Genomic DNA, 144,179 nt, shown 5'->3' with positions numbered 1-144,179 from the left:
TATATTATAAATTAAAAAGAAAACAATGTGTCATATAGAAAAAATAGATTACTACTACCACCCACTAGTAGGAGACAGTTTTTAATTTACAGCACAGATGATCAATAAAATATCTGGGCTAAATTTACTTCTTAATGCAGATTTCTGTCAGTTCCCATATTGTTGAAATGTGTAAGTGACTTGCCATGGTTTTTCATTTCATCCCTTTTAATAAGAGGAGCTTACCCAGAAAGGCACAGTGAAAATTTAGACTGGGTAGGAATTAAGCAGGGTGGGGGGAGGCTATTTAATTAGTTTTTAGTGGACTAAAAATACATTAAATAAATTATATAAGCAAATAAAGGGTCATTAATTTCTATTTATAACTTAAGATAAAACTAGATCAACCTAATACCCAATTACAGAAAAAAATGCTCTTAGAACCAATGAAGGTGAAAGTCTAGCAACAGATTAATCAGGGTGAGAACTACCCAGTTTACTGGCTAAAGTGCAGAATGTGTGTATTTTCTTCCTTTGTCCTAATACACTTCATGCAAGTGGCCTATATAACCCTATAGATCAAAGGCATCATCTTTAGACTAGAATTTCTGAACTAGAGGAGAAGTGAGAGGGGGGGTATTGTTTATAAAATGAACATATAGGTTCAACTCTGAATTGACTGCTCCGAACCACCACCCCTTCATGAAGGCCAATACATATATGCTAGGTGTAGAATACAGCACACTAATATGCATTATATGCATTATAAGTGTTGGGAAGTTACTTGTTGATTTTAACCATACGGGAGCAGGCAAAAATCTGGATGCATCAGTTAATTTAATTTAGCCTAGAAATTTTATGGATCATCTGAAATGTAAATTAGAAGCTGACTCCTTCCTGTGGATGGTAGCAGTAATCTTCCCACAATTCTGTTCACCTATGTCAGATATCGCACAACACTTTGAAAACTTAAAGTCAGTTTTAACATTAGGAAGCTTGTCAAAGTAAAGGTATGTGTATACTTTGTAACAATAACAGATAGGGAGTGCTTCCATGGCTCCTAAATACTTGGAATATAATATTCAAAATTAGACATGGGAAGGGATAGGGATGTACCTCCATGGAATAGTACCTGGAATGCTAGTCTCCAAAATAAATATAAAGAAGGTTGATACACTCATAGATTCCAAGGCCAGAAGAGATAATTGTGATCATCTAGTCTGACTTCCAGTATAAGACAGGCCATAGAACTTCTAGAAAATATCTCCTAAAACATATCTTTTAGAAGAACATCCAATCTTGATTTAAAAATTGTCAGTGATGGGGAATCCACCATGACCCACTGTAAGTTGTTTAAATGCTTAATTACTCTCACTGTTAAAAAATTTACTCCTTATTTCCAATTTGAATTTGCCTAGATTCAACTTTCAGCCACTGGATTGTGTTATAATTTTCACTACTGAATTGAAGAGCCCATTATTAAATATTTGTTACCCATGTAGATGCTTATAGACTGTAATCAAATATAGCCAATGGGGATAGATTGCCTTCATTATATTAATTGTCTTGCCTTTATTATCTCATGTTTATCAATATTATTACATGTCTACCTGATATAACGCTGTCCCTGGGAGCCAAAAAACCTTACAGTGTTATAGATGAAACCGCATTATATTGAACTTGCTTTGATCCGCTGGAGTGCGCAGCCCTGCCCCCACCCCAGAGCACTGCTTTACTGTGTTATATCAGAATTTGTGTTATATCTGGTCACGTTATATCGTGGTAGAGGTGTATATTAAGCTGTAATGCAAGGATCCTACAGCTCTGTGTCCTGTAAGACATTAGCATGAGCAGTTAGCATGAGGTTTGTGGTCTATGAACTTTGGCACAAATAAATGGCTCAATAATAACCTCAAAATTTTGAGACACTGGAAATAGAGTGTAAGGGGAAATTTTGTCCAAAATAACACCAGCCAACAACAGAAACATGAGCTAACGCTAGCTTTTGGAAAGTTTTGAAAAGAACATCCAACTGCAAGAGTGCCATGGCAGTGAATTGATATGATAATATGATAATAAGTTGAAATCATTAATATACTATCCTATAGAAGAAGGACACATCAACATTAGTAGATTGAGGAAATGCAAATAAGGAAGAGGGAAATACCCCTACTGAATGTGCATTAGACATAGTGGCATCAGTGTAACATATTATAAAAGTTACATCCAGCCTGTGGACAGTGGGAGAGAGAGAGATCACCATTGGGAGGTGCTAGGACAGGGGTAGGCAACCTATGGCATGCGTGCCAAAGATGGCACACGAGCTGATTTTCAGTGGCACTCACACTGCCTGGATCCTGGCCACTGGTTCAGGAGGCTCTGAATTTAATTTAATTTTAAATGAAGCTTCTTAAACATTTTAAAAACCTTAATTACTTTACATACAACAATAGTTTAGTTATATATTACCTACTTATAGAAAGAGACTTTCTAAAAACATTAAAATGTATTACCGGCATGCAAAACCTTAAATTAGAGTGAATAAATGAAGACTTAGTACACCACTTCTGAAAGGTTGCTGACCCTTGTGCGAGGATGATGGTCACTGGTGAAGATGAGGAAGGTGATGTTGATGACAAATATAATGGCTAACATTTCATGTTGTTCTTCAAGGGATGGAGTATGGATGTTTAGATATACTTTCTGTATTATCTCTAGCTACTTTACTGAATTAAAGTGTTTGTGATTGTGCTAAATGTATTAATAAACTATTTGTAAATACAGAAGAGTTCCTATAGCATGAGTGTTGCAACTGTGCACCTCAGGGTTCCCAATTATATGGTAATTTTAATAATACTGGGCCTGATCTTGGGACAAGAACCTGGAAACACTCAAAGAGATAATTGGGAATGCTTAAGAAATCAATATGATTAACAGGCTGCACAAGTCACCCCTTAAAACCTTCTTTTTGTAAAGCTAAATAGATTGAGCTCCTTGGGTCTACTATCACTTAAAGGCATGTTTTCTAATATTTAATTACTCTCATGGCTCTTCTTCGAACTCTGGCCAATGTATCAACATCTTTTGTGAACAGTAAAACAAGTTAAGGAACTGGTACACAATGGTGGGTTGGATTTTGGACTGTGAAAAGGGGTTTGTAATTTCTAAAATCATCCTATAATACAGCTGTATGCTGAAATGCACATCTTTGAAGCACACCATTTTTGTAAAGTGAATATGATGCAAGAATTTGCTTCCTGGAAGGAGGGTATATAGGTCTCTTTAGATAACACTGCTCTACAGCCAAAATGCTTCTGAAATAAATGCAGTCAAACTTTACTAATTCTGGGTCACTGAGAACGAAAATGATGCTTAAAATTGTTGATTGGCTCTAGTTTTCAAGTTATGCTATTGGGTCAGTATATACGACCTTTGACTTGGGAATAGCGGAGGATAAATGAGTTATAAAGGGAAGGGATCTCAATTTAAACCAGAAATGACTAAAATACATCTTTGACTGGATCTATGAATAAATCTCTGACTGGGTTTAGACAGTACTTGCTTTTTAGGCAAAACAATGAATGATGCAATCTGAAGCTGGTATTGCGTCATATATGATATAAATTGCATCATGTTATTCCTAGAAGTCATGGATGATGCAATCATAACGAAGCTTACATCACTCTGCTGAACAAATTGCCCTATATCAGCTCTAGAAATCATACAGTGTCATGCTCTCTTATTTGTCAGTGTTTGATTTTGCAAAGGGACACATTTCTGTTTAGCCAAAGTGAGCAGAGATGCCTCGTACTTGTGTGAACAGTGCAGATAACTTCTGCTATGTTTATGGTGAAGTGACTTTTGCATCACAAAAGCGCAGTATAACCACTATGGTTAAGAAAGCCTATCACCTTGATTTTGGCTGCAAAATTGGAGATCAGGACAAGAGGTGGGCCCCACACATATTCTGCAACACTTGTGCAACAAATCTTCGCCAGTGGTTGAACAGGAAAAGGAAATCTATGCCTTTTGCAGTGCCAATGATTTGGAGAGAGCCAACAGCTCATACCAGCAATTGTTACTTCTGCATGGTGCCTCAAGTTGGGAAAGGTGTGTCAAAGAAGAAAAAGTGGACTGTGCATTATCCAAACATTCCATCAGCTATACGCCCAGTACCCCACGGAGAAGGACTGCTGGTTCCTGATGCACCAGAATCATTCTCACTTGAGTCAGACGAGGAAGAGGATGAAACTTCTGGTCCTGAACCATCAATGCCACAGGACCCACATTTTCTCCCCTCCTCCTCTGAACCACACCTCATAACACAAGATGAACTGAATGACCCTGTCAGGGATTTGGAACTACCCAAGAGTAAGGCAGAGCTGTTGGGCTCCAGCCTACAGCAATAGAATCTCCTGGCAGGTGATGTTAGGGTTTCCATGTTCCGTGACCGTCAAAAGGATCTTGTCCCATTCTTCTTCATGGAAGGTGATCTTGTAGCCTGCAACAACATCGATGGTGTGAAGGCAGCCCTCAACATCGTTCATGATCCAGATGAGTGGAGACTGTTCATTGATTCATCGAAGACGAGTCTTAAAGCTCTTTTACTGCATAATGGCAATGTTTTGCCATCAATTCCAGTTGGTCATGCCGTCCATATGAAGGAAACCTATGACAACATGAAACAACTTTTGAGGTGCATAAACTATGACCAACATCAGTGGCAGCTTTGTGGCTATTTGAAGGTTGTTGCTCTCTTGCTTGGTCTGCAGACTGGATACACAAAGTACTGCTGTTTTCTCTGCGAATGGGATAGTCGTGCAAGAGATTCCCACTACATCAAGAAAGATTGGCCACTCTGACAGTCATTGGAGCCTGGGAGGAAAAGTGTTCAGCATCCACCACTTGTTGAATCAAGAAAGATTTTGTTACCACCCTTACACATCAAGCTGCGTCTGATGAAGAACTTTCTCAAGGCCATTGACAAAACACAAGCAGCTTTCAAGTACTTCCGTGGAAAATTTCCAAGGTTAAGTGAAGCTAAGATAAAGGAAGGTGTCTTTGTTGGTCCTCAGATTCGTGAACTTCTTCAAGATGATGCATTTGACCATGCACTGCGTGGCAAGGAAAAGACGGCATGGAAAGCCTTCCAGTTAGTGGCAATAAATTTTCTCGGAAACAACAAGGCAGACAACTACAGGTTGTTGGTGGAAAACCTCCTCAAGGCATACAAAAGCCTTGGTTGCAACATGTCACTAAAGATACATTTTTTGCACTCTCCTCTAGATTTTTTTCCACCGAACTGCGGAGCAGTGAGCGACGAGCACGGCAAGCGATTTCACCAGGACATTGCAACAATGGAGAAATGCTATCAGGGCAAATAGAGCCCATCAATGCTTGCAGGCTATTGCTGGACAGTGACAAGAGATGCTGCATTTAATGAATACAAGAGACAAGCCAAGAAGCGCCGAGTAGACACTGAATAGGACTAAACTATGTACAGAATAGTTTTTTGCCTTTTGTTTCATAATAAATTTTAGTTAGATAACCCTTTTGCTGATTTTTAAAGTGTTACATAAACCGGTCAGGTGAAATATTATCATGTAAAGCAACCATAAACACATGAAAAGACCTAGGTTTACAATTTATGATTAAAACTCTACTATCTACACAATATACATAGACATCAAATGTAAAAACTTAAATAACTTAGAAACAGTAGCCAATCAGTTGTTTTAATTGTCATATTTGAATTCAGCACATCAAAATACATAATAAATAGCACATTTTATCTCTCAAGCAGACGACTTCTCCAAAATTGCAGACCAGTGTAATAAATTTGGCAAAGTTTGGTTATTTGATCCCTTGAACGTTTTTAAGAATGAACTGCAAATGTAGTCAAAGAATTGTCTACACCTTTGAGTCAATAAGCTCTACGACTAAATGATTCCAGGATTGAAAGGAAACATCTATGCTTACATTAGAGTCATATTAGGAATTAAGTTACTCTTGGGGCAGGTCATTCCATTATTGACAGAGATTCTTGCTTTTCTCTGAAGCATCTGGTACTGATCTCTTTTTGGAGATTAAATGTTACATGGACCTCTAGTCTGGTTGTTCCTGTGTCCCTAAATGATACCCATGTAGTTAGAGCTTCCTTTCTAGTAATAGAAAAACAGGGTTTAATTGGTAGCAAGACTTCATAGGATTTACTTTGCCAAATTAATATTGTTGCCCCTCAGCCCAAGATATTAGCCAATATTCTGATCTTTTCTAAGTTGTTACTATTAGGAGGAGAAACTGATTATATGAGGCATTTTTACGTTTAGTGCAATCCTGTCCATTTATAAGGAATATACACAAAGTTCTGGTTTTTTTAACAGTAGGAAGTATCCGTGTTCAGAAAGCCAAGCCTGCTCTCAAGCATTGCTGTGTGCAAAAGAACCCACCTTTCAGCTTCCTCACAGTGCCACGGTCACTAGTACTTCCCTGGCTGTCTGCTAGATTTCTCCTGGCTTTTTGGTCCTGTCTGCTCCCCACCATCACACACAACTGCACCAATTAGTACCCAAGCCCCTGAATTTGAAATCAGTCCCAAGGAAACCTCTGTTATTCTCTCTGCATTTGTTGTTGCTCAGGCATTCCCATGCAGTCCAGTGCCTTGGGAGGTGTTTTTTATTGTTTCTGCAATCTTGAAACATTTGTATGTAATATTTCCCTCATTTAACCTGAAAGAAAGATGGCTAGCATGTCATCAGCTTAAACAAATTCTGTAATTGCTCATAGATCAAAGAAGGGCTTGCTGGCAGCCACTAACACACTCCAACAGAATATTATCAAACGTTACTTTAATTCTTTTTGTGCTATTCTGAAGGCATAGAGAGGTGTGGCAGGCTTGGCAACACCTGCTATTTCTATTGTGATATTGTGCTAATGATATTGCACTGAGGATTCATAATATAAACAGAAATCAGATAAGGTCTATTATATTTACTTTTGTACATTCAACATATCTATACATGTTTTATAAATAAAGTATCAGTAGGTATTTTCTTCCAAGGGTTCAAAAGCACCTTTAAAAGCACACACACCTGGCAGCTTTACAAATTAATATATCCTGCAGCTCATTCAATATTAAAGAAAATGAGGACAGTTAAAATATTTCCTTGACCTGGAATTGTAAATAATTATTGTTTCACATCCTTGATGTCTACTCTAAAATTATTGCTATATTTTAAAAATTCAGGTTTAATAGATTAAGAAAATCAGCTTCTAAATATCATAGCCATTGAAGACTCATCAGTCTTTGTGACTGCCATTTGTATTGATTGATCACTGATGTTAGAGTGCTTTCCTCGTAATACTCCCTTGTTATGGATATCATGACTTTCCATTACATTGTTGTAAAATGATGGATGTTGTTCTTTGTAAGGAGTTCTCAGAATGCTCCGTGGATCAAAAAAAGAAAAATTAGGTACTAAAACAAATAACGTTACCCTAAATTGTAGTATAAAATAATCTTGTGTATCGAAGAGGACATCTTCATTTCTATATCACTAAACCCTCCTTTCACTAAAAGACTCCAGTTCAAGGAGATGTATTTTAAAAGTACATATTTATTTTTAAGAGGATGATGTGGTGTAAGAAGTATTCTAAAGGTGATAAAAGCAGATCATAGAAGAGCAGACTGGCTGGCTCAAGGAATCTGAGGGCAGGAGGCTGGACTTGTAGACTTCTCGTGATCCCTTCCAGCCCTATGTTTCTGTGGTTCTATGAGATGGAATCTGAAGGCTTTTTGTTATTGTACCATATTCAAGGCCAGCACAGGGTTTTGGTGCAGTATATGAAACTTATTGGTGGTTGCAATACAGTTTGTGATGGACTTGTATCCACATCACAATTGGCAACTGGCTTGGCAGTCCCAGCAAAAACACAAACAAACAAAAAACAGAGGCTGGATAGATACAACGCTTGAGAGGAAAAAAATGCTAGACCCTTCAAGTAAAGTTTGTGAATACTTAATTCAGTCCCTTTAGTTACCACATCAGGTTATATGATGCTAGAGCTGCAGCAGCAAAGCAGATTGCAGTGGAAGTAGTTCTTCAATTTTCATAGGCCTAGGCATCAACCATTTAGATCATGAGGTGAAGACAGCAGAGGATTAAGAACAAATCTCACCAGATGGAATAACTGCACAGCATATGGGACTCCATGATTCTTTCAGAGAATATATAACCATGAAGTGTCACAGAAGAATAGCAGAGAAGCAAGCATCTTATATTGTTCCATCTCTTTACAGTTCTAGCCCCCCAACCTCATGCTAACTTGTCTCTTCCGAGGCTACTTTGCAATCCTAAGGATATGGATATGTTAACTTCTGCACTTTCTTTGCTATTGCTCTTCCGGTGGCAATAGCTGGTTGATCCACATAGTGGTGAATATGCTGGCCTACATCCAAGCTTGGCTGTGTGGAAATAATTGGGATCCTCTAAGAACTGAATTCAGCAGTATGCAGAGATCCTCCAACTATTGCACAAGCTACACAAGTCCTCCATCTCCCTGAAGTGGGAATGCATTGGTTCAGCTGCATATCAGGCTTTCCTGCAGAGGAGGGAGCAGGATTTGACCCCAGGCATCCTGCTATAGGGTATATATGCTAAAGTGTATCACAGCAATGGCCTTAAGGGTTATTACTCCCACTGCAGTGACCTTAGTGACAAAAACACATTTTTGCACTCCAAGAATTTTCATCACAAATCTATTAAGGGATAAGGGATGCTGGCAGTCCAGGTGCCAGATCAAGCTAAGACCCCATGTTTCAAGTGAACGCTGAGAAATACATAGCTGGATTCAATCTGCCGCACCTGTGCAATAGTATTGTTAACAATGGTATTAGAATTATAAGAATGTGTTTAATCTTTAGAATTCGTTGAATGCTTGTGAATGGCTGCATGCATTAATCTCTCTTATAACAGCTGCATCCTATATTGCAAGGTAATATTTGAGAGGTTGTATTGTGAGCTTCTGTGTCTGTGTAAATCACAAGACAGAGGAAAAAGATTAATTACTGTGAGGGGCTGATTGTCAGCAGAAACTGTGTAATGCCTTTTCCAAAAGGAAAGGTCTATTGATACCAGAGAAACTATTGTAGGACATTGCAGCTGGAATTTCCCTAAGTGGACAAATCAACAAGAAGACAAAAGATAGTTGTTGTTCTGCCTCCTGCCATGAAGTAGACTCATACAAATAGACTCCTCCAATCAGTTGAGTTTACAGCTCAGAGCACATGGCAGGAGGGGAATAAAACCCCCAAACATAGGAACCTGGTATTTCTATGTTGCTTAACTCTGGGGGGCAAAGTGTTTTTAGGCATAAGCAAGAGATTCCCAGGTGCTTAGATTGTTTTGCCCTAAAGGACATAGAAACCTTGCTGGTCTTGAAGGGTTTTTTATACCTAGGATTGTAACTCATGTATGTATCTATGTAAACTTGCTTTAACCTTGTAAATAACTCTTTAATTTCATTTTCCTATCTAATGAATCTTTATATAGTTTATTGCAAGATTAGCTAAACACATTGTCTTTGATGTGAGATCCAAAGTGCAATTGGCCTGGGGTAAGTGACTGATCATTTGGGATGGAGATTAACCTGAATATTGCTGTGATTCTTCAGATAAGGGACCATCTATCACAAAGGTACATTCAACTGGATGGTGAGAGTGTTTGGAGCTAGAGTTGCCAACAATCCCTTATTACAAGGGACATCTCTTATTTTTTCATCTTTGTACAACAAAATTAGGAGCTGCTGAGTGCTGCAAAAAGCAGCAAGAAATATCGTGGTGATTGTAGGTGAGTAATGCTTATTATTAATAATCATAATAATTATTATTTTAATAATAATATCGTGAGGAGGGGTTGGCCAGGTGCTAAGAAAACAGTCTCATATTTTTGAAATACAATGTTGGCAGCACTGTTTGGAGTACACAAGGGGTTAAGGTTATGTTAAGGTTCATATAGTGCCTGAGGAATTTCCACTTGATAAATGGTTGGTGAAATCTAAAGCAGAACTCAACCAATTTGATGCTTGTGCCCTGATTCCTGCCCTGAGGTTGGTACTCCCACTCTTGAGTCACTGCAGACAGCGTTTCAGGATACCCTAGTGAAAAAGTATTTTTTTTCCAAATACAGCTGTTTATGTACTACTCAGTGAAGTCTGTGTACATAGCATAGTACTTTAATTTCAATCATCATGATCTCTCTAAGACCAGAAAAAAACAAATGAATTACTGATTAGATACATTAAATGAGGAGACCCAGTTTGTGGGATGGAAAATGAAGTGCTCTTATCCTTTGGGGCAGTAACCAGTGGAGAACTGTACAAACCTTAAGAATTGGGGAAACTGGATCAGACAGTCCAAAATTGGAACCATTAATTAAAATCAGATAATGGAAATCCTGTATTCTACATATGAAAAATAGTTGATGAAATATTTATGTGTCTATATGACTGTATGACTCTTTCTGGTGCTATTCCTTGCTCCCTTTTATGGAAGGTGAGTATCTTCCCTGTGTCAATGCAATCATTGCTCCACTGAAAATTAGAAATCCAATCAGAAAACAGAAAAACAGAGCCAGGAGAAAGTGTAACTGTATTAAATGCTGGTTTGTACATGCACTTCTATACAAAATATAGCTTAACTTTTTTTGCAAGGAATTTTGTAATTATGGTTGGTAAAATAAGGTAATTTATACATTTTGTAAAAGCAGCAAAGAGTCCTGTGGTACCTTATAGACTAACAGACGTATTGGAGCATGAGCTTTCGTGGGTGAATACCCACTTCGTCGAATGCAACGGATACATTTTGTGTGAGTCAAAACTGACTTTTTTTAAAAAACAATGATTTCTGAATTTCACATGCCATTATTGTTTTGTGTTACTGTGTCAGAGGTATTTTCATTTTTATTTGCCTTTTTGATTATGAACTAAATATCTGTTTGGCCATTTTTTTAGAATATGCCAGGTATGAAGCATGAATAATCTCAATTAAATAACTTTGTTTCTTTATCCATCAGATTAGTTTTAGTATTATTTTAAATGAGTCAGTAAGTAGGGGTCTATTGATAATGTATCAACTGGTGATTTCTTTTCCAATACCCTTCGATTTCATGATTAGGTTAATGATTAGCTTTTAAAATAGATAACGTCAAAGTAGCTCATGAGACACATTAGAATTCCAGAGATCTGTAATGAGAAACTCAGTTAGAGACTAGCAATGGTTCTTTATTGTGTTTATCTGAAATATGGTATGTTCAAATGAGTATGATTTTTAAAATCAATTTTTCTATTATAATTACTTTGTGCCAAGAGGATATTTTGCTGTCTAGCAAATTAGAATATGTCTGCATAACAAAGACTCACTTAATGGAGCATAAAAATATTTTCCCATATAATTCTAAAGTAATTAACAACATATTTGCTCTTGGTATGATAATAAACATCCTTATATGTTTTAATCTCTTTGAATTATTAACAATTCAGAAAATAATAAATCCACTTTGAGCAGATTAAAAATGAATATAAACTCTTTCATTACTAGACCCAACCTCTAAGGAAAATACCATCTGACATTTTAAAGATATTAAAGTATTTTCACAAGTTTTTTGAAGCATCCTCTAGCATTTAATAGACACTTTTTCCCTTCATAGAATTTGGTAGGATTGTCCAAAAAAAAGCATACTGAAAGGATACCACACTATTATCTATTGATTTGTATAGTTAGAATAATATCATACAGAACTCTTTTGTTTTCTGATGCAATTATCAAAAGATCCCTTAGGTCCTTTTGAAAAATCACAACTTTTATTCCTGTTGAATTCTCTAGAATTTTTCCATCAGGCGAGACATACTGTGGAGCCTTGAATTATCTTCATGGCAAATTCCAAAGGGACATAGCTTTTCAGGTACATCCCAACTTATTGAAAGTCATGTATAACATAAAGAAATACCATGCATGCTCTGTTTGACAATATTGAGACTATCCATAGAGCTGTAGAGGGGTTAATGCTGACTAGAATAGGCTTGCATCCCATAGAATATCTACAAACATTTCTGCGTGGACGTACAAAGAATATAGGATAAATTGATAGTGTTATTCTGATGCTTGTGCAAGAGGCATATAATTTTGCCTGGTATGATAGATAAACACTTGGGTTGATCTAATTCCTATAAGTGCTATCTTTGTTTTGTATCAGAGGGGTAGCCGTGTTAGTCTTGATCTGTAAAAGCAGCAGAGAGTCCTGTGGCACCTTATAGACTAATAGACGTTTTGGAGCATGAGCTTTCGTGGGTGAATACCCACTTCTTTGGATGCACCCACGAAAGCTCATGCTCCAAAACGTCTGTTAGTCTATAAGGTGCCACAGGACTCTTTACTGCTATCTTTGTTTTGTAAATGGAAATTCCAGGAATGGAAAGCATTGTCACTGTGATGTCATTTACATAAACATTGCCTCCCTCTAATGGCATTTTCAGAGGATCTTGACACATTTCATCTGTTTAAAGATTGGCAGACACATATATTTATCACCCAAGAAACTGCAGAGTGGTTTTGTAGATGGTTAAGAAATCTAGCTTCCTAAAGATGGTGGAGGATAAAGACTAGATAGTCTTCCATCTTACTGACTGATTTCTCTTTAGGAAGGTGGGGTACTTTAAACACACTGATTAGCAGCCAGATTTCAAAAGTGTTCACCACCTACAAGCTCTCATTGTTCTCTATGGGTCAGCTAGGTGTTGAGAACTTCTGAAACTCTGGGGTAAGAAAAAGGTGCATAGCCTTGGACTTTCAATATATTCCAAGGCCAGAAATGACCATTGTGATTATCTATTCTCCTGTATAAAACAGACCATAGAATTTCCCAAAAATAATACCTGTGCAGATCTTTTAGAAAAAAAAAATCCAGTCTTGATTTAAAAAAAAAAAAATCAGTGATGGAGAATCCTCCATGAACTTTGTAATTTTTTTCCAAAGTTTAATTACTCTCATCATTAAAAATATATGCCTTATTTACAGTCTATATTTGTCTAGTTTCAACTCCCAGCCATTGGACTGTGTGATACCTTTCACTGCTGGGGTGAAGACCCATTGTTAAATATTTTTCTCACATAGATACTTATAGATTTTAATCAAGTCAGCCCGTAACCTTCTCTTTATTAAGATAAATAGAGGGAGCTCTTTTAGTCTACTATAACTATAAGGCTTCTTTTCCAATCCTTTAATCATTCATGGGGCTTTTCTCTTCTCTTCAATTTATCATCCTTCCTGAATTGTGGTCACCTGAACTGGACACAGTATTCCAACAAGGGTGATACCCAGTGCCAAATACAGAGGTAAAATAATTGCTTTTCCCCTAAAGAAGATTCCTCTGTTTATGCATCCTAGGATTGCATTAGCTCTTGTGTTCACAGCATCACATTGGGAGCTCACATTCAACTATTAACCACCACAACTCCCAGATCTTTTTCAGAGTCACTGCTTTGCAGGATAATGCTTGTGAGTATGGCCTACATTTGTTGTTACTAAATGTATACATTAACATTTAGATGTATTGAAATACATATTGTCTTCTTGCACCCAGTTGATCAAGGAATCCATTTTTTTTGCTGAAACACTGACCTTTTCTTTCCTTTATTTACCGGTTCCCATTTTTGTGTCATCTGAAAACTTTACCTGTGAGAGAAATCCTTAAAATATTTTAAATCCGTATTTCCTTAATTTGATTTCCTGCAGAAGGAATTCTCATTCCATGGTCCATGCAGCACTTCCTAGTGAGCAGCTGGTTAGTCACATGGTTCTGATTCATTTTCCTTGTTTCCAGATGCTAGATCAACATTAAAAGACAGCTGAGGTACATTGCATATTTATTGTTTCATGTAAGGAAATGACACAATGAAATCATACCACAGAAAAGCATGATCCACACTGGGGCTGGGGGTAGGGAAGGGTAACCTGAGAAACATACTGCATAAATGCAATTCAACAAGAACGTATAGCTGTAAATGAGTGCATAGGAGGCCCATGGTGTGTTAAATCATGAATGATAACTTGTAGCCTACACTGCTGATACCTGCAAAAGCCAGTTTCCAAAATCAAAGCTACAGACATCACAGCAAGTTTGGTTCCCCACATTTGTAACATATTAATCCAGGGAAAACATTTCATTCCATATCTAAAAATGGGAATTCAAACACTTAAATTAGAAATTAATGTATTTTATTATTTATTATTATATTATAATTATTATTTTATTTATTTATTTTATAAAAAATGAATTCTTGCAAGGAATCCTTTAAAATGCTTGAACACAGACACAGCATTTGCATAATCAAATATATTCTTGAATCGTGATCTGAATACAGGAAGCTTTGAATGCATATTGAACAGCTATTTCAAAAAGAGCTTCTTCAACTCCTAACTTTGAGGCTTATGAGGGCCTCTTCTCTGCCCCCAGCCAGCCTGGAGGGAAGGAGCAGCAGCAGCAGCAGCAGGAGCTGCAGAACTAGAAGGGAAGTGAGAACTCTGGGTTGGAGAATTTCAAGAGCACTCTAGCCCTCTGCTGCAGGGTTGAGGGGGAAGGGGCTCTGCTGCCTGTAGCATATGCTGAGGGAGCAGGCTGTTCCTCAGCACATGCAACAGCTCTGCTGGGCTTCCCATCCCCAGGTGACAGCGGAATGGGGAAGGGCAGCCAAGCAGAAGAGGATTATCAACTCCTCAAAGCAAGGCTTACCTTTCTTGAGAGTTTGGAAAGCACATAAAACATATTGAGCACTGACAGACTGACAATATCCTGCCATATCCTGAATGAATTTTATTTAATTAAATTAAACTGTATTGAACTAAGTTTAACATCTATGGAGTCCATTGTATTAGGATTGCAATTGCATATGTGTGATTGTGGAAGTATATGTATTTTCATGGGAAGGGTAAATAGGAGAAAAGCAGGGGTGATTAGGTAAATTAACTCAGATTGTGACAGCTCCAGAAAAGCTGCTGCCCCCGCAGGGGTTCACATGTACTAATTCAAATTTAATTCTCCAGGGACCAACAGACAGAGAACGGGGATTTGAACTGGTTTTAAATTGGCTCATGGTGTTCTTCCTGATCCAGCAAATGGAGAGGACCCATGATCGAGGGAGGGCCCCAATTCTTTTGGAAGGGTTAGATGGACTGAGCCTACTGAGGTCCCATAAGACTGAGTGCTTGATCTAAATTGAAGCTGTGATGAACTTGTAACCACAAGGAATCCCCTGGGGGGGGGGAAGGGCGGAGAGGACCTCAGAAAGAGCTGTTGATGGCAGGAACCAGGGGAGCAAGAAAGAGTTCCTAGCTGGCTGCTGGGACTCCACCAGGACAAGGCCCTGAGAATGGGTGAACAATGTGCTGGATCCGCGGGGAAGTGGCCCAGAGAATCGTAGCAGCAATACAGTTTAGTTAAAATGATGCAGCAGATGGCTGCCAGCAATAGAGCCCCTGGGACCCAGAGTTGTAGGTGGGCCTGAGTCCCCCGCATTAGCCACTGGGGAAATGGCTTGGAATTTGATGCACCCCAGAAGAAGAACTGAATTGTTTAGTGGCCGAGCTGGAGAGCTGGGGCCAGAAAGGCCCAGAGACATTGAAGACATTGCCTCCAGGGAGGGAGCCCTGGGGGTACAGCTCAATACCAGGGTCAAGACCATTTAAAGACTGCTGGAATAAGTAAAGATCTGAGCCCACAGAGAGCTACAGGAAGAGAAAGGCCAACTGAGGGGTATGGGGATAGATCCCTGTTGGACTGTTTACAGGAAGGGGTTTGATTTGTATTTCACATAATACTTTGTGTGACTCAGCCAGAGAGCTGTGAGTCATTGAAAACCTAGCACAAATAGAGAGACACACATATTTGGACAGGGAGTTCTCATGAGAGGTGAATGCTACCCCATTACAGGTGCCTTATAACTGTAGCACTTACACCTGTTAACCGTCTCTGAAGAGGATGCAATCTGTCTTCTGGGAATAACACACTGAAGATGAGGAACTGTGCAGCCTGCAAATACCCCAATCAGATGGGAATGACCCATGGGGCTCCACCCAGAAAGACAAAGGCTGGGGACCTGGAAGCCTGAGAGTGGGTATCCTTACTGGACCACTGAGGGGGAATGCAGTTGCCCTGAATTATGAAAGGCACTATTTAAAAAAAAGACAATTTCCCCCTACACTGGGAGTTTTCCAAGCAGACCTATAAAGGATTCTGAACCCCTAGAGTTTGTAAAGTTGGCAGGTCTGTTAGTGAACAAAGAGCCACCAAATACTTTCAAAGTGAATCACTTTAGATTTTTTTTGTTGGTAGAATAAGGGAGACCACAGAACAAGAACATAAGTGAAGTTTTTCTCAGAAATTACAGAGTGCTCATTCATTACAGCAGCCTCTTTAAACTGAACCTGTTCTCATAGCACACAGGAAAGCACACTTTCTATAAATTTAAAGGTGCAGCACATAAGGTCAGAAGTCATAACAGATAGAATTGCATGCACCATTCTGGGCAGACATCTGAGAACAAAAGTTCAATATTTATATAAATAAAAAATTGGTTCACTTTGTGATCTCACCCTTTTTGTGTTTAACTTTAGTGAGTACTCTATTAAAGGCTTTATGGGTGTACAGAACTGAATGTTGCAAACATGAATAACTGAAAGACCAGCAGATATTTGTAAAGAATCTTCATATATTTTTCAGATCTTTAATATTTCAAATGAATTTGATAACATTGTAAGCTACTAACAGACAATTCACAGACAGGAACAGAATAATTTACTGTGAATTATTCACTGAGCTAATTGAAAAACTCTCCCTCATAGAGTCCAACTGCTGCTGACTGTTAAAAAGATTCAAGATCAATTTCCAAAATTAACTATAGACTTTAGGAACCAACAAAATAGTTAAAAGTGAGGAGACAGGACAGAGAGCATGGTGACACTAGACTGGCAGTTAGGAAACCTACATCCCAATCCTGGCTCTGCTAGTGACTCAGTGTGTGATCTTGGACAAGTAACTTCACACTTTCACCTAGAATCTTCATCAGCCATTTAGATTAATGCCCAAATAAAGGTCATATTAAATTTTAGGTGGGCTTTGGCTTCTGAAATTTGCATAGTTCCAAAAAATTCTGATATGTTCAGGTAATTACTTAAACTCAGATGACAATCATAGAAATATAAAATATTATCTACAGATTATTTTTTTAAAATTCATCCATTACTAGTAATATATCTCCATTGCAGTACATGTTTTGTGTGAACAAATCCTGTATGATTATAGTGTTTGGCAGATGTACTTAGGAAATGTGACAATACTGACAGGTCCATTTATGGGCAGTCACCTTGCAAAGCGTTGGAATTATCACTCCAAACTTTTATATTGTCCACATTATGCATGAACATGTTCTGCAGCTATCCACAAACTGGATAAGAAAATGGTCATGCATCACATAAAAGACATGTAACATATACAGATAAACACATGAGAATAGCACAAATGCTAACAATAAGACCTGGCCTTAAGACAAATGGTGTAATAAAATACATTTCAATAACTAGAGAAATGCTGATATAAAGGCAAGTCTGCAGAACAAAAAGTGAGATAACTACTTACAAATTAAAAAAAAACTGTCAGTAAGATAGAAGACACAAGTGCTAAGCAGGAAGCAAATCAAGGTACTTAAAGTAAAATAAATATGAAAAATAAGAAAAATTCTGAGATGACGTACTGTAGCAAAGATAAATACTGAACTAAGATAAGCAGCAGTGCTGTGGACAGTGCTGTTCGCAACAGCTAGTATACTTTGGCAGTTGCAGATTATTAATTGACACAAAGTGAACTAGTCATTAAATTGCCTTACTCAACCGATTAAAATCAGTATATCATCACTGGATCAACTGAAATGTGAGCTGTGGTTCACATATCTAGGTGATTCAGTTGTTTCATAAGTAAAGACTGAATTCAGTTAAACTGTATTTTGCACAGACGTACATACAATGTTCTTATGTTTAACATTTCATAATGCAACCAGATGGCTTCATTAGAACAGGTTGAACATTAAACCCCAATCCAGCAAACACTTTTAAGTTAAGCATGTGCTTAAACATTTGCAGCATTGAGGCCTCATACATCAGATAGGTTATTCACTGAATTTGGCCTGTTTTGCTGAATAATGTAATTGACAAATATTTTTGGCAACATTCAACCAGCTGTAGGCCTTACTTACATAGGAGTCTTCGTGAAGACCCTGGAATCATTGTAATTTGTGAAATGGTTTTAGAATGCAAACTACTAATTTTAGGAGGGGATTAGACAGTTTTTCAGCTGATATTTATAAGTGAAGCCTGGAATGTGTTTTGCTATAGCATTCTATAGGTCAGGGACTGGCAACCTTTGGCACATGGCCTGCCAGGCTAAGCCCCCTGGCAAGCCGAGCCAGTTTGTTTACCTGCCGCGTCCACAGGTTCAGCTGATCGTAACTCCTACTTGCTGCAGTTCACTGTCCCGGGCCAATGGGTGATGCGGGAAGTGGTGCGGGCCAAGGGATGAGCTGGCTGCCACTTCCCACCGCACCTATTGGCCTGGAGCAGCGAACCGTGGCCATTGGGAGCCGCGATCTGCCGAACCTGTGGATGCGGCAGATAAATAAACTGGCCAGGCCCGCTAGGGTGCTTACCCTGTCATGCCGCATGCCAAAGGTTGCCTGCTATAGATAAATGTAAGTAGAATAATGGTAGCTGTACCTTTAGCTATAGGCTGGGACACATGGTTGTAGAGGGTTTGAAGAACTGTAGCTGTCTCACAGAGACTGGATCGGGGAAAGGTAATAGAGAATTAGGATGTATCACTTTTTCCAGGGAATAAAAATGTGGTGTTTAGTGCTGGTCGGAAAATGAAATTGCTGACCTGACTTTTCTTGTTCCAAATCAAATGAAAAGTTGAAAGGTCAGAATATCCTGCAGACTAGAAATTCTGAAAAATTTAGGTTTGGAGAATTGAAATGTTTTGTTTCAATAACGTCAAATATGATAGTACACAATCTTAAATATAATATACTATATATAAATACATCATTAATAATTTAATATAATTTAAAAGTTGAAATGAATCATAGTGATAAAGTTGAAAAAATATTTTACTGTACCAAAATAAACCTTTTTAACCTTATTGAAACAAGATAGTCAAAGCAATTTGTTTCAGCACTTCTCTGTCAAAAAAATTGTCAAAATCTACACATTCCTGTAGAATTTTTTAATTTTGATGCATCTGCATTTCCCAAGAGAAAATTGTTCAATCAAAAATGTGAATCTCCTATGGTACCAGTAGCCACTGATTATTGTTGTCTCTCAAGGGTATGAATCTTGTGTAACTTTGACCACTGCCAGGATCCTGAGCACAGAGAATAAATACCAGTCTATTACCAGTACTCCTGCAGGTCACACCTTTATACCTGGGACTGCCTACTTCCCACTCATTTTGCACCTAATCTTAGGCTGCTGACTGTTCTTGTTGAATGGGAGACATGTGTGCAGAAAGTAAACCTGCAGACACAAAACTTGAGGTACTATCTGGCCCTTTGACTGCAAAATTGTAATTTCTGCAAGGAGCCACCCATTCTGGAAACTGGGCTGCTTCTCCTCATTATATTATTGCCAGTAACTCCACCCTGTGGTTGAACCCTGATTCGGCAAATTACTTAAGCATGTAATTAAGCCTTAATGAAGCCAATTGGTCATTAGCATATGCTTCAGTACTGTGCTGGATTCAGCATAGGTGTCAGCAAAACACCTCCTACCACTGACCCTCTGTCTCTCAGCGCCAGTTGTCTGCTACCTCATATGAGATATGAGTTCCTGCTGAAGGCTCCTATAGTCATAAAGGTGGAAGAACTAGTGTGTCACACAGGCTACTGCAAAGTTTTCTTTCCAGTCTCTTAAATCACAAGCAAAGGTGGGTAAGCTACATAAGAAAATAATAATTAGGTTTTACACTTATTATACCTTTCATCAGAGGAGCTGAAAGTGCTTTACATACACTAATATCTGAACAGAGCATTAAAGATATAAATCATAAGTGCTGAGTTTAATTGTTAAAACCTTCTGCATTTGCACACTGCTGCTACCGCTTTTATAGGTGAAAAAAATAAAAATGAGGTTTAGAAAGTTTAAATCATGCTTATTCTAACCACAAGGTTACACCTCTTCCCATATGAACTCTCCCAAACCTTTTCTCGAAACTTGAATCACCCAGAACCTTTACCGAGGTTTTGAAAATAAAATCCCTATTACTTTCTTAGTACTTCTTTTCATTATTTGTGCTCTTCTGCTTCCTGATTTCAGCAGATTAGAAATGGACCTATCAAAAATCTATACCCCACACAATAAATACTGGGAAACCTGAGAAAAATTATCTGATTAGATTTTCAGCCCAATATCTAAAACAAAGAAGTTTAGCTGTTATCTAATATCTTTTGGATAAACATCTTGAATTTTGAGTGCTTTTCTGAATTTAAGTTCCAAACCTTTCTATTTGTAGGTCCCAATCTATTCATGCTATCACTTGCAGGACTGAAACCACACTCATCACTAGTTGCGAGTGGAGCATTGCACATCACTGGACAAAAGCCCTATCTAGCCAATACTGACACTGACTTCCCTGATGGAGATAAGAATGAGTGCAAGCTGCGGCAAGTGAAATTGACCCTCTGACCCTGATCTCCCGCATCACTGTGATACATATGTTTATTTTCTTTTGAGTAAAACAAAACCTTTTTCTTTCCTGGTGAAAATTGTTTTCTTTTTAAATAGCATTTTTGGTGGAAAACAAATCTGATGAAAATATAGTTTTATTTGCCTCTTTGAAAAGATAAGCCAAATTTCACTGGCTTTGTTTTATACATTCATTCCTTCTTCCAGCACAGATAATGATAATATAGTCTTTTATACTCTCCCCTGCTCTCATACAAATTTATTCGCCACCAACCCTATGCATACTCTCTCTCTCTCTCTCTCTCTCTCTCTCTCTCTCTCTGTGTTTGGAACAATTATAATTCCTTTCAGCCAACCAACCTGGAGCAGTCCAGGAAGAGTAAATGATTTTTTCCCCCTGCTGGCAGTACATCTAACAAAGTTCAAGTTGTTTCTGATTATGTACTCTATCTAGCTCAAGCCGTTTTCTCCCATTGTCATTTTCCCCCAAGACCTCTTCCTATATTGCACATACACTTCTACACCTAAGAATTCAAATCATCTATGTACAACAGCATATCATATCTAGGCACCCACTGCATCTCCTGTGGTTTGTTACAAAATTGCTTTTTTTGGTGGGGGGAGAAGGGGTAGGCGCTACAGAACTGAAATGAGAATGTGAGTTCTGTCATTTTGGTAACCCACACACTAAAAGATAAGATTACAGTACTGCAAGAGATTTTGTCTTGTAGCTAGTCTGTGTCAAAATGAACTTTCACTGTCTACTTTTTAAAGAAAAATCAAAATGTCATCTAGGGAAAGTGATGTTCAATATATGCACTACTACATCCTTTTCTTTTAATGTATACTTCTTTGTAGCTGACTGTCTGGAGTCCTAAGCGTTTGTCCATATGCAGGAATTAACATAGGAAATGTGTTTGTCTGCAACAGCTTGAACCATTACAAGAAGTTAAAAATTCAATTTAAAGAGAAAATATAAAACAAATTGCAGAGAAATGAGATTCTAATGACAGCCATCTTGCAGCATTTTTACAAGGTTATATTAAATATTACTGGAAATACTTTGTCACTCCATTTATATACAGTGAGAAAACATTACTATTGCCAAGAGGCTGCCTCATGATAGATTAATTCATCTGAAGAGTCTCAAAGAAATAAATAGCTAAAGATAATGAGGCCACACTAAACATCCTGTCACTGAGCTGTGCAATGCAATTGGCTAGTCAGACACATACTACTTGCTATCATCTGCTGCTGAATAAGAGAACCTCATGTTGGTTAGTTATCCCAGGCATGTCACAATTTATAAGTGCATTGTTTTCATTCATGTAGCAAAACTGGCTGTATACTAAAGGACAAGATGATGCAAAAGTGAACACACAGAAATAACTGGAAAAAAAACCCTTAAAATATGGAATCAGCCAGGGTGCCTGGAAGAATACGCTGTACTATGTGAAATATATAAACAAAACAAAGCAAAAAAAAACAGAGAAAAGGCTAAAAAGGGAAAGATTTTTTTAAAACATATTCAGAAAAAATTATATCATTGTTATATCTTCTATTATTGATAAGGATAAGATTATGTGATGGAGGTCACAGAAGTCATGCATTCTGTGACTTTCAGAGATCTCTGTGACATTTTCTGCTTCAGCCCAAGGGTGGTGGGACCAGAGTTCTCAGCTAGCAGGGGATGGGGGCTGGAGCTGCCAGCCACCATGGGCCACCACATACATTGATAGACATCAAAGAGCAGAAAATGTATTTTTCTGTAGTTTTAGGTTCACTGGAATCAGTGCTCTCTCTGCCCAGTTTCAGCTACAATATGATTTAATACAGTTTGGGGAAAAAATCACCCACACAAAGCATTTTACAAGGGCTGCTTGACTTTTTTCATGCTCTTAGGATCATCCACCCAGATTATTTGCACAGATGTTAGAATGCTGGTTTAACTTTAGCATCACCAGTACAGCCTTATCTGTAGAATACCATTGCACTGCAGCTTCCCCTCTTTCATGTATTGATATCTCACTCAAGAACTGGCCTACTCTAGTCAGTAGGAGTTTCTTTTGTATCAGTAGTGGCAGCAGCACATATCACAGCTGGATGAAATGGAGAAGGAAGACAAAAAAGAAGAGGATTTCTTCTCATTTGAATCTTACCCCAAATTTTGCTGGTGCTCGTCTGTCTCAGACAACATCTGAAATCATCAAGAGTACTTCCCTGTCCATCTTCTGCAAAGCAGAGGCATAGTGATCTCAGTTTGAGATCTGTAGCTCTCAAGAAGAAGAAAAGGCATCCATGGTCTTCAGAGTCAGTGATACAATAGCTCCCAAGCACAGAAGGTTGATTTTTTTGATGTGTCTGTAGAGAGGCTCTCAGCTGCATTTTTAATACAAATTAGTTCACCTTTTCTTCTTACCCTCCCATCGAGCTGTTCATAATAACTGTCTAGTCTGAAAGGACAACAAGTCATCTTTACTGAGTATCTTTCCATGATAAATGAGATAGGATTTATTAAATTAACCTACCAAGGGATGTGAACCAGTTAAATATCAAATAAATAAATCAATAATCTGTGACTGTTCTATCAATTAATTGAACTGACAAAAATGTTTCCTTATCTTCCATCGTAGGGTTACACTGGACCTTTATGAGATTGTAGGGCCAGTGCACCTGTGACTCATTATCTCACTGCAATTGGGCTTAAAAGAAGGCACTTGGGCTCTAGAGTTGTGGTGAATGAGGTTTGGCAAAGTCAGTCAGGAAAAAGACAGGTGAGAACTACCAGAGAACAGGGGACTTGAGATTGTTCCCAGTGGAAGCTGTAACAGGTTGCTGGGAGAAGGCTACCTATCTTCCCCAGACCAGAGAACCAGGGCCAGAGGGCTGGAGAAAAATGAAGGCCAGAGAATATGAGAGGGAGTTGTCTGCTGGCTCTAAGCAGGATAGCTGAAAACAAGGGTTGGAGAGGGCTTAAGGGAGGGAAGCAGCAGAGGGGTTTACTAACTGATGTCTCCATGCCAGAGAGCTGGACCCAGGGTGTGTGGGTCAGCGATCCTCTCAAGTCCCCTCCAGACTCTTCCACAGGACCTTTACTGTTTTCCTCCCCCTCCTAGCCACCAGCGGATGCCCAGGGGGTTTCTTGTAGCAAACAAACACAACATCATCTCTCTTCTTTCTTCCCTGATGGGAGAGGGGACTATGTGGAAAAACAAAGAAAGGTAAGAGTGGCCTGGAACTCAGGCAGTCTTCTTGAGTCAGCCCTTTGGGCTCACTCTAAACAGTATCCACCTACAGCCCATCCTCATGGGGCATATTGCTCTCAGGCTGGGTAGTCCAACACCAGAAGTGGTGAGGCTTGTTGCTGTCTTCCTCTCAGCAAGCCTGTCTGAGGCAGAGCAGCCCTCTTCCTGTTCACCACCATCTTCCTGTGGCAGGTTTCCCCTTTTAAGCTCCCCCTCTGCAGGCAGAACAAGCCTTGAAGGAGAGCCTGGTTGGTGTTGAACAGGCACAGTGGAGCTTGTTAGCCTCTTCTGTATCGGTGTGAGGGTGTGCCCCTTCACACAGTGTTACAGTGATAGGCGGGGGGAGTGTTCGATGCTCTCATGGTGAGGATGATCTTGAGGCAGAGAAGTTGTGGGGTTTCCCACTTAGCAGAGAAGGGTTGCACTCCAACTGGCAGAGTTTGGGTGGCTATCCTGGCAAAGAGATGGAAGAGGGCCAATGAAAAGTTAGTTATGGTGGAAGATACCAAAAATGAAGTATGTGGGGCATCAAAGTAGTGGCTGTCATGGGAACTTAAGGAGTATATGCTCCAGGGTTGATAAATGGAATTTATGTTGGGACTTACATTCTGGACTATTTCTACTATGTTTTGGTAATAAACCGGACCCAAGGAGGATTATTAATGAGACAAGAAAGATCCAATATCTTGATTAGAAATAGGAGATACTTAACTTTCCATTGGGACACCAATCAGTTGATTTTATTCCTGGAAATCCCAAGTTGTTGATCTCTAACCCACACACTGACAGCAACACCGCAAACAACTTTGAAGTCATGGCATTTTTATTTATAGAAAAAATATTTTAATTACTTTGTGATAGGACTCAAAGGGCCAGGCAGCCTAGTGGTTAGGGCACCTGGCTTCCTGCCTCTTGCTTCTCTGGCCAGGTGGTAGAGGTGCCTGGTTCCTGACCATAGGCTGGGAATCTTCTGTAGATCACCTGCATCTGGATCTCAGCCCTTAAGGAAGTATGGTAAGGGGACCTGGGCCCTCCCTCTCCACTTGATCTCAGCCCAGGGCCCATTGTGAAGCAACACAGGCAGGCTTCTCCCAACAGTGAGTCTAAGTCCACTGCCCTAGGCTACTTCCTATCTTTGTCCTTTCAGTCTGGCCTGTGTCACCCAAATAATCTGTAGTGACTCAACAGGAGTAGCACTCCCTTGTGGACCTTTGCAGCATCCATCTGCAGCCTCAGGTCTGTCTGGGTGGGTGTAAGAATGGAGGGGGCCTAGCCCTACAATGTAGTATTGCTCCCCTTTTATGGAGAGACATAGCTACTTCCTGTGTCTTCACGAGTCAGCCCTCAACTGAGTCAGGTTCTCTTCTTTTCTTTGCCCTCCAGGGCTGGCATTGGTTGCAGTTATAGCAGAATGGGGCTAGCTGTGCTCATAAGCTCTCTTTAACCCCTTTTCCGCTGCTCAGAGTGTCACGCTGTATGTAGTGGTTCACCTGTGTGTGCCTACCTCAGGGCAGAATGTTAGAAAACAGGGTAGATACCTCAAACTGGTGGTATGTTCTATCATTAGATTTCACCAAACCAGTAACAAATATGAACTCCTGAATCACTATACTAGTCTTAGCATAGTCTTAGCATAGACTTAGTCTTAGCATAGAGTCACCAACAATCCCCTTTGACTCTTCAGTCTATTTTGTCTATTTTGTCATCCAGATAAAAGGTCACTCAAACCCAAAATCACACCATATCAGGATGCACCCAGTTCCAAGAGATCAGTCAAATAACTCAGATTAATTGGTACTCTAGATCTTCACCAAAGACAGCGCTGGTAGCCAGTTCTATAGTAAACTAAATAAAAGTTTATTAGCTAAGAAAAGGAAATGAGAGTTACTGAGATGTCAAAGCAGGTAAGATATATGTACAGATGAGTCACAGTCTCTAATTCCAAATAGTGGTGGTGATGTAATAAACTGCCAGTTTCCCAAGAGTCTTTTCAAGGTACAAGATTGTCTCTGGGGATCTCTGCTTTGCATCTGGTACACTTTCCTGTAAGAATCCAAACACTAAAGAGATGAAGGATCTTTCCTTAAATCCATTCTTGTAGCTTCTTGTAGCTGACAGTGTCCTTACCCACAGATGCTTTTCCTTTGATGACAGAGAATGAGGAAGCATTTACAGTCTTTGACCTCTGATCATCACACACAATGACCAGCACTTTTCTGTTAAAGTTCTTCATTTGCATACCACAAGCCCTCTTCCTGTTTGATGGGTTATTTAGTTACAGGGTATACACAATGCAAATTTTTGCTATTACATAACAGAATTAGCTAAGTGAAAACAATGCACATAACATCCCATTTGTTTTCATGAAGTTTAAACACCATACATTTAACAATTACTTTGATGTATACTAATACACATGTGAATTGAGCTGGGGCTTTGGCATGAATTTGCACCTGGTCTGCCAGCATCAGGTGAGGTTTCTTTGTTCTATCACATATATTTTAAAGGAATTTTAGGCATGTTAGGTATAGCTTTCCTCTCCTTTTGAACCCTGTAAATTTGGATTCATTTTAACATAAGCACTTGGAAATAAACAAGAATAGTCCCAACAAGCATTTCAAAAACTCTCCAAAAGCTTTTTAACAAACCATATGAAAAAGAAACATAGGCCGAGATCAGGAATCACTACTCAACTGATGTTCCATCTGGGCACATCTGTATCAGGACTGATAGTTACAGGGGAGAATGCCCTTTGTGATCTCTGAAATTTAATTGGATGCCTGAGTTTACATGATGGATCATGATGATAGTGATGGTTTCTCGATGCTTCAGAAGTAGAATTCTGAAATCCACTTGCAGGAGATAGCGGTCTGACCAAGGAGTGAGGCTAAGATTTATGTTCCCTTTCTTCCTAGTTCAAATCTCAGACCAAAGGGGTGATTGTTTGAGTGTGGCAATTACTTCTGTCACAACAGACATTGAAGTATCCCAAGACAATGAGTTTGGGAACTCCACTACTATGACTGTCAGCATCTCTAGATTTGTTTCTCTGGGAACCTTTGTCTGAAGGTCTGTAAAATAGTTAGTTGTGTACTCTGGTTTTGCCTGTTACCTCACAGATCAAATTATTTGGGTTTTCCAATGAGGTCTCTAGCATTTGAGGCTGGGTTGGACTTAAGATGGCCATTCTGCCTCTTTTGTGCACTATTCATACGTTGCATACAAAATAGCCTGAAATGGGGGAAAAGAAGTGTCAGCATTGAGCCTGCAGTAAAAAATAACTAGATTTGGATGAAAAACCCCTGCATATGGGTCTCACTGTCTATAAGACATGGTCTGATACTGCGATCAGGACATGTGGCAGTGTCCATCATGATCATGCGAAGGGAGACTGTAGACTTTGTGCCTGGGAGTGATTATAAAGGTCTGACAGTTTCCTTTTTTAGGTGTTAATTATAGGTTTTTTTGCTTGTTTCTTCCTATTGCTCCTGGGACCATGGGTGGAAAGTATTGTTTGGTGGCCTAGTTTGCATGTAACAGGGTGTCAGATGCAAAGAAAATGGCATAACTGTTTAATCCTCTTGGATTTGGAATTAGGGCTATGGAGTGGAAGAGGTGAGGTTGAGCTAGTGAGGTCCACATTGCCACAAGGAGGAGGGGCAGGTGCGTAGATTTTTAAAAAATATATTGGAGTGTGATGCAGCTGTTAGAATCAAGGAAGGTTCTTCACTGTATAAAGTTTTCCAATCTCAAGGAAAGATTAATATAAGAGGTGATTTTTAGCAGTTGTTTTCAACCTTTTTCATCCACAGATGCTCTCCCTTTTAATTAGGATCTAGCTGCGATTCCCCCTCACTTAGCAATAGGGAAGGAGCAAAGGTGTCAAGACTCCTGACACCTGTTTATTATCTCCTATCTTGAGAGCCCATGATTTAGTCTATAAAGTATTTAGTTACCCAAAATTGCAAGGCTTAGGATGAAGACATTCCCAGAATTCATACGCTCACACATTTTTCATTCTACTGTGGAGTAGATTTTACTTAAAATAGGTAAAAACTGCTTAACAGTAAGAAACTAAATATATTAGATGAAATATAGGTAAGAAAGGACTTATTAAAAGTCTTGATTTCAATACTATAAGAGCCATAATCCTTTTTACAATTTTGTTCTTCCTTCCAAACAATACATAATTCATTATTGATTAATACATTTGTTTTCCATGAGAATTGTGGTTAAGACTTTAGGAAGTTGTAATTTTTCTTTAATTAGTGTCACCTAATAAAATGATATGGTTTTTTTTGTTAATAAATATTCATCATTAGTTAGCCTTAATCCTAAACTAATCCACATAATTAAAGTCTATCCTAGTCCAGGGTGTTGTTTAAACAGTATTTTGCTACCTACAATATAACATATTCTACTAAAATACTATCAAAATATAATTTAGCCAATGACTGCATTCAGCTATTTGATCTTTTCCAACTGATCTGATACATCTGATGAACAAATGGCTGTTGACTGGTAGATATGATGGGCTTTCCCATCTACTCTTAAGAATTCAGGATATCACCACAAAAATGGGATTACAATTTGAATAACGTACATGATTCAGTCCGTGTGATGCGTTCCCCCCCACCAGGATGCCACTTGGAACTGGGGTACCATTGAGCCCGCCTGACCCGCCAGCCTGGGTTCCCTTAACACTGTACTGCTGTGCAGCCTGCCAAACTTTCCGCCAGTCTTCAGACTGTACTTTACCAGCACATATCCAGGTAGGGGGACACCTAGCTACAGCTATACACACAGATGCTAAGATCAGCTCTGCATGGGAAGGCTCAGCTAAGGAACTGTCCAGTTACTCAAGTGCACACACCCCTCTAAAATTATACTGTCTTGTGCTGCAAAGAGAACTATACAGTGTAAGCTCATTAAATTTGCCTCCTCCCTCAATGTGGAGAGGAATATACACAGCTTTCTGCCCCAAATTATGATTTACACACACACTAGTTTTAGATAAAACAAAAACGTTTATTAATTACAAAAGATAGATTTTAAGTGATTATAAGGGATAGCAAACAGGTGAAAGCAGATTACCTAGCAAATAGAACAAACACACAATCTAAGCTTAATAGTCTAAAGAAACTGGTTATAAGTAGCAAATTCACACCCTAAATGTTTTCAGGAGATTACAGAGATTCTTGAAGGTAAGCTGCACTTGCTTGCAGTTTAAAACTCTAGATCTTCCATTCACACGTTAGACAGCCCACTCACCTGGGTCCAGGCCTTCTTCCCAGTCCAGTCTTTTCATTCTCAGGTGTTTCCAGCAGTCCTTTTTTCTTGGGTGGGAAGTCAGTGAAGAACCAACCGATGATGTCACTCCCCTGCCTTAAAGAGTTTTTGCATATGGTGGGAATCCTTTGTCTCCCATTGTGGTTCCCACCCCCGGTTAGTGGAAAAATACTAGTATTATCATGGAGTCCAGTACCAGACTTGGTCACATGATCCTGCAGCCATAACTCAGAGCCTCTTTGTAGCATCCCCAGGAAGACTTCCTGGTGGAAGCTTAACATCTTCAAAGACCTAATGTTTTCCCTAATGACCCTTCCCAACCAGCCATCCAGGCTGATTGCATTATGTCTAGTGGGTGTTCCCCATGTGTACACATATTTGTAATAGATGCATAGACAATATTCCTACCTTCAGATACAAAAATTGTGCAAACATGCAAATAGGATAATCATATTCAGTAAATCATAACCTTTCCAATGCTATCACACATGAAACACCTTACATAAAATACATCTTAGTTATGCCATAATCATACCATAACCATATCTCTATGAAGAATATTGGGCATAGTGTCACAGTTTGAAGAGAGCATTTCTCTTTCCCATATGAGATGACAAGACGGTAGCTCAACAAGACAACAACCTAACGATATAAACTTACTGTATAGGACCAACTTTTTACAAGGAATTGAAATTTCAATTCTGGCTTTGCTAGTTACATAGAGAATTACAACCACTATAATTAGCAATGAGTTTATTTTTCAGCACCCTAGGCAGAAATGTAGCCCCCACAAAAAGATAAAAATGGAAGAAGCAAATTAAAGTGGGTGTGAGCCAGTAGGCTGTTAGATCAATATCTGGCACGCTGAGGTCCGCATAGCAGGACTCTGCTGTAGGTCAATCTTACTGCTACCAGTGAATGCCACTCTTTGCACAGCTTCTGAAAAGCTAATGTTAAGTGGGAAGTGAGGGTGGAGACAGATGTTAAGGCAGCGCTTCTTGTACACAGACTATTCAGATGCTCTCTGCAAGAAAAGACATACCGCAGTAGTAAATCACAAAAAGAGAACATTATTTATTTAAATTGTCATTATTTATATGACAATTATATTTACTGAGATCAAGGAATGTGTTGTCTTTCCTTTAGACAAACTACACAGTTTAATCATCTTTAATAGAGACTCCTACACAACTTCAAGGAGACAAATGGGAGATTATGTGTATTAGAGAGGACGTTTAAAGGTGTAAGGGCTATGTCAGATCCTCCACATTTTCCAGCCACTCAGGAAATTATTATCGGAATGCTAACACTGAACTCAACAAATTGTAGAAGAAAAAAATATAGACAGCTAAAAAGATGAATTTGACTTCAATATGTGCTTGCACTGCTTTTTTCTTTTCTCTGTAAACTCATCCTTTGTTTGCTTGCTGTTCATTAAGATGTGAGCTCTTTGGAGCTGTACCTTGATCTGCAGACTTGTCTGGAAATCATCTATTGCATTTTGTGCTACAGAAATAATAAATAACTCTAAGAAAACGTATCATATCTTTGATCAGGACAGGCAGGAGTATCATGAAACAGACACATGAATGGATTAAATATGGTTACCCACAATTTTATTAACTCTGATGTCAAGGGGGGGGGGGAATTACCACCCTCTATCCCTTTGAAGTGTGAGTTATTAAGTAGGACCTGTTGAATGGCCTCGCACCATACAGTTGATTCCCTTAGCAGAAACCCCATTACTCAATTCAAGATTCAGCCCAATGCTAAATCCCACTGTCCTTTTCCTGAAAAGAGGAATGAGTACATATGAGGGGGAGCTCAGGATGCAGACTTAAGACTGCCCACCGCTTTGCAGGTGCTGCTTTAGCCATGAGAGGGCAAAGTTAGGTCTTACTTTTGTCATTTCTTAACTTTTGAGTGCTTCATTTTGCAACCTCCTTTGTCTCATCTGTGTTTAAAACTCCCTTGATGAAACTGGACACATGACTGACAATCATGTAGAGTATTGGCTTCACTGAGGCAGTTTGCAAAGGGTAAATGAGATTTCTAATAGGTCCTTCCATTTTCTCAGTGCCTTACAGTAGCTCCTGAAGTTCTGTGACTTCTCACAATCTCTCTGTTCCTCTTTTTTATTATTGTCAGCCTTGCCAATCCTCTGTGTGCCCTTCTTGGATGATCTGATTTTTTTCCCCATGCCAAACCAAACAACAGAAGAGACATTTGGAAACAGGTGCAGATCAGTTGGCTCTGGCCAGTGTTTAATTGAACTGAAGCTGGGTGAGCTAGGGAAAATCAATGTGATTAACGAGTTTGCATTACTGTGTCAACAAAAAATACAAGGGATTTACACAGTAATCTGAAGCAGGCCATTTACTCCATAATGTTAGCACAACAAACCATGTGTTATGATATGCCCTTTACTGAGAGAAAAATGGACTCCTTTACATCGTATTACATAAGAACATAAGAGCTGCCTAACTGAGTTAGTCCATGGTCCATCTTGCCCAGTATCCTGTCTCTAACAATGGCCAATAGCAGAATTTCAGGAGAAGTGCACTGAACAGGGCAATTACGGTGTGATCCACCCCATCTTCCACTGTCGGCTTCTCGTAGTCAGAGGTTGAGGGTTGCCCCAAGCGTGGGGTTGTGTCCCTGACAATTTGACTAGTAAGCATTGATGGACCTATCCTCCATGAACTTATCCAGTTCTTTTTTGAACCCAGTAATATTTTTGGCCATCACAACATACCAAGGCAATGAGTTCCATGGGTTAGTTGTGTGTTGTGTGAAAAAAGTACTTCCTCTTGTTTATATTAAACCTGCTGCCTGTTCATTTAATTGTGTGACCCCTGTGTTTTGTATTGTGTGAACAGGAAAATAACATTCCTCTTTTCCCTTTTACCACATCTTTTATGATTTTTCAGATGTTTCATGTCTAATATCCCCACTTAGTCATCTCTTTTTTAAACTGAACAGCCCTATTTTTTTTAATTCTCTCTTTGTATGGAAGCCATTTCACACCCCTCTGTTGCATTTATCTCAACCTTTTCAAGTTCTACTATATTCTTTTTGAGATCCCATTCCTAATAGTTCCTGATGTACTGTTACCCATTTAGATCACTGCTGTGCATTGAGTGGATGTTTTCAGAGAATTATCCATGGTGACTCCAAGATCTTTCTTAAGTGGCATCAGCTAATTTAGCACTCATGAATGTATATTTATTATTGAATATTTTCCCCAACGTACATTACTTTGTACTAATCAACATTGAATTTCATCTGCCAGTTTTGTGAGATCCCTCTGTAAGTCCTCAAAGGCTGCTTTGGACTTACAAAATTATTCAAGCTAGTTATCATCAGCAAACTTTGCCATTTCACTATTCACCCCCATTTCGAGATCATTCATGAATCTGTTGAATAGCACAGGTCCTGGAACTGAGTCATGGGGAACTCTGCTCTTCACCTCTCTCCAGTATGAAACTGACCATTTTTCCCTAACCTGTTTCCTATCTTTCAACTAATTACTGATCCAGAAGATGACCTTCTCTCTTATCACATGGCTACTTAGTTTCCTTAAAAGGCTTTGGTGAAGGACCTTGTCAAAGGCTTTCTGAAGATGGAAGAACAATATATTAACTGAATCACCCTTATCCACAAGCTTGTTGATTCTCTCAAAGAATTCTAATAGATCAGTGAGGCATGACTCCCCATTACAAAAGCAGTCTTGACTCTTCTCCAACAAGTTATGCTTATCTGCCTGTCTGATAATTCTGTTCTTTACTATAGTGTCTACCAATTTGTCCAGTACTGATTTTAGGTTTACTGGCCTGTAATCACCAGGGTCATCTCTGGAGCACTTTTAAAAATTGACATTACTTTAGCTACCTTCCAATCTTCTGGTGCACAGTCTAAATTAGCTGTTACCACTCAAGAAAGAGATCTTGGAGTCATTATATAGTTCTTTGAAAACATCCACTCAATGTGCAGTGACAGTCCAAAATGCAAACAGAATGTTGGGAATCATTAAGAAAGGGGGAGATAATAAGACAGAAAATATCATATTTCCTCTATATAAATCCATGGTATGCCCACATCTTGAATACTGCTTGCAGATGGGGTCATCCCATCTCAAAAAAAGATATATTGGAATTGGGAAAAGTTCAGAAAAGGGCAACAAAAATAATTAGGGGTATGGAATGGTTGCCTATGTGGAGAGATTAATAAGACTCAGATTTTTCAGCTTGGAAAAAAAGACAACTAAGGAGGGATATGATTGAGGTCCATAAAATCATGACTGGTGTGGAGAAAGTAAATAAGGAAGTGTTATTTAATTCTTCTCATAACACAAGAACTAGGTGTCACCAAGTGAAATTAATAGGCAGCGGGTTTAAAACAAACAAAAGGAAGTATTTTTTCATACAATGCACAGTTAACCTGAGGAACTCCTTGCCAGAGGATATTGTGAAGACCAAGACTATAACAGGGTTCAAAAAAGAACTAGATAAATTCATGGAGGATAGGTCCATCAATAGCTATTAGCCAGGATGAGCAGGGTTGGTGTCCCTAGTCTCTGTTTTCTAGAACCTAGTAATGAGCAACAGGGGATGTATCACTTGATGGTTACCTGTTATATTCATTCCCTTTGGGAAACCTGGCATTGGCCACTGTCTGAGGACGGGATACTGGGCTAGATCTACCTTTGGTCTGACCCAGTATGACCGTTCTTATGTTCTTATTAGTGTATACTGTATTATAGATTTTTCTATGACACTCTTCACCAAACACAACACAGATAAGATTGGATATGTGTTTGCAGTACCCGTGTATGGTAGGAAATTCTTATTATTCCTATTTAGAGGTGAGAAACTGAAGCAGAAAGAGATTAAATAACTTGGTCAAGGAAACACAGAAAGTCAACATAGAGACAGGAGTAGCACCAAATCTGCTGAGTCCCTTAGTCCAGTGCCTAAACCAGAGGACCACCCTTCCCATCTGGTTTTGTAAGGTCAGTTATACCACATCTTATTTCCTGCTTTTAAAATAAATTTACAGGACTACACTTTTGCACTTGGCACTCATGGCACATATACAGGGATGCTCTCACCTCTTGTGAGTGCCCCCTTCTGGTTGGCTATGAGACTGCTGTTTCTTAGTTCTTGAAAAAGGTTATCATCCACCTCTTGTGAGCACCCCTGTGGCTGATGGTTTCTTCAGCAGGTCGTCAGTGACTCAGCCCTCCAGCTGAGTCATACATACTGTCTGAAGGTAGACCAGAACAAACAAACCACTTCTGGGATATACAGTCTTGACCTTCATCCAAGGCTTCCTCTCTGGACACACATCTCTCTATACCAGTGCAACAGGACCCATCACGGTATTCTCTGTTGGTGTGTCCTTTTGAGCACTCCCCCCTACTCACCCCGGGCTCAGTCCTTAACCAGACCAATAGGGCCCATCACAGTACCCTCTCTTGGTCTGGCTAGGTTCTCGGCTCAGTCCTTGCTCAGTCCCCTAAGCCAGAGAGGAGCTCCTTCTTCTCTTCCCCACTGTTTGTCAGCACTCCCTATATTCAGCATTGCCTCCACTGAGCTGTCTGTGGTCCTGCTGCTCTTCCAGCCTGCAAAGAAGCTGGTCTTCCCTCTTCCAGCTCCAAGCAGGAACTGACTGCTCTGTCTCTGCTGCTTCTTTTTATATGCCCCTCTTGGCCACTCCAGCAGCCCCTTTTATTGGTTGCTTGGAGGACTTCTCCTCTGCTCTTTTCTCAGGTGTGGTGAGGCAGGGTTACGAAGGCTCCAGAAGGGAACCTCCAGACCTACTCCACCCCATCACAGCACAAACTTGCTGAGTAAGACAATTAGGTTCTTTCTTTCTCTATTTCATTTTCCCCATGTGTAAAATGAGGATAATGATACAGTACTTCATAAAGCACTTTGAGCTCTTCTTCTGAGAAATGACCTCTAATTTGGAAATATTATTATTGGGGCAGAGAGAGGGAGTCATATTGCTCAACAGTGGCTAATCCATCAAATGAAGTAGTTACATTGGTACACATTGGGAGCATACTCTGTACTTGCATTTCCTAGAGGTGTAGTGGACATGTGGTTAAAAATGGTACTTTGAGGGTGATGGTAATTAGGAAGGGTATTCTTGGCTCTGGCAGTGGTGCCCAGAAGAGGGAAAATATGTTTACTTGGGATTCTTAGCTATTGGATTCACACCTTTGCCAAATAATTTCAGCAAATACTTCTTGGTCTTTCCATTGTGCAGGAAGAGTTCATTACTTGTATTCACTAGGGCTGTCAAACGATTGAAAAAATTCATCATGATTAATTGCTGTTTTAATCGCACTGTTAAACAAAAATAGAATATCAATTTAAATTTATTATAAATATTTTGGATGTTTTTCTACAATTGAATATGTTGATTTCAATTACAATGCAGAATACAAAATGTAGAGTGCTCACTTTATATTATTATTTTTATTGCAAATATTTGCACTGTAAAAAAGATAAACAGTCTACAAGGCGAAGCATGAAGGAACATATGAATGTTTAGCATGTCTAATAAATAAATACCTTGCAATGCCAGCTACAACAGTGCCATGCAAATGCCTGTTCTCCCTTTCAAGTGACATTCTAAATAAGAAGTGGGCAGCATTATCTCCTGTAAATGTAAACAAATGTATTTGTCTTAGTGATTGGCTGAAGAAGAAGTAGGTCTGAGTGGACTTGTGTGCTCTAAAGATTTATATTGTTTTGTTTTTGATAGCAGCTATGTAAAACAAATTTCTGGACTTGTAAATTGCACTTTCACAGTAAAGACATTGAACTACATATACCTCTACCCCGCTATAATGTGACCCGACATAACACGGGTTCACATATAGTGTGGTAGCAGTGGGGCTCCAGCGGCGCTTTAAAGGGTCTGGGGCTCCAGCTGCTGTGGGGAGCCCCAGGCCCTTTAAATCACCACTGGATCCCTGCCGCCACTATCTTGGGGCTCCCCACAGTGACTGGAGCGTGGATCTCTTTAAATCACCGCCGGAGTCCTGCCGCCTCTACCCCAATATAACGGGGTTTCAGCTATAACGCGGTAGGGATTTTGGGCTCCCCACAACCGTGTTATAGAGGGGTAGAGGTGTACTTGCATTAGGTGAATTGAAAAATACTATTTCTTTTGTTTATCATTGTTACAGTGCAAATATTTGTTTTGAGTTAATCGCTTGAGTTGACTGTGATTAACTGACAGCTATAGTATTCACTATTTGATAAAAAAGGGAGTTGTGTTGTTTAGATTGGGCACATATGTATCTTGGTATGTTTCTCTTTCCAGCTTTAATTAGCATATCTCAGAATTAGGTTTCCAGTACAAGTTTACAAATCCAAAATTCACTGTAAAAGGAGCAACGAGTCCTGTTGCACCTTATAGACTAACAGACGTTTTGGAGCATGAGCTTTCGTGGGTGAATACCCACTTTGTCGGATTTCCACTACATGCATCCAACGAAGTGGGTATTCATCCACGAAAGCTCATGCTCCAAAACGTCTGTTAGTCTATAAGGTGCCACTGGACTCTTTGCTGCTTTTACAGATCCAGACTAACATGGCTACCCCTCTGATACTTGACAAAATTCACCATGTTAACAAACATTTTCTAATAATCACTTAAAATTCTCTGGTTCTGTGAATATCCCTGCCAATAAAATGGAATTTGATTAAATATTTTCAGAAAGCAAACACAACAGGATCTCAAACATGGCTAAAGGGAATTCATTAAAATGTTGATGAATATTCAAAGCAATTCCTTTTATTTTTATATGTTTGTTTGTAAAACTGCTTTTAAAACCAGCACAAATCATAGCCTAGGGAAAATATTGTAGGTGAATTTTCTCTCTTTGAAGTATTTAAGTATTTGTCCCACTTAACATTACTGCTATTCTGAATCTTCTGTAATGGTTCCTTAGAAAGTTTAACTATAACTGAAATCTTAAAGCAAGACAAAAAGTCACAAATTAGTTTCTTAGTCTAACTCCATATAGCCCCGGGAAGCCAGAATTTTACAATGCTAGCATCAAGTGTAGGCTCATTCTTGGCAATTCTTTGTATTTTGTTAGAACTCCTGTTGCTAAAGAAAGTCTTGAAAATAAACTGCATTCTGTACAGCTACATCTTATGTATATTTGATATTGTAATCTACTTAAATAATGGTAAATTCCTGACCATCCATGGGGTATTGATTATACATGCACAACAGGAACTAACCAAAGCAAAATCTTTACCTTGAAAGAATTCCTGAGTATGTAAACCAATTTTAGTTTGCTGAAATTATTTGTGTTTGTTAAATAAAAATGAGAAATGAATGCAGTTAATGAGAAGTTATATTTGACACTTCTGCAGGAGTTAATCAAAACTAGCACCAGTGGGTGAAGATAAGTCCCTAACTTAAACTCACACACTAGAATCTCGTATATACATATTGCTTGACAAACACTTGATATTTTTTCAGTAAATTCAGCAGTCTTGACAACAGGAGACTATGTAAATCCATGACAGAGTTTCATATTCTCTCCCTTTGTCATTTTTATGTGTCGCTATAGAGATAATGTTTTCCCCCAGTGCCTGCATCACTAGTTGTTGTTTTTTTTTTCACATGGAATATTTGGTGTAATATCCGCTTAACAATATCTTCTGAACATGTTCCATGAGTGAAGAAGCCCCTAAGTCATAGATATCAGATAATGGATCACTAAGGAAATTGGATGAAAATAGATGACAATTTTAATTAATATTAGGTTCTTTTTCAAAAGTACTCAAGCATGTAACCCTCTGAACCTTCTGTAGTGACTCACTGTGCCAGTTATACTACTAAGCATGAAAGCAGAGATTGCTAATGAAGATACCATAATGTTGCAGAAAGAGTTGGTTATTTTGAGATTTTTGAGAACTAGAAAATGGGATTTTTTTTAAGGAGACATTTTTAGGAAAATTCTCAGAATGGCAGTATGGAGAGAAGAAAAAAAGAGTTATTAGAGTTATCAGAGTTCTGTCTGGATATATATAAAAGAAGATTAGGAAAAATAGTCAAGATTAGGTCCAATTAAGTATGGTCTATTTAGTTACTAATTTTGAGTGCTAGACAATACTAGTAATACTAGTAAACCAAAAATGTTCCTTTTTTTGACAGCAGATGTTGTGCAATAGAGTAATAAAGAAGTACATTGATATCATTTTCATCCTACCACATCTACAGCAGATAATATGTGTGAATATACTGCTTGGTGTAAGTCTTTAATCTAATACCTGAATTAACGTAATTTGCAAGTAGCAGAATTGATGTTTCAGTTTTGTTAAGACTAAGTGGAGATGGGCCAAACCAAACTTATTTGTTTGTTATAAATCCAAGTTATTTAATTTCAGAATGAAATTGTCATAACAAAATTTGCCCCTATGAATATTGTTTTAGGTTGGAGCCAAAAAATGGGAAAAGTCTTGTCACTGGGGTGGCTGGCCCCTTTGAATTGAATTGGCATCCACTCTACCTCTGGTGGGCTTCTTTAAGCAGAACAAATCCACCTCAGCTGACCTGTAAGCAATTAACTAGCTGGCTGGTTGGCAATTAACTGACACACTAGCACCTGGGCCTGATAAAATGCTATCAGAGCTCAGCTGGAGGGATGAGCTCCCCAAGACTCTAGGACCACCACTGGTGCCTATGAACTGTTTCAACTTGACATCTGAAAGGAGTAAGTAAAAAGGAGTAAGAAGGCGGAGGACTCCTGGACTTGGGAGAAGATGCTTGTTGGCATTAGCCCCAGGGCAGAGGAAGGATTGGTCTTGAGGGGCTAATGTGGAAGGTTTTACTTGTACACTGTAAAAGGAGTTGAAAATGAGACCTCTTGAAGGGAATTGCTTGTCCTCAGTTCCTGGGTCTGAGTAAAGCATTCCATGACAACAATAGGTGGAGAGAGGGCAGCAGGCCTGCAAGGCCAGGCTATGACTTTAAGGGGCATGCTTGAGGGCATTGCCCCATCTCAGGTCTATTTTTCCAGATTGAATGTGACTGAATTCTCATAAGGACAGTTTGTCATTAATTTTGGCCCAATGAGACCAGAATTGTTGGGTAACGTATCCTGGTCCTGAATTGTTTTGCCAAAATGATCACATTTTATAACAAGACAACTGTAATTAGTGTGATTATATGGTAGTTTTGCTTTTCAATAGGCATTTACCATAAATTCATATACTTATTGCCACCTTTCCCAGTTCATGCTCCCAGATTTCAGCCTGCCATTCTGGGAGGGTGTTTCCACCAGGTCAGATTGGCAGTACGTTGGAAGAGTTTCGCCTTCATCTACAGAGTGTGGGTGTGGGCCATTTGTCAAGATCATCAGTGTACATCTCATTCATTTCCCTGCCATTGCAGAGGCCTTGAGCACCGGCGCACCTTGTTCTCTCCTATTATTTGCCTGTGACACATAATTATCTAGTCTCCTGTTGGCTGTAATACTTTGGTCTAACTTTGGTTATTGGGTTTAATGTGCAGGTGCTGGGTGGTCTTGGTGGCATGTGATGTACAGGAGGTCACACTCAATAATCTGGTGTTCTCTTCTGGCCTCAAACTGTATGACACTATAAATACCTTACATTTACACTGTGATTTTTCTTCTTCATAGAGCAAAACTGTCTAGTTTATTTGAAAAAAGTGATAAATGTATGTAACAAATTTTAACCACAGTATTAATGCACTGATTTGAGCAGGTACAATTCCATTGGGATGAAATAACTTTGCTTATTTGTTCCATACATACTTCTGTTACCAAAAAAAAAAAATAGGGACTTTGAAGAATGCATTAGCTATTTACTAAATGCATTTTTTTTAAAAAATCTGTACATTGTATTTTCACAGTTATCTGCCGAAAGTTAGAAAAGGTTTAGAAAAATAAACCATAAAAACTAATTCCAATAATGCTTTATTTCAGAAGAGTTTAATTTTAGACACTCCTCTAGTCAAATAATCATGTTAGTTATAAGGAAGGCTATACCCAACAGATGCAGCACTCTTTTTACGGTAAGAATTTATAATTTTTACTTTAATAAGTTATCCTTTGACAGAGTATAACAAGCCATCAGTTGACAAAACAATGAATATATTGAGGCTTGATAACTAAATATTTCATTAAGATAGGAACATCAATAAAGTGAATAATAGTGTTGAAAATAGTGAATGTTTACCTATTCTTGAACTAAGTCTTTTACTGTTAAATACAGCATACAATGGGACACTAATTTGTGACTAGAATATTTTAACAAATTTCAATCAACTGTGATAGACCCAGGCCAGTTGGGAACAGCAGAGTAGTAGAAGGGAGATATACTGGCCACAGGATAAGAAGTTTTCTGTTCCTGAGTGATCAGAGCAGGGGCTGCTCCAGGCTAATGAGAATACCTGACTCCAATTAACCTGTTAAGAATCAGGTGAGGCTGTTAAGCACCTGACTCTAATTAAGGCCCCTCTGATGCTATAAAAGGGCCCAGTCAGGCCAGAGGGAGCCAGGGAGCCAGAGGAGAAGATGTGCGCGCGAGGAACTGGGAGCAAGAGGCGTGCAAGAAGAGGAGAGTGAGTAGGCATACTGCTGGAGGACTGAGAAGTACAAGTGTTATCAGACATCACGAGGAAGGTCTGACAGTGAGGACAAAGAAGGTGTTGGGAGGAGGCCATCGGGAAGTAACCCAGGGAGTTGTAGCTGTCGCGCAACTGTACCAGGAGGCACTCTAGACAGCTGCATTCCACAGGGCCCTTGGCTAGAACCTGGAGTAGAGGGCAGGCCCGGATTCCCCTCAAACCTCCCAACTCCTGATCAAACACAGGAGGAATTGACCTGGACTGTGGCTTCTACCAGAGGGGAAGGTCTCTGGGCTGTTTCCCGACCCACAGGGTGAATCCGTGAGGCGAGCAAATCTGCCAATAAGCGCAGGACCCACCAACATAGAGGAGGAACTTTGTGTCACAACCTTATTCCAACAGGGACATCTTGGTCAGGATGAGTTTATTCTCAGCTGAAATTAATGAACCTTGGTTTCTTGAGAAGCCTAAAGTTATGAATCAATTCTAGAACACCAGAATGGAACTGAATTCACTGAAGTCCTTAGCTGTAGATATCTTAATGAGTGCATATTAAATTATTTTTCTTCCTTAATTTTTAGACTTTTTTTGTTTTGATAGAACTTATTTTTCAGGAACAATATGAAAACTCCAGTATATATATCAAGCCAAGTGCCATTGACTATTATTAGATCTTGTATTAAAGCATTTCTAACTGAAATCTAGAAACCCTTCCAAGCGGAACTGCATTCTTTTACCTAGGGTGACCATATGTCCTGATTTTATAGGAAGAGTCCCAATTTTGGGGTCTTTTTTTTATATAGCCTCCTATAATACCCCAACCCTGCCCGATTTTTCACACTTGCTATCTGGTCACCTTACTTTTACCAGAGTTCCATTTTTAGCAAAATTGACTGTACTAGGGATGTTGATACATTTTTTTTTACCCTGAGAAAGGTAGTCAGCTACACTGCTTTGCTTACATTTTATCCCCTCAAGATTGTTTTTGCTTAGTTCATTTCACTTTCTCCTCTCAGTCATAGGCAAAAGACTAATTCATTGTGATAGGAAAACAAAAATATTACTTGAAAGTTTATCACTTTATGTGTCCCTATGATAAGGCTTTCAGAAAATATACAACACATTATACTGATGCTCTCTAAAAACTGGGGAACAGTAAGTAAAGGTTGGGGATTTTTTTGAACATTTCAGAATATTTTTCCAGCTCTTAATGTTTCACCCTCGATTTGACTTTTTGTTTTGTTTCATTTCTTTAGGGTAAGAAATGACTGATGAATTTAAAAGAAAAACTGTTTTAAATGGAAATCTTAAAATAACTTTATTTCTCAAACACGTATTTTTAATATTAAACAAGCAAGGATGTTAAATGGAAGCTACTAATGTTATACACTATTAAATCAGCAGGTCCAGATAACTTACATCCAAGAGTTTTAAAAGAGCTGGGTGGGAAGCTTGCTAAATCATTAATGTTGATTTTTAATAAATATTGCAGCACTGTTGAAGTTCAATAAGACTGGGAAAAAGCAAATGTTATGCCAATTTTTAAAAAGGTTAAATGGGGTGATCTGGATAATGATAAGGCTGTCAGCCTGACGTTGATCCCAGGCAAGATAATGGAACAGCTGATATGGGACTCAATTTTGATGAGACTAAAAGTTTGGTTGGTAAATGTAATAGTGTTGACATAATATACCTAGACTTCTGTGAAGCTTTTGACTTTGTACTGCATGACATTTTGATTTAAAAAACTACAACTGTATAAAATTCACATGGCAAACATAAACAGATTAAAAATGGCTCATGTAACTGTAAAGTGGAATCATCATCAAGTGGGAAGGTTTCTAATAGGCTCCTGCAAAGATTAGCTCTTGGTCCTTAGCTATTTAACATTTTTATCAATGACCTGCAAGAAAACATAAAATCATCACTGATAAAGTTTGCAGATGACACAAAAATTAGTGAAGTGGTTAAATAATGAAAAGGACAGGTCATTGATTCAGAGCAATCTGGATCGCTTTGTGAATTGGGCACAAACAATATTCGTTTTAATAAGGAAAATGTAAATATATGCATCCAGGAACAGAGAATGTAGGCCATATATACAGGATGAAGGGCTCTCTCCTGGGAAGCAGTGACTCTGAAAAAAGGTTTGAGGTTATGGGGATAACATGAGCTCTCAATGTGAGGCTGTGGCAAAAGAGAGCTAATGCAATCTTGGGATGCATAAACAAGATAATCTCAAGTGAGAGTGGAGAGTACTTGGCACTAGCGTTACTGTTGCTGCAATACTTTGTCCAGTTCTGGGGCCTACAATTCAAGAAGGATGGTGATATATTGGAGATGGTTCAGAGACTAGCAATGAGAATAATCAGAGGATTGGAAAAGATGCTTTATACTGAGAGAGATTCAAGGAGCACAATCTATTTAGCTCAGGGATCGGTAACCTTTGGAATGCAGCCCACCAGGGTAAGCACCCTGGCAAGCTGGGCAAGTTTGTTTACTTGCTGCGTCTGCAGGTTCAGCCGATTGTGGCTCCCACTGGATGTGGTTTGCTGCTCCAAGCCAATGGGGGGCTGCAGGAAGTGGCACCAGCACATCCCTCATCCTGCACCACTTCCAGCAGCCCCATTGGCCTGGAGCGGTGAACCACGACCAGTGGGAGCTGTGATCAGCCGAACCTGTTGACGCGGCAGGTAAACAAACCAGCCTGGCCCACCAGGGTGTTTATCCTGGCAGGCAGCGTGCCAAAAGTTGCCAATCTCTGATTTAGCTTAACAAAAAGCAGGTTAGGAGCTGACTTGATTACAGTCCATATATATCTACATGATGAACAAATATTTGAAAATGAGTTCTTCCATCTGTCATAATCCAATGGCTGGAAGTTGAAACTAGACAAATACAGACTGAAAATAAGGTGTAAATTGTTAATGGTGAGATTAAATAACCACTGGAACAATGGAGGATGGTGGGTTCTCCATCACTGATCATTTTAAAATCAAGATTGCATATTTTTCTAGAAGATCTACTCTAGAAATTATTTTGGGGAAGTTATATGGCCTGTGTTAGATAGGAGACGAGACTACATGATCATTATGGGCTCTTCTGGCCTTGAAATCTATGAATCTATGAATGAATAAAAGATATATTTATATATTACTAGGGAGGTTTTGAACAATTGTAAATGGAAGTTAAGTTAGGAAATTCTGTTGAAGGTAGGGGAAAAAAAGGAAATTTTACATGCTCCTGTGGAGAAAAATAGATGGATTCTGGGTGGAAAGGGCCAACAGCGAATTTACCTTGTGTAGAAACATTCCTTGATGGCACAAGTCACCTGTAGTATAGGGAGCTTGTTGTAACATAGTGAGTTGGAAAGGGAACATGACAAATCACTACACCATACCAATGGCATACATTAGAGCAGACCCATGGCTGGTCTAATTTTACACTGGGGCTGGCCAGCACTGGATCTATAAGCCATAACTCTCAAACCACCCCACCTCAAACACAGATTATAATCAAGCAGAACTTCTACAGATGAAAGTCCAGCCCTATGATTCTGGAAATAGTCACATTTGTTTAATAATATATATATATATTAATTTGTTCAGTCATTTAATTACATTATATGTGTACCTTTTCTTCTTATTTTGTTTTGGAATTGATTAAAAGTATCACCCACAAAGATATGAAGCACTGTCAAAAACACAAATACAAAAATCACAAATCTGTCTAAAAAAAAAAAATCACATGTAGCACTTGATTCACAGAGCAGAAATCTAGTAGGATATTATGAAAGCAGCTGCAATCAAAATAGACAAGTTCATTTAAAAACAACAAATTATTTCCCACTGTTCACCAAAAATAAATCAATGAAAAATTACATTAATTAAAAGAATCTTAGTCCAAATTCAAGTAATAATCCATCCTGAAGAAAGCAAAGTTCTAGTTTCTACATGGAAACATCAAACATTGCCTTTGGGATGGAAACTTTCCATTCTTGGGTTTCAGCTCAGTGATATTTTTGTGTAAAATTATTCAGCAATTATTGACTTCCAAGACAAAGAAACAAATACCATACTTCACAGCTTTACAGCTTATCTGTATGTTCATAATATAGTTCTCTTAATTTTTTTTTACTGCTTCCCTGCTGTTATAGAAGTTGTAGATACATTTGGCGAAATCTCACATCTCTGTATAAATTACTCTGACTGTGAAGCCCTTAATCTCACTGCACTTAAAGGTTTTAAAATATGGGAATTTCCCATTCAAATGGGAACAAAGTAATCGTGTTCCTAGTTCTATTTAATTTCTGCCTAATTTCTATCAAATCTATCACTAAACATTTATATTATCATTGACAAATTCCAGGGACCATTGAAAAAACATTTACTTGTTTCATATGATAGTATGCAATTCCTATTCTACCATATAAAGTAAGGAAGGAAATAAATAAATTAAATTAATTAAATTAAATTAACAGTGAACTAGAAAAACTGTTTCCTGCCCAATTCAGGTGAGCAGTCTCATTGAAACCAAATCTTGATGCAACTGAAGTCAATGAAGTTTTGCCATCTACTTCAATGGAGCCAGAATTTCACTCACTACTCACATGCTGAAGTACTTTGCTGAATTCAAGGCCTATATATTGCGGTGCAGTCATCAATAGGAAGTTTTAATTTTTTATAAAAATATTGGGTCTAAATTATCATGACAGTGAGAGTAATGTATAAAGGTTAATTCAAATGTAGGGCCAAATTCTGCTTTGTACTTTGTGGGTGTACTGGGATGGGTAAAGGGGTGAAGAATCCCTTCCCACCAATCCCCACAGGGATAGCATAGGGAACTTGTGCTCCCTTGAATGCTAAGATGGGAACAAAGCTCTACACCATGAAAGGAAGGGAGGGGGGGCTGCACTGATGGTGTGTCTCTATATATTTGGCCTCCATGTACATCAGAAGAGCAGCAATTCCTCCCTGCGACAGTAACTAAGATAATATATTCCAATTGAGTTTAAATTCACATTGAACAGTGCCTTTTCCCTAGTAATATGATAAATGTGAACTTGATGTAGCCATAAAGGAGCTGGTCCAAAGCTCCTTGAGAAGAACAAGTTCTTTCCATTAACTTCAGTGGACTTTGGATCAGGCCCCAAAAGATGATCACTTTAAGGGAAACAGATTCCAGACCTAAATGAAGCTGTTATTAAAAACTAAAAAAATTCCACAACTAGTTTTGATACACCTAAGCATGTACATGAACATGGAATAGAGGCTCATACTCCAGTTAGAAAATAATTGTGTTTGGGAAAGAATATTCTGTGCCTTGTCAAAAATTCTGCTGTGGATCCCCCTCCATTAATAGCCTTCTTTCTCTAATGGTGTCAAGGAAAAAAAATGTAAAGGCTCTAGTTGAATAGTATCATTTGTAAAGATCTGTTTAGGCACTCTAAACAAGAAATGGAGCACTAAATGTAAGGCAGAGCATTGGTAGGTAACTATCTTGTTATGCATTTTAAACTGGTAGCAATTATTTTGATCAAAGAATCCCAAAGGTCTTTGTCTGATATTTAGTTTTCACTTAATCTGCCATAACAGCTCACTGAAAATTAAATATTGCCTTTGTAAGCTAATTATAAAGTCTATATCAGAAATCCAGGTTTTTCCATGCCCACTTTATCATTTGGAATGCTTAACGTTTAATTATGTATTCCAAATGTAGAACAGTTTACTTCAAGGATTCCCCAGGCATGCATGTACAAATTTTGCTGACAAAGCACTAGATCAAACTTTAAAATAATAATGGTCTGCACTTACATTTTCAAACCACTACACAAACATTAACTAATTAAACCTCCCAACAAGACTGTGAGGTAAGTATTAATACTTCTGTTTTAAATAATTTTCCAAGGGCTACCCAGCAATGTATTACAGCTGGGAATAGAGAAGATTCCAATTATTTATGGCCAATTTAGGAAAACATTTAAGAACATGCTTAAATGCTTTCTGTAATAGGGATATACTTGAAGATGTATTTAAGTATTTTCCTGAATCAGGGCCTTAGTGCTCAATTCTGAGAAGTGTTGAGATCTTCAGCAATGTACTGAGCATCCTAAGTGAAGTCACTGGAAGGTGAGAGCACTCAGCAATGTGCAAGAGTGCTCAGTAATTTGTAGGATTAAGCCTATTGAGCACACTACCTCTTGAGTACTATTCCCAGTAATTAGGCTAAACTATCATTTTGCTGTGTGAGTTCATGGACTTATTCATCTGAATCTGAACCTGTATGACTGGGGGACGAGGGGATGCTGTTTGTCAGTAGAAATAACTTTAATCAACCTCTATAATTGAACCATTGTTCTCAACAGGAACAATTAATTTAGAATAGCAAATCAATAAACTTAATGATTTCATGTTCAAAGAAAATATGCTGGTTATTTCCCTATTGTGTTTAGAGAAGTTTGTCATACTTTCTTTGTTCAGGATTTCGCCATACAATTATTGTAAACTACAAAAACTTTATATGTGGGAGGAAAACTCCAGATACACCACATGAATGGCCCATATCTTACTTTTAAAAATTCATCCATCATTAACAAAAATCTTCAAAGCATGATAAAAATGCACAAAGGACTGTGACGATAAACAACCCAGCCCCACTCACTACATGAAACTGGGATTCACGCTGCAGTCCTATGTATTGTCTTCTTCGACACTATTGACAGAATGTACAGGAGTAGGCCCCAAATCTGTACATTTCCTTGGATATTACTGACCACTTAAGTGAGTCTAGAAAATAACTAAATATGTATTTAACTTATGATGAGGGCATTTGGACTTTTGTGCATTTGGGCTTTTTAACCTTCTGTATTATCTGCACAGTCAACACTAGTTTAAATGATTTCTGGTGCGATGAGAAAGAGAACAATTTTTCTTTGGAAGGGTATGCAAAGAACGATAAACGAATTTGCACTAACAAATAGAATAGGAAGGGTATGTGATCAGTTTAAAAAAACTATAGTTTTCAACTTAATATGAACATAACGATGAAGAAGGTTGTATTGGTTAAAAACAGACCTCGGAAGTAAAGGAAGCTATAATATATATAAAATCATTAATGGTCCGGTGAGCTCCTTGGCTCACTTTCAAAACTATAGGATGCAAATTATCCAGAACTGCAGACATAAAAATGTCTAAATTTAGTAACTTCTGTTTAACATCCTCTTGAGATACAAGTGGATAGAAAATGTGTTATCCACATGTAATACAACTACGGCATCTCTTTCCCTGCCCCCCAAATACAGAACAGAAAGATGTATTGAACGTTTCTGCCTTTTCTGCATTATTATTTATAATTATACCATTTCCATCTACTAATAGGTCAACAGCATTGTTAAAATTATTTTTGTTCCTAATAATCTTAAAAAAAAATGTTTTTATTGTCCTTAATTCTGCTGTCCATAGGTTTTGCCTTGTTTTCCTTTGCTTCCCTTATCAATTTTATACAATTCCCATTTTCTGAATTATACAAGTCATTTTCAACTTTCCCTTTCTTCTATTTGTTTTAAGTTCTCTGGGCTCCCTTGATAGCTTGCCTGGAGGGTTGCTGGAGAGTGCAGATTTCCTGATTCCAAGACTCACTAGCTTTCCAGGCTTTCAGACTCCTGGGCTCCCCCTTTTAGGCCCTCTTGGCAGCATGCCTAGTGATGAACTTGGGAGCTGGGGTTCCCCAGGTTCCCAAATCTGCTCATCTCCACAAGTGGCCAGCAGCTGGCTGCTCAACTCCCTCCCATGAAAAATTTTGAATTTTTAACTTTACATCCTGATTTATGAAAAAAAATCAGGGGGGAAATTATATGTTTTGGCCAACAGTACCATATACATAAAAATATCAAAGTTTGTGCCCAAGAAGTCCTGGCACACAGAGTCACTAAATGTCTATAAGTTAGATGAAGATTTACTGGGGTTGGCTATGTTGGCTGTGTTGCGGCTTTCCACTTAGTCTCACTCTCTGTGGAGTAAGTGGATTTATGGTTCTTCTCATTCTCATCCCAGTGGAGATCGATCCCACTCCCAGGCATTGCACCCTGCACCAAGAATGGGGACATCTGAGGACTGTTCTGTATTTTTGAAATACAATGTTGGCAACCCTACATGAATCTGACTAACTGCTGTGTTTGGGTTTCCATGTGTTTCATTATACCGTGCCACAGTTTTGGAGTGGAAATAATCTTTTCCAGGAAGGCAGATTTATTCAGGCATTTGGACCAGGATACGAGGGGTATATATCTCCCATTATTATAGGATTCATGTGTCATCATCATCATCATCACTCCCATAACCACATTGGTTGTTGGGGCACCATCATTGATGAGCAATCAAACAATTGTCTCTACCCCTGACGATTGTGTGTCAGTGATTGAGTCTCCGTGAAATCCATTCCTGTCCACTCTTTTATGTTGTCAATCCATCTCTTCTTCTGTCTACCTCTTCTTCTCTTCTCCTGTACTGTTCTTTGGAGGATGATCTTGGATAGGCCAGATGATCTTGTTACAGGGCCATACCACTTCAGCTTGCACTTCTTCACAGTCGACAGGAGGTCTTCATATGACCCAGTGCACTGGGTGATGATGTTGCGGACCTCTTCATTACTGACCTGGTCTAAGTAGGAGATGCCACAGATTTTATGGAAGCATCTCATCTCTACTACCTGTATTTTCCGTTTAAGTTCTGCCATAAGGGTACATGTCTCACACACATACAGAAAAAATGGAGATGACCAGTGCATGCAGCAGTTTCAGTTTGCATTCCAGGGAAATGTTCTTATTCCTCCAAATTGGCTTTAGCTTTGCCACTGCTGTTGTTCTTTGAGCGGTTCTTGCCCAAATTTCTTCCTTGGATCCTTCATCAGTGATCATTGCCTCCAAATACTTGAACTATTTCACTGTCTCCAGCTCTTGTCCACTGACAGTGATATGTGAGCTGATCCCATCATGGGCTTTTTTGTCATCAGCTTGGTTTTCTCTGCACTGATTTACATGCCATATTTTGTGGAGGTGTCATCCAAACGTTTCTGCGAGAACTGCGCTGCTGGCCTTGGCATATAGTTGTTTAATGGTAAGAATAAGCTTACTACCAACATTGTACTTCCTCATGGTTGCCCAGAGAGCTTCATGCCATACTCTGTAAAATACCTTCTTGAAGTCAAAAAAGATGTGATAGATGTCCTGCTGGTGTTCTAAGTACTTCTTACATAGAACACAAAGGTTGAAAATCTGTTCTGTGGTACTTCTTCCAGCATGAAAGCCTGCCTGTTCTTCAGCGATGATATCCTCTGCTTGTGGCTTCAGTCTGTTCAATATGACTTTCAATATCACTTTGCTAGAATGACTAATTAAGCTTATGGTCCGGTAATTTTGACACAATTGCAGATTGCCTTTCTTTGGCAGAGTGGAACCTAAAGGCTCACTGGCAGAGATTGCCTGGAGTCCATCACAGCAGTGGCCTATCTCTGTGGGGGCAGAATGTGGATAGGTGCAAGTCATTTCTCCAGATCTTGGGTGGACTGGACACTATCTCTGGCTGGATAATTGATTTGATTTTGGTATCTGCCAATCAAGACAAAGGGTGACTCATTTTAAAGCTATTGACTTTGTGACATAAACTGTCTCTAACTTGTGAGGTATTATTTGGGGGCACTCTGGGCTATGTGCATAAGTTCTAGCAATTGCTGTATACAAAATAAAACATCAATAAACAACATATATAATACTCCTAGATTGCTTTTTCACTAATTAACACTTAACTCCTTGGTTTATACAGGACGTAACACAATATTTACTCACCTGAAATAATTCAGTTTAATAGTTTAACAGTTTAGATTTTGGGATTAAAAGCTCTTGGTTTCCCAAATTTAATAAAAAAATATTTTATTGTCTGGTTGCATGTCTTCCTTATAAAATCATGTTGCTTCTTCATGTCCAGACTTCTGCCTCTCCTCCAGTTTAAGGATTTAAAGCTCACTTATAAATTTTAATGAGCATACATAGGTCCTGCAAGTGACCTGCTGATGATCAGCACTTAAGGAATCAACTTCAAAGAGTGAATTCCTTTCTCTGGATAACATTATCATTATTATAATTATTAATTGTACATTTATATTATTATATTTTTACAAGAGACAAAATAAAGACCCATAGCACTTACAGTCTAAGGATACCAAAACCTAGAACTAAACCAGGGGTCGGCAACCTGTGGCACGCAGCTCACCAGGGTAAGCACCCTGGCGTGCCAGGCCAGTTTGTTTATCTGCTGTGTCAGCAGGTTCGGTGGACTGCAGCCCCCACTGGCCGTCTCAGGCCAATGTGGGAGGCGGGAAGCCGTGCCCAGCACATCCCTTGGCGCTTCCCACTGCCCCCATTGGCTTGAGACGGTGAATTGCGGCCAGTGGGAGCTGCGGTCCGCTGAACCTGCTAAAGCAGCAGATAAACAAACTGGCCAGGCCCGCCAGAGTGCTTACCCTGGCGAGCCGCGTGCCAGAGGTTGCCAACCCCTGAACTAAACAGAAATGTGTATAGATATAGCAAAACAAAAATAAGTACCATAGGGCATCCCACAAAACTTAAATATATAATTTTGAAATTTCAGCTTTTCTCAGGTAGTATTACATCTATGTTTTATCAATAAACTAACTACATTTGTGAGGTTCATAGATTTAAAGGCCAGAAGGAACTATTATGACCATCTGATCTGACGTCCTGCATAAAACACACCAAAGAACCTCACTGAATGTCTTCATCAAACTCGATACTTCCTTTGATCTTGAACGTATCTTTAAAAAATCAGTCTAATCTTAATTTGAAGTCTTCAAGTGATTGAGAATCCACCACATCCATAGGTAAGTTGCCCCAGGGTTAATTACAGTGAAGGAAGGCTTCTTTTATACAATGTTCACACTTTTAAATTATAATATATATAGTGCTAAAGCATATTTAGACCTTTTACAAATAAATATGAAGACAAGGCTTAGCTCCAAATTGCTTACAACAGTGGATTTGTAAAACAAAAATAAACCAGAACCTCTTAATATATTTCAACAAATAACCTGGTCGCACATTGGTGGTATGAAATTATTTCATACTCTAAATAGTGTTGCTTTTCTGAAAGTGCATCATTTTAGTTTAATCAGATTATATATTTCCTTTGTCGTGAATTCTTGTGTACAAGACAACAGACCTCTATCACTTGTTAAAGAAAAGGTGTATAAATGAAGTAAGCTTTTGCCTTGGGTGGTCCATTTGGCATACAAGTTCTTGTATCCAATTTGAATGATCATGACTTTAATATATACATACATGCTATATGCTATGTTAGCTCTCGGCACTAACTATAACACCCCTGAGGACTTAATAGCATCTGTTTGCTGTTCTGATGATATTCATTGCAAGACACTAATTTGGTTAGTCAGTTCGTAATTAGAGTTACTTGAATTTTTGTAAGAAATTTACAGAACGAAAAATTTATTTTGAACTCTGACTACAACACTTTCATTTTGTGCTCCAAAATTAGCATTGCTTTTATATGCTTTTCAGAAAGTCAGTACAGCATGTAAATAACTTCTGACTTGATAGAAAATTACTTTCTTGTGTGTACCTTAACATACAAATATGATTTATTCAGAAAACATATAGTATTTCCATCATTCACAGATCTTTTCAAGGGATAAACTATAGATAAACAACTAGTAAGTAACTCTAAGAACAAGTACTGCTAAAAATCTTTCTTGTATTAATTAAGACTTTATGCAGAATTATTAGCTGTTGGGTTTTTTTGGATGGGCAGGTGTATAAGGTTCCATAAAGCTGTGTAACTGTTTGTGTATAGAATAATTAAGAACAACAAAACATAAACATCTACTACCTAAAGCTTGTAAATGAGCTTCCAGGCACACTAATGAGTTCTAATTCCAATTCCTCTCCCAACCCTCTGCACTCCACTGAGGCCATAGTGTGTGTGTGTGAGAGAGAGAGAGAGATATTTGGTGACTGATCAGCAGTTTTGAAAATCATGTCGCTTATTTGGATTCCTAAATACTGATGTAAAAGCCTAACTTTTGATTCCCGTTTTGAGAAATCTTGGCCTCTGTGGGAAACTATATCAAATCTAAATATTATGGTGATTGCCACTAAGTATCAACATTTGCTATACAGAAGTCATTAACTCAGTCACAATATTAGTTATTAAAAATAAATATAACAATATTGACAAGTAATGTCAGTTCAAAGTGTGGGGTGCTTCACTGAGATGGACTATGACTCCTCTGTTTCATCTGGCATTTGAGGAGAGAGAACTGGGGGAGCATATGGGAAGATTATGGTATAAATTGATGTATGGGGTGTATTCATTTTTTATTGTTAGCTGCTACATGGTAGGACCACTGAGTTGATTGTACTGAATATTTTGTTTTGTAATTCTAAATAATTAGCTGGGTACTCAGAGCTAGAGCTAGTTGGAAAAAAAACTTGATTGAACCATTTTCCTTTGGAAAAATGCTTGTCCATTGAAATCAAAATATTGGCTGACATTTTGGTTAGCAGAAAAACAAACAAGCAACCCCTACCTCCCCCCCGCCCCGGACACAAAAACAAACAAAAGAAATGCTGACAATATCATAACATCCTATTGCAATGTTTTTGAAACAAAACATTTCAAGTTTTAATTTTATTTTATTGTATATTTTAATATAATTATACAATAAAATGAAGCAAAAACTAAAACTTTTTTTTTTCAAAATTTCCCTTCATGTAGAATTAGGAAATGGTCAGTGATGGTTTCAACTAAAAACAAAACCAAATTTCAAAAACTCAAAATCCTTCATGAAATAGTATTTCTGTTCTCCACATGGCTCTACTCAGAGCATATGTACAGATGCTTTCTATATATTATTCTAACTTGAAAGGAAAAAAAATAGCCTTGAAAAATGGATTACTATGCTGGTATCTTCAAGCTAATTAAAATGAAACAATACAACAATAAAACATTCAACTTCCTGCAGACCCATTTTTTCCCTTGTATAGTTTATGTAGGAGGCCAGACTAGATGGTCATAACACTAACTGTAGCATTTCACCCATTAATCTAAGGATCGGCAACCTTTGGCACGCGGCTCATCAGGGTAAGCCCCCTGGTGGACCGGGCTGGTTTGTTTACCTGCCGCATTTGCAAGTTTGGCCGATCGTGGCTCCCACTGCTCGCGGTTCACCGCTCCAGGCCAATGGGGGCGGCAGGAAGCAGTGGCCAGCACATCCCTTGTCCTGCACCACTTCCCGCATCTCCCATTGGCCTGGGACGGCGAACCGCAGCCAGTGGGAGCTGCAATCGGCCGAACATGCGGACGTGGCAGGTAAACAAACCAGCCCGGCCCGACCCGCCAGGGTGCTTACCCTGGCGAGCCGCATGCCAAAGGTTGCCGATCCCTGCATTAATCTCTGTGTGAAGCCCATAATTTCTGTTTGAACTATCTTAAAAAAGACATCCAATATTGATTGAAAGACTTCAAGTGATGATGAATCCACCATATACCTAGGCATGTTGCACCAATAGTTAATTACCAGCACCATGAAAAGTGTGGGCTTTATTTCTAGTATCAAATTGTCTAGTGCCATTGATCAGATATTGTTCTGTCTTTGCTAGAATAAAGAGCCCTTTACTCAGAATTCTTCTATCTGTAGATATTTACAGACTGTGATCAAATCACCTCTTAACTTTCTCTTGATTAAACTAATTACACTGAAAATCACCACCTTGCACTTTAAGTGTGGAGCGGGGGGAAGGGGTTTGTCTGGCTGTCCAGGAGAAAAGGGCAATGCTTTCTGGCTTGGGGGAGGAGGGGAGACATAAAACTGCTGGAAAAGCAGTCAGCATGGTGGCTCACCATGACTCACCACCTAGGAATGAGGGGTTTAAAAAGATCAGCCTGGGCCTGGACCCTCCTCTCATTCATTCCCAGCAGGCTGTGCAAACAGAGGCTTCAGTGCATGGCTTGCTGCAGAACCACATGCAATCAAATATTGAGTGGGGATAGTGGTGGTGGAGGGGAACCACTTTCCCATTTCAGGACATAAAAAACAGGCATGAATTGGACACAGTGGCTTGGGGGAGTGGGCACAGGTTCCCTGCTCCATAGAACCCCCCATGTGGAATCAGTCCAGACGGTGAACAGGAACAGCGGAGGGGAGCAGCCCCTTCCCCATTTCAGACCATAGAAACAGGGTGGAGTTGGGACATGGTGGCAAGGGGGAGCAGAAACCCTATGTGTTCAGCTTGCAGAGCTGTTTTTTTAAAACAAAACAAAAAAAAAGGAAAAAGAAACTTCCCTGCCGCAACGGCAGGGCAGCAGGGAGAGGGCAAAAAATAATGCTCAGTCCCTTCCAAACAGAGCCAGACAGTGTCAGGTAGGGAAAGGCAGGAACCTCCCCCTCCCCCTAAATTGCTACAGGAGGGTGAAGGAGGGCACTGGACCCAACACAATTTCGCATATAGCCCATACAAGGGGCGGGGGGTGGGGGAAGAAACCTCCCACTCTTCTTTGGCAGGTAGGAGAGGGCTCTGGGCAGCTCATTTCAGCCTCAAAAGGCAGTCCAGACAATTAAAGGGGGAGAAAAGCTTGCTGCAGCAGGGAACGCAAGGCCCTAGGGGACTATCTCAGGTCTCCATAGAGGGCTAGAGGAGAAAGATAGAGGAGGAGAGAGAGAGAGTCCAAAAACAAACAAAAAAACAAAAAAAACCACCCACTTTCCAATCTGGGAAAGCAGTGGTTGGGCTGGACTGGGGGATAGGAAGTGCATAGGAGGCTACAAGCCATTCCCAGTTTCAGTCAAGGAAACAGAAGGGGCAGGAGCTGGTAAGCAGTCTCAGCATGGCTCCAGGGGGACACAAAAAGTGGCAAGGAAGGGGTGCACAAAAGGGAAGGCTTAATTCTTCTTTTCCTCTGACACCAGTGGAATGGGGTAGCAATAGGAGAACAGATTCACAAGGGGATGTAGAGTTCATTAGAGGGGGTATAGGTAAAAGAAGGAAAAGGAGGGGGGAGCGGGCCCCTCCCATAGCAGCTGCAATGTACATAGATATTTAGGGAATCATGGTACAGTTTTTTCCCTGCTGTAGCCAGAACACAATGGGATGTGGGGAATTTGCCTCTCCCCCTACCCCCACAGGTAGTTTCATTACCACAGGAACCCAGAAAGCAATCAAATCACACCCTGGGCAGACACAGTGCAGTTGGTTGGCCCCAGGGCAATCCAGGGGCAGAATCTGTACAGCAAGCGCAAGTGGCTGGGAGAGCCTAGGGTAGTACACCGGAGTTTCAAAGTCAGCCTATCAGGCTTGGGGAAATGGGGGCACCAGATGCAGTATTTGCTCACCCGAGTGTACTGGATTGTCACATACAGCCTATTGGGCTTGAGGAATTGGAGGATCCAGGTGCAGCTCTTGCTCACCCAACTGAGATAGCGGCATCTGGTGGGGGGGCCAGTTAGCATGGAGCTGATACGATTAATTAAATGTATCGTGTATGAGGTTGTTTCCACAGCACTGCATGCTGTACAAAGCAGAACAGGTCATGCAGATCCAGTACATCCTGCTCAGGTGATTTCAGGAGCAATGGTTGATGAACAGCAGGGATTGCCATCCATGAACCCAGACAAATGCTGTTCATTGTAGGGAACCTTGGCGTAGAATGGTTGTCAGTGTGGTCCAGAGATCAGTGCCACCACGCACGTGGCACAGCTTTGAGAAAAATTATAATGAATTCATACAATTTGAGGAGCAGGAAGGCCAGTCGACAGTGTGGCCCATTACAGAGGAACAGGTGCTGCGGTACATGTTTTTATTGGCAACCTGTCAACTGGCATCCACCACAATTTTGAATCACCTTTCGGCCATTACATTTTTCAGTAGGCTAAATAGCTACCTAGATCCTTGTGGGGGTTTCTTAGTTCGAAGGTTTTTGGCGGGATGGTCATGTAGCAGTGGACCTATGGAGGATTCCCATTGTTTCATCAGGGTTTCCACGCTCAGGGACCTCCTTCACATCCTCGGTGTCATACGTAATAGTGCACAGTAGGTGTCCCTATTCAGGGCAGCATTCTTGACAGCATGTTTTGGTCCTTTCAGGATCAGTGAGTTAGTGCGTGGGTCCATCAGGGATTCTATGGGAAAGGCTTTGGAATTTTGTGACATAAGCTGGCACAACCATGCAGTGATATTACATTTGCAAAGGTCAAAGACTGATCAAGTCGGCGGGGGTGCATTTGTTACCCTATTGGAGAGTGGCCAGCTTGGAATCTGCCTCGTTCTGGTGTTGAGGGCCTACGTGGCAATACGGTGGAAGGGAGAAGGCCTCTTTTTTGTACATGGAGAAGGGAGTCCCCTCACAGCATATCAATTGATTACCATGTTGAGACGGGAGCTAATGAGGTTGGGGCTGCCAGTCCATGAATTTGGTTCCCACTCATTCCAAATAGGGACAGCCATGGCAACAGCACAAATGGGCATGGAAGCAGAGGCTATTCAGGCAATCGGGTGCTGGCAGTCTAATGCATACCGATCATATGTAAGTCTGCAGGTGGAAAATCAACATTAATCGGTTGTTCTCATTTCAGATATGGTATGGCTGGTTATACACATGACGGTATGAGTCTGTGGGCACAGTATTGTGTTTTGGGTGCATAGGCATACATCCAGGTTGCCCGAGGGCTCCCAGCTGGGATTTGGTGGCGAAGCATTACTCAGTTGGCATGCACGGAGGGTATGTTATGGGATTGACTGATACCACTGTTGTATGCTGTGCGGGCATGTCAGCGGCCACCAGACATATTGGTGATACACCTGGGAGAAAATTCTCTGGGAAAGCTTAAAGGGATGGAGTTAATGCTTCGAACTAGGAGGGACCTGATGCAGATCCTGGCCATTTTTTTCCAGGCATTAATATTGTCTGGTCGGATATGCTTCAGCGCAGTGTCTGATGGGGTGCCATGAACCCCGCCAGCGTGGACAAAACCAGGAAGTATGTGAAAGGGAAGTGGCCAAATTCTTGTTGCCCTGGGAGGGGCAGTAATTTCACATCCTGGCATATTCTATGGGGCACTGGAGTTATTTCGGGAGGATGGGGTGCACATGTCTGATTCAGCTGCTGCCATATTATTGGCTGATATAAAAGAGGGCATTGGGAGATGTCTGGGAACCCAGCTGGGTGTGGGGAGGAGGCAGCCAAGTTAATGGCTGGCGTCTCATTGTGGTGGATGTTCAGTGCAGGTACTCCATAAATTAAGGCACAAAAGAACGAATAAATGGCTTGGAAAAGGAACAAAGGAGAGGTGCTTGGTAATTGAGCGAGCTGGGAGCAGTTGGGGACTCCTCTGATTGGTACAGCAGTGAGCCAACCCCCCATCATTATAGTCCACCTTAACCCCTCCTATGAGGGTCGGTAAGGTTCCGGCAAGGGAATTGCTGAAGGGACCTGGATGAAAAGGGGGGGATCTAGTGGAAGCCCCCCTCTGGAATTGGCTGGAATTGGAGGTTCCCGGCACTGGATCTGCTGGAGGGACATAAACAGAAAGCATCCTTTTTAATGAGTGGACATGAGGATTTGACATTGCATTCCAATAATGGTCTGTAAACGGGTTGACTCACCCCTGCGGGGCCTCCTACTGGTTGCTCTCTCAGTCCAGCCCTGAGCGCCCTCTGCAGGCTGGTGATCCACCTGTCCCTCCCTGGACCCGGTGCCCTTTTACATGGGGTGCTTTCCCCTAGCAGTAACCCCTTTCTCTCTGGGTCTCCCCTTCTGTCTCAGGGAACCCCCACCCTCTATCCCTACCTTGCCTCAGTATTGGGCTACTGCCAGTCATTGTCTAGCCCCACACTCTGGGGCAGACTGCAGTATCAGCCTACTCATCACAGGCAAAGTTGGGTTTGGACCTGCTGCCTTGGCCTACCCCTAGGTTGCCCTCTGCAACCCACAGTACCTGTTGGCCCACAGCTAGGCCGCAGCCTGGGGCTTTCTAGGCTGGAGCTCCCCAGCTCCTCAGCCTTCCCCAGCCCTGCTGCACTCAGGTATCCAGTCTCAAGCTCCTAAGCAGCCAGGCCCATCTCTCTCTATAGCCAGAGAGAGAGACTGTGTGGCTCCTGGCTTCCCTGCCTTCTTATAAGGCCCTGTTCCTCAGTTTGGGGCATGGCCCCCAGCTGCAGCCACTTCCCTAATCAGCTCAGCCTTGAGAGCCACTGCTCTCAAGCCCTGCCAGGCCACTTTTTAAACCCCTTCTCAGCAGGAGCAGGATCCACCCTCCTACATGGTCTTACTGATTCAGTGGAAATAACACCTTCCTAATTTTATTCAATAATCTGTGCTTATATATTTACACCTTATGTTAGCCTTCTCAGCCACAACATCACACTGTGAACTCATGTCAGTTGGTTATCCACCATGTCCTCTAAGTCCTTTTTGGCATTAATTATGTTAACATTTTTTAATTATTTGTTGATTACATCCAGTATTTGCCTTTCCTTGAGCTTGCCCTATGGGATTTCCCCAGCATTTCAGGATTTGTTAAAGGTGGTCCAGAAAGCTCCATGGACAATTTTAAAAAAAAATTATTGGGTTCAACTTATTTGGCCCCAGAGATTTAAAAAGAAATTATATTTTGTAGTTGCACGTTAGTTGGCCCTAAGTTTCTGTTGGAATATCAAGAACTTTGTTATCACTGAAAGGTGAGAATACATATTATAGCTTCTTGCCACATACAGAACAGAAATATTTATTGAACACTTCTGCTTTTTCTGCATCTTTCCTGATAACAGACCATTGCTAGGATGTCTTTTGTTCCAATATATTTAAAAATTCTGTCTCCTTGTCCTTAACCCTGCTGTCTGGTAGAACATATTGTCATGAAATAATGTTACCATACTGGCAGGGCTCTGACATAAAAACAAGAACATTTATTGCTTAGACTGACTTATGTATATAGAAGATATAAAAAAGGTCTTGAACAAATGTATAATATTGATGTTATATTCTTTGTATGGCACAATACCAAGGCACACTCACATGTCTCTTAACTCTAGTGTCCTTGGTTTTGTCAGACTTTTAAATTTGTTTCACATACCTCCATTTATTTTTTTCCCCTGCATAACAGAAACAGTTCAATAATGTAGCTGATCAAGCGTGGGTGAATAAGTGTCCATGACCACACAAGATCAGTCCCTTGTGCGATCACAGTAAATTGCATTTATTTATACAAATATGAATGCATTAAAAACTCCCAATGAAATAAATATCTAGACTGCTTCCTTATAGCTTCATCTGAGAATTGTAATAACATTGATCCCAAAATATTTTGTTATTATATACAAAAACCCTACATTAAAGTAAAATTATCTAGGCTACAATGTCAAGCATTTGAAAATTAGGAAATGCCAGATTTACACTTGAGCATGGAACCTTTTTTGTGTGTCCCTTCTGTATGCTGAATAAGGTGTTCTATGGGGGAAAAAATGGTATGCGATCATGTAATTAAAGACTGCATGATAAGGCACATGCACAAAGGGCCCAAATTAAGGTTGCACAGGAAAAAAAATCTGGCATTTCCTAGCTTTAAAAAAAAATGCAATATGTAAAACTGTGGTGCTTCCCTTTTGTGCACTAGCAGGATTAGAGACCTGAACTTTCAGCACTGCAGGACAGACTTCCACCACTGGAGCTATGAGACTAAGTACATTGCCTAGCTTCAGAAGGAGGATGTTATTTCTAAGGGGAAATGGGCCTCTGGAACAACATTTTGGGTCCAGAAGGTATTCAGAGGGAGCTCTTCAAAGCTCAGCTTTGTCTCTTCCTCCACATCAGAAAGGTGGGGGGTTCCTGCCCAATTTTCTTCCCACACCTCAGAGAAAAGGAATAGAACACTGGAACCCTGTGTCCAGTTTAGGGGATGTGGTTGGGAATGGGTGAGCCTGGCCTGACTTTATTCCACCTACCACACCTGGTCAAAGAGTTCTTAAGTGTTCTGAGTGCAGTATGCTGCTGCTGATGCCACCAGACCCATCTGCTGCTACTGTTTTGATGGTGTCACAGGCCTGGCTCTTCAGAAAGTTTGTGTTCAGTTATTACTTGCCAAAGTTTTCCTGAGGCATGCAAGCCAGATCAGCTCAATGGGACTTTTTGTCAGTGCATAAGTCAGTTAAACCTGAATGGAAAAGCCACTTCTGTAGCCTGAGGACTTTCTTTTCGCCAAATTTCAAAACCCTGTTTCAAACAACAGAGGTGTAGGAGCTGTATAATAAAAGGTCACAAGTATCTGAGATGATGGAAAGTGGTAGGCACCCCAACTATAGAGGCTGCTACCAGATCTCCCTGTGGTAATAAATTACTTTTGTTAGATTCCAGAAGCAAATAAATAATAAACAAAATGTTGAAAATGATTTTTCTTCAATTCCAATTTTCAATGAAAACATATTTCACTGAGGAAAAAATGACCAGATCTAGCTGTACTTTAATTCTCTCTATATGTTTTTGATAGAAGGCCACCTCTGACAAGCAACCAGGAGGTTGGCATTTATTTATTATAATATAATATAATATAATATAATATAATATAATATAATATAATATAATATAATATTGGCTAGTTACTGCCAACACCAGTTCAAGTAGGGATGAGGCCTTATTGTGAGGGTAGTGCTACTGGTGGTCCCTGTGTCACAGTGTGTCAATGACCCCAAATTGCTTTCAACCAACCATATTGATGAACCACATTTCTGTATTGCCAATGTCTACTAGAGTGATGGTAATTCAGAGGCTAAAAAATGAGACTAAAGAGTGTTTGGGAGTCATATCATTTGTCAAAATGATCCATTATCCAATTAAAGCTAGTTAGGGGTGTGATATTTCTAGAGAGGACATCCAAAATACCAGAACTCACTGCTCTGAAAGTAGATTGGTTAAGCAAAACAGAAGCATACAGTTATGAGTTGCCAGAAACTAAGAGTTCTATTTTTGAAGTATTAAGAGCCAATTTAGTATGACACAATTGTGGATGGATCTTATTCAAATAATGACAGAATAACACAAGAAAATCTGGTGGTGAACCATGTATAAAATAAGCCTAATATTCAATTTTCAGCATAGTGAGCCTGTGCTTGAAATAAAAGTAGGTATCAATATTGACTGATGGAAAAATGAACTGGAAATTAACCGAAAATCCTTGTAATCAAGTTATGGTTGTTGATTAGCTAGCTTTTGTTACAGGAGGGAAAGACAGTTGGCAAATACAAGCATTTGAATGATTTACTATTAATGGAAACAAAGGTTATAGTGTTTAAAACTGATTGTTTAGCAAACTGTATCGCTGCAATAAATTCCAAAAAACATTTTTTCCAGCAACCTATTGCAAAACTGTCTAACTTATTATATTCCACTCCTATAGCACTGCTATAGTTTATGAGCTGTCACTGTTTCCATTACAAACCCAGTTTTCAGGCATTTCATGAAAGCAAAAACATTAGAACTTTACCGCTTCTGAAATCTTTGCCCGATTCTATAATTCCAACATTTTTTTTCTTTTAAATGGTATTTACAAGCTCTTAATTCATCATGTGAATATGATATTTCCCTCTTTTTTTGTTTCAGAGTGGTAAGATTAATAACAGTAAAAATCATATCTAATGCACAGACAGAAACTTTCTTTGCAAAGACTTTAATAGGCATACCAACATAATATGGGCTTGATTGTCACTTTATGATCTACCCTGAGTAAGGAGACACATATGGTTTTGATGTCACAGGATCAGACTAAGTCACAACTTGCCTCCCAGTCCTTCCTCTGTTCCAGTCATGAAGTCAACTGCAATGGGCTTACACGTGATGAAAAACATGACAGATGGTGCTTTAGTACAGCTATGCTAGTCAGCGACTTGCAAATCAAGTCTCTCCACATCCCCTACCCTGCTCTTTCCTATCCACCTGCATGGTAGAGTGAAGGTGGTGCCTTGGAAGTGGGCTCTCCATGGCAATGATTTCCCCTCCTTTCTGCAATCTGTAGTATAGGTAGCATGCACAAGGGGACCTTAAGTCCCCTTACTTCCTTGTATTGTTACAAAGGTAGTGATGATCTACCGCAGAGTAATAGTTCCAGACCATGTCATTATTCCTGCATGGAGAATTGTACAGTGAGACCCAATGCTCAGCCCATGCAGTTCTCATTGCAGTATCTGTGCCTAAGGGAGCTCAGCTTTGCCCTCACATGAGTGCAGCTGCTATAGACATCACAGAGAGAAGTAACTACTGACACCACTAGTTACTTTTACACCTTCCTCTAGAAGGGTGCTATCTGCTCCCTGTCAGCTCACTTGGTCTGTGTTGCCAGCTGCTGGAGTAGGCCATAGCTCCTCATAGTGCCTGGTTCCTTTAGAGCCAATGGGGCATATATTTCTTTGAGGTGAATATTGAAAGAAATCCATTCACTACTTTATAATTGTTCTTGCCTTCCTGTTCTCTTCTACCCGCACAGCTTTACAAGGACCATGGACAGTTTGCCATTACTATGCAGTTAGGTAGATAGCTTTAAAGTGAGCAATGTTTTTTCTAAATACATCAAGTTAATGGTATTTCAGACTACATAAGAGATTAGGCTAAATTTTCTTCAGAAGAACTAACATCTTATGGAGACAATTACTTCATTTTATCATTTTTTTTGTGTGTGATGTTATGATTATCTATCATGTCATGTTATATCTACTCATTGTATGCTGAATAGATTTAAGTTGTACAATTACAGAAATATATGATTGATCTGTAGTCAGAAGGGTTACGCATTAGGTATAGAAAGTAGGGCTGAAATGCAAGGCCTACAATCTGAAGGCTGTAAGTTTTTAGTTTAGTCATACCAGGCTTTAGGCTTAAGAAATGCTTGACATAAGTGACCAAAAAATGACCCTATGCCACAAGATTATGGGGAAAGATGTGCTAATGGGTAGTATTGCGAAAAATGAACTCTAAGATTATTTTTTTATTACAATATACCCGGTAGTCACATTTTTCTAACATGCACCCTAATCGCAGAGTGCACACTATGTGCGTAAATGCTAATGCAAATAAAAGGAATTATAACCAAGTTATGAAAAACAGAGTACCCCAATATTTTGGGGGGACACAATACAAATAAGTAAGGCCACAGTTTTGTCATGGAGGTCATGGAAGTCACGGAATCCACGACTTCCAGAGACCTCCATGGCTTTAGCCCACAGCGGCTGGGAGCTGTGGGGTACCCCACCAGGTGAGAGGTAGTGATGAGCTCTGAGCTGAGCAGCTCCAAACCACCACAGGCAGTGGGGACCCCCCAGAGCTCTGAGCCACCATGGGTGGTGGTGGACCCCACAGCTCCTGGCTGCCTTGGGCATCAGGGGGCAGCAGGGTGGGGGGCCTCTGGAGCTCTGAGCTGTGGCCCCTGCAACTACCCAGCCTCCGTGGGCAGTATAGGGACTCTGCACACCCTATTTTCTCATGGATGTTTTTAGTAAAAGTCACAGACAGGTCACTTTTCTTTATTGCCTGTGACCTTTTTGTGACTTTTACTAAAAATATCAGTGACAAAATCTTATCCTTACAAATAAGGAAAAAGAGAGTGGACACCTTTATGCACACGTGCAGAGTGTAGGTGTAAGTCAGAATCATAAGATAAAAGATGGCTCTCAGATTGGGTAAAATGTGTTCCTTACAGGAAAACTCTCTCTACTGATGATCAAATAACAAGGCATCCATCAGACTCTGAGAATATTGTGAAGCATGTGAGTATGATTTATTTGTAACTTTTGCATAGGTCTTTATAAGATTTCTATATGCTTGGGCAATTCTAACTTTAATTGTAACTTTAATAAAACTTTTAAAATAGGCTCAACCTTGTACTTGTGAATGTATGTGTGGTCACTATCCTTGGTCTTTGTGTGTTCCTAGAAGCTCTAAATCTGAAGCAAGTAGCAGAGCTGCGTTTCAACTCTGTTGTGCTTGAAACTGTGTGGTGTAATGTAACATTACTAAATATACTTCAAATAAAATAAAAAACTACACTTAAATAACATTGTTGCCTTATAACCCATTTTCTGGACCCATATTTCTGAAGTTTCCATCAGTTAAAAGTTTAGAACAATTATTCAATAACCTCCCACATTATAACTGAGATTTCCCCCCCACACACACACTTTAACTGCTTTGGTACTAAATTTTGCCACTTAATCACTTTGCAAAAGAATATCCTCACATTTAATTGTGATCTTTCCCTAAATTAATCAGTTGGTTAAAGAAATGTTTGATGAGTAACACTCGCTTTTACAGAAGGATACATAGTCTGACTACTAAAGGAAAATTAAGTTTAAGTAATTATTAAGTTTAAGATAATAATTTAACCTTAATTGTTTATTTGACTGTTCTTAAACAACACATTAAGATGATCTATCATTTTCTATTCCCACAAGTAAGTCATCAAGGAGATTTTGCCAACTAATAAAAAAGTCCTTAAGTATATTAATCAATCCTGAGAATATGTAATATTCTAATTGATAAAGTCATCAAATAGGTATCTGGCCATCTCTGAGATACACTCAGCTCTTTGCCTTCAGAAAGGAACTGTAATGCAGGTCATTTAAACTGTGCAACATCTAAATTTTAAGGAACATATTTTGAGCTGAATAAATTGCTTAAGTCAATGGATCTGTCTTGATTCAGATGATCTGAGAAACTGATCCTAAGAATACATGGGATTTAAGTGGTTCATTCTGTGGAGTAAAGTGCTACTCAGCATGAGAAGTGGTATGAGAAACTGACTCATAATGTGTTCTTCAACAATAATGAACAAAACACCATATGAAGCTTAATTCTCCCTGGTGTTACTCTGGTTGTATATCAGTACAACCCCACTAAGATTAATGGAGTTAGACACTAGTTTAATCCTGGAGTAATGTAGCAGTGACTGAGCAGAACAGAATTTTAAGCTATCTTTATATTTAACACGTACAACATGTCAGAAATGTACTTGCATCTGAGTTTCAAAAAGATTGTGCATTAGAGATTTTTAAAACAAAAAGTAGTAAAAATGAAATTACAAAATACACATAAAAAGGCATATGCTCAAAAAATAAAACCATAAGCAACAGGGGCTGTTTTAAAAAAAACATTATTTACTTACCCTTCCAATTTATTTTATTATGAATCTAAAAAATCCACTTTCCGCAAAGACAATGTTGAACTCATCAATCTTTCTAGCACAGAGGTGTTTTTCAAAAAAACAAAACAAAACATATTTCTTTGTGCAAATATTCCAGCCTCATGCTACCAAAAATAAGTCTTTAGCCTTAGTCTTGTCATGAATCTCCCATCCCAACAATCCTAACATAATGATTCTTCTGCCATCAGTCTACAAGATGAATACACATACTGCACCTCAGACTGCACCTTGTCATGATTTTTTTTATTCAGTTTTTCAAAGTAAAAAGGGGGCCAACGCAGGGGAAGGCTTCTTAAATCCAGAGCTCCAAAAATTATTGTTTAGTCTTTTTTGTGTCCCTCAGACTAACTAGCATATAGTATATTATATATTGAAATTCCCAGTATCCTAGATAAAGAGTACCATGCTAAAAAAATAGCAACAAAAAACAACAACAAAACCCCCTTAATTCACATGATATTTTTTGATAATGTTAGAGAAAGCTGTTCATTAGAGATCAGGAAAAGAGTAGGTAACATTTTCAAACATGCATAAGTGACATAGGTCCAGATTTGTAAAAATATTTAGGTGTTGCTCCTGTCAGCATTGCAAGGCCTCAAGTGATTTAGGAGCCTATGTCTTATTTTCAAAACTGACTTAGGGGCTAGTTCCAATTTAGGCATCCAAATCACTTTGTGAATCTAGCCTTTTGGAGCCTAAGTCTGATTGAAATCAATAGGACTTAAGTGCCTAATTGCTCAAAAAGTTTGTAAATCTTATTAGATGCCTATCTGGATTTATATGTATAACCCTCCCCCCCCCCCCCGAGTATGGTGCTCTGTTCCCTCTAGTGCAGGGGCTCCCAAAGTTGGTTTGCGGCTTGTTCAGAGTAAGCCCCTGGAGGGCTGTGAGACGCTTTGTTTACCTGAGCATCCGCAGGTACGGCCGCTCGCAGCTCTCAGTGACCACAGTTTGCCATTCCCGGCCAATGGGAGAGGACTCTCAGGTGAACAAAGTGTCTTGCAGTCCACCGGGGGCTTACCCTGAACAAGCCATAAACCAAGTTTTGGAACCCTGGCTCTAGTGGCACTGAGACCACTGAGAGATTAATGGGTCTGCTACAGCCTTAGCTAAGGTCCATGTAGCTCATGAGCTTAGGTCTCTTGGTGTTACATATGCACCTATATACCTTTAACAACCTGGTCCTTAAGTACTTGTGAAAATTTTACCATAGGCCTCATTTTCATCTTACTTACACTGTTTTTAGACGAGTGTCATTCCATTAGTTTCAGTGGAGATGTACCTGATTTAAACTGATGTACATGAGATCCACATCATGCCATTACACTGTTCTGAACAAGTTCAAAGTCTTTCAAATCCAAAGGGATTGTGATGAATACAGTAGAAAATGATGCATTTCATCCACTAGCAACAAATTTAAAACAGCTTTAAAAATCAGAGGAAGCTGAAGATTTCATTTTATCATCTGTGCACCATAGTGTACTTAGATTCATAAAAATAAGACAGTAAAGGCATATGGAGTTACGACATCTATCCCTCTGCCAGTACAGGATTGTTCCTTAATATCTACAAAACAATGCCAGTGCTGGCAGGAGCAAGGTTACCTGCATTACCTTAGCATTATGCTTCAACCATAGCTAGACAGACTACCGCAAGCGATAAAAAAGATAGTTCAGTCTCCAAGGCTCACAAACATCAAAATGATTTTTATACTTAGGTTGTTTAGTTTTTATCCTTTTGGTACATGTGCATTTCAGGATGCAACATCAGGGAGATTAAAAGAAGAAAATAAAAGTGACTATGAATTTTACCTTCCACCCATTTTTTAAAAGTACAGAACATCCTGGCAGCTGAATACTTCATAACTATCCTTTGAATGTCCTCCAACATCAAATACTAGAGAGAAATGTTTTTCTTTACTTTTGCAAGTGATACTTATATATGATAGTAGAACATCAAAGTCTTTATAGAAGACATAGAACTAGCCAATCAGTGCTGGACTGGGCCCCGATTCAACAAAGAACTTTAACATGTGCTTAAGTCTTATTAAAGTCAGTGCGATTTAAGCATATGATTAAATTCAAGCATATGCTTAAATGTTTTCCTGAATAGGTATAGCATGCTAAAATAAGATCTGTGTAATGTGATGGTTCTACTATAAAAAAAAATGCTTGTCCGGAAGTTTTTCCAATCATGACAAAATTCAAAATGAAGCTGGCTTCTCTTTTGGAAACAGACTTTGGCCGTGTCTCTATTAGCACTCATGTCAGCAAAAGTTATATTATTCAGGAGTGTGAAAAACACACACATATATTATGCTAGCGTAAGTGGTAGTGTGCACAGCTCTATGTCGGAGGGAGAGCTTCTCCCGCCGATATAGCTAGCGACACTCATGGGGGGTGGTTTAATTATGTTGATGAGAGCAGCATAGAGCAGCTACACGAGAGATCTTACAGTGACACAGCTGCAGCAGTACAGCTGTTCCACTGTAAGCTCTGTAGTGTAGACATAGTCCTAGAATTATAGACATCTAACCACTTTTGCTTTTGGAAGCACCTAAAGATCAATGAATTGGCTTATATTAAGCCTATTTTTTTTTCAAATAAAAGGTTTACTAAGGTGATTCTTTTAAAAAATACATGATTTTTGTTAGTAATACAAAATATGAAAGACACAATAGAAGATGTACAATACATGAAATAATACAAATGTACTTCAGTTTTCAATAAAAATACTATACAATAAGTATGAAGGTAAAAAAGGAAGAACGAGAGATTTCAGTAGGAGCTGTAGGTGCTCAGCACCTCACTGGTGCCCTCATCAGTGTGTAGGATTAGGCCAATTGATTATATCATCCTAGAGCTCTTTAGTAGAACTGGCTTGGAATTTTCCTTCACATGATTTTTCAACATAAAATGTAACTTCTACAAATTTGAAATTGTCCATGGGAAAATGTTGATTTTGTTAAAATTTTGGGAAAATTGAAATGTAATATTTTGTTTTGGGTCAATTTGACCCAAATCAAAATATTCTGATTTGTTGAACTGACACTAAACTTTTGTTTTGAGATGATTCAACATTGACTGTATATCCCTATTGTATGCATTGTTTCATGGAAGTTTTAGTTCTGGTGTTTTATCCCCCTGTTTTCTCCTATGGGCTGAGCTCCCCGGCTGGACTATGCCTCCAGTGATGCAATGTGGTCTCCCCTCTAGCTGAGCCATTGTTGCATCATACGAATCTCATGACTATGGGTGCATCATAAAAGATGCAGTCTCATCAGGAAGCCCGAACCATAGATGGCACATGCACCCAGACTTCAGCTATCAAGAGGCAATCTGGCACCATAGGGAAGTGCAGTTTAATGACTCATAACAAAACATTTTGGGTCATTTCAGCAAACTGAATATAAATATTTTGATTAGGAAGTTTCATTTTGATCCAAAATGCTGAAAGGATTCATTTTGCCATTTCCAAATGCATTTTTTGGAAAAAAAATTCCAGGCAAAAAAATTATATTGCAAATTTTTATCCCAATTTGGGATGAAAAAAAATATATGTTGAAATATCAGAATTTCCTGCAGGACAAAACAATCTGCTTTATTCATTATAGTCCCAAATTTCTCCATAATATTAAAATCCATAATATTGAACCAAATTGCCATGGTCACTGATTTAAAAATATTCTCAGCCATTCTTTCAAGATAGACAGTGTAGAGCATCTGCTTGAAACACTGAGTGTTGATTCCTTCTCTCTCACTGTCTTGTAAGTAGGTATACCGTATTTATTTTGAATGCAGGTGTTATTGGCAAAATAGCATTCTCCAAGAAAGGTAGTTTTTTTTAAAACGAAAACACATGATTTCATGTCTGTGAAAAGACAGAGTTAAAACACTTGACAAGAGCAGCAGATCATGATAGAAAATTGGAAATAACATGACTATGAATGTCAATAGCAGGAGGAGAAGGGAGAGGACAGTGTCAAGAATATTTTATACAAATATTAATACTGAAAAATTTGCTGTGCAACTTGAGGTGAATCCAGTGTCAAATTTTGACCAAGGCTCAATGTGTTTACCTCTAAGAAGGATATTGTTCATAGGTAGGATGCAATTATTCTAATATAATATGCACTTTAACCATTTTTCCATGCTTTATTACCTCTAAACTTTTTAACATGTAACTCTAGGGTAATGCAAAATGCAAAAGTATTCAAATTGAAAAGACAACAATATGACAGTGATATTACCAACTAGAACTGGTCAAATATTTGCAAGGAAAGAGAGGAAAGAGTATGAAAATATCCATTACAATTTGTAAGATAATTAGCTTATCCTGTGTTAAACTTAATTTTTGTGTAAATCCTCTATCAGTATTCTGGTAAAGGAGATAGCTGGCAAGATCATTCACTGAAATCTGATTCTAAGTGTCACACTCGTCCATCTGGAAATCAGAAACATGCCACAGGATTTCTAGATACACCAAAACATCTCACCTTTTGACCATGAAATACACTCAAATAACCATTCAGGTACAAAGCACCAACCAAGAATTATTCACACAAAGGATCCAATGATATATTTTAGAAAAATATAGTAAATTTGAAGACAAATAGCAAACTGAGACAAAATTCAGTCAATAAATTACAACCCTCAAATCTTCACACTTCACTAAAGGAACTGGCTAGAAGTCTGGTGTACATGTTTTGGGTAATTTGACATTTCACATGTGAACTGAAGGATGATTTCTGCCATGCCTGGCTGCCCTCAGGAAAGACAGGAAGACTCAGCCTCTGCAACTAATCAGCCACCTCAGACCACTACTTATACTGCAACCTTGCTATCTGGGACTGCTTCTACCCTTGCTGATTCTTATCAGCCTGCCCCAAGTGGTATTTCACTCCCGTATTCTTCTCATCTGGATCACTATGAATATGAACATTAGACTATAACCAGTGGACTAATTTTGAAATAACTCTTTACAACTACAAAGCTCACCACCTATGAATCTGATCTCAAAACTGAACTCATGTCTGTGTGTATACTGATCTTTTAACCAATACTCTCTTTTCCTTTTAAATAATTTTTATTTTAGTTAATAAGAATTTGGGTATTGGGTATTTGGGTAAGATTTGAAATATTCATTAACTTGGGAGGTAATGTGTCTGATTCTTTGGGATTGGTAGAACTTTCATATATGATGAATAAGACATTCAGTATTCCTCGTCATATTTGAGTTGGGAGTCTGGGTGGAGGCCTAAGGCTGGGTTGCTATAAGGGAAGTGTTTTTTGGCTTTTGGGTAACCAATAAGGTATTATAGAAGCTGTATTATAGAGGCTAGCTTGATAGATCTAAGAACTGGAATGACCACAAGCTTTGGGAATTGCCTGTCCCATTCTTTGCAGTTTGCCCTAATTAAGTAACCCCGGTCAGAGAATGATTTATCCATTCTGTAGAGATTTTTTTGGAACAATTATATACAATTTTCCAGGTGGGACATATATTGTGTGGGCAGTTCCAAAAACCTGTAGCGAGGCCACCGTTTTCCCCTAGAGTCTTCTAGAAACACCTTGATGCAGGAATAGTCACTTTGAATTGTCATAATTAGAAAGATAGTTCCTTCCACTAGGCTAGTCTTGAGTAGTCTTTATATATGTCCAAAGGGAGTACGACATGCTACCAAATAGGTATTATAGAGTTTTTCACATGGGATGACCAGATAGATAGCAAGTGTGAAAAATCAGGATGGGATTGGGGGGTAATAGGACCCTATATATGACAAAGCCCCAAATGTAAGACTATCCCTACAAAATTGGGTCATCTGGTCACCCTCCTTTCACATCTACTTTGCCCTGGTGTGAATGACTACTGGGGCAGCCATACTGTATGATGAGAAAGACAAGTATTAAACCAATATTTAAAGGTGTTATCCAAATACAATTACATCGGCTTTTCCTGATTAACATTCTTGTAACATATTCAGTAATTCTTAAATTCTTAAATTCACTTTGGCATCTAATACTTTCTTGCTCTATTGACCTCTGAGAAAATAAGATTACAAAATCCTATGTTCCGATCTTAGTTTTTATCATAAAATTAATTAAACTTATTGTACTAATATATATGACTACAAAACAATCATTCTTTTTGCTTAAAGTCAGTAATTCTACAATATTCCTGTACTTAAGAGAGAATTGTAATTGTTTTATACTAAGTCTGTCTTACCATCCTCTTCATACTTCACTAATCCTTAACCAGCTCATCATCCTCAATTTTTACATGGCATATCACATTGTTTTCTTTTTTAGTAGTAGACTTGTCAGCTATTATCTTTACCATGGTCATTGCTGATGATGTGTGAGTGCACCCAGCTCTGCTGCCTCAAAGTAGCACTATCAGAAATGGCATCTCCTATTGATCATTCAGAGAAATGAATAATGACACAGCACAAATCAGGCAATCAGACCGAGCAGTAGGAACAGCAGAGAAATGGTGAGGAAAAAAGAAATGAAGAAAAATGGAGAGGATTGGAAATAGAAGCAATCCAACATTTAGGCACTGCTAACATTCACAAAACCACCACTCACCTGCTGAGAGACCATGTAGGCACATATATCTCCAGAGGCATCAAAATCTCTGACAATAGGCATGCAGAAAGTCACCTGATGCCTACAGCTAGCTAGCTACTCAGAGCCCTAGTTTATGTCTAACTGAGGTGACCAGATGAGATGAAGAAAATATTGGGACACATGGGAGGGGGTTGATGGTGGAGCAAAAAAACAAAGAAAAAAAAACAGTGTTGCCAGTGGAGCGAAATATTGGGACAAATTGCGTCCTGATCAGAGATTGGTCGGGACGTAGGACAACCACCCAAATATCGGGATGGTCCCGATTTTATCGGGACGTCTGGTCACCCTAAGTCTAACTGAGAGGGGAGAACTCACTCCAAGCAGACAATGAAGAGAAGGCTAAAGACATGCCTCAGGGATGTGGTTATGCTAAAAACTGTGCTGGGGTTACATCTGTGTAAAAACAACAGCAACAACAACAGAAATAGAGTAGAGAAGCCCTAAGACACCAGAAGTAGTTTCTTTCTCCCTTTGCATTTGTGTGGGATTTTGTGTACGTGTGGAAAGGTTGTAATGTATGCTTGTGTGGTACCCATTATGATTCCCTGGTTAATTGGACAGGGATATCAGAAATAGCAGAAAGAACCTAGTATCTCCTTCCTCCCCCATCCCCTTCTCCTGCTTTTCTTTGTCTCACTTCCTCTTTCAAAATCCTTTCCCTTTTTCCTTCTGCAATTCTCTTCTCCACTCCTCTGATATATCTTTGTTAGATTGCATATATCCTCTGTAGAGTGCACCCATATTTCATGCAGTAGTGTGGGGTAGTAGTTCATATGTGGAAAGATGCATGGAAACCTAGCACTTTATTACCTTGATGCACAAAGAGGGCCATTAATTACAAAACATACTATAATTTCAAGACTTGAAAGTGACAAATATAATCAATAATGTTAAAGCCAGTAAGTGAAAATTGAGTGACAGGAGCTTTGCATCAACAGGCTTTAGTTCATAGGATTCTTCAGTAATCAACACATATTTTTCTTAGTAATCACTGCCAGATGTTATAAAATTAAATGATATTGCTAGATATGTTGCCACTTTGTTTTAATTGCCTGGAAACAAAGAGGAAAAGTGAAGTTCAGTGAGGGTAAAAGTTTGTGAAGATTGTTAATTTTAAATCATGGTGAATTATTTCAGAAATACTCTGTGATGTTCTTGATATGTTAATAAGCGATAAAATAAAACAAATTTAGTGACATAGTCCTGCTGATGAGACTGCACACAGTGCATAAAGGTGAACATGTGTGTATATGTTTTTTTAGAATCACCACTTAAAATACTAAGGTGTTTTAATTGACATTTATATGAAAATATTTTAAGGACTTTTTAATGAGAAACTCAGTATAAAGTATACAATGTGATGAGAGATCAATCAGCTATCTTTTCTATCTAGCTGTCAGCTTCAGCAAGAGAATATTTAAAAGATATGATTTACTCTAGTAGACCTATGTCTAGGTCTGTTACAATAAATCTTGACTTTTAAAGGATCCATTGTTGAAAATGGTAGGTACTTACATAGTTGCTTCAATCCTGCCTGTATTCTATGACATCTGAAATCCACTTGTCTGTCTGGATATTTTTGTGGCTAAGATACTATGGAAAAATTGATGTTAAGAGTGGAAACTGCTGAAATTTCTGTAAAACTAAAATTGAAACCATCTGTGTTACACTCTCAAAGGAATATACAGTACTAAAAATGGTTCAAACCTCCAGTTTTTCCTTCTGCATTTCCTTCTCAATTGTTTAGTGGGAAACGATTAAAGCTGTGAAATCTTTGAAAAACTCATCTGGCAGACATCTCTTTTCATTCCTGCAAATATCTTGGTACCAGAATGCTTTCTCCATTCTCTTCCCCAGTAGCAGCAAAGATCAGAAAATAAAGGGGGAACGAGGAAATTTGCCTCTTTTTTCCTGCAATTTCCTGTGCTTCTGCAACCCTCTGGTTTTAGCAGTATGCTTTCCATGATAGACCCTCCAACACTTTCACATTGACTATACTTTGTATTCTCTTGCAGTGCTGTAAACCCAGGCACAGTTTTAATACTGTTCAGAAAGCAGAACACATCAGTCTGTTAAGATTATGTGAACTCTTGCTGTCCTTAGTTCCTTAATTTCTACTACCAGTAGTTCCAGAGTTCTCCAGGTACAGCAAAATAGTGGTTATGACAGTGTGGAACTGCCAGGAAAGGGTTAAAGGCTCCCTGACTCTCAAGAAAGACAAGGCTGTTCTAAAGAAGCTAGATGAATTTTCTGCATTAGTCTTCATTGCAGAGGATGTGAAGGAGATTCCCATACGTGAGCCATTCTTTTGAGGTAACAAATCTGGGGAACTGTCCCAGATTGGGGGTGTCAATAGAGGATAATACTGATAAACAGTAACAAGGAACCAAAATGGTATTCACCCAAGAATTCTGAAGGAACTCAAATATGAAATTGTAGAAGTATTAACTGTAGTATGTAACTTATCATTTAAATCAGCTTCTGTAACAGGTGACTGGAGGATAACTAATGGGATGCCATTTTTAAAAAAAAGGCTTCAGAGGTGATTCTGAACATTACAAGTGGGTACGCTTAACTTCAGTACCATGCAAATTGTTGAAATTATAGTAAAGAACAGAATTATCAGACATATAGATTAACATGATTTGTTAGGGGAAGAGGCAATATGGCTTTTGTAAAGGGAAATCATGCCCCACCAATCTATTAGAATTCTTTGAGGGGCTCAACAAATACGTGCACAAGGATGATCCAATAGATCTAGTGTACTTAGACTTTCAGAAAGCCTTTGACAAGGTCCCTCACCAAATCCTCTTAAGCAAATTAAGCAGTCATGGGATAAGAGGGAAGGTCCTATCATGGATCAGTGACTGGTTAAAAGAAGGGTTGGCAACCTTTCAGAAGTGGTGTGCCGGGTCTTCATTTATTCACTCTAATTTAAGGTTTAGCGTGCCAGTAATACATTTTAATGTTTTTAGACGGTCTCTTTCTATAAGTCCATAATATATATCTAAACTATTCTTGTATGTAAAATAAATAAGGTTTTTAAAATATTTAAGAAGCTTCATTTAAAATTAAATTAAAATGCAGAGCCCCCCAGACCAGTGGCCAGGACCCAGGCAGTGTGAGTGCCGCTGAAAATCAGCTCATGTGCAGCCTTCGGTTGCCTACTCCAGGTTTAAAAGATAGGGAACAAAGGGTAAGAATCATAGAATCATAGGGTTAGAAGGGACTGCAAGTGTCATCTAGTCTAACCCCCTGCCAAGATGCAAAATTTGTTGTATCTAAACCATCCAAGTCAGATGACTATCCAGCCTCCTTTTCATAACCTCCAGTGAAGAACTTTACACAACCTCCCAAGGCAGTCTATTACATGGCTCTATATGCCCCAAGCCTCTTACTGCTAGAAACTAAAACTGGATGACATGGGATAGATTATTCAATACATTTCCCTGTTCTGGTCCTTCCCTGTGAATCATCTGGCACCAGCCACTCTCGGAAGACAGGATACTGGACTAGGTGGACCATTAGTCACACCCAGTATTGCCATTCTTATGTTCTTATGTAGGAGATTAGCCTAAAGTGATCACAATGATCTCTTCTGGCTTTACAATCTGTGGGTTCTAGGAGGCAAATTAGAGAAGTCACAGGCTAAGAAAAGTTGGACAAAGATTTGTATGTCACTATTGTACGCTCCAGATTCTGGGGTGCTCAGGGGGAAGGGGAAACAAATTATATCCTACCATAAATTACAGCAGCCCCTGGCTGCTCCATATTATGGCATCCCAATATGTGCTGCCTGCGGACTGTGGAAAAACCTAGAATCCTTGTCATGCCATGCCCTACCAGTCTATTGCCTCCTGCTTCCAGTCCCATTCCTGGCATGCCCCCATTCAGAGGCTTCTGAACAGGAGGTCGAGAGGTACAAGGACCCTGCACCAGAGGAATTCTGACCCACATTACTTGCTTTGTACTCCACCTGAGTAGGCTATGAAAATTGGACCTGGGGATAAAATCTATTCCTATGAATTGAATACATTTTTGGTTTGTTTTGTTTTGTTTTTAATGAGAGTTTAACTCTCTAACAAACTGGTTGCTGCATTTTTTGTAATAATGCAGGTAGAAACTCAGGGTGAAAATTCCATATATAAAGAGGTACATTTCTGAAATGTTGGGAAAGATTTTAGCTATGTGATACCCAGTTACTATAATGGGTATTCAAAAGCAAAAAACCTCTTTGCCGCACTGAAAATGTAAGACCAAGTATTTCTTATGATCAGAGTCTCACCACTGAAGAAAAGGAACAAAGTTATTTACATTACATTTGGGTCAGCAATGGGTCTTCTGACCACTTCTGAACACAATAAATTATGATGGCAAATGTTATAAAATGGCAACCATACTGAGGTTTACTGAAAACCCACAAAACTACATATTTTTAATGTAGTTACAAAAACACTTTGAAAAGTTGCATGTGATATCTCTAGGAGAACATCAGCCCCTGCAGCCTATATATTTTGGCTGCACACAAAATATTATTTAAAGCAAATATCAGAAGAGAAATTAAGTATGAGGCAAACTTTTTAAGTGGTTGAGGGGAAAAAAATCTGCCCCAGGATTCAAGTAACTTTTTATTAGCTAAATTCATAACAGTAACAATAAAAAAGGATGTATGTTTCCAGGTTATAACATTCAAATTCTTTGGATTTTAATTTTGAGCAATATTACACTGTTTATATTTAAAAATATAAATTCTATGAAAACTGAGTATGATATATTACAAAATACAGCATGTGAAAGTTGCCTTATATAATCCATATATGCAGTTAATAACAAATCCCTGTTTTAGGATGTTGGTTGATAATATGGCCTGCCCATGTTTATAGTGTGATGTGCTTCATTCCACTTGCAGATGTAAATATGAATACTGTCATAATATGTCAGCTTATCTTTAATATTGAAATCATAATGAACCCAACAGGGCTTAATTTGTTCCTAGAGTCAAAGGAATTACTCCAGAGAAGCATTTTGGCCCACTTGTTTTTAAATGGCTTGTTTTCAAATTAGTAATGACCCTAGAACATTTCTTTCTCAACTTCTTTAGACTGAAATAAAATTGCAATGCTATCAATATAACAGAAGACCATTAATGTTGACTATTTGTTCATCTTTAAAACTGACAATGACATATTGTAAGGGAGATGGAGGGTAAAGAAGTCTAATGTTCCACATAAAATATATCTAATAAAAATACTGTTTTCATTAATTTTTCTGAATAGATTTTTCACTTTATTCTAACAATTTTATTTTCAATTACAGTTGTGAGAATTACAATTATTCTTAAATATCAGCCTTTATCCTATACCACCATTAGTTATATCTCTATTCTTAGCAAAAGAGGACTGTGGGAGATTTATATATTTCCATTATATGTCTGTAAAGATTTCAAATACCAAACAAGAGAAATATGTAAGAGAGAAGGAAATAATTTCTTAAAGAATTGATTGTGACTAGCCATAAAGTGGCTTTACAGCAGAGGTCCCCAAACTGTGGACCTTGCCTTAAGGGAGGTACAGAGCACTGTTTGGGGGGGGTGCAGCTGGACCCCAGACCAACCCCCATGGGGGATGGGGAGGAAGTGCCATCCAGCTCTGCTCCTGCCACCAATCCCCAGCTGTTGTTCCAGCCTCAGCCTCCTTACCCCATCCATGTCCCCTTCTCCGAGGAGCCACAGCCCCACTGCTGGTCCTTGCTCAGAGGCGGGGTGGACAGGAGTAAGGGGAGGCAAAACTCTGAAAAGTTTGCAGACCACTACTTTACAGGGGAGAAGAGGGAAATGAGAGTTCCTCTCACCCACTTGCTGGTAGTGCAAGAAGCTGTAGGGGAGTTTCGGAGTTATGTGCCAGGTGCTCTCTTCAAGGAGTAAGTGAGAAGGGATTTGGTGGGGAAGGACTTGCTCCATCTCCCACCATCAGCCAGCTGGCCACAGTTTACATCTGAACATTTGTAGCACATTGCAACCCCCATCTTCAGCATACTTGGGGTGCCTCTGAGGGACTAATGAGGTATCATTTGAAAACTCATAATTTGCTGACCATTATAGTTCTGGTAAATTATGTGTGACAATAATGTATGCAAAGTTATAAGATTCTACTGTGTGATCTTACGAATATGTGTTCCAAGTCTGGAGAGCAGTCACAAACCAGTTCCCCAGAGACAAAGGCTAGCCAACACCTCAGCCAAGTGTCAACAAAATCAACTAGACCAGGGTTCGGTAATCTCTGGCACGCGGCTCGCCAGGGTAAGCACCCTGGAGGGCCAGGCCAGTTTGTTTATCTGCCACGTTGGCAGGTTCGGCGGACCGCGGCTCCCACTTGCCGCAGTTCGCTGTCCCAGGCCAAGAAGCTTCGGCCAGCACATCCCTTGGCACGCGGCACTTCCCGCCGCCCCCATTGGCCTGGGACAGCAAACTGCGGCCAGTGGGAGTTGCGATTGGCCGAACTTGCCGACGCGGCAGGTAAATAAACTGTCCCGGCCCACCAGGGTGCTTACCCTGGCGAGCCGCGTGCCAGAGGTTGCCGACCCCTGAACTAGACCATTCTCTATTATTTGGCAGGAAAGATGGTGTGGGTAAAAAATCTACATGTTGACAAAGAAACAGCTTGGGGTTCCTGTCCACAAAGACTTTCTGTCTTCTAAACCTCAGGTGGAGATGATTCTTGAAGAGGAGAAAAAACGATAAAAGGAGAGCAGTCACCCAACATTGTTCCTCTCTTTCTCTCTACCCAGAGCATTCACAATTCCTGAAGAACAAAGGAAACCACTTTGGACTAGAGGAGGGATCTGTACTGAAAGATCCAGCACGTAAGACTGCTGAAACGCATGGTGTGAAATTTTTTTGAATTTGCTTTGCTTTGAATTTGCTTAACTTTTAAAGTTAGGCATTAGTTGTGTTTTACTTTTATTTTCTTGTAACCAATTCTGACTTTTTATGCCTCATTATTTTTAATCTCTTAAAATCTATCTTCTTGTAGTTTAAAATAGTGTTATTGTTTTATTTAAACCAGTGTGTTTGGATTGAAATGTCTGGGAAGCTCCAGTTGGGATTACAGGATTTGTGCATAGCTTTTTCTATTAATAAAATGACAGACTTTATTGATTTGTCCAGGAGAGAGCTAGTCAGTATAAGATGTACATTTCTGGGGAAAGTTTGAAACTGGGAATTTGCTGCTGTTGCTCTGCTGGATAATACAGGAATGGCTGGCTATAGCACTCATACATAAAACTGAGAGTAATTTACATGCTGGCGGCTGTGTGTGAACAGATCAGGAGTGGTAGCTCTCACAGCCAGCTGTGTAAAAGGTACACCAGGTTGGAGAACTGAAGAGACACAGCTATTCATTATTACAGATTGTACTCTGGGTAATGTCACACATGCACCATGAGTTTATCTTTCATACTTGTATAGCCCTCATGAAAATCAGAGTGCATCACAAGTTTTTGTGTATTTACCTTTGTAACACCCTGAAAGGATGGGAGTTGCTATTATTTCCATTTTACAGAAGGCAAATTGAGGCACTGAGAGGCTAAGTTACTTGTCCAAAGTCACTCCAGAAGTCTGTAGCAAAGAAGAACGTGAAGCACATCTTTTAAGTCCTAAGGAAGCATCCAAACTCTGGATCATCCTTCAACATGTTGTACACATTACCTTGCTGTAGTGTAGGGGTCAGCAACATCTGGCACGCGGCTCGCCAGGGTAAGCACCCGGGCTAGTTTATCTGCCGCGTCGGCAGGTTTGGCGGACCCCGGCTCCCACTGGCCACAGTTCTCTGTCCCAGGCCAATGTGGGCGGCGGGAAGTGCTGCAGGCCGAGGGATGTGCTGGCCATGGCTTCCCGCCTCCCGCATTGGCCTGGGATGGTGAACCGTGGCCAGTGGGAGCCACAGTCTGCCAAACCTGCCCACACGGCAGAAAAACAAACTGGCCCGGCCCATCAGCGTGCTTACCCTGGCAAGCCACGTACCAGAGGTTGCCAACACCTATTGTAGTGTATGGCAATTTAAGAGAATTTGGTACTGTGTCATCAGCTTGCTGCATATCTCCAAACTGATGGGGTCTCCCAAGATAGACTAATTAAGGGACAAAGAAGTGAAAGAAATACGGGCTAAATTGTGATCACTGAAGTATTCAATTTATAATGTCATGGCTATTCTTGATTTGTTTTTAATCTTAAGTAATGAGTAATTTTATTTTTTAAAATGGTGGGCTTTACGGTCCCCTTTGGTATCTCCTGTGAAAAGGATCAAAATGAGAAATGTGGAATATTAATGTTTTTATATCTCAAATATTGTTGACTTTTCAAAGGAAGCTTCAACAATAGGATATGTGAATCCATGATATCGCTTTACCTACATATCATGGTGACTGCTACTTTATGAATTCCATACAGATAAAATAAGTTGTTTGAATATATATTTCTCTAAAATTCTTCCATTTCAGGATATTACTATCAAATGAAGCAGGTACTCAGTGCCCTTGCATCTCATAGTCTATCAGAAAGTGTCAATATTGCAAAATACCACTGATAGAGTAATTTATGAAAAAAAGTTTCATATCAGCATACACTGAATATGAGACTTATTTTCATGTGTTTCCAATCTTCTGCATATTTTTCTCCCTGCATTTCTTTTCCATCTTTTTTCATTAATATCTATTTTTTTCAGTATAAAGTTCAAACTAGATAAAGCTTTCTTTATACTAATATCTGTATCAATATATTTTTCTGTTACTGATAGATCTTTATTTAATGGTGACAGTTTTTGCTTTCTAAATATTGTAAACATTGAAAATCTTGGAAACTATTGTGAATATTGAAAATCTTGGGTTCAAAATCTAATAAACTTTCATTTCTTATTAGGTGAGTGGATAAACACCTGCCTTTCACAGGTTGTCAGAGTTCCTATTTACAAACCTAGAATGCAAAATTTATTTTCCTGTCTTGAGGACAGGAGACATGGAAACAAATTTAGAACTAGATTCTTCCACTGTTACCCAGGTTGATTTAAATAGGACTTGTTGTGGAGTAAGATGCTACTCAGATATAAGAGTCTGGTCTATTGAATTCTGAGTGATTTTACCCACTTAAATATGGAGAGATAAGTGAAAAAGCACCTGAGGATTTGACTCATATTAACATTAATAAGGTGATGGTAGTCAAATATTGGCCTACATTGTACTATTTTCTGACACAAATCTATTTCTTCAGCTTTACACCTCTAGAATGTCAATGGTCATTCAGTGCTACTCTGTGTTAAGCTCTGCCTAATGAATAGTTGTTTTACAGGCTTAGTAATAATTGTCAAATAGAGAGCGCAAGTCCACTTGATTTACTGACCCAATAAGCAGTTCCTATATTTTTGATTTTGTTATTTTTTTGGACATCTTTCAAAAATTTGCTTGGTATTTCTATAAGGATCGCTTGATATGGGAGAAGAAAATCTATTAGTAACTTCATTATGATTGTAGCCCTCCCCTTCCTGACTACAGTTTATTTGGTGACTTTTCATGCACATGTTGCAATATTTATTTGTTTGTCTATGGAAGATCACTAACCTAGTTATAATTGTTTAACTCAGCTTTGTTTTCTTTTTTACATAATTGAGAAAGTATGAGGTGCAAAAAAGCTGTTACTTCCTGTCAAAATTTCTTTAAACTCATGGTGCAAGTTCTCCTCCAGCGTTATGGCCCCTTTGGACTGGTAGATCAGTGCAAAGGAACTGTAAAGCCAGTGGATAAACTTATTGGCAAGAATTCTCCAACATCAACTTAAATTTTGCCTAATTCCAATTTCTTTCTCAATGCCATGTGCATGTACATATCTGATTTGTGTGCACACATCAGGTATAATGAACATAAGTTAGGCACTTGCTAATGTATGCAGGCTATTACACATGCCTAGATATATAAGATGTCCCTCTAAAACCTATTGCTATCCTAATACACCAGAATATTGCAATATTTCCATTTTTTATTTTTATTGCAATAGTTTTATTTTTTAACAGCTTTAAATCAGTCTCTAGGTTTGGAAATTTAAGAAAGAAGAAATGCAAGGAAGTCACTGCATAATTGCAATCTTCTTACTATCAGTGTTCTTAAAATATTGCCTATATTATCAAAACACAGAAGAAATACAGATTAGAACTTTTATGGCTCTTGAAAAAACTGATTTATTATTCAAGTATATGTAGATAAGGGTTAATTAAGTCTTTGTTTAAGATGCACAAATAAGATATTAAATCATTTTGGAAACTAGGTGCACACCTGAAATAAGCATTTCTGTGCATAGATGTATGACTCATCATATTCAGATTCATAAAAAGAAAATGATTTCATTATAACACTGATAATATTCATGGATTCAGAGATTCAGAGATTCACAGGCCAGAAGGGACCATTGTGATCATCTAGTCTGACCTTCTGCATAATGTAGGTTATACAACTTCCTCAAAATAATTGCTAGAACATATCTTTTTAGGTAATAAAACAAAACAAAACATTCAGTCTTGATTTAAAAATTGTCAGTGATGATGAATCCACCACAATCCTTGGTAAATTGTTTCACTGGTTAATTAACCTCATTGTTGAAAATGTATGCCTGATTTCCATTCTGAATTTGTCTAGCTTCAGATTCCAGCTACTGCGTTGTGCTGTACTTTTCTCTGCTAGACTGAAGAGCTCATTATTAAATATTTGTTCCCCATGTTGGTATTTAAACACTGTAATCAAGGCACCCTTTAACCTTCTCTTTGCTAGACTCAGAGAGATCAGTCCGATTAGTTTATCAATATAAGGCATGTTTTCTAATCCTTTCATCATTTTTATGGCTCTTCTCTGAACCATCTCCAATGTATCAACATTCTTTTTGAACATTCTTTTTGTATATGAGAAGTGGACACAGTATTCCAGCAGCAGTCACACCAATGCCAAATATAAATAACCTGTCTACTCCTACTTCAGATTCCCCTGTTTACAGAAGCAAGGATTGCATTAGCCCTTTGAGGCACAGTGACACACTGGGAGTTCATGTTCAGCTGATTATCCATCACTACCCCCAGATCTTTTTTCTAAGCTATTTCTCACCATGGTATAAGTGTGGCCTACATCCCTTATTTCTAAATGTGTACATTTGCATTTAATCATATTCAAATACATATTATTTGCTTGTTCCCAGCTTTCCAACCTTCCAGATCTGTATCAGAAACATGTTATTTTCATTACTTAACGCTCCCCTCCAAATCATGTAATCAGCAAACTTTATCAGTGATGATTTTGTGATTTCTTCCAGGTCATTAATAAAAATGTTAAATAGGACAGGGCTTAGAACTGATCTCTATCGTACCTCGCTAGAAACATGGCCATTCTATGGTGATTCCCTGTTCACAATTACATTTGACACCTATAAGTTAGCCAGTTTTTAATCCATTTAATGTGTGTTAATTTTAATAAAAATATCATTGCTACCAAGTCAAATCCCTATAGAAGTCTAAGTATTTTTACATCAACCGTATTACCTTTATCAACCAAACTAATAATCTTTATCTATCTATCTATCTATCTATCTATCTATCTATCTAATGTAAAATCAACATGGCACACATTAAATTTAGTTAGTTTGACAGGTTCTGTTTTTTCCATAAATCTATGTTGATTGGCATTAATTATAGTATCTTCTTTTAATTCTTTATTAACTGCATCCCATATGAACCTCTCTGTTATCTTGCCCAGGATAGATTTCAGACTGACAGGCCTATACTTACAAGGTCATCATGTTTACCCTTTTAAAATATTGGCACAATGTTATCTTTCTTCCCATCTTCTGGAACTTCCCCAGTGTTCCAAGAATTATTAAAATTGAACTTTAATATTCCAGACAGCGCTTTCAAAATTCCTGGATGCAAGTTATCCAGACCTGGTGATTTAAAAATGTCTAACTTTAGCAGGTGCTGTTTAACAAGTTCCAGAGATACTAGTGGAATGCAAAGAATGTTATCATATAATATGACTACATCATCTGTTTTTTTCCAGCCAAATAAGAACTCACTACCATTGCTGAGTTATCATTCTGGGAGTAGGAAGGGTGGTATTTGAATGGGAAAATGATATTACCAGATTCTTAGAGGGTTCTGTGCTCACTTGTGTTACTCTTTGTCCTTTTGTGTAGAGTTTCTCAAATTACTTACATGAGTTTCAGGAAAGCTTCTTTTCTGCTCATTTTTCAAATCTAAAAGACTTTTGACTTGGTGCCTAGAAAGCAGTTTAGCAAGCAATTTAGTTTTTGAAGGAAGTACTAAAGCTATCCTAGGGCTTTTGTTCTCAAGAACAGAAACAGCCCAAGTGGAAGACTGTCAAAAAACTGTCAAAGAACACAAAAACACTGTGTGTGTTTGTGTGTGTGTGTGTATAGCAGAAGCTCCATCAATATGCTGTTGATCACATGTCAGGAGAGAGGAGAAATTTCTCAATCAAGCTAACCTGCCAAATCCCCAAAAGAGGAAAAGCTCTTTAGGATGAGAAATATATGCAAAACTGCTAGCAAACTAAGACTTCTAAGTGGAAAGTTTTGACAAATGAGCATTTTCAGAAGAAAAAAAAATGTGTTGAAAAATTCCCAACCAGCTCCAAATGTATGTGGTTCCTCAGCAAAGAGGGATTTCTACTAGGAAATCGGTACTGGAAGTTCAGGTAAAAATACTTTATTCAGGAAAGATGGATTTTATAGATAATTAGACTGAGTCTCCACTATAATGAAACTGTCCTGTGGCAACCTAACTTCACAGAAGTAATTTGAGTTACACTAGCATGAAACTGGTGTATGAAAGTGGAAATTCACGCCCATAATGAACAGATTAGCTGGTTTGGTTCATTTGAATTACTTTTGTGGTTTAGCTGTATCCATCAGGCTTTTCCCCATATTGAATAACACATTTTAATACAAAATCTAAATACATCATAAGACACCAACTTCAATGGTGATAGTGGTCTTCTTCCCTATTTGGACATATTCAAAAGTCATTTGTATTAAGTAGTAATGAGTAAGCTCTAAAAGATTGAGTATGATCTGGTTTTGAAGATAGGAATAGGACTAATCAGGAAGGGTGAAATGAGCTTTACAAATAATATAAACCCAAGATTTACTAAACTTTTTTATTCAAGCAAATAGCTTTGAGCATATGTCTACTTCTGGCAGTTCCTAATAGGGTTTTTATACAGTAGTCTCATGGTAATTAAGCATGTTCCTGGATCTGGACATAGCAATAGGTGGAAGTGACCTTTTAACCCAAACATCTAGCTAATCAACTAATACTGCCTGCCCAAAGGAGAAAACTGTCTGCAAAATCTAACAAACAGAATTATTCTTATCAAAGCCTTGAACAAAACTGTCTTAGCCTTTTGATGCTGGTAAAGCCAAGGATCATGAGAAAAAATAGATGTGTTTAGCTAGGTTTATTTCACTTTTGTAAATGGATCCAAAGTCGAGTAGTCCCCCGCTGCTGCTGCTGCTAGTTAGTACTGAACATTGTTGTGACTTCTTTCTGGCCTATGAAGAGACCACAAATTTATCACAACAGGAAAACTAATACAATAAAAATCTGGCTGGAAAATGGTATCGGTCTGAAATTTAAATATACAGGCAAGATTAAGAATTGGTAACAGGCCAAAAGATCAATAAAGCAAATAGCTGGCAGGCCCTTACTCAGCCTGAAGTAAAATAGAAAACAGCACTATGGCTAACTATGGGCTAAATGGGGGAATGATATTCCAGGGCAGTAGTAGATGTGGTTGGGTCTAGAGCTCTTGCACGCTCACAGCAGTAATAAGAAGCTTTTCCAAGACAACAACAGATCCCAAGTTGATGCACATGGATAACCTGATTAACAGCAAGAGAAATTATATTTATGCACCAGTGGAAGAATAAAAGTGGTTATTGTTCTGCTTCTTCAGAGTAGGAGCCCCAGTCAAGAATCAGGACCCTGTTGTGCTGGGCATTGTACAAACATGTAAATAAGAAGCCAGTCCTTGTTCTAAAGAGCTCTCAGTCTATATGCCAGACAAGATGCAGCAGGTGGCTGAAACAGACAGCTGGATAGGTTGGGAGGATGAGGGAACAATAAAGTGAATAGAATAGTGCAGAAAGCAGAACTCACATCTCACCGTTTGCCTAACCAATGTTAGATGGCAGGCATTTGTAGGCATCGTGCAAGAGAAAGGTTTTAAGGAGGGAATTAAAAGTGGCATCTTTATCACTACAAGGATGTAAAAAAATTGGAAAGAGTGCAGTGGAGGGCAACAAAAATTATTAGGGGGCTGGAGCACATGACTTATGAGACAAGGCTGAGGGAACTGGGATTGTTTAGTCTGCAGAAGAGAAGAATGAGGGGGGATTTGATAGCTGCTTTCAACTACCTGAAAGGGGGTTACAAAGAAGATGGATCTAGACTGTTCTCAGTGGTACCGGATAACAGAACAAGGAGTAATCAGGGCCGGCTCCAGGCACCAGAATTCCAAGCTGGTGCTTGGGGCGGCATTCTGCAAGGGGCGGCAGTCCCTGTTGTTTTGCCCCCAAGCAGCGCGCCGAATTGCCGCCGCGGACAGTGGGGGCAGTCCATGCACCTTTAGGGTGGCAGGCGTGTTTCCACGGTGGTGGCAATTTGGCGGCAGCTTCTATGTTTAGCTGTCTGCAGCGGCTTCAGCTAAACATAGAAGCTGCCGCCAAATTGCCGCCACTGCAGAAATGCGCCTGCTGCCCTAACGGCACACGGACTGCCCCCACCGCCTGCGGCGGCAATTCGGGGTGCTGCTTGGGGCGGTGAAAACTGTATTGACGGCCCTGGGAGTAATGGTCTGAAGTTGCAGTGGGGGAGGTTTAGGTTGGATATTAGGAAAACTTTTTCGCTAGGAGGGTGGTGAAGCACTGGAATGGGTTACCTAGGGAGGTGGTGGAATCTCCTTCCTTAGAGATTTTTAAGGCCAGGCTTGACAAAGCCCTGGGAGGGATGATTTAATTGAGGATTGGTCCTGCTTTGAGCAGGGGATTGGACTAGATGATCTCTTGAGTTCCTTTCCAACCCTGATATTCTATTATTCTATGTATTTTGACACAGAGCTTTTTTCCCATACAGAGAGAGTAGCATAGGAGATAGCACAGAGATGCTTGAGGGAGTAGTGGACCAATACTGACTGAGACTGATATCATTAGCAGGGAGGCAATGGCTTATTAAGCTCATAGATCTGATAGAGTGGGGCAAAGCAGTAAAGTTCTAAAAGTTTTTTCTCCTCTTGATTTCAACAACAAACAGTATATTATTACTTTTTTAGAGCAACATGCACAGACAAGCATTGATGTAGGATGATTTTGGCCTTAAAAAAGAGGAAAAAAGCTATTATTGAAAGGCAACCTTACTTAGTAAGGTTCAATCAGCACTGATATATACAGATTAACTGACAGAAAATGCAAATTACACTAATAACTACCAATTGTATTGATTAATGAGATGATTGGTGGATGGCGGATGGAGATTAGAGTGCTGTGCTATACTTCTTTTGGGAATAATCCTGAAATGGCAGGAGGTGAGGTAATAATGTTGAAATTATATACTTATACTTCTGTAAGCATTTGACTTTGTACTAGACATTTTGAAAAAAAAAAACAAAAACCAGAGATATAAAATTAATGTGGCACACATTTAATGGATTAAAAACTGGCTAACTGGCAGGTCTGAAAATGTAACTGTAAATGGGGAATTGCTATCAGACAGGTGTGTTCCCAGTGTGGTCCAGCAGCAATGGGTTCTTGACCCTGTTTTACATTTTTATCAATGAACTGGAAGAAAACATACAATCATCACTGATAAAGCTTGTCACAAATTGGAGGAGTGGTAAATAATGAAGAGGACAGGTTACTGATACAAAGTGATCTGGATCATTTAGTAAACTTGGCACAAGCAAGCAATACGTGTTTTAATGAGGCTAAATGTAAATGTATATGTAGGGACAAAGACGGTAGGCCATACTTACAGGATGGGGAACTCTAGTCTGTGAAGCAGTGACTCTGAAAAAGATTTAGGGATTATGATGGATAATCAGCTCAACATGAGCGCCCACTATGATGCTGTGGACAAAAGGTCTAGTGAGATCCTGTGATACATAAACAGGGGAATCTCGAGTAGGAGTATGAAGATTGTTTCACCTTTGTATTTGGCACTGGCGTGACCACTTCTAAAATATGGTGTCCAGTTCTGATGCTCACAATTCAAGAAGGCTGTTGATAAATTGGAGAGGGTTCAGCAAAGAGCCATAAAAATGATTAAAGGACAAGGAAAACATGGCTTATAGTGATGGACTCAAAGAGCTCAATCTATTAAACATAACAAAGAGCAGGTTAAAGAGTCACTTGATTGTAGTTTGTAAGTATCTACATGGGGAACATATATTTAATAATCGGCTCTTCAATCTAGCAGAGGAAGGTATAACATGATCCAATGGCTGGAAGTTGCAGGTAGACAAATTCAGCCTGGAAATAAGGTATACTTTTTTAATGGTGAGAGTTATTAATTATCAGAACAATGTACCAAGTGTCATGGATTCTCCATCATTGACAATTTTCAAATCACTATTGGATGTCTTTTCTAAAAGATCTGGTTCTCAGAATTATTTTGGGGCTGTTCTATGATCTGTGTTATAGAGGAGGTCAGAGTAGGTGATCGTCGTGTTCCCTTATGGCTTTGGAATCTATGAATCTATAAGCACTGGTTAGGATAAATAAGTTCATTGTAACTACTCAGACACATACATTTCCGCATGCATTTGCAGAATCAGGGTATTTAATTCTTTTACTAAAGAATTAACTAAAGTATCAGTATTAACTAAAGCCATGGTAAAAGTTATGAAGTAGATGTAAAGGAACAAAAAGCCAAGGTGCTTGAACTCTACTACAGTGAAAGCTGTGGTTACCGGTTATGAAACAGATGCAGAAGAACAAAAGACTAGGCACTTGAAGTCACTCAGATAAGACCATGAAAGTACCTGCATAGCTAGATAGAATCCTCGCTATATTTTTAACATTCACAATCAAAGATAAGAGTTCTTAAAGGAAAAAGGTGCAAAAATGTTAAGTAGACTTAACTGTATAAGAATTCTTGGAAAAGCACTGAAGATATGAAACCAATAACTTTATAAAAATAAACAACTGAAATGTGACTGCCTACAGAGAGTTAGTATTGGAGTCATTTCAAAAGATCTTCCTGATTGGCCCACCGGGAAGGGGTAATGTCTCAAGGCCAAACTCTGTCATTGTGTAACTCCACATAAAGGCTGATTTTTTCTCTTTTGTGAAACAAACTGACCTTGTAGATGAAAGCTATCGTCTTGTACTATCTGTGGAGAGTCAGATCACTGTACATTATCTGATTTCAATAAATGTTTCAAACCTAAAAATAAAAAGATGAGAATTTTTTGAAGATACAACATTTGACATATGGGTAGATTTGTATTTTCCCTGACACTGTAGAAGTAATCGTCAAATATTGCTATAGCTTGCAATATTAAAAATACATTTATTCCACCACAAGATGACTTAATGTCCAAAATAATTGTCCAATAAGTAACAAATCTGTTGAAACAGAAAAAATGGACCTCCTCACATATGTTTTATTTTTCCCCAGAAAATCTGCCTCCCCCCCACATTTTGTACCACAAGCAATACACATTTAACAGCTTTTTGGAAGACATACCTTTATTCCCATTATTAATGATCTTATCTATATTTCTGTTTGGAATCAATATTAATCCTCACCAATAGGTGTTCATATCTTCATAGTGGCACCACTTCTGGATTAGGACATTCACTCAGATTCCCCATATAATACTCAGTTTCTGCTACTCAGTTGGTGCCACTGAGAAGATTTAACATGGAAATGGTGAGTAGAGAATACCCTTTGCAGAGGTCTCCTTCAGGGGTAAAGTTGGCATGATGCAAGGCACTGCAGAGTAGAGCTCCTTTGCTCCCATTCTCCACTGGTGGATGGTGACACATAGGATACGTCTACACACAAAAAATGTATACAAGGGCTAGTCTTCCTGAACTAGTTTGAATCTGGTGAGTGCAGGTAACAGTAGCAGTGAAGACAGTGCAGCATGAGCTTCAGGGCAAGCTCATGAGCCAAATATGTACCTGGGATCTGTGCTGGCAGAGCCAGCTCTAGGCACCAGCCCAGCAAGCAGGTGCTTGGGGCGGCCAACAGAGAGGGGTGGCACATCCAGTTCTTCAGCGGCAATTCGGCGGTGAGTCCCTCACTCCCTCTCCGAGCGAAGGACCAGACGCTGAATTGCCGCCAAAGACTGAAGTGGCGGCGGTAGAGCTGCTGCAGATCGCGATCGTGGGGTTGTTGTTTTTTTTTCTGCCTAGAGTGGCAAAAACCCTGGAGCCGGCCCTGTGTGCTGGGCTTGTAGTGCCTATGCTGAAGACATGCTGCAGTGTCTTCACTGCTGTCGTTACCCACTCTACCTTGATTCAAGCTAGCTCGGGTAGGCTAGCCCATGCACATGTTTTGCTGTGCAGATGTACAGATAAATTAGAGCAGCTCCATAGCTTCACTAATTCTGGGATCAGGCTAGTGCTGAATCACGGGACTGTAACCCAAAACCATCCGCCTCTATTCTGTGTCAGCTGGATATTGGATGCAGGGGAGAATTTGAGTCTGTTTGTGTCCAAGGATATTTATTTTTCTAAAGAGGCTCTAACTGCTCGGCCTGCACCGCTTCCAGCAGCTCCCATTGGCCCGGAGCAGCGATCCGTGGCCAGTGGGAACTGCGATCGGCCAGACCTGCGGACGGGGCAGGTAAACAAAACAGGCCAGCCTGACAGGGACTTTCCCTACACAAGTGGTGACCCCTGTTTGAGAAACCCTGTATTAACATAAAGATGCTTCTAATATTAACTATGGATATAACTGTGATGGGTTGGCTCACAGAAACCCCCTTGGGACTGCCACCTGATGTGCTGGGACTATCTCTGAACCCATTTTCCCTGCCAGCCTGGGACTTTAGTACCTTGCCTTGTGTGAGCCAGACATGCTTGCCTGCTGCAAACACAGATCCAAGTCTGAACCATGTCCCCCACACACTGCAGGCTTAACTGAAAATAGCTTAAGAAGTGATCCTGTCTCCAGCACTCAGATACCCAGCTCCCAATGGGGTCCAAACTCCAAATAAATCTGTTTTACCTTGTATAAAGCTTATACAAGTTAAACTCATAAATTGTTCACCCTCTATAACACTGATAGAGAGATATGCACAGCGGTTTGTCCCCCCCACCCAGGGTATTGATACTTACTCTGGGTTAATTAATAAGTAAAAAGTGATTTTATTAAATGCAGAAAGTAGGATTTAAGTGGTTTCAAGTATTAACAGACAGCACAAAGTAAATTACCAAGGAAAATAAAACAAAAATATGCAAGTCTACGCCTAAGACAGTAGGAAACTAAATGCAGGTAAAGCTCACCCTCAGAGATGTGCCAATAAGCTTCTTTGAGACTAGCCTCCTTCTAGTCTGAGCCCAGTCGTTTCCCCTTGTTCCAGCTCAGGTAGTTGCTAGGGGATTTCTCATGACTGAGCCCCCTTTATTCTGTTCCACCCCCTCATATATCTTTGGCACAAGGCAGGAATCCTTTGTCCCTCTCTGGGTTCCCACCCCTCCTTATAAATGGAAAAGCACCAGGTTAAAGATGGATTCCAGTTCATGTGACATGATCACATGTCACTGTAAGACCCCAAGACTTCATTCTTCCCCACCTGACTCACAGGAAGGCTTGCAAGTAAACAGAGCCATCTACAGTTAATTGTCCTGGTTAATGGGAGCCATCAAGATTCCAAACCACCATTAATGGTCCACACTTTGCATAATTACAATACGACCTCAGAGTTATATTTCATATTTCTAGTTTCAGATACAAGAATGATACATTCATACAAATAGGATGAACACACTCAGTAGATTATAAGCTTTGTAATGTTACCTTACAAGAGACCTTTTGCATGAAGCATATTCCAGTAACATTATATTCACACTCATTAGCATATTTTTATAGAATCATATGGAGTGCAACATCACAATAACTGCTTTTTAAGATGTAGTGGAATTAGTGGACCAAAGACAATAAGAATGAAGCCAATTATGGTATTTCTTAAAGAAGTTTCCACTTTAGGATATGAGCTGTTAAACCACTGTTTATGGAGAATAATTTAATTATACCTATGCTGTGAAATTGTGTTGTTTGCAAATCGTATGGGGAAAAAAAGGAAGTATATAGGATCTCTCCAATTCATTATTTCTCAAAAGGTTCAAGATGCTAGTAAGTTACAATGAAACACTGAGCTGGGGACATGAGAGGGCTATGAAAAAGACATTCCAGAGGAGCAGCTATTGCAAATGTTTGTCCAATTAATGTGTATGGACAGGCTCCTTACTCATCCTGCTTTAAAACAACATCCACACATTGTATAGAATCGACAACTCACCCCTTCCTTGGGTTTGGCTTTATTAACAAAGAAATTAACAGTAACATAACATTACATAACAAGCTCAGTCCTTGTCTCCACACTCCAGTGCTTGGTTCCTGCCTCAAGAGTGCTTATCTTACACCACAGATACTGCAGAAAGACACTCCCACCTTTTTTATATCTAACTGATATAATGATCCACTTACTTCAGAGTGTCAGAAGAACATACTTAACCCTTTCCTAGAATAATCAATACTGCCTCACATAATTAGGTGTTTCAGGCAAATACTGCAAGCCTGCTACAATGTGCTAATTCTTTAAAAAAAAAATCTATTGAGAATTTAATTATATAGCTGTAAAACTCCAAGAGTCTTCAGGCTACCACTATTTTTTCCAGAGAACAGATAGTATGTCATCGGAAACTTAAACATAATCGTTAAATGGATTTCAATTTTCTTCCATAGAGAAATATTGTTTTCATAATAATGTTTTCAAAACAATGTTCTGTGGGGAACAGTCTGGTCATATAGGGCTAAATCTAACAACATTATTGACCTCATTAATGTTCGATTGAGCCCATGGGTGCAGGCTTCTTCTTATTCCAGATGTTAAATTAAATTAGGAGACAGCTAAAAAAATAACAACATTAAATTCTTTCTTAACATTACGTTTCCATGTAATCAAAGATAGTAATTGCCACAAATCTGTCACAAAACCCAAGTTGGAAGGATGTGGTTCATGTAGTTGTGAGTAAGAGAGAGGGAACTTTGTTCACAGTATGAAAACAGTTGAGATCTGCTGGAATATGACATCATTTAGTCTGACAAAAGATTTCTAGTATGATCAAAAAGATGCAAATTGTAATCAATGCTATTGTAACACTAATGACTTCCCATTGATTGATATGACAAAACAAATTCTCAACAGAATAATTAGTTCTATTCATTGTCAGTCATTCATTTTCTTTCTCTCCTTAATTGTACTTTCTTAATTGTACAATAAACGTCATAAAAAAATCCAAACAAACTAATCCAGTTATAGGTTTGAAATAAAATTGAATCAAATGAATGCATCATCAGCTGACTGCTAATGAAACAATGCTCAGTGATACATTTTGCTTTAGAATACTGATGCTGGTATAGTGTTATGAATATGCTCATCTTAACATACTGGGACTTGAACTGGTAACTTCCATTGGTGCTAACGGAATTTATCCATGACTGTAGGGAAACTCATCCATGGAAAAACATATTACATCACTGGAAAGGAACCATTCTGAGTTTCTCAGCCAACTAGAACTTCATTGGAGAAATGTAAAAGTTGTGAAGGATAATTGGAAAATCAGTGGGTGCTATGGACATTTACCAATTACATTTGTTGACGTTTTAAACCTGGTTTATGTAGATTAAACTACCAAGTTCACTTCAGTTACATTCACCTACTGTATTTTGGAATTTGGCCCATAGCTCAGAAACATGATTTGGAGATTGTTGCAAGATGTGCTTGAAAATGTATTGTAAAAAAAAATTCAAATTGCCATACTTTTACACTTGAGGAAAATGTGTTTTTTGGCCTCTGAAGTCAAAGGGTTATTGTAGTGCGGAGGTGGTTGTCCCTCCCCATCTGGGTTGGAGGGAGGCCACATCACCTTACTACATCACCAGGTCACTCTCAGGTATCAGGTGAATTAGCTAATTAAGTACTAACACCCCAACTCTTTTGTCGGGTCAGAACACCAATCATTCTACAGGCTCAGACCCTGATGCAAGGTGGGGCTAACGAGCAGTCTGTTGGCTCAGGCCCTCAGGCAGAACAGAGCAAATAAACAATCTATGGTCTCTGGCCCTCAAGCATGGCAGGGCTAGCACCAAACAGCCTGTCATCCTAGCTCTGGCAGACGGCAGACCAACGTAGGCCTTCCTGGCCTATGATGGGGAGGCTGCCACCCCAGGGGTGGGGTTGGCAGCAAGGGTAGGGGAAGCTGGGCCAAACCTACTCCACCAAGTCCCAGCCCAGGGCCTTAACTGTTGCAGAGTGTTCCACCATGGGCACCAACTCCATGTGTGGTCCAGGGCTGGAGCACCCACAGGGAAAAATTGGTGGGTGCTTAGCAGCTTCCCGCCCTGCCTCAGCTCACCTTCATCTCCGTCTTCTCCCCTGAGTGCACCACGTGCCCGCTTTTTCCTCCTAGCTCCCAGAGCTTGTGCCGTGAAACAATGGTTTTGCGTGGCTGGGAGGGAGGGGGGAGAACATGGTGCACTCGGGGAAGAGGCAGGGCAGGGGCGGGGATATGGGGAAGGGGTTGGAATGGGAGTGGGGCAGGGACAGGGAATTGGGGCAGGGATGGGGGGGGGCACCAGCACCCACCGGCGCCAGAGAAAGTTCGTGCCTATGTGTTCCACTACTAAGTCAGAGGTGATCCACCCAAAACACACTGACCTGGTTTCTTGCAGCCACATAACCAGACTATAATCTAGTGTCCCTGGGCTACTTCCTACTACCCATTTGTTCATAGAATCATAGAATCATAGAATCTCAGGGTTGGAAGGGACCTCAGGAGGTCATCTAGTCCAACCCCCTGCTCAAAGCAGGACCAAACCCAACTAAATCATCCCAGCCAGGGCTTTGTCAAGCCTGACCTTAAAAACCTCTAAGGAAGGAGATTCCACCACCTCCCTAGGTAACCCATTCCAGTTCTTCACCACCCTACTAGTGAAAAAGTTTTTCCTAATGTCCAACCTAAACCTCCCCCTCTGCAACTTGAGACCATTACTCCTTGTTCTGTCATCTTCTACCACTGAGAACAGTCTAGATCCATCCTCTTTGGAACCCCCTTTCAGGTAGTTGAAAGCAGCTATCAAATCCCCCCTCATTCTTCTCTTCTGCAGGCTAAACAATCTCAGTTCCCTCAGCCTCTCCTCATAAGTCATGTGCTCCAGTCCCCTAATCATTTTTGTTGCCCTCCGCTGGACTCTCTCCAATTTATCCACATCCTTCTTGTAGTGTGGGGCCCAAAACATGGAGTACCTCAGCTCCATGGGTATCGGCCATCTCTCTGGGGTAGACAGCCAGTGGCAGTTCCAGCAGTTCCTTCATGGACTCTGTCTCCCCTGGGTTCAGGACGCTGCCTGGTTTGGCAGCAGAGCCAGAGGCCTGCAGTGATCAAGGTATGTCTGTCTCCTTCCCCTACTCAGCTCCAACTGAGCTGGAAGGCTCCACCTGAGCCTTTTGTACTTCCTGTCCTACTGCTCCACTTCCAGGTGGGAGGGGTGAGCCCAGCCTGAGTCTTTCCACCGGGGCACAGAGTGTGGTCCCTCCCTTTCTCTCTTGGAGGGAGGTGACACCACCTCACTATTGTTATATATTGATTTCCCCCTCCCCCAGCACGAATATATGACTCTCAATAGGGGTTACAATTGTGCATGGATTAGATTTAGGGCTAGATTTTCAAACTCAGGTGAAAAGATCAATATATAAGCAAAAAGACTTTATTCAACAAACAACAGCACACAAATCCAAACATAAAGTTGAAATTCACAGAAGATAGTTCCCAATGTTTTAAAAATGTTCTGGTCTCTGTTTTAGAGAACATAGATCAAAACTTAATATTAGAAAATGGGTGTTCTCTAGACTCAGGCTTACAGCTCTAGAAGGCAATTGCCTCTATTTTTTCACACAAAAAAGCTACCACATATTGTAAAATCAATATGCAGAAGAAAACACTTCAAAATTTCAGTGTGAGATATAGCAGGATGACAGCATGGTGGATAATTTTCTTTCATACAGATTTATGTATCTTGAAAACTGCCTCTGCCTATGTAAGATGACTACTGTTACCTCATGGTTGTTTTGTTTCTGCCACTGTACTCTTAGGTTTCATATTGACACTATTACACATGTACTAGTAAAGACTGGTAAGCTATCATATACCTATAGAATAGTGTATCTTTAGTCACTTAGGGCATGTCTATACTATAAGCTTAAGTTGATTTATATTCGCTTGACTTACAGCACAGTGGTTCACGTCCATACTAACCTCTACTGTTGGTGGTGTGCATCCTCTCCAGGAGCGCTTCCACTGACTTAAGAGGGGAAAATGGGGGGCTAAGACCCTGAGCTCCAGGTCCGAATGCAGCCCCCTGCTGGAACCCAAGCTCCCCCCTGAGCTTCCAGCTTTCCACTTCCCTCCGGGAGCATGCCAGCCACTTGGGCTTTTGGTTTCCTGCTGGGAGCACAGCTTTCCCCTGGTTTCTTAGCTCCACACAGCTCCTCAGGCTTCTGGCTCCCCATCTCCCACTGGGAGCATGGCTGCCCCCTGGGCTTTTGGGTCCCCACTCCCTGCCTGGATCATGGCAGCCATCCGGGCTCTCAGTTCCTTGCTGGGAGCATAGCTGCCCCCTGGGTTCTCAGCTCCTCGCAATTCCCTAGGCTCCCAGCTCCCCACCCCTTGTTGGGAGCACAGCTGCACCCTGGACTCTTACCTCCCTGTTCTGTTGGAGCAAGGTGCCTAGGCAGCAGCCCAGCTGGCAGCATGTAACTGAGAGCCCGGAGGCAGTCCAGCTGCAAGCAGGAAGGACTTTCTTGTCAATTTCATAGCTCCAACATGACAAGAATGACATTCAACAACCAGTGTAAGTAAAACAGTATCTACATGGACCCTGTGTTGCCTAACTACCCTGACAAAAGCTCTACCACTCTTGTGGAGGTGGAGTTATTATGTCATTGTAGTAGGGCACTTACATCGGTGGGAGCAAGGCCATAGTGTGACATAGTTAGGTTGACATAAGCTGCCCTACGATGACCTAACTGTGTAGGACTTAGAGCAGGTCTACACTAGAAGTTCTACAGTGCTCCAAGTCTGGTGAAGATGCTCTATGCTGATGGGAGAGTGTTCTCCCATCGGCATAATTACTTTACCGCCGCAAGAGGCAGAAGTTATGCAGTGTGGACAGTTCTTAGGTTGCTGTAACTTGCATTGCTCATGAGAGTGTCTTTTTCATAACCCTGAGCGACTTAAGTTAGATCAGCTTAAGTCTTAACTGATAGTGTAGACCTGTCCTTAGTGTATTTATATTTGTTAACCACTTTATTTCAACAAACTGAGATAATGATGTAGACCACTCTAAGATTAAAGGGCTTGCAGTGCTGCTGAAGAGCTGCAAATTGCTGATGCCTGCAAGATGAATGGTAGGCAGGGCATTATTCCTCAGCTAGGCTATCAACTTCTCTACCCTATCCATTCCGTCTCCCCACAAAATCAACAGCCTCTTCTTAGGGCTTGTCTACACTGGGAACATTAAAGCACTTCCAAGGCAGCACTTTAATGTGGCTTCTGTAGTCGCGTCACAGCGCTTGGAGAGAGCTCTCCCAGTGCTCTAAAAAAACCCACCTCCTCAAGGGGTGTAGCTACCAGTGATGGAAGCACAGCGCTGAAACTTGTAGCACTCAGGGGCATGTTATTTCACACCCTTGAGTGAGAAAGTTACAGCGATATAGAGTGCCAGTGTAGACAAGCCCTTACATTTCTCCATGCATCTAGTATTACTCTCATTTCAGTCATCTTTAATTCATGTCATGAAAAGTTCATTAAGGTTGTTTTTACAAATTCATTGTAAGTGAAGTTATTTGCCGGTGCAAAACTGTGGCCAGAAACATGGAAGCTATCTATGAAAATCCACCCTGGGTTGTGTAGACTATATATTGTCTAGCTATTGCTAATGCCTGGGATGTCACCTATATAAAGACATTTTGCATATGAAATGTGTTTCCAAATATAGATTAAGATCCCATTTTATGTCCAAAGCCCTGTTGCACAAGGCAAACTACAAGTGCATATTTGAATTATGTGAACGTATCTGATTCTTATTAATCCATATGTGAAAACAGTGGTGCTTGAGTTCAGTAGTTTCATGCAATGTTATCTTATTAAATCTTGTGGTTTTATAAACTAGGTAATATTGACTTCTAAGGATAGCACTCTCAAAATCTTTTAAATCTAAAAAGAGTACCTCAGAAACTGACCAATAATATAGATGGTATATGTTGTTTAAATGTCACAGGTCGACAACCTCTGACACACGACTCGCCAGGGTAAGCACACTGGCGGGCCGGGCCAGTTTGTTTGCCTGCTGCGTCGGCAGGTTTGGCAGATCGTGGCTCCCACTGGCAGCGGTTTGCCATCCCAGGCCCATGGGGGCGGCAGGAAGCCGCGACCAGCACATCCCTGGGCCCGTGCCGCTTCCCGCCGCCCCCATTGGTCTGGGATGGCGAACCGCGTCCAGTGGGAGCCGCGATCCGCCAAACCTGCCAACACGGCAGGTAAACAAATTGGCCCGGCCTTCCAGGGTGCTTACCCTGGCGAGCTGTGTGCCAGAGGTTGCTGACCCCTGTTTCATACTATCCATAAAAGTAATAATAATTTCTCTTACCCAAATTCTCACATTTCATAAGGTATATATTTCTCTTCAGGACATATTCTGCTGAGGGAACATGTCTCTGGGCCTAATTTCTGGATATGTCCACAATGAAACTGAGCTGTGTGGTTGCAGTATATTTCAACAGTAACTGAGCTAGCTTTAATATCATTAGCATGGTCACCAATAGCAGCAAAGCTGTGACAGCCTAAGTGTCCGTATGGACTGTACAAGCCCGCCTCGGACCCTGTTGGGTAATCCATGCTGAAGCCCATGCTGCTGCAGTTTCACTGCTATTGGTATCTGAGCAACTAGATTAAAGTTAGGTCCAGTATGTCTACATGGTCAAATCACATCACTCAATTTCCATTTTGTAAACTTACCCTGAGAATAATGGAGGGTTAGAATCAATTTCTCTATGGTTTAAGAAACCATTACATTACTGAGATGAATGCACTAAATATAAAATATTGTTGAATCATCTACAGTGATTGTCGTTACAATTTATCCTTATATTTGTACTTCTTCAGACTCAGTATGGGAATCTTCAATCTTAAGCTATAATGCATTGTAAAGATGCATACAAGAAAATATGAGGGATTATAGAATGTACTTTTGGTGTTCTTAAAATGAGCTTCAGGTGCTTGCATAAAAGTGGGAGAACATTGCAGCTGGAACCTCAAAAAGTATGTCTTGTACCTATGAGTTTTGATACTCCACAGCCTCTGGTTCTGAGAAAAGTTCTACTGGAAGAGGACATCATGGATGATGTAAGAGAACTGGCAAGAGTTTTCATAATGATAGCCGGAGAGTGCTTCTTTCTTATTAGGGTATGATCTGGGATTCAATAAATTCTGAGGCATTGGAAAAGATTAATCTAAACTGTGATTATTACCATGTAACAAAAAATATTTTCTTGTTAATATTATGCTGAGAATTGTCAATAAATATTGACATTTAAAATAAGATAATATACAAAAAACCAAACAACCAACCAAACAAGCAAACCCTTGAATGTGCTGAGCTATCAAACTGATGACAGATAATTTGTTAAAAATACCATTTGCCCTTTTAAAGCCATTTCTTCCCTCCTGCCCAATCAATTCTTAGCATCATCCCCTCTTTCATGCTTTATTTTTCTGTCTCCTTCCCTCTTATTTCCTTTTTCCATACCTCCACTTTCTCTCACTGTAGGAAAACAATGCCTTTGAAGCACAAATTACTTCAATATACTGTTTTATATTGTGTTACAAAACTAACATGGGAGAGATCAAGATTCTCCCAGTATAAGCAAATATTATAAATACAAATATTGTAGTGATTCTGGATACTTGAGCCATTCTGTGGAAAGAAGGTGTGAGGTAAAGGGAAAAATGAAGAAAATAAGTCAAAAGTATTTTTTTAAACTTGTCCGGTAAACAGTTTCCATTTCACCTGTTTCTCATCCCCATGGTAATTACTTTTGAAAACAAAAATCTTTTTCATGCAAATGTTGTATTTTTCCCGTTTCAGCTAGAGAGTGTGAGAGGCTGCAGAGGTGTTCTTGTTTTTGGCAAACATTTTGAAAATTCTCAGTACAGGAGGCACTCAGCAGAGGGGTTCTAGTAACCAAAGAGAGAAGAGAGACCTCCACATTTGAAAAAATAACTACGTGGGACCAAATTATGACATCAGTCACTAGCCTGAATAAGGGTCAATGTATAATTGCACCATCCCAGGGGGGTCCTGAGCTCAGACCATTATGGAGTTTCTGTCACCACTTGCCCTGTAATCTTGTGAGCCTTCATGATGTGCAGCTGTGGTTCAGTTCTCTGACATCAGGAGCTTTCCTGCAAGCACAAAGTCTCAACCTGACTTTGGGTACTTTGAAGACATTTTAGTATAAACACGTGGCTTGGGCACCCCTTCCTGCTTGACTGCTCACTGCCCTTCTGTGAGGTGTAGTTGGGGTTGTAGTACATATTATGAGCAGTCTTTCTTCTCCCATTGGGGTGTCTGGATCCTGATTGTCACAGTCACTATTGCTGAGTGTCAAGTGCTGAAAAGAACTGCATAAGGTAATCCATAATTTAACTATGGACTCACTTCCTCCACATCCCTCCAGGGAAGAAGGGTGTCCCCAGAAACACCTAGAGGGAACAGTTTAAGAGAGCACAGACTGCAATTGTGGATGGTCTTTACATGGGCCATGCAAGTGGAGGAAGACATGACCTCTTGTGCCCTCCCACAGCACAGCATAAGGACCAGATACAATGTGGACCACAGTGATTATGCAAATAAAATGCTGAGAAATAGAATTCAGAATTAAAGTTATGTTTTAAACCAAACTGTTAAACTTCCCAGCAGTCTGACTGCTCAAGGTAATCCCATTTTAGTGTTCCATAATACACACTAAAGCAGTTACATGATGTGTTTCCCTACATAAAATATATTCATTGCCTTTTTTAGTGTATTATCATGGGGCCCATTTTAACACTCTGTACTCAATGAAAAATCCATTAACTTTACTTTGAATTTTGCCTGTGTAGGAAGTCAACAGGGCATTATGAGTTAACTTCTGATCACAGTGAAGCTAATGTCAAACCTCCTACTGACTTCAGTGGAAACAAGAGTTGACATAAGTGTTTTGTGTAGTTATTGCCTAATTAAAAATATTTTAAGTGATTCTCAAATTCTGTGGGGGAAAATATTCATTGCATTTTTATTCATTAAAATGTTTATAATTTCTTCAATGTATATATTGGGAACATGTTCTAAAATTAGAAATCATTAGGGTCCTTTGAGCTCTGCAAATTTCCTATACTGCTTTGCCTTCTCACCTCAGTTTACAATAGGAAATAATGGATGAATAAAGCGATTAAATTAGGTTATGAGGTTTAGATTTAATTTGCCAGCGATTATGTTGTACATTAGTTTAACCTCATCAGCTTGATCCAAAAGTTTTAAATCTACATGTACAGCACCTAGCATAATGGGGTTTTGGTCCTTGTCTGGGGCTAGTGATTTTAGATACCTCCAATTTTTGTTGTAAAATTTAGGCACCAAAAATTACTAGTCACTTATGAAAATCTTGGCTCTAAGTCTATATACAGCCAGCGAAATGAAAGTGGCCTGACTAGCCAAGGTGCTGAAAACTATTAGCTTCTACAAACTTCAAAAGGTGCTGTGGGTACTCTGAGCTTCTGAAAAGTCAGGTCACTTGGACATTTATCCTGTAAACACACACATGCTTAACTTTAATAAGTTCAGTCAATTTAAATTTAAGCACATGTTATATAATTGAAGGACCAAGACCTTATGAGGTGCCTAAATATGTATTTTTGAGCTTAAATTTAGGCACCACAGTCTGACATTTTGGCCTGAGAGCATGTGTTTCAGGTGCTGTACGCTGGCAGCTCATCTTAATGTAATTTTGTGGATATTTTTGCATAATTGAAAATCAGATTCCAGTTGGACATTAAAAGAACTGCAGCATCAGAAATTTTTAAAATGTGGGGCTATGCCTTTATAATACCTGCTATTACACAATAAGGCTAAGTATAGGAAAAAAATTAAAACAGTGATTGGAATCATGGTCAATTGCCTTTTCTGGCTTTTCTGTATCTAATAGGACTGGAAAGTAAATGAATGGACATGTCAATCTCCCTCCCAATTAAGGAATCTACTTGCACTTTCTTGAGCCAATCTGAAGCAGACAAGGGAAAAATACATTGTTGTCAAGGTCTTTTTTGTAGTAAAGTGGAACAGAGGCTGATTGAATTCTTTATGAGGACTGAATAGGTAAATAGGGTCAGCAGTAGAATAGTTACTTGAATGAACCCAAGAAGCCCAAAAGGGCAAATGGTGTACCATTTATCCCTTGATTTGGAATGTATTGATGGAATTAAAGGAGATTATGAGATGTTCATATTCATAACAGTTTCTGTTATTTTATCTGAAAATAAAAGAGAACAATTTTTAGAAGTCAAAAGAAAAAGCTAGCACATACAACTGTTGCAGATGATTTCTCCATTGACTTTAAGCATTGAAGCATTCCCTATAGAGAGAGATTTAGAGAGTGGTTTTAATTTAAAGAGAGAAATAATCAGGCACATTTATTTTTTAAGATCTAATATGCAGTTCTAATAATATGCAGATTCCATCAGGATATCTTACCAATTCATAATTTATAAGAGAATTCATAATAGCCACCAAATGGTTCATTCACCTCTAGTTTTACTTGATACTTATATAAATAAAAAATGTTTGTATCTTTGGGGAAGTTTCTTTGATATTTTTTATCTTTAAATATTTAAGTTCCACATGTGGCACAAGGGGCTGTTAACATGAATAAAAGTTATTAATAATACATTTTATGCTGTTAAATATTACATAATTTCCCTGACACATTTTCAAATGTGTAATGCAAGGCCATTGTATTCTTGTCTGGCAGCCAACCCTAAACTGATATTGTGGAAAGGTAATGAAATCCATAATAGATGGAATCTGACAATGAATAATCTTCTAAAAAACAAGAAAGAGATTGGAAGAAAAAATTATAATACTTATAATACTCTTTGTGGTATGCAATACTGTTGCTTTAAGATTACTTAAATAGGCTTAACACTTTCATTGAAACTGCTTTTGTCCTCTCAACTTAGTATAAATTGACATAAAAGTGTGAAATGAGAGACATATAAAAAGTGAAAGGCATTGGACTTTTAGCCAAGAACCTTTGGGCAAAACATGCTTATGACTGTGGTAATCAGCATCATACAAAAGTGATACACTTAATTAAAAATAAAACATGTAACCCAAGATTGACTTTCTGGGTTCTGAATATCAGACAACACTAAACAAATACTTCTTACAAGTGAAGTGATTAAAAAAAAATGAACCATCATTGTTACAGAACAGGTTATAGTCTTCTTTTCTCTCCTTCCAAAGGAGAATTATGCACAAAACAAAAGTGGTACATATGGTCTTTCTCTTAATGTCAGACACTTTGCATTCTTTTTCTTCCTATTGATAATGGGATAATCATTGCCTCAAAGCTACAAAAGTTTTCTTGATGGAAGGAGCAACCTAAGAAAGCACTAGACATTTCCAAAATCACGGACAGCTTGACCTAGTTTTGACCCTGGAAAGCTAGGCACAGAAGCTAAAGACTGAGCATAGCTAATGAGCAATGCAGCTGCATTTTTTTGTAGTACTGCCCAGGCATTACTGCACTACAGATGTGGCAGGCTGGAAATGTGGAGATAACATGAAGAAAATGCTAAATTATTATGGTAATTCCAAATTAAACAATGCCATCATCAACACATACGTCATTGTGATAATTTAAGATTTTTCAGCAGTGCCATAAGTAATGCACTCAGGCTCCTAGAATACCACAACAGTAAGAAGTCATGAACTTCTGTGAGAGCTAAATCAGGTCCCAGGATCTTTTCTATCTAGTCATACAGCCACTGGGATATCTGAATACAAATCTGCTCATAAAAATCTCCTGACATTGAAAAAATACAAACAGTAACTGATTTTGGCTTCTATTTTAGCCTTTTAACGTATTGTGAAGCAGAACAATTGGTGAGTCAGTAGGAGAAACACTTGTAGAATGAAAAGAGGAGAGGAAAAGTTTAAAAAAGGGGAAAGGTAGGAAAACATTTTTAAAAATAAAGAAAAGAAAAATTAGATCAATGAATAAATTTCATAGAATCATAGAAATGTGTGTCTGGAAGAGACATCAATAAATCATCAAATCCAGCCCCCAGCATTGTGGCAGGACAAAGTCAACTTAGACCATCCCTGACAAGAGTTTGTCCAATGTATTTTTAAAAACCTCCACTGATGGGGATTCCACAACCTCTCCTGGAAGCCTATTCCACAGTTTAACTACCCTTATAGTTAGAAAGTTTTTGCTAATATCTAACCTAAATCTCCCTTGCTGCAGGTTAAATCCATTACTACTTTTCCTACTTTCAGAGGACAGGAGAACAATTGATCACTGTCCTCTGTATAACAGCTGTTAAGATATTTGAAGACTGATATCTGGTCCCCCCTCAGTCTTCTTGTCTCAAGACTAAACATGCCCCGTTTTTTTTAACTTTTCCTAACAGGGCAAGGTTTTTTAAAAATCTTTTATCATTTTTTGTTGCTATTCTCTGGACTGTCTCCCGCATCTTTCCTAAAGTGTGGAGATCAGAATTGAACACGATACTCCAGCTGAGACTCCACCACTGCCAATAGAGTGGGGACAGTTACCTCCCATGTCCTATACATGACTCTCCTGTTAATACACCCCACAGTGATATTAATCTTTTTCACAGCTTGTTTATTTCTCTTGTTCAATTCAGACCAATTCTCCAATTTGACAAGGTTGTTTTGAATTCTGATCCCGTCCTCCAAAGTATTTGCAACCGCTTCCATCTTGGTGCCATTTGTAGATTTTATAAACATACTCTCCACTCCATTATCCAACTAGTTAATGAAAATATTGAATAGTACCAGACCCAGGACTGACCCCAGAGAGACCCAACTAGATACTGCCTCCCTGTTTGACAGAGAACCATTGATAACTACTGTCTGAGTGTGGTCTTTCAATTAGTTGTGCACTCACCTTATAGTAAGTAGACCATATTTCCCTAATTTGCTTATGAGAATGTCAAGTGAAATTGTGTCAAAAGCCTTACTAAAATAAAGATCTGTCATATCTACTGCTTACCAGCAGCCGCTAGGCCAGTAACCCTGTCAAAGAAGTAAATGAAGGTAGTTTGATGTGATTTGTAACAATATAATAATGTAATGTAACATTTTTTTTTCATTTTGAAAACTCAAATGCAGTGTAATTTTATAGGACTAAAAGTTGTTTATATACAAATTGTATACTTTTAAAAATATTAATAATATTTATCACTTATCTTCAAGTAGTGGGCAGGCATTAGCTAATTAAGCCATTTTTTTTTAAGAAAAGCATCTCAAAGAACTAAAGCCCAGCTCCAGAAAGGAACGTATGCATCTAAACCACAGAATTAGGTACCACTGCAACTCACAAAACCCCCACTCAGCTGTCACCTAACCATGTAGGCACCTAACCTTACTCAGGATCTACATTTTCACTGCAATAGTTCTCTGGGTACTTAAGAACATATTAACTCCACACAAAGTGGCCTGGAGCAAGGAAGTGGTTGTAACAATCTTCCTTTTAGTGTCACTGGGACAGGGAGCTTAGGAGGAATCAGACCCTGCACAGGGCAGATGGAGTGCAGTTATTTGGGCTGGGGTGAACCACGGGCAGGATCCTTGCACCAAGGGTGAGGGGCTGGGGAAGACTGGGATAGTGCCTTTGATTATCAAGGGCAGTGTATCAGGCTTGGGGAAGCAGGGCTCCAGGTGAAACACTCACCCAGGCAAGTGAACTGGCTGTGTTTGCTGGTGGGACAGTCTATGGGGATTTGATACAAGTAATCAGGGTTACTGTGTCTGAGGTTGTTTCCACAGCTTTGCAGGCCATACAAGGTATAATGGTTTGCCTAGATCTAGAACATTCCACTCAGGTGATTGCAGGAGAGAAGGGTAACACTGAGGGCAGGGATGAGTTAGATCAAAAACAGATAAAGGTTCCTAATTGCAGGGATGTTTGGATATGCTTTGAGCAGAGGCTACAGGAAGTGACTCAGGGTCCAATACTAAATGATGTGGCAGAGGTGGGGATTGGGGGCACTAGTGGTTCCTTTGAGGCTTTACAGGAAAAAAACTTGGGGTATGGACATGCCAGGGTATCAAATGGGCTGACCAGTAACTGTCTCAATTCGTCTGGGCATATCCCAGTAATCAGATACATGGTATTGCATGGCTACTACAGGCTAACTCAGGAGTCGGCAACCTCTTTTATGTGGCTTGCCGGGGAAAGCACCTTGGTGGGCCGGGCCAGTTTGTTTACCTGCCACATCTGCAAGTTCAGCCAATTGCGGCTCCTACTCGCTGCAGTTCGCCGCTCCAGGCCAATGGGAGCGCTGGGAAGCCGCAGCCAGCACATCTCTAGGCCCGCACTGCTTCCCGCAGCCCCCATTGCCCTGGGACTGTGAACCATGGCCAGAGAGAGTTGCAATCAGACGAACCTGCGGACACAGCAGGTAAACAAACTGGCCCGGCCCGCCAGCAAGCCACGTGCCAGAGGTTGCCGACCCCTGGGCTAACTTAAAGTTCTTCCAATGGCCGGGGACATCCGTGTCTTCATAAGGCTGCACTCCTTAGCTATGCTTGTGTTACAGCTGAAGCTTACCCAGAGAGAAGCCCAGTCTTGTTAGATATATAAATATAATCAGGTGGGCATACAATACATTCAGGGCATTCATTTATTCCTAGCAGTTGTTTTTTGCAGCATCTGTACTTTCAGCCATGCTTGCAAAACACGTTTTGCATCCCATACAGCACATTCCTGCCACAATGGTGAGGGCAGGTCCATGAGGGGCCAGCAGGATGCAGGGTAGAACAAATGCAACCTGCAGGTAAGCCCTTTATGGGTGACAGAATTCAAGCCCAGGTGCAAAGGGCGAGCTTCAAGCAGTGGAATGGGCTATGGCAGGGATCAGCAATACATGGCCTGGCAGGGTAAGCCCCCTGGCAGGCCAGGCCAGTTTGTTTACCTGCCGCGTCCGCAGGTTTGGCCAATTGTGGCTCCCACTGGCCGCGGTTTGCTGCTCCGGGCCAATGGGGGCTGCGGGAAGTGGCATGGGCCGAGTGATGTGCTGGCTGCCACTTCCTGCAGCCCCCATTGGCCTGGAGCAGCGAACTGTGGCCAGTGGGAGCCACAATCAGCCGAACTTGCGGATGCGGCAGGTAAACAAAGCAGCCCGGCCTTCCAGAAGGCTTACCTTGGCGAGCCACATGCCAAACGTTGCCAATCCCTGAGCTAAAGCTTCCTGTGGGACTACCCCAGCAAAGCTGATGGGTCAAATTTGTGGGCTGGATTTAATGGGGGTTCTTATCCCTTTTATGTAAAATAATAATTAAAGTCAGGGGTAGGGCTTGGCCATGTTGTTAAGACAATAATTCCACAAGGAGGAATTCAGGGCTACAGTGGCAGGGCCATCCAACCAATTGCCTGTAGACAACTTGTGGGTTTTTCCCCGAGGCTTGGCCCCCAGAATGTCTCCAGGGAATTTAAATTGCTTCATAACCTCTCTGGGGTTGATAATGGCATAGCAGATGCCTTTTATCATTGTCAGGTCCATAGATTTCTGGAGCTGGCACCAGGAGCTGGAACCCAGGCAGATGCCACCAGCACTATGGAACCTTGGCGTAGATTGGTTGTCAGTGTGGTGCAGAGATCAGTTGCTCTGTGCACGTGGCAGAGCTATGAGAAAAGTTTTAATGATTTCATGCAATTTCAGGATCAGGAAGGCCAGTCAAAAATATGGCCCATTACAGAGGAACAGGTGTGGCGGTATATGCTGTTGCAGGCAACCCATCAATTGGAGTCCTCCACATTCTCAAATCACCTTTCTGCCATTACATTTGTCAGTAGGCTAAATGCTTATCCTGATCCTTGCACTGTTTTTTAATTCAAAGGTTTTTGGCCGGGTGGTCACGTACCAGGGACCCCAGCATGGATTCCCGTCGGCCCATTATGGTTTACATGCTCACGGATATTGTGCAGATCCTTGGCACCATATGTCATAGTGGACAGGAGGTGGCCTTGTTCAGGGCAGCATTCATTTTTTGGTGCTTTCAGGATCAGTTAGCTAGTACCTGGGTCCAGGAGGGACTCTACAGCAAGGGCTTTGTAATTGCAGGATATACAGTGGCATGAGCATTCAGTGATATTATACTCACGAAGATCAGAGACAGATCAAGTTAGCCGGGGTGAAACTGTTATTCTCTGGGAGGATGGTGAGCCTGGGGTCTGCCCCGTTCAGGCTTTGAAGGCCTACAGTGTGATATGGATGAAGGGGGAAGGGCCCCTTTTTTATGCACTGTGACAGAAGTCCTTTCACAGCATATCAATTTGTTACCGTGTTGAGACGGGGGCTGATGAGGTTGGGGCTGCCAGCCCATGAATTTGGTTCCCACTCCTTCAGAATTGGGGCAGCAGCGGCAATGGCAGCAGCACAGCTAGGTATGGGAGCAGAGGCAATCCAGGCAATTGGGGTTGGCATTCAGATGCGTACTGAACATAAGTAAGATCTCAGGTGGTAAATCATCATTAATTTGTTGTAATCTCATTACAGATGTTGGATGACTGGCCATGCAGATGGTGGTGTGGGTCTGTGGGCACAGTATTGTCCTTTGGGCATGGAGGTACATGTCCAGGTTGCCCCAGGGTTTGCAGATGGGCTTCGGTGATGAAACAATAATGGTATTCAAGGGTGGGCATGTTATGGGATCAACTAATACCACTGCTGTATGCGGGCAAGTCAGTGACCCCCAGATATAATTGTGGCGCATTTTGGGGAACACAATTTGGGAATCCATAAAGGGGTGGAACTAATGGCCAGAGCAAGCAGGGACTTGGGGCTGATCCTTGAACTTTTTCCAGGAGTTAACATTATTTGGTCAGATATGCTTCAGTGCAGGGTCTGGCAGGGAACCATGAGGCCCCCCAGGGTGGACAAGACAAGGAGGTATGTGTACAGGGAGATGGCCAAATTCCTTGGGACCATAGGAGGGACAGTAATTTCACATCCTGATATAGTATATGGGGCAGCAGAGTTGTTTCAGGAGAATGGGGTCCACCTGTCTGACTTAGGTGCTGTCCTGTTTTTAACTGATATAAAAGACAGCATTAGGAGATGTCTGGGAACCCGATTGCATTTCGGGAGTAGGCAGCCAAGCTAATTGCTGGCACCTCCTTGTGGCGGATGTCCAGTGCAGATATTCCATAAGAAGGGTATACAGTGACCAGATAAATGTCTTGGAAAAGGACTTAAAAAGAGGTGTTCATTAAATGAGTGAATGGGAGGTGGTTGGGGACTCCCATCATTGGTATGGCAGGGTGCCAATCCCCCCCCCCCATTCTTATATTCCACCTTAACTTTCCTATAAGGTGTGTGTGGGGGTGAATGGTAAGGTCCTGGCAATGGGTTTGCTGGAGGGATCTGGAGGGAAAAAGAGGGGGAGACGGTGGAAGCACTCCTCGCCCCCAACCACCGCTCAGTCTTACCCAGATATGTTAAGGTCCTGGCAATGGATTTGCTGGAGGGACCTGGATGGAAAAAGCATGGGAGCTGGTAAAAGGCCCCCGGGTAATTACGGAAAAACGTGGTTATCTGCACTGTAAATTTTTATCTGCCGGGTAGTCCCAGACACCTAATAATAAAGTTGCTGACATTTTTAAACCCATGTCAAATATCTCCTGTCCTTCTTTCAGTATAGCCAGACAAGGGATTTGAACAGCAATCTTCCACCACAATATAGAATACTCCAACGTAGGGCTCTCTCAGTCTTTCTTGTTGAAGCTGCTCCATCTTGTATTAAGTAATTAAATAATTAAAATTAATTGGGCTAGAGAAAGTTTAAGAATGACTCTATAGCTAGTGATTACACATCCCCAGGCCATACAGCAAGTCAGTGGTAGAGTCATTAGAATTTAAAATTTGCTGGATCCCATTCCCATGCTTACCTCACTCAGTCTTTCTATTTAATATATAATGGGACAAATCCTGTCCACCATGCTCCAGCAAGTAGTCCCACTGACCTCCATGATATTACTCTTGTGAGTGCTAGTAAACTTTAGCCCAGTAACACAGAGACACTTCAGAGAATGCAACAGTGTTGATTATTATACTACCATGCTTTTCAGAATCAAATTGAATTGCTTAATTACATTATATGGGTACATTTTGCTATTGTTAGTGACACAACTGGTGTTGCATTAGACCCCATTTCAAATTGGTAAATTTGATTAAGAAGCCTATACAAATGCTCAAAATTCTCATTTATTTAATCTGTTTTAAATTATTGGCACACACTTAAAAACAGGGAGAAGAGTCAAAATTCAATATGCAAAGTATTCCATCCTGATTATTTTCTTCCTCCTCATTGTTTGGATTCTGTTGGCTACTCGGCCTGTTTCTTCTGAACTCTTTTATCCATTACACATCCAAATAATATTCAAATACTATAGTTTCCTTCATGTTCATTTAAGGCTTGTCATGCATTACATAACAAAAGCAAAATTATTGCTATGACAGAGCAGGTGCACTAGAAAAAGGAGAAGGCACCAATCAGACGTACCTGGAATAAGGTGCAGTTAATTTAGTTGTAGACACTGAGGAATAGAGCTGAGAGAATAATGAGTATTTTAGTTTACTGGAAATTCTGAAAAATCATGAAAAAAATGTTTCTCGTTGAACCAATTTTTTTGGCAAATTGAACGTTGAAAAAAAATCATTTCTAGTTAACCTGAAAGTTTCCTTTCCATTTTGACTATTTTAATTTTTGTATTTATTTTAAAACAAATATAAAATTAAAGGGAATTTTGAAACCAAAAGTTATTTCAGTGAGTAATCAAAATGTTTCATTTTGAAAATGTCAGAACAAAACATTTAGATTTTTTTCAGATTTTTTTTTCTGAAGTGAAACAATTCAGCAAAAGCAGCATGAGTTCACAATGTGTTTTGGTTTCTCTGAATCTGAATTTTTCTCTGAAAAAAGTTTCAGTCAAAAAATATTGCTCAGCTCTACTGGGCAATGCAAGGAAACAAGGACACTGGCAAGGCTGTGAGGCTTGCATTCTACTACCTGCCAAATATAACATCGGTGGGAGAACAGGCTACACATTTTTGCAGCTCCAGCAAGAGATGTCTGTCCTGACACCCCAAAGTGTCACTGGAATTATTATTGTCTACACATAGCACCTCCAGGCAACACCACGCAAGTGGTACGTACCTTCCCTGTCTCCAGTGAACTACAGCTTTTGAAGGTGTAAAATGAAGATGCTCAACCAGTTGAGAGACATTATAAGAATTTCTGTCAAAACCAAATTATGGACACATGGTAATTGCTGTTTTGTTTCCAATACTGTCAATGAGGCAAACTGATCTATTACCGAATACTTTCTGTTTATTAATGCTTTAGCATTTCATGACATTGGAATTATGAAGACGTTTTGTTTGGTCTATTTAATTTTAAGGAAACCTAAATTAACATTTTATTCCACCTCTATTCTAACTCCTGCCCTGATATCAGCCAGCAATCTCTGTCTTCCATCTTGTACCAAGTATAGGGTCCGAAGTTAGGAACATCTGTAATTGCCGTTGATTTCAACTAATGGCCTGAGCAGTAATTTGGCCTATAATCTGGGGTTTGTAGCAAGACTTCTTCCCTAGCCTCCCTCTCACACACCATGTCTGACTGTTTTGTAAGTTTCTTTAGGAATCTATGTCTTAAAGTGATGAAAAAAAGTAATGTTCCATAACATTTGAAATGCGTGGGCCGAGTGATGTGTTGGCTGCCGCTTCCTGCAGCCCCCATTGTCCTGGGACAGTGAACCACGGCCAGTGGGAGCCACGGTCGGCTGACCTGTGGATGCAGCAGGTAAATAAACTGGCCTGGCCCACCAGGGGGCTTATCCTGGTGAGCCGCATGCCAAAGGTTGCCAATCCCTGATCTACAGTTTTATAGGACAAGAGAGTGGTACTGAAAGAGTCCTGGACCTATTAGTGGGCTAATCCAAAGCAAAGGATACTCTCGTGTGAGGATGCTTTCTACTAGGAGATATCAAAGGGATGTTGAGTAAATTAATTAATTTTCACTTGTTAATGCACCTATCCAAGCTTTAAGTGCCTGCACATCTATTAAAAATACAACAGAAGAACAAATAACCTTCATATAGAAAGGGTCTAATACCCAGATCTGTTTCATAACAGCACTCATTTCTATCACAAATAATCCAGTTAATTTTTCAAAACTCTGCCATAAATGAAGCTGCTCCACAGTTTTCCATGCAAAACCCTCTACCCTACCCTCCCAGGAAAGCTCCCACATGTAGGTGACCCTTTTAATGCATCCTGAAAATTAACAAGTCCAACCTCTGCTGTGCCAAGTTGGGCAACTGAATTCCACAATCATGGACCCATCACAGAGAATGCTTTGAACCAGCCCACTTTCTTTTTTAAACCATAGGGCTGGTATCCTGAGCATATCTTCTGCTGTGGTATAATGTGAGGTGAGAGGCTCCCAGGTAACCAGAGCCCAAACTATTTAGGACCCTGACTGAGGTGGATGATCTATCTTGCCAGTCAGACATCTGTTAAGGCAAGATAAGAGTCATCCCAGCAAGGAAGAGGCCATTTAACCACCTTCTTAAGAATTTTGAATGAATGTGGCAAGATGAGAGGAAGTAATTGTACCTCCCCCAGTAAGACATTGATGGAGGAGCCCAGGGAAAGGGAGGAAGAGAAGGGTAAATAATAGGGTAGAAATAGTGATCCTGTTCCACATAAAATAACCCTGGAATCATACAAAATCTATTTCCATTCTGATTTTCAACTAAGAGTGAAACATTCTGAAGGTGTGTTTTGTTAGTTTTGTGTTGTTTTTGTTTTGTTTTGTTCCATGGCAAATGCCACGGAATTATGATTCATTACAAAAAGTTTGTGCATACCTATTTTTAATATTTAGCAAGGAGTATGTAATACATTTAGAGGAGTACTTCTACAAGTCAATTTGTTCCTTAAAATATCTTTGATTTGTTTTAGATTTTCTTTTTGGAAAGTAGATGCACTATTCAACATATTCATCTTCTAAATCCAGTATAATATTTTTAAAGATCATTAAGACTCCAATTAAATTGACAAAGATAATAGATGACTAACATTAGGGATCCTCAAAAAAAACAGGAGTACTTGTGGCACCTTAAAGACTAACAAATTTATTTAAGAAGAGAGAGTGAGCTAAAGCTCACTTCTTTGATGCATAGAATGGAACAACACACAGACAGATATATATATATACAGAGAGAAAAGGAAAAAAGAGAAGTATGCACAGGCAGAGTCTAATCAATTGAGATGAGCTATCGTTAGCAGGAGGGATCCTAGTATTTCTTCTAAATAAATAGTCTCTAAAATAAGCATAGATATACATATGGTCTGCTTAGTCTTATAAGGCAAATCCTTGGGTTGTAAAAGATATAATTCAGGAAAGATTTGTGTATTATCTACTTGGTATTTTATATTTTAACTAATTAAAAGCTATTCCTCAAGATTTTCAAAAATATGAGGCTAAAGTTAGGCTCTGAAATCCATATTTAGGTACCTAAATAAGGGTGAGATTATGATGCTTTTACTCATAGGATTCCACAAGGAGACCCACTGCCTTTAGTGGGATTACTTATGGAGTAAGCTACTATTCAAAATGAGTAAGGGGATCACTATCAGCATTAGTAGTCTGATTTTCAAAGGTTCCGAGTCCTCGTCCACTTCCATTCACCTCACTGAGGGCAGTTGGATGTTCAGCACTTTTGAAAATCAGGTCTGTTATTTAGATTCCTAAATTTAGATTTAGGAATCTAACTTTAGAATTTTTAAATACCCACCTATTTTTGAATATTCTAGGCATGATCTATAATGAGTTCAGAGGGTAACTGAATAGGTACCAGATAATAAGGGAAAAAATCATATTGAGGAGACAACATCTTTGGATTCTTTGTTTAAAATGGTACTTTCATTATTATTATTATTATGACCATCATTTCAAATGTCCCATTTGAGGCAAGGCACCTGCATGAGGTAGAATTCTTAAAGGTCTTTGATGAATAATGTAATTTTGAGGAACAAAGAAGCAATAAGAGACTCCAACAAATCTTGTACTACTATAGAGTCTTCAATTTTGGCTTTAATGATCCAAAGGCCACTCTTATATGGCCCAAGGGTGTGCCAGTTTCTAATAGAAAATGGCAGAAATGAAATACATTTTTTGTGAATGTTGTTTTAGCACACCTCCAGTTGCATAAACAACAACAAAACTTTTTATCTATATCTGTACATTCTTTTATCTAGGCAAGAAGAATGAGCACATATTGGATATACCAAGTGAAGAATGATACAGAACAAAAAGGTTAAAAATGAACAAATCTGTGAAGCTGGTACAAGATAGAAAGTGATGGCTAACCCCATTCAACCCCATTGTTACTGTAGAGCTGACAAATGAGAATCAAAGATCCATCTCGCTATAATCTTTGATTCTGATCCATGGAGATGAATGAAATCTATAATCTTTGATTCTGGCAGTGGAGATGAATCCTTCCACCATTTTCTATCTTGTACGAGCTTCACAGATTCATTCATCTTTAAGCCTTTTTGTTCTGTCTTATTCTTCACAGTGTCTATCCAGCACATCTTTGGTCTTCCTCTATTTCTAGTTCGTTGTACTCTGGTATATACTGCCATGTATAGCATCCTTTTTGGGTCCTTTCTTGACATGTGTCTAAACCACTGCAGTTGTCTTTCTTCATTTTTCTGAAACAGTGTTAATTCTAGCCTTCGCCATTTTCGTCTCTCTTCATTTGCTTTTATTTTCTGCAGTCTTGAAAACAGTATTCCTCGCAGCCAGTTTATTTTTGTAGTCAGTCTTTCATTTGTTGGCTTTCCTCATACTCCAATATTCTGACCTATACACAAGTATCAGCATGACAGTTCTCATATACATTGACTTTTGTTTTTTAATGAAATTTATTTAGCCTTCCAGTTCTTGCAGAGTTTTTGAATGGAGTAGTGGCTAATCAGATTCTTCTTTTTTATCATCTTCACAATTCCCATTCTTCTACACTTGTCCTCCAAGGCACGCAACTTGTTTAGTTGTTTGTGTCCAGATTGGATCTTTACCTCTTTCTCTTGTCTTCCAGTTATCTTATTTGTCTTCTCCATGCTGATTTGCAATCTGAATTTTCTGCTTACTGAGTCTATTTTATCACTTATTCTCTGTAAAACCTCTATGGTCAATGCTGTGAGTTCAATATTATCTTCAAATCTAATGTTATGTACTGTCCTACCACATAACATGACTCTTACCATTTCATCTCTTAGTGCTTACAGCCATTACTGCTTCCAGTACAAAGTTGAACAAATCTTGTGATAGTGTGCATCCTTGTCTAACTCCTATGGTAGTTCTGAACCATTCTGTTGGCTTCTTGTCTAGTCTCACTGCACTCATTGATTTCCTTAGATGTTTTCTATCAGCTTGATCAGGTTTTGGAGAATGCCAGACATTGTCATAACTTGCCATAACCTTTTCTGCCAAATGCTATCAAAAGCCTGTTTGAAGTCTATAAAGTTGTAACAGGTTTAGTTGTGTTCTATGTACTTATGTGATATGTCTTATCACAAATAACTGACCTATTATATTTAAACCTGGTCTAAATCTGCCCTGTTCCTCTGCAAGTACCGCTTCTACTTACCTCTCCATTCTGCCCTGAGACATTTTCGTGAACGTTTTTTCCCCCCGACACTCAATAAGGTAATGCCTCTGCAATTCTTGCACAATTCTTTTCATGGATTGGCACTACAGCCATTCACTTGGAATTTGCTTTTGTTTCCAAATATTATTGAATAGCTTCTGTATTACCTTTACCATATATTCCTTGCCTGCTTGCAGCAGTTCTATGGTTATGTTTGTCAGATTTTGGCACCTTTTTCTATTGAAATATTTATTTCTTCTTCTTCTAAGAATACCAGCTTCTGCTCTTTCTCATTTCTGCTGGGAAGCTTCTCCAGGACCATTTCATCTACTGTGTTCTTCACACTGAACAGCTCTTCAAAATATTCTTTCCATTGCTTATTCTTTGCTTGTTTGTCCTCGGTGATTTTCTGTGCTTGTCTTTTCCTGCCACCATTTTCCATACATATATCCCACTCAGTCCTCTTATTTTAGAATATATCCCCTGTGTTGTATTTCATTTTCTCTTCACACACATACTCTTTCTGCTTCTTTACATTGTTCTCTTTTCCACTTTTTTCTGTCTGTATTCACATTCTGTTTTCTCTCTCTGATCACCCTATGGTATTTAGCTCTTAGATTTATATTTTCCTATTTATTCTCCTTCAGCTTCTTATGTGTGCTTGTCACTCAGATGCAGCACTTCATCAGTTATTAATTTTGGTTTCCTCATTTTGGCCTTTTAGCCCAATATTGTTCAGCCACTCTTGTAATCTCATTTTTACGCTGTTCCATGTCTCTTCAATCTTCATCTTTTCTTTTACCAGAGATGTGATTTTTTTTTCTGCACAGCTGCTTTGTATTGTTTCCTGAAAACTAGCTCTTTCAATTTGTCCACGTTGTAGATCTTAGTTACTGGCTCTTCTTATATTGCTCTCAGCATCAGCCTCATTGATGACAGCATTAACTTATGATCTGGTCCAATATCAGCCACAAATTATCTGCACAACACACTTGATTTCTATCTGTGATCCATAAGTATAAAGTCGATCATGTTCTTCATTTGCCCATCAGATGATATCTGCTTTCTCTGCTGCTTTCTTTGTTGAAATATTGTGTTCATTATCTCTAGGCTGTTGCTTAGCCAGAAATTTGGGAGCTTTTCTCTCTCTTTTTTTTTTTTTCATTTTCTTCACTTAGTATTAATCTGTCTTTTGCTCCAGACCATGAATTCCAGTCCTATTCCACTTTCTCATTAAAATCTCCCATCACCAATAATATGTCTTGTCTTGAAACTTCTAATATTATTTTCCATAGATTATTATAAAATTTGTCAAATTCTTCTATGGGCACTGCTGAGGTCAGTGATATACTTGTTTTATGGAATTGCACTGTATTTTATTCTGAATCTCACCTTCAACATAAGAGAAGATATTGGGTTAAATTCCATAAGAGCCTGTCTTACCTTAGTCTGTAACACCAATGCAACTTCATCCTGGTGTCCACCATCTTCAATTCAAAATGTCAATACCCTACGTTCATCATGATAGAATTCTCCTTTGCTTTCCCACCTTGTTTTGCTTAGACTGTTACCCTAAAAATTTAGACACCAATTATATTAGCTACAATAGTGCTTCCAATTTAACAAAAGAGTAACAAGGTTGTGGCCTGCCCTAAAGGAATTGCCAGGGTGTTACCAGGATACTTGTCTCTGACCCACAGAGGGCTCCCCAGAGCAAGCTGGTCTTGCTAACCCCTGGAAGGACACAGATATAGCCTCATGCTCAAGAACTGACTCACACAAGCAGTAATTCTTTGAAAACCAAAAACTTATTTATTTAAAAGAAATAAGTTGTGACAATGCATTTAATAAAGTAAGAAAGATCCATAGAACGAACGTAATAAAATTTCATTTAAAACATCTTATAATTAAAGCAGCACAATGAAATAAATACACAGACTGCTTACAGTATTTAACACACACAAAGAATACAGTAGCTTCAATGTAACATGTATATAAATAGCCCGAATACACAGAGACTTTTAGTCAGTGTTACAATCTAATCTCAGACTTCATACAGTGTAGTATATGTGGTTTCTAGATACACATATGAGAAATCATTATCACATAACATTTAACAAACATTTTACTTAACATTAATGCTTAATATCTAACATCCTGTAAATGCTGGCCAAGCAATTGCAGGATGGTTCTGGGAGATCTCACTCAAAATGCAAAATAATAATAATAGGAGATATACCAATCTCCTAGAACTGGAAGGGACCTTGAAAGGTCATTGAGTCCAGCCCCCTGCCTTCACTAGCAGGACCAATTTTTGCCCCAGATCTCTAAGTGGTCTCCTCAAGGATTGACCTCACAACCCTGGGTTTAGCAGGCCAATGCTCAAACCAGTGAGCTATCCCTCCCCCCATCCAGCTTTATTTACAGACAGACCCATATACTCTTAAATACTAGGTAAAAAAGATCAGACTTACACTTATACTCAAATTTCCCTCGGACCCATCTATTGGTCCTTCTGATCTGTCACTTTGAAGGAGGACGATGTCCGTGCCAGGAGGTGATGGATGTTAACACTGCACTTCTCACAGCTGCTGCCCCAGTTGATTGTTAGCCATTGCTGCCTACCAGGGACTGCTGCTAGGAGAGTTGTTGCCGTGGTGACCTTAGAATTCTGCTGCTGCTGCTGTTTTCCCAGGTAGCTGCTTTTCAAGGTAGCTGCTTTTCAGGATGTTCTGTTCTTTTCAGGCAGCTTCCATTCTTATGCAAAGCCTCAAACCCACTACTTTCAGCCTGTTAGTTGAAAGCCTCCTACATCTAACACACTACAGTCTCGGCCTGCTGGCTGTTGGTCTTATATACTGGTTGCTCTCTCAAGGTCAGGTCCTTTTAGCCAATCAGCTTACAACTTTTCCAGCTCCTCTTTCAGATACCATCTTGTTTGCTAGAACTTTCCACTACCTAAATTTAGACTATTATCCCTTTCTCTGCCATTTTGGCCAGCCATTTTGGATTTTTTTAATTTAAACTATCATGAATTTCTACTTACCATAATTAGAGCCGTAATCTTAAAACTAATTACTGTTTTATGCAAACCAAAGTGTCCTGATACTGTCACCACCTTAATTATGTCAATTTGTAGAAGTGAATTTTACAGTGTTCTTAAACCCCTTCCAAGGTTTTTCTCTCAGACTCTGTTAAGGTGTTATAAGATATTTCAGAAGACTCAAAGCAAAATTCTCTCATTACAAGAACAACCATCTCCTACTCATATCTTTTCAATTCGTACATCATTACCACAAGTACTCCAGCCTGGAATAATGTTCTTGCATTCCATATTTCCAGTAAATGCATTATTGTTTGAGTACATTGCCATGTTCTGGCTGATGTTATGTTTGTGTTTGTTTCAATCACATACTTTTCACCACTGCCACAGTTTCTGAGATACGAACACAGCCCTTGTTTCTCCAGGAAATGACCAAGCCAGCATACTTTTCTTATTCTTTCCATTCTTCATTTGTTTTCTATGATCCAATGTTTTCCAAGAATTTGACCATGACTCTTTAGCTTTGTGATTGACCAGGATAACATAATCCATCTACAACACTGTTCTTAGCTATTCACTAGCTTGCTGCATCATTGTTTCCACCAAAGTTATACACTTTCACTAGTCATTATCACCATTAACCACTTTCATTAGCTTTAGCATGCTCACCAGAACACAGCCCTAGGTTTTGGTGCTGTGGTGCACATACAATTACTTGGACCCCGTGTTGAGAGTTGATTGAGTTGTCAGACCTTGTGGCTACAGGTGTCTTATATATATATATATATATATATACTTTATGGTGTTCTGTGGCTTTCCTGAGCCAAAATAATTATTAGCAAAACAAGCACATTTCTATTTCAGGGTATGATCATTCATAATGAGGAAATAAAGTATCAACACCTATGCTTTACAGTAGGTGCAGAAAAGTGTAGAAGAAAATTTGGCAGGTAAAGAAAAATTTCCTTGGTCATCTTTTGGGGGTCTTAAACAAAACCAATACAAATATGTGCAGGAACTAAGAAGAGCCATAAAACAACAACAAAAATGCAAAAGTCATTAGGGCAGCTTTATTTTTCTTAAGGGGGAAATAGCATTTTAAATCCATGTTTATTCTAATGGAATAAGCACACAGTCAATTTGTGGAACTCCTTACCTGAGGAGGTTGTGAAGGCTAGGACTATAACAATGTTTAAAAGGGAACTGGATAAATTCATGGTGGCTAAGTCCATAAATGGCTATTAGCCAGGTTGGGTAAGAATGGTGTCCCTAGCCTCTGTTCGTCAGAGGATGGAGATGGATGGCAGGAGAGAGATCACTTGATCATTGCCTGTTAGGTTCACTCCTTCTGGGGCACCTGGCATTGGCCACTGTCGGTAGACAGATACTGGGCTAGATGGACCTTTGGTCTGACCCGGTACGGCCGTTCTTATGTTCTTATGTTCTTATTTGAAAATGCAATAGGACTGCTTCAATTAATCATTGTGAATAGTTTTTCTGAATTAACCAACAACGGTGGATTTTTTTCTGGAATAAATAGTTTCATTATACAACCAGCTCGCTGTGTGGTCTAGTACTAACTGGCAGATAATTCAGTTAATATTGTTTTCTGTGTATTATGGGAAATGTAGTCTTGCTGAGGAAACCAGGCCATAGGAAGTATGGGAATATGACGAACCGAACTAAAACTCTCTCATGAGACACCACAACAGCATTTGCAAACCAAATGTTTAGACACTTTTTGTGCAAAATGTTAGTTGCAAACTGAATTCTTTACAGAAAAAAATTCCTACAGATTTTTTTGACCAGTTCCATTTGGAGTCATGGTCCTGCCTTCTTTCTTCTGATTTTGGATTGGTTAGCAGTGTGACTTCACACAGTCCTTGTGCTCAGGTGAGCAAAAGAACTGCAGTTAATTTTTGTCCCTATGAAGAACTACAGACCTCCTTGAACCCTTTCCACTGCTGACTAATGTACAATATATATTTTAAGTAAACATATTATTAAACATTAATATAACAATCATATAGCCCAGATTGGCCTTTACCTTTGTTATAATCTTATTCACTTATGCTAAGTATCTCATAATACCTTGCATTAACTGAGGCAAGTTTTGGCTTAACTGGATAGAAAAAGTAGCAATATCAGGACATATAATTGTTTCCTCATAGCAACAGAAAAGGAGTTACCCTTACAAACCTATTTATCTTGATATAGGCCTAGGAGGAGTTTTCATGCCCCTTAGTTCCTGGCATGAATCATTTCAGAACAAAGATAAAGTGAACACCATGGTACCAAAAAAACCAAGGTAGCAAGCTAATTAATTAAATCCAGTTTCAGGTGATGTATATAAAACCTTTTACTGATAAACAAATAGGATATAAAAAGCTGGCTTTAGGGATGTAATTTCAGGGAGTACACCTGTGCAAGGTGAATGTATCGCCATTGCATAGGACTGCTCTTCAGAGATTGGTATCGTATAGGACCTTTTACCATATTAATAAACCTGACTTGCATTGGTTATTTGATCTCTTGACCATATTTCATAATGAAACAAAGTATGGTCAATTGATTGATTATACAATTTATCAATAATATTGTTCACATCCATGCAGGAATCACTCAAAATCAGTCCCTAATAAAACATTTTCCCTTTGATAATTAACATACTCTAGCACACTCATCTGAGGGACAGTATATGCATCAATGCATATATTCAAAGGTAGTGGAATCAAGAACACTTTAGTTCCCCTTACTTTTCTGGTATTTCATCTAAAAATGTGAAGATAAATTCAGACAGAATTCATTGTGTTTGATTTCTTTTCTCCACTTGCACTGATACCCCTTTCCTGACAGTCTATTACTGATATAGCATTTCAATAAGAAAATTATTTGTCATTCCATTGATATTGCTTTATTTTGATAAAAAACAAAACAAATGGAAATGAGATTTCTTAAAGAGAAACTGAAGTGTTTAGAGAGTTGTCACAAAATTCTGATAAACTTAATATTAAAGATGCGTTACCTTGTAATTTTGCAAGATATCACAAACTAAACAGGGCTGAATTGGGTCAGTACTTGTGTGGGTGACCTCCAAAGAACACATAACTGCTACAGAAAGTGGTGTTGGTGAATTAGGTAGTTAGAAGAGACCTATAATCCAGCATAATATTAAGGAGCACTGCACTGCCAAAAATCTGAACTTTCAGATGGCATATAAAACTGAAGGAATGTCTACATTTCAATTAAAAACCTGTCGCTGGCCTGTTCCGGCTCACTTGGGCTCATGGGACTTGGGTTGCAAGGCTGTTTTATTGCAGTGTAGCCATTCAGGCTCAGGCTGCAGCCCGAGCTCTGGGACCACCTCACATGGTCCTATAGCCTGGGTTGCAGCCTGAGCCGGATGGTCTATACTGCAATTAAACACACCTTAGCCCATGCCCGTGAGCCTGTGTCAGCTGGCACAGGTGAGCCACAGGTTTTTAATGGCAGTGTAGACATACCCCGAGAGCCTTATTATGGGATAAGAAAAGGTCCAGTTTATTACAGAAATGGATGTTATCCAGATTCCTTACTGGATGATTATTTTCTGCTACATCCCCCTTCTGCAGATTTAAATTGAGAGGGTATTCTAAACTTCCTGTCCTAAACTGTTGTGTATGTTGCTGTGCACTATTAAACAGCTGCCCCATTTCAGAAGTTGATTCGGATTCTCTGAATAGATTGTGTGTAGTACTTTGTTTTTCTTTTTTCCTTTTTTTTAAATTTTAAAGCATTTGGAATATTCCAAGATGTACGCTTCTATGAAAATATAATATATCTGAGATAGAAGTTATCACCTATAACATCTATATACTTCACAAGATGCTGTGACCTTAGTTAATGTTTAGAAAACATTATATAGACAAGAGAGTTTAAAAGTTGCTTATTTAATTCACTCTTATATGTAGGTGGAGGGTGGGGGACAGAGAGAGACACAGATAAGTCATTTTTGCATTGGTTCAGTCAACTCTTGCAGGGAGCAGTCCATTTACCTTTGCCATTTGGACAAACACTCATTCTGAATACAAAATTTATGATTTTCTCCTACCCATAGCTTCAACTTCTCAGACTTTTCACTGATATGCATGCTTAATGAAGCACAGAAAATCACAGAACATACGCTATTTTGATTTGGTGGGTTTTTTATACACTTTCCATTTTATTGACATGATCTCATGCTTTCTTACCCAGGGCAGACATAGGGCATATGAGCCAATTCATTTTTTTCTCTCTTTTTTTAAGTACTACAGGCCTGGTAAACTGGTGTCAAAAAGAAGGGGCAACAATACATATAAGACCAAGAGATATGGAAAAATCTAGATGGAATGCCAGCAACCTCAGCCCCATAGTATCAGAGGGTAGCCGTGTTAGTCTGGATATGTAAAGAGCGTCAAAGAGTCCTGTGGCATCTTATAGACTAACAGAAGTATTGGAGCATAAGCTTTCGTGGGTGAATACCCACTTCGTCTGACGTGGGTATTGACCCACAAAAGCTTATGCTCCCATACTTCTGTTAGTCTATAAGGTGCCTCAGCCTCATAGTGATATTCAGTTCTCATTGCTGTTACATGGAAGGCAGCATATTCTCTGTCAAAGATATAAAAACACTAACTTTATGACCCCACATCTGGAGAAGAAGTGCATTAAATATTATTTTGCCTGAGCAATCATAAAATGACATGAAGAGAAATATTATAAGATTAACTTTTACATAGCTCTAGCTCTGACATATTGGTCTACATTGCCAGAATGTACATGTTTTTTCCATTGTCTTGACATCATCATGTTATCTCCATAGACATATTTTGACATTTTAATGTCATCTCCATGGGCCATCATCTTGATTAATTAAATGTTATCAACACACATTTGCACTGACATTATTTTGCTTTTTTTATATCAGAACATTGTCACTGAAGAACTATATTCTCTGTTTCTTGAAAACTTTTTGAGAGAGGAGGGGATGGGCAGAAATTGATACAAAAAGAAAGACCACATCTTCTTGTTGTAGTACAGATGTGTAGGAAACCTGGGGCTGCTGAATCTAATCCTAGAATTTGATCCTGCACTAAATAAAGTTTTGTTTTATCTGTTTGAATTTGGGGGGCTGGCTGGCTGCGTGTGTGTATACTCAATAGCTCAGATAGGCCACTCACCTGGGACGGGGGAGACCCGTTTTCATAATCTTCACTGTACCTGATTTGGATCAGTGACATAAGCTAAGGCAGGGGTCGGCAACTTCTGGCATGCAGCTCGCCAGGGTGAGAACCCTGGTGGGCCGGGCCAGTTTGTTTACCTGCCGCATCAGCAGGTTCGGCTGATCCCGGCTCCCACTGGCCACGGTTCGCTGTCCCAGGCAAATGGACGTGGCGGGAAGCCGCAGCCAGCACATCCCTCGGCCTGTGCTGCTTCCCACAGCCGCCATTGGCTTGGGATGGCAAACCGCAGCCAGTGGGAGTCGCGATCGGCTGAACCTGCCGACGCGGCAGGTAAACAAACTGGCCCAGCCTGCCAGAGTGCTGATCGTGGTGAGCCACATGCCAGAGGTTGCCAACCCCTGAGATAAGGTCTCCCATATGAGTGCTATTCTGGGGTAGGAAGGGGTCTTAGGAGAAAGGTGTTCCACTTTGTTTACATATTCATTGGGTTAGAGAGACTGGGGTGTGGGATGCACAAACTTAAGTCCCTGTTCTAATGGATATTTAATTATTCATACAAAGTGGACTATCTTCAACAGGAAAGCTTGAGCTAGACATACTCTATAGCCTGATTGTTAAGGCTCTTACCTGCGTTAAGGAAGACCCAAGTTCAAGTTCCTCCTCTAAATCAGGCTAAGGGGGGATTTGAGAACAGGTCTCCCACAACTCAGGAGAGTGCTCTACGTCTAATGTAGGAGGAGTCTCACTCTCTAGATTTTCTGTGAGAAAGGGTTGACCTGGCATAGGCACTTAACTCCAGGAGTAAGTTCATGGGTGTGAATTCCAAATGCAGACAGGTGCTTCCTCTCTGGGCCATAGTTAGGCACCTAACTACTTTTGAGGACCTCTCATTAGCATTTCCTATTGGCTATCTTATGTGGCACCCTGCTCAGATTGCTGGATTCTGTGAATCCCTTTCTTGGGCACTGGAGTGATGATAAGAGCCAAACAAGAGAATGGTGCATGTGTTTATCTGTTACTGTGTCTAGAAATCCACTTGTAGTATGATGAGTACAACTACAGAAAGAGTGACCTAATCTGGTGTTACACCTGGTGTTCAGGAAGGCATGCTGATGGTGAAGCTGCTGCTGGACAAACTCAGGCCTCTCAGCATGTAATACTGGCTTCTATGCATGCTCAATAAAGATCTCTGTCTGACTGCTCTGCCTGCCTGCTGTATCTCTTATTGATAAAACACCCTCCTGCTCTGTGTTTGGTGTTTTGCCTAGTCACTCTGTCTGAGATAATGACCTCACCATGTTGTAACACAATATAACAGGTGGCCAGCTGTCTCAGACAAGCCTTTATAAAGGTTGTTTGCCTGAATTGGCAAGTTGTAGCTAATTGGATAAAATGTTTTATTTGGTCACAAGGGTTTGATGGCAAACTCTCTTTAAAAGGAACTGGCTCCCACCCAGTGCAGTCCAGTAAAGAAAGGATTGTTAGTCTGAGAGAAACTGAGATAAACGTCTCCCAGAACAGGACAATATCAAAGATGATTAAAAGAGGGCTCTTGGGGAAAATGATGTCCAACCCAACCTTGATATCTTTTGCAGGACCTTTCCTTGCAATGTCACAATGCCAAGACATGAAGAGATAGAAATCAGTTCTGTGTAAAAATGGGGGAGAGCAGGAAGTACAGCAGTAATTTGTTATGTAAATAAATTTAGAAGGGATTTTGCATGTTAAATATGTTGTATTCTGAGGGTCTTATTTTCAAATTGTGCATTCTATACAATATGAAGAATCAAAAGGAACTTTGTAGTATGGATAGCACAACGAACTCACATAGCTTTGGAGCATTTGAAATCTGGATCTGTATTTTGCATGTATGGCCCATGTGTATTTTATACACCTATTTTCCACTTGCACATATAAATCTAGTTTGGAGTATTTTGTCCTATACTTAACCCAGTCAGTCACCCAACGTTCTATAACTCCTATGCAGTCTTTGCCACCCAGAAGCAAATATCTCTCATTAAATGAAAAAACATAACTTTTACATTTATGTTTTCATAACACATAACATGTGTTATAGCTACACTGCTTTGATAGATATTATTAGATATTCTTGTGGACTTTTTTTTTAAAGACTGCATGTCCTCTAAAACTAAGAAATAGTGAACATAAAAATGCCATTAGATCTCATAAACCAGGTTTTCCATTTTCAGCATGTTTTACAGATAATGTCCATAATATTACCTGGCTACAGGGCTTTTTTTTTTTTAATTAATGGGGTTTGTCATGTTATAAGAGAGACGATGCAGAAAAATGTCCTTAAATGTACTTGATATTCGGAGTGCTAAGGGAATAAGGGTGGTATCCACAAAAGGGAATTAGGCATTGCAACACAGAGCATTACAGGACCTAACTTTAAGATGCCCAGAAAATCCACACTTAATCAACAAAGCTGAGTTAGGCACCCTGGCAACTTGTAGAATGTATGGGAAGAGATAGGCACCTAAGAATGTGATCCTAGTCACCTAAGCTAGCCAATGGGAGATACTGACCAGAGGGGTGTGTGCTAAACCCTGCCAGTCCAGGCTGTAGGGCTGTGCCTATCTCTGCTTAGTGATCCATGAATAGGAAACCTGATGTCTGGAGTCAGACAGCTTAGGCAGCTAAGCTGTTTCTCATGGGAATGTGTTGTTAGGTGCTTGCCTCAATCCACACAAAACAGAAGGGGTCTCAGGGGAGGAGGAGGTGGTGATGATGCATCCATTATAACGTTTATCCCAGTGCTTAGAGCACTCACCTAGGATGCGGGAGATCCAGGTTTTACTCCCCTCTCTCTGCCAGAGGGGGAGAAAAATATTTGAACAAGGGTCCCCCACATGTCAGGAGACTTCTCTAACTGCTGAGCAACAAGATATTCTGAATGGGGGTTGGGAAGGCAGGGGACTCCCCCAGTCTCTCTTGTTGAAGCTGTTACACTGTGGATAAATGATAAAAGAATGATTGGATCAGGGGGTCTAGACCCTGGATCTCCTATTTCCCAGGTGGGTGCCCTAATGACTGGACTGCAGAGTCACCCTCATTGTCCCTCACTCTCTGGCCCAGTTTATTCATGATGGAGCAAAAACTGGGATTTAGACATTTAAAAGAAGGACTTAGGCACCTAAGTACTTTTGTGGATCCTACCCTAAGTAATTAGCTGATCCTCATGACTTCCTTGTGGATTTTGCTGTATCTTTTATTTCCTTTCATAGAACTATACAAGATTAGGGTTGGAAGAGACCATCTAGTCCAGGGGTTGGCAACCTCTGGCACACAGCTTGCCAGGGTAAGCACCTGGGATGCGCTGGCTGCGGCTTCCCGCCATGCCCATTGGCCTGGGACAGCGAACCACGGCCAGTGTGAGCCGCGGTCGGCCAAACCTGCCAACACGACAGGTAAACAAACTCGCCCGGCCTGCCAGGGTGCTTACCCTGGCGAGCCGTGTGCCAGAGGTTACCGACCCCTGATCTAGTCCAACCCCCTGCTCAAAGCAGGACCAACACCAACTAAATCATCCCAGCCAGGGCTTTGTCAAGCCGGGCCTTAAAAACATCTAATTATGGAGATTCCACCACCTCCCTAGTTAACCCATTCCAGTACTTCACCACCCTCCTAGTGAAATGGTGTTTCCTAATATCCAACCTAGACCTCCCACACTGCAACTTGAGACCATTGCTCCATGTTCTGTCAACTGCTACCACTGAGAACATCTGAGCTCCATCCTCTTTGGAACCCCCCTTCAGGTAGTTGAAGGCTGCTATCAAATCCCCCCTCACTCTTCTGTTCTGCAGACTAAATATGCCCATTTCTCTCAGCCTCTCCTCATAAGTCATCTGCCCCCACCCCCTAATCATTTTCATTGTGCTCCACTGGACTATCTCCAATTTGTCCACATCCTTTCTCTAGGGGTCCCAAAACTTTACCTCTGTTCTTATTGAATAGGGTGTTTTACCACTGTTACCTCCATTTCTATTCTTCCAGCTGTTTCAGATAAACATTAACATGGTTGATGACGTCTATAGTTGATATAAATATTGGTTCAAACTAAATATCATACCCAGACATCACAAAGATCAGGCTAACAAAAGACCCAGATATTAGTTTAGCATTTCCATATTTGTTGTGGGGTATCAAATTATGATCAGGTATAATCCAGTCTGAGCAGGGGACCTGTTATGATACTGTCATTGCTCTGATCCAAAATAATATTAGAGGGTTGGGAAGTAGGATCCTCTGGAAGCCTTAAGTCTGCACTGAGGGGGAGGATGCTAAGGAGCAGCATCTGCTTCATCTGTTCTATGGGTATAATCTGTGCTCTTCACAATCTGGCTGGGCAGTTGTTGCCAAGTGTACAGCAAACTAGAGCAATGGCGCTCCTCTTTTGTTCCAACATTTCTGGTAGTGCTAGCCAGCATCATGCATCCCTACTTAGCACTTCCTGCAGTGCTAGCCATCTTCCCTTTAGCTTTCCTGGAACATTAGCAATACAGTGATATCTAGGAGGGAGTGAGGGGTTCTCTGCTCTCTCTAGCACACATGCAGAGCAGCTATAATGTACTCAAAAGTGTAAAAAGGGAACAGAATTTTTTTTTGTGAGATTTAGAAATATAAAGAAAATGGCAATGTTTTGGTCAGATGCTATAGAGTGTTTTCAGGAAGTTTTCAGTTTATTTAATCCAGACATTAACATTTTAAATATTTTAGAAGAAATTCTATTAAATGGACATGAAATAAAGCTTTTGGGAGTAGCAGTTTCACTAGTGAGGACCTGCATAATGTGCCATTGAACAAAGGGATTTGTGCCTTCAGTGTTAGAATGGGGGAAAGGTAAGAATGCATGTATGCTGTAGGAATATATTATTAATGAACCCAGAGGTCAATCAGTCACATTAAGAAAATGTCACCACTGTGAATACACAAAAAAATTGTTTTATATATTTTTAATTCAAATACACATTTTTATATTTTTATTTGTGTGACTCTATGTGTGAATGCATGCATGTGTTAAACTTCCTGAAAAGGTTAAATTGGGGGGAACAAAATCAGAGGAAACAAGACTGTAGAAAACTTTGGGAAAAACTTAAACTGGGTATTAACTTAATCATAATGGTCACAAATTTTGTCCTTTGTTACCACTGACTCACATTACAAGAGAACACCTATAAAATACAGTAAAATAACACAGAAGAAAACAATGGTCTATATAATTACCAACAGTAACAACTGTGCTTCTGAAATTCATTTTTAAAGATTATGTCCAACTTGAAAAATATTAACAATGATAATGACTACTTATATGCCTTCATTCAGCTTATGACTCAATAGTACAAGCTTATGTCATAATAAATAAGTAAGGTCAAGCAAAAACAGAAAGAATAATTTTATATCTAAAATCTGTTTTACTGCTACATAGTCATGACTAAAAGGCACAGTTTAAAAATCAGTTCTGTGTCCATTACCAGCATATTGCATAATGTGCTAGACCCAGATTTACAACATCTACTATTTCCAAGTTATATTTAAATGTTACTATTTCAATTGGAGGCTTTGGGTGCAAACAGAATTCTAACTAGAATGAATTGTTAAATAGAGTTGCCGATACTTATATGTTCCACATTCTAGAACAGGTTTTACAAATCCAAACCCAGGAGTAGCATATATGAAGACTGGTGTAGATGAAGTCCCAATTTGTATCAACAATCATAATATGGAGGAGCAACAGTCTTTGTATTTTTAATGCATAAGTGCACATAGTGCCTTACAAACTTGTACAAAGGCAAAGTGTTTGTTTTAAGGAGACTGGGTTCTAACTCCAGACAAATACAATGCATATGAGAAGAGATCAAAATCAAAGTAGGAGCTAATAGCATTGGCATAGAAAGATGCACCAGAGAGGTGAATTTTAAGGAAGGAATAAATGTCACTTGAAAAAAGGATCTGTTCTGAACACTGTGATGTCAGTGTCTCAGCTTTCATTTAAAAACTATAATGTGTGTGTGTGTGTGTGTGTGTGTGTAATATAGTCTTCATGGTTGTGAAGAAAACCTTGAAAACGTAAATGCAATGTAACCACTTCAGTGATATCTAATTGGTTCAGAGAGAGATGAGGTGTCTTATTCATTTCAATATGTTGTTGATACTGGAACACTCTCCTTTTGGTTGCATACCACAATCACTACTATGTGTGTATAGGAGGACTGGGTGACATGCTACCTCTACTGCATCATGGCTGTGTTGGGGCAAAGTTAAAAGGGGCTCAGCTCTGTGGGACTGATTCCTTCCACCTCTGGGAAGGACATGAATGCGGGCAGCAGAGGACCAGGTGGCAGAAAGATCCTAGCAAGCTGCACTTGCCTGGGTAGCCCTGCAAGATGACCTCATGTAGGGGTGAGACCAGTGCACTGGGGCAGAGACATAGCATGGGACATAACAATATGGAGGGCCAAATCTGTGTTAATACGGCTTATAGCCCCAGGTCACACTATTCTGGTCCGGGTTCTTCATTTTAATGATACCACCTAAGAGTACGAACTAATTGGTTCTCAGGGTTGCTCTGGTGCTGTTCACTAATGATTGTCCAGAAGTATGAAATAAACTGTGAAATTTCACAAATCAGATTGGATTAGATCAGACCGAGGGACTCTAAACAACACAGTTTGGTTCGTAGACCAAAGAAACAAGAGAGGATTGCAATTAGTGTTCTCCCCTTGCACTAGTAGACATGAAAAAGTGCTGATAACTTCAGAAAGCACAGACAAAGGACCAAAATCATGTTTCTGTAATTTTTTGCATTTATCCTCTTTTCATCACCATGATATATAGGGACAGACTCGATATTTGGGGCTTTGTCTTACATAGGCACCTATTACCCCAAACTCAATATCCAGATTTTTCACACTTGCTATCTGGTCAACCTAGTGATATCTGAGGACATCACAAAGTTTACATAAATCCAGATGGCACATCATAAATCTGAATTTCCCCTTTTCCAAACAGGGGCATTAGATTTGATTTGTTTGTTTGTTTGTTTTCTGATTTATTTATGGGATAGATACATTAAACAGATGGGATTTGTATTTTGTTCACTGAGCCTGTAAATGTAAATGGATTACAATAAAAGCTGTTTAATATGTTGCACCTGCCATGTTCTCACATTTTTTCTTGTTTCATAACACACAATTATAATAAGTGGCATCTGATTTAGGTGAGAGATTTGATATTTCACTATAAATTCTCCCAGAGAACTGGGGTATTATAGACTAGAAAAATCAAGACCCACTCTTTTTTGAAACATCCTTTAAAAAAGATGGTGCCTAGAAAAAAAAATCTAACTAAGTTAAAATAGTACACATGGGGCTAGAGAATGGAAAGGTATAGAGCACTGCTTTGGAGTCTATATAACTGAATTTTGGATAGTCTTAAAACCAGCTTTGAAATGCATCAGGCAATTGTGCCAGACTTCCAGCATAGTCTGAGCAATAAAACATTATGGTTCTACATAAAAAACCTGGTGTACACATTGATTAGACTTGCTCATTGTTGACCTCCTGAGTTGTGTCCCAACCACTGAAAATATATTTGCAGAGCACTTGTCTGAAGACTACAGCTGGTCCACCAAGCACTTACTTATGATCTTCAGAGATCTAGTGTGTCCCATGGTGAGGGCTTTCCTTATAGTTTTCAACTGCTAAATTTCCTGAAAAGTTAACTAAAATTAATTATATACTTTTCTAATTTTATGTTTCCATGTATGTAACCATTGTACTTGCCACTGGTATATTATGTAGAGTTGAACAAATAACAGGTTTTTCTGTTCACTGGCAATTTAAAATAAAATAAAACAAACAAAAAATCATTTTGTGTCAAAAAGAAAATAACTTCTTTTTTTCATTTTGGGGGAGGGGAGAAATAATCAAAATGCATCCCCAAAAAGTTTAAACAAATTGAACCTTTTTGATAATATCAAAATGAAATATCCCATTTAGTTTCAACCTGAAAAAAAAAAGGGTTGATTTTTTTTCAGGCATTTCAACAAAAGCCGAGGAAAGATTCACAGAATGGCCAGAGGAGGCACCTTCCTTATTAACTTTAGCCAACTCATTAAGACAATCATTTCGGATGTGGAAGTCCCAGGTTCAATCTCTGTGTGATGTGGAAAATGAATTTGAATTTGGTTTTCTTATATTTTAGGAGAGGGCTGTTCCACTTGTATAAAAAAAATAAATTAGTTGGATCAAAGATTTGAACTTCATTCTCCTAGATGAGTGTCCTAACTACCAGGCTGTAGTCAGTCTCAGGCGATGTCTACTCTACAAAGTTTGGTTGATTCAAGTTACTTCAGCATAAATCCACCAGAGTTAGTATATCTCTCATATGTGTTCATATCTGACCCCTTGAGCTAGCACTTCATGTACTCTCCAGGAGTACTTGTGTTGATGTACCATGTGGTGCACCATGGGTAGGTATCCCAGTGTGCCACTCACCATCTTCTATCACACTGATTTTGGAAGATATTGGCCATGCATGGTAGGACAGAAATGAGTTACACCGGGGACTTGGCGCAATGGGTCAAGTTCCCATTATGAAACTTTCTTCATCCCAAAATGTCATCCATATCCCATAATTTTTGCACCTTTTAAAAAAATCTCACAAATCCATATGAAGTTTTCATTGTCTGCCATGTCTGATAGAAGCATGGAGCCTAAACAGCTCTGCACTATTGCCATGAACATTGCAAACAATCCTTCAGTACTTGCTGAGCCATTGGAAGAACTGCAACATCGGAGGACATGATGATTTCTTGGAGGACAGTTTGCTGTGAGACATAGCGAACACCAATCCAAGGTTGTTCATGAAGCAGCTGCAGATGGTGGAGCATTGCTTCTAGGCCTGAGAAACAGGCCCTGGCTGGTTTGGGATAAAGAACAGTGACTATAGATCTTTTGGGTGCAAAAGGCCACATTCATTAACCTGAGTGCCTCTCCCCAGCACACCAGTTCATGGACACCAGAATGAGAACTGCACTGACAGTTGAGAAACGAGTGGTGATCACACTGTAGAAGTTTGTACAGACTGACTGCTATGAAAACACTGTCTCACGGCCAGCCAGAGGATTACCCTGACGGGTTGCGTGCGGCCCAAGGGCCACAGGTTGCCCACCACTGTTCCACAGCCTAGGCTTTTGTGAGCCATTCACCATCCTTCATCATCTTAATAGACAACTACATGAATTCCCTACATCAAAAATCATAATAAGAAAGTATGTACTACATTTTTTTTGTCCTCTAATGCAATTTTGAAGTTAGAACTAAGGAGGTGGAGCAAGCACCACTTAATCAGGCAGGTCTCCGATGGCTGGTTTGAGAGCCATCCCATGAACAAGAGCTTTCTGGAAATGCAGAGTAAAGCTTGGTTAACAAAGGAAACATGAAGTTACTTATTAAAACTCACAATTCATTATCTTTGAGATTATATTTTGGTTTCTTTTGGCCTGACCCAGTAAAACGCTTCTTTCATATCTAAAAAGTGGATACAAATTATTCCCTTTGGCTCCAATGGCAGTATTCACATGCTTAAAGTTAACTACATGCTTAAATGTTTTGCTGGATTAGGGTCTTTGTCACTAAAATTCATGACATCTGTGGGTTATAAAACACAAAAAAAGCAAATAAATTGTTAATCTTCTTTAGCTGTTCAGACTGCCTTTCTGTGGGAAGCTCACATCAAGTAACCAGACTTCATCAAGATTCCCCCATTAATTTAAATTAAATATGTCTGACCTAAGAAATCATATCCCTTGATGATGGATGCAAATAGAATGAGATCATTGATTGGATTAAATTCCTTTTTGTTCTAGCTGGGATTTAAGTAGCCCAGTTTGTGCACTGCAAAACTAATGACTCCACCCCGATGGGTCTCTATGCACTGCTTGAGTTCAAACAGTTTGCATGCCATGTGCTGAACACCTATACATTATTCCTTTAAGCTTCACCCTTTCCTCCCTGTTTCAAGGACAAGTTTCCACTTCCAGATGGAATGGAACACAAAAATTATAATATAGAGAGAAATGTAGTCTACTACAATGTCTCTGTCATTTTAAAGTTCAGTTGAACCAAAAGATAACTTCTCTTGTTTTTCTTATAACCATGGAGTGTGGCAAGAAAATCAGTGACAACTCAGTCTGCCTTTAACTGTATTAATGACAAAATGTTTCCATATCTATGAAGGTGATTTACTCAACTGAGGATTGACGATTATGGTATAGCGGTCACTGACTCTGGAGAAACAATTATTTGCAGCAGCACTGAAGCTTAGGAATCATGTGTCTGTGTGTGCATCTCACAATGCGTAGGTAAAAATAGGTCATCAATATAGTTTGACAGTGCACAAGGGCACCATTTATATCAAAATGCAGTGAAGAAGGTATTTAGAATTTGCCTCAGATGGAGATAGATATGTTGGAAATATTTGTTCTGCTCTTGACATATAAACCTGTAAACGGTACTTTGATGTTTTTGTAAGCTTTTTGTTGCAATCGTCGAATAAATCTTGGCTTATTTAGCTCCATCCCCAAAAGGTGTTTGTAACAATATGACCAAGTAAGCATAATGTCCTAAGTGTTAATGTTGCTCTGGTTGCCTTGGACTCAAAGTTGGTTTAGCTGAAATAACCAAAGCAGCCTGACCACAGCACTCTCACTGTATCAGCCTATCCATTAGGAAATCTTATTATATTGTGATGGTTATTTAATGGGAATTAAATATTTACCTTTAGTGCAGGTGTCTATAAAGACAGTTTGTGAAAATGTGTGCTAGTGCTAATTATTTTTATGAAGTGTACATTGATCAAAATGTTCAATATCTGTGCAGCATGGATGAATTTCATCCCCTTGTAGAGAGACCATACAGGGCTCTTTCTGCCACAAAAACCCTGAGTGAAGGGCTTGTTTGGAGTATCCTTTTGTGGAGAAGAAAAATAAAAGAAGAGACCCAGGTTCTGCAATTTACATGGCTCCAGAGGATAGGAAGCACAGCAAGCTTAAAGTTACAGCACCCCCCACAACCTTAATTCCTTGGATGAAGACAATTTAGTCAGGCATTTTGTTTGTAAGGGTGAATGTCACACATTATGTGTGATCTCAGTCAATGTTTACATTTTAATGCTCATTCATAATATTAAAGCCTCAATTCTGTAAACACATTACTACTAGCAGTGGCCCCAAAATACTAGACCATCCGAGTAGGAACTTTATTCACTGTTATAAAATCTCTCCAGGGAGTCAGAGGAAGCAATACAAGCACTGGATAGCCCTGGATAGACATTCACTAATTTTAAATATTTATTATTAATTATTATTATTATTCCAGTACTGCTCAAAGGCTCTAGTCAGAACTAGGGCCTCATTGCACTAAGTGCTGTCCACAGTAAGAGAGATCCTGTCACAAGGACTTTACAATCTTTACAACCCCTCTCCCCCAGGAAATGAGCAAGTATTATTAACCCCATTTTACAAATGGGGGTGCTACATTCTCACACTCTCTCTGACACAGTGACAATTCTACTGTGGATAAATACTTAAGTGTTATTGGGCTTGAGAGGGGAGAGCGAGAGGGGATGGAAATGATTCTGTAGTCCAGTGGTTACAGTACCTTCCGGGGAGGTGGGAGACTCTGAGAGAGAAAGTTCAGCGTTGTAAACTGCCAGTGTAAACAAGCCCTCAGTGTTGCAACACCTAAGTCCCTTCATGGAGTCCCCACTAATGACTTGCCCAACATCATACAGGAATGCCGTGTCAGAGCAAGGTCTTGAACACAGCTCTCCTGAGCTCCAGACCAGAGCTTTAGCCACAAGGTCTCCATTCTTCCTTCCCTATAAGCTTATTTTCTATGACTGCACCTTTATATTTTATAGGAGTCTGCCGCCTGCAAAGGAAGCTTTGTATGTAAGAAAGTTTTGCTGTAGCATGATAGAGAGGAGTCCCACACAGGGTGTAATGGGAGTTTTGCCACTACAGGATTTTACCTGTAGTATTTGCTCATAATGACTTTGTTTACTTTTGCTCATATATGTTTTGTTGTTTCCTTTACTCTAAAATAATTGTCAATAGAGAGTGAAAGTATATAGTATGAGTGGAAAACTTAACAAATGTAGTCTTCAGAATACGCCATAAATCACAGTCTTAGGCCTGGTCTATACTACGAATTTAGCAGCGTTACCTCGATTTAACCCTGGACCCGTCCACACAATGAAGCCCTTTTTTTTTACTTAAAGGGCTCTTTAAATCGATTTCTTTACTCCACCTCCGACGAAGGGATAAGCACTGAAATCGGCCTTGCCGGGTCAAATTTGGGATAGCGTGGATGCAATTTGACAGTATTGGCCTCCGGGAGCTATCCCAGAGTGCTCCATTGTGACCGCTCTGGACAGAGCTCTCAACTCCGATGCACTGACCAGGTAGACAGAAAAAGGCCTGAGAACTTTTGAATTTAATTTCCTGTTTGGCCAGCATGTTTGCAAAGCTCATCAGCATGATGTGCACATTGCCGGGGCACATTGCCCAGCCCGTACGTTGTGAGAAATCTATGACCATGTCCCTCTCGTCATCGTGCTGCTGTTGCCTCCTTGCTTGGTTTTGTGCGAAACAATTGTCTGCCGTTGCTCTAATGGAGGGAGGGGCAACTGACGACATGGCTTACAGGGATTAAAATCAACAAAAGGGGTGGCTTTGCATCAAGGAGAAACACAAACAACTGTCACACAGAATGGCCCCCTCAAAGATTGAACTCAAAACCCTGGGTTTAGCAGACCATTGATTTCACAAAACAAATTGAGTCAATTACTTGTTTTGATCCATCTATCTTTTACATCTTAGGCTGGCAGCAGACAGTGCAGTACAACTGCTAGTTTTCATCATCCCCTGGGTGCTCGGCAGAAGATGCTGCATTATGATTGCTAGCCATCATCTCCTGGCTGCTCACCAGAAGATGGTGCAGTACAAGTGCTAGGCATCGTCATATCCTGGGTGCTCAGCAGAAGATGGGAATGATCTGACTGAGTCACTCCCATGTCTGCCCATTCACCCCTAACCGACCTCACTGAGGTCGGCTAAAAGAGCACCCAGAAATACGACAATGATGGCTACCAATTGTAATGCACCGTCTGCTGCCAAAAGGCAATGAGCTGTGTCCAACGTCTGCCAGCACCCAGGAGACGTACGGTGATGGTGAGCTGAGCGGGCTCCATGCTTGCCGTGGTATGGCTTCTGCTCAGGTAACCCAGGAAAAAAGGCACAAAACCATTGTCTGCTGTTGCTTTCATGGAGGGAGGGAGGGAGAAAGGAGCCTGATGACATGTACCCAGAACCACCCGTGACACTGTTTTTGCCCCATCAGGCATTGGGATCTCAACCTAGAATTCCTATGGGCAGCGGAGACCGTGGGAACCGTGAGATAGCTACCCACAGCTACCCACAGTGCAACGCTCCAGAAGTCGATGCTAGCCTTGGTACTGTGGATGCAGTCCACCAACTTAATGCACTTAGAGCATTTTGTGTGGAGACACACACAATTGGCTGTATAAAAATGATTTATAAAAAAACCAACTTCTATAAATTTTACCTAATTTCGTAGTGTAGACATACCCTCATATTTTCTGTCTGAAGGAGAAAGAAACCTAGATATTTTTAATCTAGGATCCATGTAGACAGCCAAATAATTTTAAATGTACTAAATTTTCTTTGAGCTGATTACCTCCTGCTACCTCTGTCTTCATAAAGTGCTCTTTTCCCCAATCCAGAAAGAAACAAGCCCCAGTGATTTCTTCATGAAGTCCCCTTTTTATGAATATTAATTCATCTACTCAGGGAACAGAAACAATAACAGATGTCAGATGACCACTTACATGGTGTGAATAGCAAATGATTTGCTATTAACTTAAATTGGAAATTATTTGCACCTTTGATTTGTTGAAGAATTACAAATAGATTACAAATTCATAAAAATCACATCTTGTACTGCTGCCATGTGGCAGGAGGATTAAACTTTGTGTCCCTGACCCAGTGTCCCATGTACCACAACATAATTATAATTCATAGATGCTTAGTAAAAAAGAAAGAGGAACTAGATTTGTTCAACAAGTTATGGTATCATTGTTTTTATTGTTTGCTTTTGTTTGTTTGTTTGCCTGCCTGGTTGGTTGTTTTTGCCAGGCTCCAGTCTTTGACATTCTAAGGTTGTTGAAATGGGTAGAATGTACCCCTTCTTTCTGCACCTCAAAATTTAAATTAGAATGGTTTATGATTGGCCAGCATGTAATATACTCCCCGATACAGTATGTTGATTTGCACATCTATTTAGCCTATCCTACTCTATAATATTTTGAACTAGTAAATAACCTCTTCCAGAAGCCATAATGGGCCACTTTTCTGTGAAGTTTCAGAACTCTTGAGAACTCTCAAATGTATAACAAAAGCTTATAAACAGTCCTTGCACAACTATATGATGCCCATCAAGCATAGATTATTGGGAAGAAATATTTATATAATATGGAGCAGTGCTATGGTGTCAGGACAGGGACATTTATTGCCACATATTCCAATTAATGATCCCTGTTATGAGGGATTCTGCACAGTTCCCAGGTTATATAAGGGATACACTGTGCAGTGTGTTACAGCGAATGCCATCAGTTTCTCAAGTTAACGGCTAGAAAGATATAAAAAATGAACTGAAATAAATTCTTTCTGCTTTTTTTGTAATAATAGCATTTTTCTCTGTGATAACTTTTGACAACCCTCTCAAGAAAAATGAACTTTGAGGTAGGAATAATTTGTGACGATGTGTGTGACATTCCCCTCTGGTTTTATCTGGACCGGTGATCTGCTAGGTCACTCCAATCCTTGACTCTGGAAGCCAGCCTTACCCTGCTCCGCTGTGAGAACCCCACTCCTGGGCTGTTCATGCACAGCCTCTAGCATGTAAGCTGTTCCGTGGATTGTGCAACCGAATGCACTAGCCAATATCTCCGGTTCCAGACACAACCCTAGGAACCTCCATCTTGAAGTGTCCAGTTATGCCTGCTGGATGCTGAAAGCTTATATGAGTCCATCAATTTAACAAAGAAATTGATATGTACCAGGCTTGTTATCCCAAGGGGAGTCTCTGACATCCTTCAAACCAAACACACTGCTTCAGGTAGAATAAACAAACAGATTTATTAACTACAAAGATAAATTTTAAGTGATTATAAGTCAAAACATAAGTCAGATTTGGTCAAATGAAATAAAAGCAAAACGCATTCTAAGCTAATCTTAACACTTTCAGTGCCCTTACAAATTTAGATGCTTCTCACCACAAGCTGGCTGGTTGCCCTTCAGCCAGACTTTCCCCCCTTAGATTAGCACTTCAGTCGCTTGTTGGTGATGTCTGTAGATGGAGGTGGAAGAGAGAGGAAGAGCATGGCAAATGTCTCTCCCTTTTATCATGTCCTTTCTTCCCTCTTGAATTTGCCCTCCCATCTTCAGAGTCAGGTGAGCATTACCTCATCCCAGTCCCAAATTGACCAAAAGAAGGGGGGTGACTCACTCGAGAGTCCAACATCCTTTTGTTGTTGCCTAGGCCAGTGCCCTTTGTTCCTGTGAGGCTGGGCTGGGTTTGTCCCATACATGCCCTGATGAGGTGTTAACTGCCCCTCTGCTCTTGGAGAATTTTTGCCTGGGCTTGCTTTAAGCAATAATGGCACATTTTCAGCCTCATAACTATATACATGAAATTACAACCTATAAAATTACTATAACAATGATTACTATAACATTACCATAACAACAATGCTCAGTACATCATGAGCCTTCTGAAGGCACCCGACATGACACGCTTTGCATTAGATACCTGTAGTGGGGCAGCTGCCCCACTCCTGCAGAACAGGGATTAAAAGCAGCCCTGGAGAGGGCTGCGGCTGGGAAAAGGAGTGAAAGCAGCTGAGGGAGTGGCTGACCACAGGTGTGGCCATCTCAGTGAGGGCCCAGCTGGCCCTGATAGGAGGGCTGGGGGCCAGAAGCTGAAGGAGTCTCTCTCTAGTTGTGGAGAGAGAAGGACCTAGCTGCCTGGGAATAGGGTACCTGGAGCAGAGCAGTGCTGGGAAAGGGCAAGAGTAGCTGGGGAGTTCCACCTGGCAACTCCCCAAACTGAGGCCTTGATAAAGGCCTATGTGGGTACTGGGGCTGGGAGATTCAGCCCAGGGTTAGGCAGAGGCAGCTGGTCCAACCCCCCTTGCCAATGATCAGTGGCCATTACAGACTGCAGTCTGCCGCAGTGAGTGGGGGCTAGATGATGACTGGCAGTAGCCACTGAGTCAAAGTGGGTGTAGAGGCTTGGGGTATCCGCTGGGAGGGGAGACCCAGAGTGAGGGGATACTGCTAGGGCAGAACACTGAGGAAAGGGGCACTGGGGTCCGGGAAAGACACAGGACCTGAAACAAGCAAGACACCAGCCAGCAGGAGCACTCTGAGCTGGAAAAGAGCTAATTCCCAGATGACCAGCAGGAGGCACTGTGGCGGTGAGTGCTCTACCTTGCTACAATACCACATAATCATATTATAAGGATGAACATGAGGGTGCTGGGTGTTCCCCTGAGGTACAGAATGTCACAATATGTACAACATCTAGCACAATGTTTGGGCCTTTGGGCACATCTACAATTGAAAATAAATAAGAATAACAATAACCATAGTCCGCTTCTAGTTTTAATTATGAGATTGCTTTGAATTACAGTGACCCTTTTGAACACTGTATGTAGGTTGTGCTTTCGATTACAATACATATCACATAACTATTTGGATTTTGTACTACATGTACATACTCTGGAGTTTAATAGTGTTACTTAAGTAATACATGAGGAAATATTAACAATGTCATTAGCTAAAGAAAACAGATTTTTTTTTCTCCTTACTGTACTAGAACATCTTAACCTAGGGACCGCTTCAACTCTTTAATTTTCTACCTGGAAAAGGGCTCTGATAGACTAGACGAAAAAGCACTAAAATACTAAAGAAAGAGCAGCTCCTAAAAAATCTTGTCAAGTATCAGAGGGGTAGCCGTGTTAGTCTGGTTCTGTAAAAGCAGCAAAGAATCCTGTGGCACCTTATAGACTAACAGACGTTTTGCAGCATGAGCTTTCGTGGGTGAATACCCACTTCTTCGGATGCAAAAAAATCTTGAGTCCACTTGTTGCAGGGTGGAGAAGGGACGAATGGAGAAGCTTTTAGCTAGTCCCCATAAAAATCCCCAAGAATGTGGTTTACTAGGTATTCCTATGGAAGAAAGAGGATTCCTTGCTGGTATCAATCTAAATGCTTCTCTAGTTTAAATATTTGATTTCAATAATTCAAATAATTCTATGCTATGGTAGATTTTTTTAATATAACAAAGTTCTACTATTTGTTTAAAACTTACAAAGTATTTCAATAAATCTTAGAAAAGGCAAAATCATTGTGCCAGCCAGCACATACATGAAAATATTGTTCTTAATGAACCTTAGCAGCCCAGATACTGTAGTTCCTTACAGTAATTACTATTTGCATCTCTCATAGGCTTGCTGACCCTTTTAGAGGATTTGAGCCCAGCCTCGCCTGTGACAGATCATAGTCTCACAGTTGATCATGATCAGCTAGGGTTCAGAATCCCCTGTTTAATTAATAAATCCAGATGGGAAGGGGTAGTTTCATTAGCAAAGACTGAAGCTGAATGCAGGTTAAGTTGAACAATTGGAACTTTATAAAACTGTGCACTGCTTTGTCCATATGGCAGAGGTGCTTCCAGCCTATCTCCACTCATTCCCAGGTGTTACATCAATTACCAACCTCCAAGTAATATGGGCCATCTGATTCCATTCCCCAATCATAATACAGGGCTCATGGGATGCCAGCAAAGGGCTGTGAGAGCTCAGTTTGTGGAGAGGAGCTTCAGAAGGCGGTTAGATGCTCTGGTAGACTGGTGCTACATGCTCAATTTAGGGCACCCCGCCTATACTCAACCATGGGCTCAAGGCGTGACCCAATCAATTTAGGCACCCCAACCCTTTCACATCTGAGGGCTCAGGGTTTAAGGCACTATCCTTACCCAGAGTACTCAGGAAGAAAGATGGTCAACTTTAAGTACCCACACTTTCCCTTGGGACTCAGAGCTCCATGGGTCTGCAGAACCTTTGCCCAATGAAAGAGCTTCACACAATTGTGCTTTAAACATCTATTTATTAGCAACACACAGAGAATACATATACCAAGCAAATCTCTTATGCTCACCACTCCCAATATACGGAGAAATTTCACCCAATGGACAGTCAGGATTCATTTATCTGGGGGTTTCTGGCGATTCCTCTGCACATCACAGTTGTGCAGAAGGGTCAGAGTTCCAGCAGCTTGATGTTGAACTGCAGTCTGGAAATGGTCCCCAAAGAGCATTATCCCACACTCCTAAGTAACAAAAACAAATAAACAAACAAACAAAAAACCAATTACACACTCGCATCTATGTGTCCTCCTTCCTTAAAGTTCTTTACATATTATCTTTCATGCCCACATTGTAACTTAATTGTGACTGTGACGGGTTGGATCACAGAAACCCCCTGGGAGCTGCCACCTGATGTGCCAAAACTACTTCTACCCCTGCTTTCCCTGCCAGCACCCTGTTTTGCTGAGCCAGACACACCCGTCTGCTCCAACACAGACCCAGGGTCTGAATGACTTGCCCC

The 144,179-nt window shown here is 39.8% G+C and overlaps 1 long non-coding RNA gene across 4 annotated transcripts; it reads right to left on the bottom strand.

Annotated features, from left to right (window-relative positions):
• Nucleotides 1–30,052: 30,052 nt before the first annotated feature.
• Nucleotides 30,053–119,798, bottom strand: LOC120396445. 4 transcript variants are annotated; one of them, XR_005593146.1, is made up of 6 exons: nucleotides 119,633–119,798; nucleotides 118,602–118,730; nucleotides 90,215–90,298; nucleotides 74,331–74,408; nucleotides 34,406–34,560; nucleotides 30,053–30,319 (listed from the first exon to the last, which is right to left on the bottom strand). It is a non-coding gene; the product is annotated as an uncharacterized LOC120396445 (long non-coding RNA). The 4 variants fall into 4 exon arrangements; XR_005593152.1 differs by lacking the exon at nucleotides 30,053–30,319 and adding an exon at nucleotides 30,442–30,801; XR_005593149.1 differs by lacking the exon at nucleotides 74,331–74,408.
• Between the last annotated feature and the right edge of the window lie 24,381 nt (nucleotides 119,799–144,179).

This window comes from Mauremys reevesii, linkage group 1 (genome assembly GCF_016161935.1).
Source record: "Mauremys reevesii isolate NIE-2019 linkage group 1, ASM1616193v1, whole genome shotgun sequence".
Lineage (NCBI taxonomy): Eukaryota > Metazoa > Chordata > Testudines > Geoemydidae > Mauremys > Mauremys reevesii.
This window is presented reverse-complemented; position numbering and strand designations above follow the sequence as displayed.